The 121,896-nt window shown below is 41.4% G+C and overlaps 7 protein-coding genes across 9 annotated transcripts; 3 read left to right on the plus strand and 4 right to left on the minus strand.

Moving 5' to 3' along the window:
* The first annotated feature begins 32,249 nt into the window (after positions 1 to 32,249).
* On the plus strand, positions 32,250 to 34,397 carry LOC128741237 (gastrulation defective protein 1 homolog). The gene is made up of 2 exons (XM_053836892.1): positions 32,250 to 32,411; positions 32,485 to 34,397. The coding sequence occupies exons 1-2, from the start codon at positions 32,324 to 32,326 to the stop codon at positions 34,356 to 34,358; spliced, it is 1,962 nt and encodes a 653-aa protein (XP_053692867.1). The 5' UTR covers positions 32,250 to 32,323; the 3' UTR covers positions 34,359 to 34,397.
* On the minus strand, positions 34,384 to 35,087 carry LOC128741238 (NTF2-related export protein). Its single transcript, XM_053836893.1, has 2 exons — positions 34,930 to 35,087; positions 34,384 to 34,863 (listed from the first exon to the last, which is right to left on the minus strand). Exons 1-2 carry the CDS (start codon positions 34,948 to 34,950, stop codon positions 34,465 to 34,467), a joined length of 420 nt encoding a protein of 139 aa, XP_053692868.1. The 5' UTR covers positions 34,951 to 35,087; the 3' UTR covers positions 34,384 to 34,464.
* An 8,633-nt stretch (positions 35,088 to 43,720) lies between these two features.
* Positions 43,721 to 64,083, plus strand: LOC128741929 (THO complex subunit 2). Its single transcript, XM_053838055.1, has 15 exons — positions 43,721 to 43,776; positions 44,085 to 44,525; positions 44,598 to 44,979; positions 45,035 to 45,916; positions 45,976 to 46,247; positions 46,303 to 46,420; positions 46,482 to 46,826; positions 46,885 to 47,478; positions 47,543 to 48,113; positions 48,185 to 48,523; positions 55,944 to 56,165; positions 56,232 to 56,269; positions 58,137 to 58,289; positions 58,359 to 58,487; positions 63,375 to 64,083. The coding sequence occupies exons 1-15, from the start codon at positions 43,724 to 43,726 to the stop codon at positions 63,489 to 63,491; spliced, it is 4,656 nt and encodes a 1,551-aa protein (XP_053694030.1). The 5' UTR covers positions 43,721 to 43,723; the 3' UTR covers positions 63,492 to 64,083.
* A 5-nt stretch (positions 64,084 to 64,088) lies between these two features.
* LOC128741930 (G-protein coupled receptor 143-like) lies at positions 64,089 to 71,393 on the minus strand. Its single transcript, XM_053838056.1, has 4 exons — positions 71,219 to 71,393; positions 64,954 to 65,372; positions 64,455 to 64,884; positions 64,089 to 64,396 (listed from the first exon to the last, which is right to left on the minus strand). The coding sequence occupies exons 1-4, from the start codon at positions 71,366 to 71,368 to the stop codon at positions 64,232 to 64,234; spliced, it is 1,164 nt and encodes a 387-aa protein (XP_053694031.1). The 5' UTR covers positions 71,369 to 71,393; the 3' UTR covers positions 64,089 to 64,231.
* Positions 71,394 to 72,567: 1,174 nt separating this feature from the next.
* LOC128741093 (uncharacterized) lies at positions 72,568 to 85,636 on the minus strand. The gene is made up of 5 exons (XM_053836669.1): positions 85,435 to 85,636; positions 85,232 to 85,366; positions 73,228 to 73,401; positions 73,012 to 73,159; positions 72,568 to 72,946 (listed from the first exon to the last, which is right to left on the minus strand). Exons 1-5 carry the CDS (start codon positions 85,634 to 85,636, stop codon positions 72,568 to 72,570), a joined length of 1,038 nt encoding a protein of 345 aa, XP_053692644.1.
* An 893-nt stretch (positions 85,637 to 86,529) lies between these two features.
* LOC128742068 (ATP-dependent DNA/RNA helicase DHX36-like) lies at positions 86,530 to 90,358 on the minus strand. The gene is made up of 6 exons (XM_053838267.1): positions 90,209 to 90,358; positions 88,335 to 90,114; positions 87,417 to 88,269; positions 87,211 to 87,360; positions 87,018 to 87,146; positions 86,530 to 86,951 (listed from the first exon to the last, which is right to left on the minus strand). The coding sequence occupies exons 1-6, from the start codon at positions 90,266 to 90,268 to the stop codon at positions 86,777 to 86,779; spliced, it is 3,147 nt and encodes a 1,048-aa protein (XP_053694242.1). The 5' UTR covers positions 90,269 to 90,358; the 3' UTR covers positions 86,530 to 86,776.
* A 4,521-nt stretch (positions 90,359 to 94,879) lies between these two features.
* Positions 94,880 to 119,732, plus strand: LOC128744763 (dual specificity tyrosine-phosphorylation-regulated kinase 2). 3 transcript variants are annotated; one of them, XM_053841990.1, is made up of 4 exons: positions 94,880 to 95,318; positions 96,704 to 97,153; positions 106,456 to 108,881; positions 116,075 to 119,732. In XM_053841990.1, the coding sequence occupies exons 3-4, from the start codon at positions 106,859 to 106,861 to the stop codon at positions 116,089 to 116,091; spliced, it is 2,040 nt and encodes a 679-aa protein (XP_053697965.1). In that variant the 5' UTR covers positions 94,880 to 95,318; positions 96,704 to 97,153; positions 106,456 to 106,858; the 3' UTR covers positions 116,092 to 119,732. The 3 variants fall into 3 exon arrangements, with proteins under 3 accessions (XP_053697965.1, XP_053697966.1, XP_053697967.1); XM_053841991.1 differs by lacking the exon at positions 94,880 to 95,318 and adding an exon at positions 96,541 to 96,607; XM_053841992.1 differs by lacking the exon at positions 94,880 to 95,318 and adding an exon at positions 96,615 to 96,627.
* Positions 119,733 to 121,896: the final 2,164 nt, after the last annotated feature.

The raw sequence follows: 121,896 nt of genomic DNA on the forward strand, positions 1-121,896 counted from the left end.
ACGTAGGACTACGTCTTTGTGTACTATACTGAGACTGGGTAGCAGGTAGCAAGGGGGGGCGGCTCCTATACAAATGAAACATAAATTTCATCCAAACTCGAGAACTAATCAAGCAAATGGAACCAAATTTGGCATGTGGGGGTTTCAGAAGGCAGGTTTTTTTTCTACGGTGTACTGCGACCTCTTCTCTTTCTAAGAGGGAGGGCTCCGGTACAAATGAAATGCAAATTTCCTCATAACTCGAGAACTAATCAAGTAAAAGGAACCAAAATTGGCATGTGGGGGTTCTTTGAGGTAGGATGTTAAGGGGGGGCTCCCATACAAATGAAATACAAATTTCTTCATAACTCGAGAACTAATCAAACAAATGGAACCAAATTTGGCATGTGAGGGTTTTTGGAGGCATGAATTTATTTTGAATTTAATTATTTTATGATGGTTTGAGACCCCTCGTCCCTGTGGTAGGAGGATTAGGACTCTCATACAAATAAAACAGAAATTTGTCATTCATTAACATTTCAATCGTTATGATGCACACACGAGATTTTGAAAAGAAATTTCTATGTCTCAAAGGTTGCAGACGTTGTACTTATGAACCCCCGTCCATGTATTTTAAACATTCTCTTAAACATTCACTTAAACAATGGCACTCACAAATTCTTATAAACATACATATGCCAGAAAGACAGTTTACATTAGCCTTTGATCTGATGATCTGATATAGTTCTACGTCACCCTTTCGTACAACCCTTAGGGCTGTATACCTTGTAGTTTTTTAATCGAAACTTGCAATCACTTAATAGGTATTTATGTCACACAGAATTAATAATGTGAAGTCAGCGGCATACGAATATTATTTTTAGTAATTCAGCTTTCTCGCGTTGCGGAATATTTTTCATTTCCAATGCAAGTTAAATGCGAGCAGTGAAAGAATTCTAAGGAATTTCATCGACTGCCAACGTTGCATTTTGCTGAGAATTTTTGTAAGCGATCAGCATTGTGTTAAATACGAGCAAACTATTAGCTAATTTTCCAACTAGTTAAATAACCACTGTCACTTAAACAACTTTTCCGAAAAAAGCAACTTCCTGTACATTACCAAAATCATGAGTAATGCAAACACAAAAAAATCACAAATACACTAGCGCCGTCCGTTGAGTCAATTCTGCATTATTTTCCATACCATCTTGAAGGCGGCAGTCATTTGAGTAACCTTCCCGAAGACCGCAACTTTCTAGATAGTCAGCAGCGCAAGATACAGCCTGTCTAAGCATATTACATATGCTTTAGCGCCACGTAGTGAGTCAGTTCTGGGCTAATTTTCATGCCGTCTTGAAGATGGCAGTCATTTGAGCCAGGGTTGGTGATCCGCGAGAAAACTGTGAGTGGCATTCAACTTTTTCTCGGTATATGAAACGACATCGTCTATCAATGTATTGCTATATTCATCGTACGATGCTGCTCCGTGTGTGAGCACAATCGGCAATCCTGTGAGTTAATTCTCTCTGTATTGTATCCTAAACGTATACGCGCCATGGGGAATACGATTCACTCTCTCGTGATTCGCTCTGTGTGTAAATATCACGGAAAAGGATCGCCAGGCGATAATTTTCGCAGATGAGAAAGGATTGCGATCATTGGATGATTATCGTTCTTTTTTCGCTTGGAAAAAAATGTAAGATTTTTCGGTTATGGATATTTTTGTTGCAATTGTGTTGGCGAATGGAGGATATAGTGATGTCTGATATTGTTTTAATATAAATACAAGGCAGCAATTTGCTGTTCATTAAAATGTTTGCAAAAAATATTATGGCTGAATTAAACAGATGTTCAGCAAGGTTTGAAATTTAAGAACGAGGTAGCGCGTGGAAAGCAAAGATTTGAATGGCCCTGCACGTTTATAAAACCGCTTTGCGTACTCAGTTGCGTTGATACACTGTTATTCTGGTTATCTATATCACCACCTCTGTGGATTTGGGGCCATTATATAGTGGGATTTCACATTTGGCATAGTTCAATTTTGGCGTGCCTCGATTTTAGTACACTCAAATCTCGTTTTACGTCCACTATTGGGGGGACGTAAATCAAATCGGTCGTAAAAAAAGTGGACGTTAATTCAAATTTCGGACGTAAAACAAGAGGACGTTAATTCAAATTTTGGACGTAAAACGAGAGGACGTTAATTCAAGTTTTGGACGAATTGACATGATTGGTTCCAACAAGGAATAACTCGTGATCCTGACCGTATAGCACGTTGGTGTCTTCGACAAAGTTGTTTAGCAGATCAAGGGCTTTTCGTCGGATTGTATGGATTATAGAATTGTCTCACTACGTGGCGCTAGTGTATATGTAGTACTCTTATGCAGGCCATATCTTGCGCTGCTGACTATCTAGAATGTTGCGGTCTTCGGGAAGTTTACTCAAATGACTGACACCTTCAAGATGGTATGGAAAATAATGCAGAATTCGCTCATTACGTGGCGCTAGCGTATATGTAGCATTCTTATACAAGCTGTATCTTGCGCTGCTGACTGTTTAGAAAGTTGCGGTCTTCGGGAAGGTTACTCAAATGACTGCCACCTTCAAGATAGTATGGAAAATAGCGCAGAATTGGCTCACTACGTGGCGCTAGCGTATATGTAGCATTTTTATACAAGCTCTATCTGGCGTTGCTGACTATTTAGAAAGTTACGGTCTTCGGGAAGGTTTCTCAAATGACTGCCGCCTTCAATATGGTATGGAAAATAGCGCAGAATTGACTTACTACGTAGCGCTAGCGTATATGTAGCATTCTTATACAAGCTCTATCTGGCGTTGCTGACTATTTAGAAAGTTACGGTCTTCGGGAAGGTTTCTCAAATGACTGCCGCCTTCAATATTGTATGGAAAATAGCGCAGAATTGACTTACTACGTAGCGCTAGCGTATATGTAGCATTCTTATACAAGCTCTATCTGGCGTTGCTGACTATTTAGAAAGTTACGGTCTTCGGGAAGGTTTCTCAAATAACTGCCGCCTTCAATATGGTATGGAAAATAGCGCAGAATTGACTTACTACGTAGCGTTAGCGTATATGTAGCATTCTTATACAAGCTATGCCTTGCTCTGCTGGCTATCTAGAAAGTTACGGTCTTCAGGAAGTTTCGGAAAAATTTCTGTTTTATTTGTATGAGAGTCCTTATCCTCGTACCACAGGGGTAAGGGGTCTCAAAGCATCGTAAAATAAATTCATGTCTCCAAAAACACCCACAAGCCAAATTTGGTTCCATTTGCTTGATAAGTTCTCGAGTTATGAGGATACTTATATTTCATTTGTATGGGATCCCCCTTCTTAAAGAAGGCAAAGGCCTAAATTCACTATAGAAAAAAATCTTGCCTCCAAAACCCCTTACATGCCAAATTTGGTTCCTTTTGCTTGATTAGTTCTAGAGTTATGTATAAATTTGAATTTCATTTGTATGGGAGCTCCCCCTCCAAAAGAGGGAAGGGGTCTCAATTTATAATAGAAAAAATTCTTGGCTTCTGAAACCTTTATATGCCAAATTTGGTTCCATTTGCTTGATTAGTTCTCGAGTTTTGAGGAAATTTGTGTTGCATTTGTATAGGAGCTCCCCCTCTTACGTCCTTCTTAAAATTGCTCTTTCATCCACCCTTAAAATTGCTCATTTCATCTATCCAACGACATATAAATTGTTCAGTTTCGTTCAGTAGTTTAGTAGTTATTCGCATTTGAAATCTTTCATTCAAACGTTACACTTCTATTTTCGTTTTCACAAAGTGGTACCCAGTTCCAGTATAGTAAACAAAGACGTAGTCCTTCGTCAAAATATTTTAAATGTTTGAGCAGTCAATGAAAACCTTGAGCTTTAACTCCATATTTGGTACCAAAATAATAAAAATCAATTCAGTGGTTCAAAAGTGATAAATTATTAAAGAAGGAAAGCTTGGCAAAAGTTGGGATTTGGGACCACTCTTTCTCAAAACGGGGCTCCCTAAGTGCCAATTGAAAAAATACGGGTGTAAATTTTGTAGAATTTTTATGGACGGTTGACCAAGCGGGAAAGCGAGGGATAAAAAATACACAATCATCCAACATAATTCAACTGTTAGTTGACGCTTTACAATTTATTCCATATAACTTGGACTGACATTTAAATATAAAGAATGACAAAACCATTTATTTGGTAGTAAAATCATTAAAATCGATTTGGTTGTCCCAAAGTTATTTGAAAATTGATTTTTAGGAGAGGGCCTCAGAAAAAGCCAACCTAAACGCCAAACGAAAAAAATACAAATCTAAAATTGTTTTAAAAACCAAAAAGGTTTACTAAATTTGAACATGATTAAAGCACTTCTGAGTTTTGATAGATCCTTTTTACAATAAATTGCTGAGTATGTATAGGTAAGTTGTATTTAGTTACGTCCTTTTAAAGTTTTAAAGGGTAGATTGCTCATATAAAGTAAATAAAAATCATCAATTACACTTCCGCAATGAACATAAATCGCAGCCTGTATTGTAATTGTTTTGCGAAATATGAGAAGTTTCGAGCCGGATTAAGTTGCCGTCGAGGGAATGACTACTTTACGACCTAAACCGAATCACATCATCCGTGATCTCAAATCACACTAGAAATATTCAAAATTTTACAATTGTTATCTCTTCCTCTTTTGCATCCGCCAACGCGGTTCGATACAAATCCACCTGCAAAGTTAAATCACACGTTAAGATAGCAATTTCAAACCTAGTAAAATATTTTAAAATGAAGTCTATTATGTTAAAAGACGTAGTCCTACGTCAAAATTATCAAGCTCATTTTTATGTAATAACGGCCATCTTAGTGTTTACACAGCTGTGCTAGTGGTATACGGCTTCTATTTGCCAATATCAATTCAAAATTATGCGTAGGTACCCGCCGCTCGTGGATTCCTGTGTTTGCTGCTTGCGATAAAATTTTCTTCCGATCGCTGTACTGCATTATCGCCAAGTGATTCGATCGGAAGTTCAAGACTCATCACTCACTCGTATCGGGAAACGATAATTATCGCCGATCCGTTCACTCGGAGAGAATCAAATATGACACACGCAAGCAGCGATACACACACAAAGGTTTATCGGCGATAGAGGTTCACGTGTTGTTCTTTCGCCTTATACTTTTGCGTCTTTGGTTCTCTTTTCGCAAGAAGATACAAGCATGTCGTGATCTGCATGTATTGAATCGGCAAATGAATGGGGAGTGAGTGAGTTTTGATACGATTCGAACCAACCTTGATTTGAGCAACCTTCCCGAAGACCGCAACTTTCTAAGTAGCCAGCAGCGCAAGATACAGCATGTATATAAGTATTACATATACGCTAGCGTCACGTAGTGAGGCAATTTCGAATTATTACAATTCAACGAAAAGCCCTCGATCTGCTGAACAACTTTGTTGAAGACATCAACGCTCTATACAGTCAAGATCACGAGTTATTCCATGTTGGAACTAATTAAGTCAATTCCCATATGCTACGTAGACTCCATTAACACGGTTTCCATTAACCTTCCTAGTGCATTGGGGTCGTTTTCGACCCATCGGCATACTTACAAAGCTTGATACTCAGTAACGGTACGAGCTAGAGACTTGAAATTTTCTGACTTTACCTAACTTTGGAAAATTAGCATTGTGGGGGAGTTTCAGTTTTCAGCGACATCTAGAAGAGCCACAGCAAAAAAAGTTACATATTATGCATTAAGGGTCGAAAACGACCCAAGTTTTGAAATTGCTCTCATTCATCCATTTTCAATCCGAATTTCGTTTTCTTTACCTCGTTTGAAAGATATGGCCAAAACCTAGCACCCAAGGTATGTTGGGGAATATTTGTTGACTGATGGCCACTTCTGCGTCGGTTCCGGAACACCCACTACCAGGTCCTGGGGAATATTTTTATATTTTGAGATAATTCATTTTGCGGCACATCAAATCACATTGACTTGATAAAATAAGACTAGTGGAAGTACAATGGGGACATTTTGGATCCGAATGGCCACTTCCCCATCGGTTACGGAACATCCGGTACCAGGTTTTTGAGGCCATTTTTGAATTTTAGGATGATTTCTATTGCGGCACGTCAAATTTCATCACATTGATAACATAAGACTATTGAAAGTATAATAAACACATGTTGAAGGCAAATGGCCACATCAGCATCGGTCCTGGAACACCCGGTACCCGGTTTTTGGGGACATTTTTGTATTTTAGGATAACTCATAATGCGACATATCAAATCACATCGGCTTGATAAAATAAGACTGATGGAAGTATAACAATGTCATTTAGAAGCCAAATGGCCACTTTACCATCGGTACTGGGTCATCCGGTACCAGTTTCGGGGGACATTTTTGGCTTTTGATATAATTCACCATGCGGCACCTCAAATCACATCGGGTTGATAAAATAACAACAATGGGGTATAATGTAAAGTATAATGGGGCGTCAGTCGCATATAATCCGGTACCCGGTATTTATACCGGGGGAGATGAATTACCCTGTAATCCAAAAATGTCCCCAAAACCCGGATACCGGATAGTCCGGAACCGATGGTGAAATGGTAATTTTGGCTTCCATTAGTGTTATTTCATCAAGCCAATGTGATTTGATGTGCTGCATGATAAATTATCCTATCCAAAAATGTTCTCATAAACCGTGCACCCGAAGTTTCGGAACAGTTCGGTAACTGTCTTATTTGTTCAAGGCGTTGTGATTCGATGTGCCGCACGATGAGTTATTTCAAAATCCAAAAATGTCCCGCGGAACCAGGTACCGGATGTTCCAGAACCGGTGGTAAAGTGGCCATTTGGCTTTTAAATGACCTTATTTTACTTCCATTAGTCTTATTTAATCAAGCCGATGTGATTTGATGTGTCGCAAGATGAGTTATCCTAAAATACAAAAATGGGCCCAAAAACCGGGTACCGGATGTTCCGGGACCAAAGCTGATGTGGCCATTTGCTTTCAAAATGTCTTTATTATACTTTCAATAGTCTAATGATATCAAGCTGACGTAATTTGACGTGTGGCAAGATAAATCATCCTAAAATTCAAAATTGTCCGGATGTTCCAGAACCAATGAGGAAATGGCCGCTTGGGTCCAAAATGTTCCCATTGCACTTCCATTAATCTTATTTTATCAAGTCAATGTGATTTGATGTGCCGCAAAATGAATTATCTCAAAATATAAAAATGTCCCCCGGGACCTGGTAGTGGGTGTTCCGGAACCGACGCAGAAGTGGCCATCAGTCAACAAATATTCTCCAACATACCTTGGGTGCTAGTTTTTGGCCATATCTTTCAAACGAGGTAAAGAAAACGAAATTCGGATTGAAAATGGATGAATGAGAGCAATTTCAAAACTTGGGTCGTTTTCGACCCTTAATGCATAATATGTAACTTTTTTCTAATGCATTAGGAAGGTTAACGCGGTCCCTATTAGCATCCATATTGGGGGGATTATGTATCTGTTCATATTTTTCTGGAAGTTGTACAGCAGCAAAGTGGCTATGTAAATTGGATAAGTATATCCAATGATTAGGTTACGAAATCGCTCACGCAATTTTACTCACAAGCTGCTGATAAATGAAAGGAATGTCCAAACATACCCTGGTAACCAATAAGCATTTCCAATGTAATTTAAAAGCAAGACAATAAGCATTTAAGTTGCCTTAAATGCTACTTAAAAGCTATTTTGGCAAAATATGCGGCTACTTTACTGCTAGCCCTCTTATAGTGCTGACAATGCTTATTTGCAGCTAGTTACCAACAAGAAGAATTTAAATAGAACTGTGGTTGCTAATTTACAACAGTTATGCAGTCAAAAAGCTGATAAACAACAACCTGCAGTATAAAACGCCAGGGATGCTAATAAACGACTGATTTACTGCTTATTTTAATGCTTATTGGTTACCTGGGAGTCTTTATTTGCAAAAATGGCCAACAGCGCTATATATGGTGTTTTTTCAATCGCAATTTTGCTGTTTTTAAAAAGTCGGAAAAGGAAAGGGTTTCGAAAGGGATCATTCAGCATTCTCAATGAACAAATCTAAAATGTTGCTTAACCATTATTTTAAATATTTAAGTATTAAATTAACATTATTTATTAGATTACACATTTTAAGGTTATTGGTAACATAACGGTAACCGAACGATAGTCATTTCTGGCTTAGGCTAAAGGTCAGCCCTGTAATGTTTTGGAATGTGTCATAATGTCATCAACAATTTTTCAATATAATCCCTGCGAATGGGACCTGAAAGGTCAGACCACAAATTGAAAATCGGATAAGCTCTCTAGTACAATTCACAATTTTACTTAAGTAGGATGTACGTAAATGTTGTGATTTGGGAAAATTCTAAGCTTAGCATTGATGGTAGATCAATGTGATACAAATCAATAAATTGTTATAAAAATAAATTCACAATAATTAAAATTTAAAATCTGCCTATGTTACTAAAGTTTGCAACCAAAAATCGTCAATCAAAAACTGCTACAAAAGACTAGACTTCAATAAAACGTTAAATCGAAGCTACAAAAACGTCACCGTTAGCTCCGTTCGATCTAATCTCCCACAATGAAAATATGCTGAACTCACTATCAGACCGCGTTCAGCCACGGGTGGATGATTGATCTGCAAAACTCACCACCAAAGCCATCCCCATCCCACGATCCATCGCAAAAGTTATACTATTGATATGACTGCTGTCAAGTGCCACGGGGCCCGCAAAGGGAAAATCCCCCCAAACACGCACATCTCTCCGTTTTAATGCGAACATAAAAGAAAGTCACCCCCGGAGTGGTCACCGAAAATGTCACGACTATGAGTTGTAGTTAAAAAAGGGGGAACACGGAGAGCGGACGACGCAAATCCTCCTAAATACCTGCCGACCATTTTCAAGTCGTGAAAATCTTGATTTTCTGCTGCTATCGGTCCGAATAAGCACGTGTGCAACAGCGAAAGCAACTTACAGGGAGGCCTGGCGCTGACTAGCGATGGTCGGCCTTGCCTACCTGCCTGCCTGCCTGCTCTTTCATTTCTGCCAGAGCTCCCCCGGTTATTTTTTTTACGAGTTCAGAAACATAATTTGACATTTATGGGTTCGGGACCGCAAAAAAAATCGTCAACCTTTTAGGAGAAAGGTAAATGAAGCGTCGAACGGTCAGAAGGTTAGAAGCTTAGTAGAGCAAGAAATTATCATAAATACTTGCTAGTTTACCGGAGATGGATTGTGCGGTTGATTTTTCAACGTACAGCAACAGAAGCAACATGCTGCAGCATGAAACTGAAGAAGAAATTAGTTTGCAGGTTGGGAAAATCGGCGTGAAAGTGTCTTAGATTGAGGGCTTTTCCATTGTCTCAATTGAGTTTAAACTACTGAGTGCACTAATTTGACATGAACATAAAAGCTACAATCAAAAAAGGCCAATAAAAATTATCGCAGTTCATTAAAAACTAGGCATCCCACAAAGGATCTACATATATGATAACAATATCTAAATCATAAAACTTTATTTAGTAGTTCAAACTAAACAATACAATAACATTTTACCGCACGTAAAATATCTTTTTGAGACGATTGTTATTTACTTAACTTTAACGATCCAATGGTAAATTCGTAGGGGAATATAAAAAAAACTGTTTCACGTGATTTTTTACAACTTTAGTTGTAAATATATATTGTTTTGAAGTAAAAGTTAATTCGAGAATAAACCCGTCTCAGAACACAGATGAGAAACAATCGAAAAGATTCAGTGTAAATAATAATAATCATAACTAATAAAGAATTATTGACAAATAAGTGAAGCAGAATCAATCTAAACTTTACGACTATAATAAAAATTCGACATCTATCATTTTGAATTAAGTTTAGTTCCAAAAAACTTTACTTTAAGGCATGCTATAGTCCGAGATCAAATATTAAATCTGAAAGTTAGCAAAGCTTCTAAATTTTGTGTCCCAGCAAAAAAACACCGAAGAAATAAAATAATTAACGTAACCCATTGTAACTCTAAATCGCAAAACTTCATCCCCAATGTAGCAAAGCTCGAACAAAGAGACCAGCTATTTACTTTTATCACAAAATCAATAATTCATTTCATTTCGTTTTCTCGGCAAAAGCACACAGCTAGAACCCATCGTTTTGTGTGGCTTCATTCTGGCCAAACATAGTGTAGGTACATAGGAGCAGGAGAGCACCCAACGAATGATGAAAATCACTGCTCCAACGGCGCGCCATCAGCCGCGAGCAACAGAGACAGCGCACACATCCGGAACGAGACAGCAGAGACATACCCAGTGTATACACACGACGACATCCAAGGCTCATCCGGATGCGGATCCCCCCATCGCATCGGACTTTCCGTTCCACACCCACCCGGGCCGGGTCGACGGCAGTTGCTCACCATCACACCAACAACCCGGTCGGTTATGCTACCGAACTCGGCCGAGAACGCAGAATCGGAATGCAGAGTCCCCAACAGATAAGACTAGATGTTCGCTGGTCTCGGGATTCTACTGGTGGCAGAAAAAATGATACAATATCCAATAGGAGGATCCGAAATGCATTACATGGGGATATAATCTCTCTCTTTCTTTCCTGTCTCTAAGCGCTGCATGAATGTGTTTGTGTGACATTCCGGAAAATCTTTCTACCGACAGTTTCACGAGCCCGGCAAGGAAGACACCCGATAGAGATATGTATTACACCTAGCTGGTCCCTGTTCTCTTCTATGAACAGTAGTCATTCGAGTGCGATCTCATACTTGTATCACTTTCTACATCGAACAACACACTCGGTTCCACCAGCAACCAGCACCCAACCCCAACCCCAACTCGTTCCCAACTCGCACACGACGTGAAGTTAAAAATGTGTGAGCGCATCCAACTGTCCCTCTGTACTCATCGTCGTCGTCGTTATCGTCATCATCATCACTCGGGCACTCGGAACACGGAGCACCGTATGTCTCAGCTAGGTTCCAGCAGCCCCCACTAGGCATGCGCATTATCAGTCTCGCTGGCAGTAGGTTGACGCCCACCGTGAGCCCCTTTCCTCGTATGTGTGTAAGTAAGTCTCTGTATAAAAGAGAGAAAAACCAAACCCGCAACTCACCATGCAGATTGTGTTGGTGCCATTTTCACCACCCACTCTGCCTCGGGAGAAGTCCACCATCACTCGCCGAATGACAGAGACTTGAAAAACAGATTTTCCGTTCTCTTTGCGCTCGCCATCACCCTTCCGCGGGGCATGTATCTTCTCGCACAAGTGGTTCGAAAGGTGCAAAGATTGATTGAAATGTGATCGCTTTCTCTCGGACCTTTGAAACGGCGAACGGAGCCAGAAACCGCACGGTTGTGGCCCGGCCGCCACGAAGGAAAACAGGCAGAGTGGAAACATTATCAAACTGAAAAATCGATATTCTTGGAGCACGGCCGTATTGATTGGGTGACGCGTACAGCTTGGGACTTGTGGGTCGAGCGGGAGCAGCCAGGTGGGGGGCGAAGAGTCAAGCGTTGAGTGCAATTAAACCGGAACGAGATTTAGCGTACAGGCTGGAAAACAGGCGACGACGTTAAAGTTATTTAAATTACCTTCGAGAAAGTGCCGTAGTGTGTGACTGCGGGCCGCTTTCGGGGTGCCTTGGAGAGACTTGTTGAATGACTGTTGCCTTTGGGTGGCGCTTTCGCGCCGGCTATACAAGTGTTATCGTATCTACCTACCTATTCATTTTAGTTTTCATTTCTTTCGAAACTTCAAAGCTTTACTTTGTATCAAAAACTAATGAAAGATGCATTACATATAATCAAGGTACCTTTCGTTAATTTTAAACCTTTGGACATCTAAAAAGTTTGGATATTAAGAATGTCTAGCATGCTTTTTTAAACTCACAGATTACCTCACTACGCTTTCTAAATTAGATACACAAACGCGTTATAATGTTCCAGCAAATAATTTAATACGATCATCTATTGTTTCATACTAGGGCAACAGGCATGCCTCACCAAACCATTAATGCCCAGTAAACCATTTGGTTTGTATATCTCGATTGCAACTGAGGTATACGAAATTATATCTGAACGAAAAAGTTATATTTCACGCCATATAAGAACATATATGTACCAAAGTGGAGGCGATATACGTGCGAAAATTTTGACAACTATTTGTAATTCTATTTTGCGCAGTTTTTATAACACGCAACTAAATACTACTGAATATATGATATAGATATAATCAAATATTGCAATTGTCTATCCTGCTTTATAATTCACAGTCCTGAATTGTATATGAAGACACGCACGACTGCAAAACAACTTATTGTTCACTTCGATTTGACATACTCTAATTATTATACAACTCCAATATGAAATTGACATGAAAACGATTTAATGTGAACTTTCTATTACGATTTTGTGTTATCTGGGTGGTTATATTATTCAAATTGGCATTATTTTCAAAAAAAAAATATTTTGGGGAAATATAAATATAAATGTATGTTCAGACTAGAAGAAGACGTAAACGATGCTTTCAGGGGTATCGAAAACTGGATCTTGGGGGCCGAAAACTGGTGCCCTAATATGCATCACAAATTTTACGTTTACAATCTTAACCCTCTAACGGGCAACACCGTAAAAACGATGCGATCAAGCTAATGACTATTTTATCATGAAAGTACACACAAAAAACCTTAAGTTCTGATTTTCATGCAAAAATAATTATCTGGAGGAGCGCGAGGTAAGAAAAAGTCGAATTTCTCTTTTTCTTTTTTCATGTCTAACGCTCTGCCCAGATATATTTTCAATTCAGGTATATTACAAAATTAAAATAAAGCATGAAATTTACTCATAGAAAATTTTTGTAGGTCAATCATTTTGCTCTAGATGTCCTTTTCCTTCAAAAGTAAAAAAGGGAATATTCACGCATTAATTATTTTCAGAATTTTTCGGAATTTTCGTTTTTGAAAGATGATAACTTTTGAATGCATGGTCAGAATGTTATGATATTAGTAACAAAATGTCAAAAAATCCGTTTTGAACACATTTTGCATATTGCTAATTAAAAACAAATTTCGTAAGCGGCTCTGGAGCTCCAAAAGTGAAGGCCGTCTACAGGCAGTCTTACCCGTTAGAGGGTTAATTTTTATGCTGAAAACGTAACAAAAATGTTTCTGTTTACTTTCTTTATTTTCAGCGACAATCTGCTTATCGAACACGTGTCGAATTCAGGAGCCGTCTCCACGTTTCTCGGTCTTGGGCTGCCTCTCTCCAGTCGCGCCTAGCATCCGCTGCTCCAGCATGCATTTTAACATCGCTCATCCAACGGGTACGGGGTCTACCTCGACGTTGTCGGCCTCTGTCGGGTTCTCTGCTAAATATTGTTTTCGCCAAGAGCTCGTCGGTCGCTCTCTTTCAACATCCACGCTTCGTGACCACAGCTTTGTGGCCCAAGATTCTGCCATAGCCCATTTCGTTTAACTGAGTCGTACGTCGCCTTGAAGTTTATAACCAAATGGCGAGTTTGCAAGTGGAATTCCCGGAATTTATCGAGGATTTGTCGCAAGGTGAATATTTGGTCCATCGTAGAGCGTCCCTCTCGAAAACCGCACTGGTATCCGCCAACAATGGTTTCCTGGAACGGCCTCAGTCTGAGAAACAGGACGCGGGAGAGAATTTTGTACACAAAATTGAGGAGAGTAATGCCTCGGTAATTGCCGCATTCGAGTCGATGGCCCTTTTGTAAATGCTCTATGAGACATTCCAATCAGTCCGCAAGTAGTTCCTTCTACCTTTAGTATAACCTGATGGATAGCCGTTCACTCCCAACATTCAAAAATTCGGCGGAGATGCCGTCCTTTCCAGCTGCTTGCCGTTTTTCAGCTCTCTCGCTGCTTTTCTAACCTCGTCCAAAGTTGGTGCATCCACAGCTTGTCCATCATCCTCAATTGTAATTCTATTTCGGTTCCCCACTCGATCTTGTTCACCATTCAACAATGCATCGAAATGTTGTTTCCAAGGTCTAGCCAACTCCAATCTTTCGGTAATCAGGTTCCCCTCCTAGTCGTTGCACACAACAAGAGTTGGCGCGGTCTGATTCCTGCTTTCGTTGATGAAAGAAGCTTCTCTTATCGTGTCTCTCGAAGCAATTCTCCGCCTCCGCAAAAACGCAATCCCAGTACCGGGGTTTCTAAGGACGAAAAAAAATCTGAGGAATACGATGGAGTTGGAATTTTTTAAATCAAATTAAACTCATTGGGAGAAAAAAGCAAATTTAGTTTTTAAATTGAGTTTAAAAATATTTGGCAGCTTTGGCCCTGAAATTTAATATTTTTTCGGATTCCTTGGGCAATTTCCTTTGGAATCATGATAAAATTGCCTTTTTAAACCTAGTGTTTCCAGAGTCAGGTAAAAGAAAATATAAGAGGATTTGACGAAAACGTGTTGGTTGGTATTGATTTTTATTAGGATTAAGGTTTTTTCTTGCTGATCTGAAACGAACAATCTGACAAAATTTGGTTCAAATCCGAGAAGGTCGATTACATGGCACTAGGACACTTGACACGTGACCCATAATTAATTGCGTAAAAGCAGTTCCAGTTTCCAGTAAAGTTCAGGCCTAATTGAGGCTCTCATTCAATTCTAATTTCATTCCCATTCCCAATTACAACCCCAATTAGAAGTTTTTAAGCCTTGTTTTAAGTCCAATTTGAGCCCAATTCATTTCAATTTGGGGGCCATGAAGGGCGCCGTCAGAAAAGTCAGAAATAAGCAGTGAATTTTGTATTCCACTCGATTCTATCAAAATATCACGTGATGTCGAAGCTAATCAACAAATGGTCTCGGTGCTGAATTGTAGTCAATGTTGAAAATCGAGTGAGAAGCAAACGATGACTACTTTCACGCGAGCGAGTATTAGAAGCATAGCATCTAACGCTTTCACCACTGACACAAGCGTTCGACAAACAGCTGCCGTTGCTACCTACATACTTGCAAAAGCGTAACCTCGTAGCGTCTTTCTGCATAACCCGTTTAGGAGGCAAACGACTCGATTTGGAAGATTTAGTATACGTTTTCTTTTCTTTTTCATCTTACGCCCTTGATTCTATACGCGGGTGGCAGTGCTAGTCCTCGCGAGTGATCAGTATCAGCTGTTCGGGCTGCAGTGATGAGCGAGAGCGACGACGGTGGCTATTGACTAAATACACACTTGCAAAAACTCATCGCAGTGCATGAATAAATAAGACCTAGGGTCCAAAAAGGATGCTTAAGCCGGCTTGTTTGTTAGAACTAGAATGCGTGTGTGAGAAAATTAGACCACACGAGTGTGGGCTTCGCAGCACTGATTGTGGTTTCAATAGAATGACGTTATATGCCGAATGATCGAGAAAAAATAACGGTACCGAAAATCGTGTGGGGTGCCATAATATATTATTTTTATGAGTTTATGTAAAATGCATGAAAGACCAGAGTCAATTTATTAAGAAAGTGAGCAAAATTAAAATGATTTAAATAGGGTAAAGGCACCACAAATTGCCACTTTTATAGACAGAAAACAAGAAACGAAATTCATTGCCATATAGTTCCATATAGATATACAATAACAGAGATATTTCTTTTGCCTGGGTCCACACCGATTATTCCGTTGTAGTTCATTCCCTAAATTATTCGTAGCAAAAGTTTTTTAAGCATGCCGAAAGCCAGATGCGCACCCGGTTGTACAATACATTCAAATTGAAACCAATGAGGAAGATACGACTGAACATTCGGCGGTTATCAGCGGAAGGAGTGGCTGCAGAGTACTTTCGGAGACTGATGAGCGGATCGGTGAACTGCTTGGAGACAATCTGAACGAACAGTGGAGGCACATCCCCGACGGAATCAGTACTACAGCGCGAGAAGTTTTGTGTGCTACTGCTGCAGCCACTTCCAGTATGTGGTTTGACGCAGAGTGCCATCGAGTGACTGATAAAAAGAATAGAGCCAGACATCACATATTGACTGCAACTGTGACACGTCACACGTCAGAGCAGAAAGAAATAACGAGAGAATCACTCAAAACCACGAGGTGTTCTTTGCCGATCCAGAGTTATAGCGATTTGAAGAAAGAAACCAGCGATTTTTCATAAATACTGGTTGAATACTGATTCATAAATTGGTTAAAGTCATACCTGGTTAATCGTCGCCTCTTAATAAAACTAGGCGATGTCTCTTCTAGCGAGTTTTGTAATCATTCTGGCATTCCACAAAGAAGCAACCTCGGTCCGCTATTGTTTTCCTCATTCTTTAACGACGTTTGTGCTGTACTTCCACGGGGATCCAGATAGCTGTACGCTGATGATCGTAAAATGTGTGTGCCGGTCAAATCTATTGAAGACTCCTGTGAACTACAAAAACTAATCCACATTTTTGCGGACTGGTGTCTAAAGAATGAGCTTTCCATTAGCGTGCGCAAGTGTTCGCAAGTCATCTCTTTTAGTCGCAAGAAAGAACCTGTTATAAGAAACTACCGCATCAGGAACGAAGTACTGGAAAGAGTATATGTAATCAAAGACTTGGGAGTGCTTCTTGATACGAGCCTCTGTTTTCGGTACAACTACTCATATGTAATATCTAAAGCCAATCAAAACTTGGGCTTCATATTTAGGGTATCCAAAAAATTTAGAGATCCATATTGCTTACGTGCCCTGTACTTCTCTGTTGTGCGTTCTATCCTAGAGTATGCTGCTGTAGTTTGGAGCCCCTACGCTTGAATTTGGTCCCATAAGTTGGAAGCAGTACTAGCCAAATTCTTACGGTATGCTTTGAGATTTCTACCCTGTCAAAATCCTTAAGTGCTTCTGCCGTATCAAGACCGCTGCAGCCTACTCAACATTGAAACTCTCGACACTAGGAGAAAAACTGAACGAGTTCTGTTCATCAGGTAAATTTTAGTGGGCGAATTGGCTTCTCCAAACATCCTCGCTCAAATCAATTTCAATCGAGTACGGCCAAAATGAGCCAATTTGAGCTATGTGTTGCTTGTTTAATCGTGTGTACAGTCTTTTTGATTTTCATTGTTCTAGTGATAGTTTTACATGTGATAGTTTACACATTACATTACATTTCATTGAAGCAGTGAGTCTCTATGCATTATAAAAACATATCGTTATCGATCGTGTTATCGTGTTATCGTGAAAGCTTGTATACCGCATATAATAAAGTTTTTTCTTAACAGTGTTGCCAACTTTTTAGTTGTTCGAGCTGTTTGCCTCGTGAGCGGGCTAGGCAGAAAGACGCTGCGAGGCGGTTGCGTCAGTGGCGTAAGCGTTGGATGATATGCTTTGCATACTCACTTGCTTGAGAGTAGTCACCGTTTGCTTCTAGGTCGCTGTGCAACATTGACTCCAATTTGTTGATAAACTTCTACCTCACGTGATATTTTGATAGAATCAAGTGAAATACAAGATTTACTGCTTATTTCTGACCTTTCTGAAGGTGCCCTTCATGAGATTTTGCACAACATTCACTGAAACGTTTCCTTGTAGGTTCTGATGTTATGACACTTCTTGATATTTTGCACGGTTCCGATGCTTATGCTCAATTTGTTGCCAATATTGGCAGAGAATACGTAACATTTGATCCTCCTTTCTCCGGTCCGCTGGTCCGTTCTTGCGTCTTGTTTTCGGTGAATCAGGATTCTCCATACTTCTTAAAGATTTTGATGCAGGTATTGAACACTTCGCGATTTTCGCTAATTCGCACAATGATGGTTTCTCGGAACATCATTTGTGCTGAACTAATCTGCGTGTCGAACTGCTAATCCGACCTAGACTCTTATTTTAACATTTATCAGTTGCGTTGAAATGAATCGGGTTTAAATTGGACTTGTAACAAGGTTTTCCACAAAATTCTGAGCTCTATAGAAAAATCAGATTCTAAAAAAACTAGATAAAAGCAACAATTTATTGAGTTTAAAATTCAAACAATTTTCACTTCTGCTTGTTCGATTATTGAGAAAACGCACTCTGTTACTCTATATATTAATTCTATATATTCTATACACCTATTTAAAAGGAATAGGATTCGAGAGTTCTCTCGATGGATGAAGAATATGCACGACTGTACCGCCAATTATATTGTTATTAATTAAAAATTATAATTCTATAGCGTTCTGTGCTGTACACAGAAATTACCATTAAGTACAATCAATTCTCAAGCAGTTACTACCTAGCCTGACAGAGATGTCACAAAAGTATGCCTCAAGTCTGCTAAACAAACAAACATCCTCCCGCCCGGTAGGTACGCTCACTACGTAAAGGACAAAGGATTAACGAGTAGCCCGGTTCGGAATCCGTGATGGCTGAATACATTTAAATAAAATATGCTCAATTCCAATTCACACAATAATCTTACCGCCCTCAGCTGGCATTCGTTATGACTTATATCCAACCTCACACGCTACGAGCAAGGCACTAAATATAAAAACCACGAAAGCATTACTGATAAGGATACTGGAATGTCCTCGAATCCGCGCGCGATCAGCTCACGAATGGAACGGACGCATAGCAAATAGTTGTATCCCTGCTTTGCTGCTCGCCAACACTCGAGTCCATTATTAATATTTCCACCTGTCTTATGAATATTCATTCTAAAGTTTATTAAAATACATATAAACCCAGTGAAATATGACGGTGATAGCGGAAAAATGAGTAAACATTGAGTGGTGAGATAAAATCTTTTTCGATTTTCTGTTGCGACCAACAAAGGTGCGCCTCGGAAGGATCTAAAATGATTCTAGTTAGTTCTACTATTTTTCTTTTGCTGCACGCAACATCAATGATGTACGGGAAGTTTCCTAATAAATTTCCACAAAACAATATTTCACACTAAAAATAAGTTTTCCGTTCAATTTCTTCCTATTTCTGTTCCGACCTGGACAGCAGCAGAGCATAGCACATGTGTAGGCACCATATGTTTTCTATTGCATTAGTTTTGGTTATGTATAGCTTGACCTTTGACGGTGCTGTGCTGCTCTGCAGGTCGACATGCCGATTGTGATTTACCGAGGAAATCTATTTTTATTTGCCGTGTCCAATTCGGAAGCGTGCGCTTAGCCATTCGTCGGGTTACAATTTTGCCAAGTCGACCGCTACCGGCGAAAGCTGAACGCGACGGACGATGGATGTTATCAAAAAACAATTTAGTCGAAATTTCCATTCACAGCTGCAGAGCTTAGATAAAAACCACGAAGAAGGGCAATTTGTCTGCCGTTTTATGCCAACAAGCTAAAAGGTTCGTGACTGCCAGATTACTGCTTACTAACCGTTGTGTTGACTGACGAAGACATCCTAGCTCGACACTCGACGGACACGCGGTTCCAGCGGTAAACTGGTGTCTTATCAAGTGGCTTTCCTTTCTCCGATAATGGTGGGGTGCAGAAAAAATTTACAGAAGCAACACCTCTAGGAATCATCGTCCACTTTCTTTCGAGCATAACAAGGTAATGCTTTTAAAGTTTTCCACCCTGCCTGCGGCAGGATTGAATTTGAATAATTTTCTGATAAAACTTGTGCGAACAAAGGTTCTATCTTAAGAGCTGATAAACTTAAGTAGCATTGCGGTTTATTTACGACATGTGTTCAGGGATGGGATTGCCTTTTACTAGTTTTTTGTTTTTAACATATGTTTGAATTTTATTTTTGTTTTAAAAAATCGACGCATGTCCAATTCGATACAGGAAGAAACTGCTTAAATATTGTTATTATCCACACTGAATTAGGCAGTTTCATCCACCAGACGTGGCGGAACGTTCCTCTTGAATTTGGTACTAGCCTAAAAAAAATGGAAAACAACGCCAGATTAAAAGTTAATTTTCTGCCCATTAGTAACCACGAAGGGACTCCTCATTGCGGCCGAAAGAAAATGAGTTTATCACCATCTTCTCGTACACTCTGTCTCAGCCACATATATCTAACGACCGAAATCACGCGGAACACTTATATACGGACGTACCGCGCAATCATCGTCGGTCGAGCCGACAAAAATGTGTCACGCGGATAAAACATACATCTTGTGCGCGGTTACAGACTCTCGCTGTATCTTATCGTTACCGTTTTAGCTTCGTTTAGTACGAGAGCGAGACGTTCACATTTGAACGGAAACAAACGTCCGTCACTGATGCGCTGTTCTGCGATGCATGCATACTACAGGCTCCTCGGAACGGAACGAACAGCTCACGGGGTTTCTTCACCGATCGGAACGAATCATGTTTGACGAGAGAAATCAATTTTTAGTGCCTCAGCACAAGATCGGAGCAGAACTGGCAGGAACCTTGAAGCGGAGATGATTCTGCGCCGTTTTCGCAAGGAGCTGAGAATCTACTGGTTTTATGGATTTTGTTTACTTGGCAAAGCTCCTTATATTTCGACAAAAAAGATTTACTTTGGGATCCTTTGAAGTGTTTTCCATATTAATCAACAATTTGACCACATAAATCCAACGGTTGATTTATGTGAGCTTTCTATCACGACCGATGCTATACTTTTTCCATTATTAGTACCAAAGTCTCCACAGGAAGTGCGTGTCCTGGAATGAAGATATATTGCCATCAAAACGTCCGATAGTACAGCGACACCGCATCTATCGCCGCTAGCAGGGCAGCACACCGAAAAGACCATCCAAGGTTCATAATTAATCACGTAAAGACAAATTTTGCATACGAAAGTCGCACCGTGGAGGGGGAAAATCAGGCCACAACACTATACCCAGAACGGGGTGGCGAAAGGGAAAAAGCAAAGCACTAAATCTAAGACACGTTGCTCGCGTTCTAATGTTTGCCGCGAACAAGACCACAGGTCGTAAAAATTTAATGACATTACAAGAAAAATAATCAACTGAAGGGATTTTTATGTACGCGATCGCAGCAATAAATTTTTTCCCTCTTTCTTGCATTTCCCCTTTGTTTTTGCCGGTTTTTCACAAGACGATCATTTTTTCGTAAAGCGTTAATTTGGGTGGTGAAAGGTGGTGGTGAATTTTCTCCCTTACCTGAAAATTTCGTTGGTAACGGTGCAGTGTCTGGACAACATTTGTCTGTGCAAATGAGCAACCAACATTAAACCGCCCTCTCTTACTCTAGTCAATGAAGAATAATCATGATTAGTAACGATTATGCTCAGCAGGGACTACTTTTTACGAGATTTCTGTATGAATTTGCATTTCATTGTATATATCTTTTACGACAGTGATTTTGAACTTCAAATAAACATTTGCGCTAGATTAGAAACTAAAATTTACTATTAATTCCGAATCTTGGAACAACATAGTGTCGGGTGCGTGCTCTAAAGACATCCGTGGAAAACACACGCGAGCGACGTGCAACTCCGAAGGTCGCCTCGGAAAAAGGGTTTGAACGAGGCGATATTTCCAGCTCATTTCAGTCGGTCAAATTCCAATTGACCGCATCAGGTTTCCCTGTAAACATCACGAACGTCGGGATTCGAAAACAATCGATTTAAATTTAGCTCAAAGTATGCAAACCGATCAAGGTCAATGTCAAATTAGAACTGGAGAATGGAAACTAGGTAATGTAGGAGAAAAAACACTTTAAAATATTTTCCTATAATATCCATTGCATGTACTCAACAAGTAAAAGTCGCCGTGACTTGCAGTGCACGAGTGGAAATATTTTTGCATTCGAAAACCGATATACATAAGCTTCCTGAATGTATGTATGTACTCTGAAACGCGCCACGACGGACGTCCACCGTCCACGTCCAACATCCTTCTGGGGTTCGGTATAGCGACCGACAGAATAGGGGGGAGTCTGATGAAATGAAAAGCCGGAAAACTGACCGTGGCCGTTGAAGTTTACTCCTTGGCGTGGGGTAGCCACCAATGAAAATAGCAAAATGTGAAATTCAGATTCCACCAGAAACGGCATGGTTTTCTCAACCATTTTACGTTGAATTCTGTTGCTGTTGAAACGTTCTCTCTACTCGTCAGGCATTTTTACGCGCCAGCGCGGGGTAGACGTTAATAGAACGATGAAAGGTACATGAAACAAATTAGCACATATGCGACGATGCAAAACAAAAAGAAACTCCTATCTGGTTTTTAACGAAACTGCAACCAGCAAGCAGTGCATTCTATTAATAAGACTCGCTCTTATGCATGAATTCCGTTTCTGGCTTGTTCCATACTGTGTGCAGTTCTGGGATTCAAACTACATTCAGATTGGTCAATTTACTAACCACTACACTGTGATAGTGATAGTGATTGTCCAATTTAATCTCGAAGAAAACCCCTAAGATGACGCACAGAAAATCTGTCAGTTTCGAACATTTGTTGAGATCACAAAATGTCTAATTTGTTGGTAGATAATAAAATTCTTTTAAAATTATAGTAACGTAAACGTCAGCTTTATCATCGTATTTTTTTTATTATAGGCATTGTTGACTTTTTAAGCATTTGGAGAAACTTCCGCAAATTGGGGCAAAAACTTTTTTCTGTCGGGTAATTTTCAGTTTTTTTTTTCAATTTTTTAATTGTAACTCAAATACATTACAGCAAAATGGTGCAAAATTAGAAAACCATGTGCATATTCAAAGCCTCCAAAGTCGGTCTCGTGCTGTGGCAATAGGCCAGTCAGTGATCGTATGTTTGAATCCCGACTGCCAGAGTCCGCAAGAGTCAATAGGATCCTAACACTTGCCTCACAAATGTCCTGTTCCGGTTAAGTTCCGAAAGCGATGTTAAACCAAATTGGGGCTAAACTGGAATCAAATTAAATAAAATACAAGCGGTCTTTTGATTTGGGAGGAGAGGTTCAATAAAGCAATGATGTTAAGACGGCGTGCCCAGCAATAAACAGAAAATGAGGCACCGGCCTTCTAGAAGCATGTTCTGGCATAGAAAAATTGAGTAATCGTAAGTGAATGTCGGTATTTTTACGAAATTAATTTACTTATCGCAAGAATATCGGTCAACCAGACTAAAAGATTCGGACTTTCGGATTTTTTACATTCAATTTCATAGAGTAGACGGGACACGTACCTCAGCCTGGACCTCTCTATTGTTGAAGTCCAGTGTTAGACATAAAATTAGACATAGACATACATTAGAATTTAGATTTGAATTTGAACTTGGATTCGAGCTTGAACAATGATCTGATATTGGACATAAAACTGAACTGCAGTGTGCAAATTATTTAAGGATAAATGATTACGGTTTTCAGCACAAAAAATCTGTCTTTCCTACCTGTAACATTCCTTTGCAAAGTTTTAACTTTCCGGGACACGTCAAAATCCAGGACGTCTGGGCAGGTTAAATTAGACTTAAATTTAGATTCGAAGCCTGACCTCGAATTAAACACAAAAATCGGACATTAAACTGAACTCATTAGATTTGAATCTTCTCCTCTGTTGGGTACTCCTGTAGAAACAGGACTTAAATTGGACCCTAAATTACACTAAATTTATTTTAAAATTGGACGTGAAATATGATATTGGACTTAACATTAAAGTTAAAACGGTTGAACGTTTAACTGTATCAGATTGCACTTTAAGTTGGACTTTCGATTGAACTTAAGATTGAAATTAAATTAGACATAAAATAAATTTGATTTGATTTTAATTTGATTATGTTCACTTTAACAGCTTGGGTCATTCTTGGCTTCTGCGGGGTTAGGATTTAAACCCGGATCCAATACGTGAGAGGTCCGGGAAATGGCACATGAAGTTGATTGTGAATTTATACTTATAATCTGAATTTATACTTATAATCTGAAATGAAATTCTGCTTGAAATTAGACTGCAAATTGAACTTGAAATTGGAATCCAGCTTTTTACGAGCCTTAAAATTTGACATTTCAGTAATACATCGCACGTTTTCTTTCTGTACGTTCCTTTGATTTTACGGTGAACGTGCGGAAACAAAACGTGCGATGTATTACTGAAATAATTTGACATTATGGCTCGTAAAAAGCTGGATTGATATTTGAAATTTTAACTTAAGTTGTTGAAGCAGTTGAAGGACTTGAAATTGGACATAAAATTTGATTTAAGACTGCCCAGGTAACCAATAAGCAGTACCAATGCAGACCAATAAGAATTTAAGTCGCCTCAACTCGCCTTGAATAGAATTTCGGATGCCAAATTAATGCGAATAGGCTGTCAAAAAGCTAATAAACAAAAACGTGCAGTATAAAATGCCAGATATGCTAATAAGCAGATGATATACTGCTTATGTTAATGCTTATTGGTAACGTGGGTGGATCTATTTTTAAGCCGTTAGTTCATTTATCGCAAATAAATCGGGTTATTAAATTGAAATTTCTGTACTTTCTGGTTACACCTAAGGTTTTGTTGCATTAAATTTTATAGAGAAGGTGGAAAACGAGCCCAGGTGTGTCCAGGCCTGGGCACGCCAGTGTAAAATAGCACTTTATTTCCAAAAAAATTGAAGAGAGTGGCCTTTAAAAGTAGAAATCAGTTTACAGCTTCTTTATCTGTCCGAATGTTTCGACAAATCTTGCAAAAATGTCGAGAGCTCAACGCGCCCATGCATCACATCTTTATTGACTTCAAAGCAGCATTCGATACAGCTGATCGAGCCCAGCTATAGCAGTTATTGCATGAACACAGTTTTCCGGACAAACGGATGCGACTGATTAGAGTTACATTGGATTGTGTGACGTGTTTCGTGTGCATCTTGGGGATCTCGACAGTCCCTTCGAAACGCGGCAATATCGCTTGTCCACGGCAATATGAGTTATAATCAGGGCTTGAAAAGGGATCGCAAGTTGAATGTGACTGCCGTGAATGCGAACTTTCCGCATTCAAACTCCGCTTTTTGAACGATCATTTGACTGTTTTTTTGAATTCAGTCAATCTCCCGCTTGCGCTGCTGCCGTCTTACAATTCATGCGGCATCTCTGCAGAAGCAAACAGTCAATCTCCCGTTTTGCTTTGCGCTTAGAGAATATAAACTGCAAACTGACTGGAAGCATACGGTGACGTATTTTTTCGTTTCTCTTTTTGTCTCCAAATCGGCTGCTCACAGTAATAGTTTGTCACCCGGACGTCGGTCCGACGCAAGCAAAATATTCGTTTGTATTGGACGGAGTCCGACCGACTTCTTCCATGCACATGTAGTGGTTGTTTTTTTGTAGTATTGAATCATACGATTGTGCGGTTGCTTTTCGTTAGCGTGGTGATTGCCAGTCATTTGACTGTTTTGCAGTCATTCGCTGCTCTAAACGGTAAAGGCAACTTGATCGAAACGAAAATGTCAAAAAGCATTAGAACGCATTCATACTGTTGCGTGCATTCGGCGTTTGACTGAGCAAACTGCCAGTTGTGTTATGCATAGCGTTCGTATTCCACCTCTAAACGGACGGTGTGAACTTGAATGCGCGTTGGTGTGACTGCGGTAGAAAAAAAGGATCGGTCGAAGCCCTGGTTATAATAAAAGAAATGACCCATTTAACATTCAAACCCAAATGAGCATGGACTTCTCCTATCTACATGGGTGAATTAATCGAATAACATGAATAATTCCGACTTTAGTTTTCAGAAGGTTGTATAATCTATACAAAAGGGTTGACTTTCTGAAAACTAAAGCTAAACTTCAACTAAAAATAAAGATGCCCGTGGATTACTTACTTACTTATATGTCCGTGTCCGCCGCGAATGAAAAGAGAAAACTCCACTATTGACGGTTACCCGCCATAGCTTATACCTCTCGCCAGGACAGGTTCTCGTCTACAGCCTGGATGCCGTTGGCTAAGCTTACAGAGACTATAGATTACAGAGGCGATAAGGCGCTCAAAAACCGTAAAATTTTGAAGACGGAGAGTTACCTTTATTTGTGATGGTACTCGCCTCTGAAGCTTAGCTGCGTCGCCATGAGCCTCTGGGTCTGCCTCTTCTACGCTGTCCTTGCGGATTCCAGTCGAGTGTTTTTCTGCGGATCTCGTTCGCTCTTTTCCTCAAGGTGAGACCGATCCACTTCCACTTACGTTCACGAATTTCGGCTGTTATCGGCCGTTGATGACATCGACGATGGAGTTCCTCATTGGATATCCAGTTGTCAGGCCACCAGGCACGAACAGTATATCGCAGGCACCGTTTAATAAATACCTGCAGTTTTTGCTTTGTCTCCGCTGAGACGCATCACGTTTCGTCGTACGCAGTACGGATTTAACGTTTGAATTGAAAATTCTGGTTTTCGTATGGGTGATCTGGTTTGAGCGCCAAATGTTTAGCAGACCCGCAGAGGCACATGTCAGTCGTGTCAGTATCAGTCTTGGTACCACCATCGGGCGTTGTCTAGCTTCCAAGTTATTGGAAGGCGTCTACCTGCTCAACTTGCTGTCCCACTACTCCTTGAAGTTAGTGGGATTGTCAGTGTTCACTACCATTAGACATAGTTTTTGCAACAATGACTGTGAGACCTGCTGCCTGGGAGCTCTCGGAGAGATCATCTAACTTGCTCCCCGACCAGTATCTTAATCCAAATTAAGCCCGCCCAAATTAAATGAGGCCCAAGCCCGCTGTAAAATTTTGGGCTCTGTCGTTATATTCGCTGTCATTCACTGCAAATAATCGAATAACATACAACATTGTTTAATAGAATACTATAAGTGTGAATAGTTGAATTAAACTATTATTGAGGACAACGTTGAATGAATAAACGGTAGCTAATCGATTGAAAATTTCGGGTAACACTTTGCGTCGCTTTCGCTTGTTGAACACTAATTTTGTTCATCAAATAGAATCGAATTTTACTCGGGATTTGATCGAACATAGCAGTACGCAGCCATTTTAAAAGAAGTACCGAAGAAGCTGCCAAAAATTTGAAAATTCCAGAGGGTGTGATTGTTTACTATCGAAATCACAAGCGAACGAGAAAGATATTATTAATAATCTGAAACATTCTTCGTTGACAGCTCAAAGCGAGAACACGAGTTTTTTCAAAGCGGAAAGTTCTAGAAGTTTCGGGATTTTTATTTAAAGTGGATATAAGAGTTAAAGCGTCGGAAAAGATTTTTTTTTTCTTTTGTGGTTCCGGAAGGTGTAAAAAATGGCGGATCCTAGGGATCCAGGTGGAGGAACAGTGATGAATAAAGGAGAAACAGGAGGAGTCTTTATGAACTACGAATACACTACGGAGGATGCAGCGCCATATAGGTTGCTGGTCGAACTGATCAATTCTGAGAATAACACGAAGCTGATTAACAAATTGTCTTTCGGAAAGATAATGTCGAAAATTGCTGACTACAGAGACAATATTATCAACATGAAACCGCTCGGAAGGAACAAGCTGCTAATCATCGTAAAGACCGGACAGATTGCCAATAGAATTCAAGCGGACAAGTCTCTCAACAGACTCAACTACAAAGCGTACATTCCCAAACACTTTATTGCTGTTTCGGGGGTTGTGTCCGGAGTTCCGGTAGATATGACCCCAGAGGAAATCATGGAAAACATAACCTGTACAGTACCGATCCTTGGAGTAACAAGATTATATCGCTACGTTGATGGGAACAAAGTCCCAGCAACAAGAATTGGAATTACTTTCAGGAGCAACTGCCTCCCCGCTGAAGTTCGACTATTTTGCTGCAATAATTACGTCAAACCATTCGCTAATAAGGCGGTATTTTGTACAAACTGTTTGCGATATAACCACAAAACCATAAACTGCAGAGCCCGTCAAAGATGTGAACATTGTGGTCAAACACAAGAGGATGGCAACCATCAAGATTGTAAGGAAACAATCAAGTGTCTACACTGTCATACGGAAGGACACCATAAAACCGGGGACTTTGGATGCCCAGAAAGAAAAAGGCAAAATAACCTTAAAACTATTATGGCGAAGACAAATCTGACGGTGGTGGAAATTAGGGAACAATTCCCTATTTACACGGAAAACCAATACAGCCTGTTGGACAACATCAAAGAACATCCCACAATAGTTGAATCTTTTGCAAACGTCGCGAAAACGAGGATAAATGGCGGCCCAGCTAAACCACGAAACCAGCAGACAAAACGCGGATCTGAAGAGAACACCTTTACAACTGAATCTCAAAGTATCAACGAAAAAAAACGCAAAACCACACAGGAACCAGTGAAAGACGGTGTAGCATTGTTTAACCGATACAAAGTGGATGAACGGGAAAAACTACAATGGAAGATGGAACTACAAGAGGCTGCTCGACAGCGAGTACTACGAAAGAAGCAACAACGAAGAGACGAGATGGACCTCGATGAAGATTCGGAGGAAGAAATGGCGAACGAGCAAAGAACACAAAGGGATGAAGATTGTAATAGCCAAGTAAGTCAAGCGTCAGGGAGTAGCAAAATAAGATATAACTACCAGAAATCGTAGAGTACAAAACAAAACATCAATTTTAAAAGATAATGACTAATTTCTTGCAGTGTAACATTCAAAGTATTGACAAACACAAGGACGAATTGAGCAGAGTTCTGATCAAAGAGAACTTCAAAATTGCAATAATCTCAGAAAGTTGGACAAAGAAGAACCATGAAGCTACTAAATATAAAATCCCATACTTTCAAAACTACTACAGCTCACGAGAAGATGGCTACGGAGGATCAATGATATTGGCACACGAATCTCTAACCAGTAAAAATCTAAACACCTTCAATACAGCAAACATCCAGTGTGTCGGAAGATATTTCACATCCCTAGACCTGGTTATCGTTTCAATTTACGTAGCACCGACTACCACGCTAGCTGAGTTTAAAAGTTGCATAACCGAAGTGTTCCGAGATATCAGACCATTTAAAAGATACATAATAGGAGGTGACTTCAACGCTCATCACTCGGCTTGGGATGAAAACCACGTTGACGGTAGGGGGATAGCTCTCTACGATATTTTAAACGAAGAAAACGCAATCTTACTGAACAACAAAACCCCAACCTACATCCCCGTGGAGCTGGCTAAAAAACCCTCTACTCTAGATCTAGTTATCTGTTCTGTATCGCAGTTTCGAGAGACTGAGATGACAATCCTGGACTACGGAATTGGTAGTAGACATCTTGCATTGAGCATCACAATCCAAAAAGAAACATTCGCAAAACAAAAGTGGTTCGTGAATAAGCGAAAGGTACTAGAGGGAATAAAGGCGATGAAAGCTGAGGAAATAACGAATATAAATGACCTGCAAAGAAGAGCCAAAAGGATAGTTAAAGAAGCCAAGCAAAAATGTAAATATGAGCCAAAATGTTGGTGGACCGAGGAGATAGAAGCAGCATGGAAAGCAAAGAACATAGCAAGAGGGACATTTAATAAAGTAAGTAACTTAGAAAATCTATTACAGCTTAAAAAAACAGAATGCATCTTCCACCGGATTAAAAAAGAAGCAAAAATCAAGAAATTCAGAGAATTTGCGGAAGAAATAGATCCCAAAACAAGTAATAAAGAATTATGGAAAAAGATTAATAACCTAACAGGAAAAAAAAAGAAATCAAAACAAACCGTAGTGCATCAGGAAATAGACAAAGCCTTTGACTTTTTAGATCTTCACTTTCCCGTAGGAGAACTATATTCCGAACCTCAAAATGAAAGGACACGCTATGACATTCTAACAGCAGAATCTTGGGATAAAACTCTCAACAAGAAAAAAAAAGGCAACGGCACCTGGGACAGACGAAGTAAGTTATCACATGCTAAGAAATCTGAACCCACAAGTGGCCGATAATATAAGAAAAAACTTAAATGAAATGTGGAAAACAGGAAAAATTGACACCAGATTAAAAAAAATTAAAGTCATCGCGATACCCAAACCTGGACGAGATTCGGAAATTGTGTCAAACCTAAGACCGATAGCCCTAATCAACTGTGCACTGAAAGTGCTGAATACCGCGGTACTGCAAGAATTAGAACAGTTTCTGACACGAAAATCAATACTCCCTGACAAATCTTTTGGTTTTAGGAAGCACAGGTCTACCGTAATGTGTGCCAACTTTGTGGTTAACAAGATTACAGCAATAAAAAGAGACAATAAGGTGGCTGCAGCAATATTTATTGATTTAACAAACGCTTACAACTCAGTCAATACTCGAAAACTTGATGAACTACTACAACAACTTGGCACCCCCCAAGAATTTATAAACTATATTGCTGCATTCCTTATCAACAGAATAGTACAAATTAAAGTAGGAGCAGAACTAGTAGAACGAATTACAAATGACGGGCTACCTCAGGGCGACGTGCTGTCACCTACACTGTTTAATATATACACAACCCCTTTACACGACATAGAAGGAAATGGAGTAACACTAGTTCAATTTGCGGATGATTTTGCCGCTATTGTGGAAGGAGGGTCTTTCGAAGTAGTGCAAAATAGAGCACAAAGTTTCCTGCGGAAATTTGCGGAAAAAGCCGCTGAATTTAACCTTCGTATAAACGTAACAAAAACTAAATCGATGCTTTTTAAAAGAAACTCAAAACTCTTGAATTTAAAACTACATAACGAGACAATAGAAACGGTAAACGCGCACAATTACCTGGGAATTATGTTTGATAGAGAATTGAGATTCGGATCATACACGAGACAAATCAAAAGTAACATAATGGATCGAATAAATATGATTAAAATAATAGCAGGAAACAAATACGGTGGACACCCTCAAACCATGGGACTAATCTACAACGGAATCATTAGAGGCTATCTAGACTACGGAGCTTCAATCTATGACAATGCATGTAAAAGCAATCTGGAATCCATAACTGTAGCCAATAACGCGTGTCTTAGAAAAATTACAGGATGCTCCAAAACAACTCCAGTCAACACACTATATGCCATAGCGAGCCAACACCCCCTTGGAAGTAGAAGGGAATTAAGTATATACAAAGAACTGATTAGACATGCGCAGTTTAAATCACCCGTTTACCAACAACTGGAAAGATTGAGTGAGGCAAATTCCGAATCCCCGATACAAACCAATCTTGAAAAAGCATACTGGATGAACAAAAACATTCTGAACAACATATCTCAAACTATTCGAACACCACCGAATTCACCGACAATTGAGATAGATACGGAGTTAGGCAATAATTGGAATAAGACTAATACATCTACTCGTGTACTAAAACAACTGACATTAGGCTTACTGAACGGAAAATATAAGAGTTATACTCATATCTACACGGATGCATCGAAAATAGACGATACCTGTGGAATTGGTATATACGACGATAGACACAAAGTAAGAATCAGCATGCGCCTTGAATACCCAGTATGTTCAATGTCCGCTGAGATTGAAGCGATCCTCGTAGCACTACAGTACATAGAGAAACACCAAATCAGAGATGCTGTCATCTTGACAGACTCAAAGTCTGGATGTGAATTCATTCGTACACAGGGCATTAGCAGCGAACGAGATGAAATTATCCACGAGATAATTACAAAAGCAGCAAGGACTAATACACGAATTCAATGGATCCCTGGACACACTGACATCTTAGGTAATGATCTGGCAGATAGGCTCGCAAAAAATGGACTGCAACAATCGGAGATGGTCTCTAACAAAATATTGCCGCATGATGCCTTTAATTTGTTTGAAAATCTCGTAACAATTAAAACTCAAAACTGGTACGTTGATTACACACAGGAGTTAGGCAAAGGAAGAAAATTTTTCAACTTCCAAACGTGTATTAAAAAGAAGTCATGGTTCCACAATCTACCACTATCAAACACGGATGTCCGAACCCTAAACAGATTGATCTCTGGACATGATTACTCTCCGTACTGGCTCAGCAAAATGAAGATAGACGATAAAGCATACTGTACAACATGCGGAAAACTCAATACATCCGAGCACATAATTCTACATTGCCCTGAAAACCAAACGAAGAGAAACCAGTTAGGTCTGCAAAAATACACAACGATTCGAGAAGTATTCGAAAGCAAACATATTGACAACTTAAAAAACATGCTCACCCTACTCAGAGAAATCAATCTGCAAGTGTAACATCCAGTATAATGAAGTTTAAACTAGCCAATCATTTATGTAGGCAAACCCTAGGGTAAACCTCATATCACACATCGAAAATATAACCGTTCAAACGGTAAAAACGGTATAAACAAATTCATGGTATAAATTGACAGAAACTTACTGGCGTTATAGCGAACAGCTGTGCCATAACACCGTTCGTGTGTGGAAATGTCATCCGCACATAACAGAAAAGAGAAGAAGAAGAAGAAGAATAATCTGAAATATTTGCGGAATATCGATCAATATGGAAGTTTAAAAATAGTAGTGTCTTGAACGTTAAAGTATAATTAAACCTTTACAGTGATGAATAAAGGAAAAATCACGTTTGGTAAAATCCAACTGAAAACAACCACAACTGCAGCATCGGCAAACGATGTCCCGGAATCTTCAAGTGAGTTCAAACAGTTCCTGGTCCTGTGAGTTCCTGTTTATACTCTGATTACATTTATGTTTTCATCTTACAGCCTCTGGATTCGGTTCATTCGGCCGCAGCGAAGCTCCCCCGGAGACGGCCGGTTCCAGCTCCGATATCGATCGCATTTCTAGCGATCTGGAAAACAGCCGCATGCAGGAACTGATGGGTATCAGTGGTTTCGGTCGAAAGGCAAAACAGTTCGATATCAACGAGATGATACAGAAGGCCAAACAGAACGCACCGCGGGCTGAGGTCGATACTAATGCCATCCAAGATGCTTCCGATAAGGAATCTTCTAACGGTGAGGAAAGTGAAGCAGAGCAGATAGGACCGATGCCGTCGTTGATGGCCGCTGCTGCAGAGCAAGATGGTTCTGGAAAAGTTAAAGGTAAAAAAGAGCGTAAAGTTGATAGTGACGAGGACAGCGATGACGACGACGATGATGATGATGACTTTGACGAAGATGCTCCAATAAATAAGATTCCAAACTCGCACGAGGTTGAAATGCGTCACGGTTCCAAAGCAATCATTTCACTAGCAGCGGATTCTTCCGGAGTTCGGTTGGCCTCTGGCTCGGTGGATTACAATTTAAATTTCTGGGATTTCTCTGGAATGGACAAGTCGATGAAAAGTTTTCGAACTTTGCAACCTTGTGAGAACCATCCAATTCGAGATCTGCACTATTCCGGTACTGGCGACATGATTTTAGTGGTTTCCGGTAGTTCACAAGCAAAAGTGTTGGATCGGGATGGATTTGAAAAGATGGAGTGCGTTAAAGGCGATCAATACATAACTGATATGATTAAAACGAAAGGACACGTGGCTGGTTTGACTGCTGGTTGTTGGAATTTCATTAACAAAGACGAATTTTTAACCAGCGCAATGGATTCTACGCTGAGAACGTGGGTCTTTGCCCGATCAAAAGAACAGAAAAATGTAATCAAGACTCGTGCACAAGGCGGATTGAAAACGATCCCAACCACTTGCACCTACAACAGAGATGCAACACTCATAGCCGCAGGATGTAGTGATGGGTCGATTCAAACGTGGGACACCAGAAAAATGTTCGTCAATACAACTCATTGCGTTCGAGACGCTCACACCAAGGGTAGTGACATTTCGTCGGTTCTTTTCTCCTATGCTGGCCAAATACTCGCCACTAGGTCAACGGATGAAACGCTCAAACTTTGGGACTTGCGAGCATTTAAAAAACCTTTGCACGTCTTCGAAAACCTCTTCTCTCGTTACGATACAACAGATTGCTGCTTCAGTCCAGATGACACCATGATTCTGACGGGAGAATCCTTACCAAAGGGACAAAAACTTTCCAACCTGTACTTCTTTGACACAAAAACCTTCGAAACTGTGTCTAAAATTCCAATTACAGACTCGCATATAATTCGGGCACATTGGCACCCGAAGTTGAACCAGATTTTTATAGGCTGTGGCAACGGAATCATTCGAGGCCTGTACGACGAAAAGCGCAGTATGCGTGGAGCAAAACTGTGCGTCGTCAGAACCTACCGCAAGAGGAAGGACATGGAAATGGTGGGCGCTGCTCAAGTAATCACTCCTCACGCCCTTCCAATGTTCCGGCAGGAAAAATCACGTTCCCATCGTAAGAAACTGGAGAAGGACCGACTTGATCCGGTCAAATCCAAACGACCAGATCTGCCAATCACAAGCGGCCAAGGTGGACGAGTTGCAAGCTCCGGTGGTACGCTTTCCTCTTACGTCATCCGTAACCTTGGCCTCAGTAAGCGAGTAGAAGACGATCAAGATCCTCGCGAAGCTATTCTCAAGTACGCTAAAGAAGCAGCTGAAAATCCTTACTGGATCGCACCAGCTTACAGCAAAACACAACCGAAACCAATTTTCAATACTGAAGACGAGCCCGACAGCAAGAAGCCCAAAACGGAATGAAATTGAAATTAAATAAATTGTGTAGATGGATTTATTCAACCAAACGTTGTATGTTGTTGTGAAATTCAATAAAACTAAAATTTACATTTTGTTCGTCACTGAGAACCTAGAAGATAGCATCCTGTAGTCGAAAGCAATCGCTGGCGATCTTCCATTTGTCACCCTGCGCCGTAATCATGAACGTTTGCTGAAATGGTTTGGTAGGATTGTCCTGAAACTTAACATTACCGGCCACCTGGATGATGAACGTTAGCTGCGACGACACTGCATCGTCCACAATCGGCTGTGCATCGAGCGTGTTCATGATGTGCTCCGATCGTGGCAGCTCTTGGAAGTACTTTTGAATGTTGTCCTTACCGGTTGCGCCGTTTCCGTTCCAAACCAGCAGTCCATTGTCCATGTACAAGCGGGCCATTTGGTGGCGCTTCTTATCCACACTCTCGTAGTACAACTTGGTGAATTCCTCAGCCGTTCGACAGGCGGTATCGATTTTCGTGCGCAGATCCTAGGGGTAAACAAAAGCCGTCAAACATAACCTTACACAGTGAAATATTGTTGAATAGTAACCAACCGGGTCAATAATTGTCGACATTTTGCTAAAATGCAAATACGAATTTACACTTCACAGGGCAGGTTGTGTGCCAAATAAGAAATTAAATTATCAGTGAAAACGGTGCTAACGCAGTCCTAAAACTTTCGAATGTTTATAGCCGACCAGAACGCAGAACCTGACGCTTTTCTGTCTGTTGTTTTTGATACTTTTTTCTTTTATGACTGCCAAAGTGCCAAATGACTTCCAGCCCTTCAGAAATGTTTCGTTAAAAAAAGCGATGAAACGCATCTAAAAGCTACACTGAAACATCACTGACCCATCAATTATTTCAGTTGCTGTGATTTCTGGCTCTACTATTGTCAATTGCAACTTGCAAGGAAAATTGTACCATCCAAAGTGCGATATCACTCATAAAAGTGCTATTTTGCATTAAATCGTTTCGGTTTCTTCGGCGCACTTATTGCTTGGAATATTGCGATTATTATCTAAAATTTTTGACGTAGGACTACGTCTTACGGCAAGTTTTGAGATAGGGTGTCATTCCAAAAAATCGAAAAATGCGAGCGTCACGAAAAATGAAAGGTTTTGAGCGCTAATAGCTCAGCGGTTTTCCGATCGATTTTCAATATTCTTACACTAATCGATCGGAAAATCTTCTAAGAATTGACCCAAATGAAGAAAAGTATGGGTTCTTGACGTTGAACTATTGAAAAATTGAAAATAATGAACCTATCTTTTACCAGAATTCTCGCTTCGTGATTGGTTGAAAGATTCTTTGCGATGATCTAAACCTATACCAATTTGATATCTGTGCTTGGAAAGTAAGCCAAAACAAGAGACCAAGTTTCCTCATTTCAACAAGATTTCTTAACACCGCAGGTAAACCTAGACCATTTTGATGTCCTTGCTTGGGAAGTATGCCAGAAAGAGTGATAAAGCCCCCTCGTACCAACAGATTTCTTACGAACGCGATTAAGCCTAGTCCAATTTGATGTCTGTGTTAGGGAAGTGTGCCAGAAAAAATGACACAAGTTCGTTGTCCCAACAGATCGCAAATTGTTTACTGCGAGACGAATAAACCTCGGCGAATTTGATATCTGTGTTGGAAAAATGTGCTACAGCTGTAGTGTTCGGTTATAATACGACTCTGTATGAAGGTGAAATTAGTCATAATCGATGCTGCCAATTTCAAAAGCAGTTTTTTTGTTTGAAACAAAAATTCGGTTTATGAAAATATATTCGCTGTGTTCAGATTGGCAAAAAGAATGCAGTATATACATTTTTATAAACACAATCCCGCTTTTGGGCCGAAAAGCTGCTTCCGAAATTGGGCTTTCCGACGAAAAGTCAATGACTGCTAGTTTCCCGTGAATACGCATGCTTACCGTTTCATTAGAAGTGTATTGAAAAGATGTGCTGTTGATAAAATAGGATTGAATTGGTAAAATCCCTTCAACGTGGGGAACCATGGGTAATAAAAACAATCTTTAATTTCAGTAAGGTAGCAGGAAAGCAATAGTTTGTGTTCTTGATTTTGTTAAATTGTTTTCAAATGCACAATCTTTTGAGAATTGAACGTATGCAATGTTACTACTTTGATAAATGTTACATACAACGCATGTAGCATGTATATATGTTGCATATAGCATTTATATATGTTGCATATAGCATGTATACATGAAGAATCGAATGATTACAAGCATGAATACATGCTACTATCACTACAAAGAGACTTACGTAGTCCTGCGTCACCTATATATGCGGTCGTGTCTTGTACACAACCCCTCTGATTTTTCTTTCGTTGGTTTAGTTGTGCGCCTAACAGTTGCGCGCAGCTCTGATCTGGTTGCTCGCAGTCAAAGTATCTCTTTTACACTCACACGAAATCTCGTAAGAAACTGTCAACGCAAGAGTGACGAGAAAAGCAACAATATTTCTCTCTCGCTCATCAGCTGAATGCTAGGGTAGCTTGATTCGTGTTTGCCCGTTCAAACATGGATAAATTATTTACAAACGCAATCAGCATTTAAATTTTATCATTTTCGGTTAACGTAAGACATTGTAACTGTGTTGTTTGTAAGTCTGTACGTAATAGATCAAAACAAATGTTATCGAAGCAAAGAATAAGAGCATAAACATTGAAAACTTACACGTGCTTACACTGTCAATAATACATGATTTACCTTTGCGCACAACTATATAAAGCTGAAAAACGAAATATTTTCTCGGGAAGCACAATATAACAAAAAAGTGCGCCGAAGAAACCGAAACGATTTAATGCAAAATAGCACTTTTAGGAGCGATATCGCACTTGGGATGGTACAATTTTCATTGCAATCAGCAATAATGTTCCTGAATTTTAAAGTAGTCCATAAACTATTTTTGTTATTTAAAAGATTAGATCGAGAAAATGAAATACTCCGGAGAAAACGGTAGGGTCCCAAATTTATGCATGCACAAATATCTGTATTTATGGCAGCTCTGCACTGAAACAAGGACTTTCCATTTATGTGTGTGTTGGTGCATGAAAATGAAGCAAATATCAGGCATCAGATCTTCCCCAAAATGAGGCAAATATTATATATATACACGCGTATTTCAAGTTCGTTAGTGTGGGTGCTTGAACTGTCAGAAAGCTCTATCCAGCTTTTTACGAGCCATAATGACGGACGTGTTCGTAATATTTAACAGCATTTTTGACATTTCCCTAATACATCGCATGTTTTCTTTCCGCACATTCCTTTAGTTTTACCGTGAACACGCGGAAAGAAACCGTGCGATGTATTAGGGAAATGTCAAAAATGCTGTTTAAATATTACGAACACGTCCGCCAATATGGCTCGTAAAAAGCTGGATAGAGCTTTCTGACAGTTCAAGCACCCACACTAACGAACTTGAAATACGCGTGTATATATATAATATATATAATATATATATAATATAAAAAGATTTCTGTTTAGCTAAAGCATTTTTCTAGTCAAAATTACTATCCGTTACTTTCGGTGTTACGCCAACACATAACAAAAATGACAAGATCGTAATCAAAATTACTAGATTAGATATTGATATGAGAAGTAGTAAAATTGCTTAAAAACATGTAGCTTGTTCAAGAATCATGGTATATTTGAATAGTTTTATCATTCAATAGCTTATCCGTTTGCCCGTAGTTGAGCAATTGGGGTTCAAAATTAGGGTATTTATTATGTTAAAAGTTCTACAGTTCCTAAACAAGCAAAGATAGAGGAATATACTACATTCGGCAAAGTAATGTATTTTTACCATTTGTTCAACTTTATAAAACATGAAAAAGTCATACAACAACTACAAAAAGAGTTCAAATAGAAATACTGATTTTACGATTCAAATATAAAAAATATTCGCTGAAGACACAGTCTTCAGCAAAATTATTTGTAATAATATGCTTTAAAACTATGCAGAACACATCAATGTGTGATATTGAAGCTGAAGAAAAATAGTTTTCTTAGTTCTGTTTTAGATGGAATAAACAAAATTTGAATTCCAACGGACGATAGAACTTAACTTAATTTCAAAAAACTCTTCAAAGGTTCCATAAACCTAAAACCAAGTTCTCCACTCGAAAAGTCGAAACTCAATGAGCACTTTTTTTTTGGTTTTGGTCTTGAAAATGAGGCAAGCAACATTTATATACACCCATATTTGGGTGCATGAGTTGTCAGAAATTTATTGACAAAGAAATCGTTTTATATACGAGTGTCGGTCTATAAAAGTGTTAATGATGTTCTACATCATACACTCTTGCTGGCTACTATCCGTCAACAAATACGTCATGACATGGCTATTCACCACCGATCATCTACAATGATTTCGCCCATGCGGACTTCAGGGAAATCCAAAGAACGCTGACTAGCATCAATTGGGACGCAGTTTTGGACAAGGAAGATGTTAATTCTGCCGCAAAGACATTCTTTAATATCTTGAACTACACTATCGATCGGCATGTCCCAAAAAGAACCATGCCCGCTCTGAAGCAGATAACGCCTGGGATAATTTCGGTAAACGCTACTTTACGACGTCTAAAATCCGAAAGGAAGACCGCTCTCAAGAAATTCTCAAACCATAGAACGTTGCCACTCCGTAACCACTACCTTCCAATCAATACGCGTTACAAACTATTAAGTCGCTCCTGCTTTCGGAACTACCTGTCTAACAGCGAACGCAGACTGAAAAGGAATCCGAAATCCTTTTGGAAGCACGTCAACAAACAGCGGAAGGACAAGGGGCTTCGGTAAAGTTCCTAGGTAGTGAAACTGCAACATAGAGCAGATTTCCGAACTATTCGCGCGGAAATTCTCCTGTGTATTTACTGATGAAAGGTTGACAAGAGAAAAAATTCCCGCAGCCGTCCAGTGCGTCCCCGTGCTTAGCAATTGTTTAACTCACCTTTCCATCGACGACGCGATGGTCGTATCAGCCGCCGCGAAGCTAAAATCCTCTCGTTCTTCTGGACCGGATGGTATTCCGTCTCTTCTGCTGAGCCACCTGTTCAGTTTAACAATCAGCACAGGTGTCTTTCCAACAATATGGAAATCGGTTTACATGTTTCCTGTACATAAAAAGGGAAATAGAAGAAATGTGAATAACTATCGCGGCATCTCTGCACTAAGCTCAATGTCGAAACTGTTCGAGCTTGTCGTGTATGCACCTATATTCGCGCTCTTTAAGCAATATGTCATAAACAATCAACACAGCTTCATGCCCAAGCGGTCCACGACCACCAATCTTCTAACTCTTACATCCGATGTGATAAAAAGTTTTGACAACCGGTCGCAGACGGACGTTATTTACACGGACCTTTCCGCTGCTTTCGACAAATTGAACCATCGAATCGCCTTCGCTAAACTGGACAAACACGGAATCGGAGGCTCGTTGCTATGATGGTTTAATTCATGTCTCTCCGACCGACACCCAGAAGTTAGCATCGATGGTTTTACCTCCGGACCTTTCACTGCTAACTCTGGAATTCCACCATCTCGGACCTTTAGTCTTCCTCGTCTACTTCAATGATGTCAACTTTCTGCTTAAATGTCCGCGACTATCTTTTGCCGACCATCTGAAGCTGTATGCTAAATTCGACAGTCCGTCCGAGTGTCCGACGCCGCATGCTGCTAAACTCCGAGAAATGTGAAACAATTACCCTCTTGTCTTCGACTACATGCTATCAGACGTGCCTCTACACGCTTAAAAAATTTAACCCGCGAATGAATAAGATTAACTCAGAAATGAGTGACTTTCAACTCAAAAATGAGTAAAAACCGACTCACTATGACAAAAAGTGGAACAGCCCAAAAATTTGAGTAATGGCAATTTCTAAATTCTGAGTAGTTTAGGTCGACCTCATAACTGAGTTAAATTTACTCGTAATTTTTGTAAGTACTACTTAGTTTTGGGTGAAATGGCACTCATTTTTGAGTAAATATTGCTCATTAATGAGCTTCTACGGTGGAACTCATAAAAGGAGTAAGAGTTACTCAAAATAGTGTGTAAAATATACGCATGTTTTGAGCTGTTCCACTTTTCGTGAAAGTGGGTCAAATTTTTTAAGCGTGTACGCCGCGAAAACTGTGTCAAGAACTTGGGAGTACAGTGGACCCCCGTTCGTTTGAACGATTCCTCATGCAAACTAACGGGGTTAGCTTTTAATTTGAACAACTGGTAACCCTAAATATGCTGGAGCTTGTGTGAGCTGGCTACGCTTTTCTTTGTTATTGTTTTGGTGGTTTGATTCAGTTGGCAGTTGCAAGCACCGAATATTTCATTCTCCAATCAGATTTCTACCATATTCGTTGGGAAAACGTATTTTGAAACAGATTAAGCACGCTAGATCAGTACAAACAAATCGTGTTTATGAGCATTGTCTGCATGAGCAAATGATGTCATATTGAGAATGACATTTGAACCATTTTTAATTTGCACATCGTGCAAACCAACGGGGTTCAAATTAAAAAGTGTTCAGATTAAAAACGGTCAAACGAACGGGGGTCCACGGTATTGCTTGACTCTAAGCTTGATTTCAAACAGCACATCGCATTTATTGTCGACAAGGCCTGCAGGAATTTAGGATTTATCATGCGGATCGCCAAGAACTTCAACGACATCTACTGTCTCAAAGCTCTCTACTGCGCTCTTGTCCGGTCCAATCTTGAGTATTGCGCTCCAGTTTGGAGTTACCAAAATGCAGTTGACCGAATCGAGTCTGTGCAGCGCAAATTCATACGTTTCGCTCTTCGGAAATTGCCCTGGAATGACTCCTATCAGCTGCCATGCTATGAACAACGCTGCAGACTCATCGATCGCGACCTTTTGAACGCTTGTCGCGATGTGAACAGAGCATTAGCTGTTGCCGATTTGCTGACCTAGAGAGTGGATTGCCCTTGTCTACTCGCAAATCTCCGCAAATTAGCCGCGAGGTACTGAAAACTCGATTCCTGGCACTAGCTCCTAGATTTTAGATCAGGTGTAACAGTAGGGCCAAAAGGCCTGTTGATATCTTCTATACCTATAAAGAAGGATTTCTGTCTGTCTGTCTGTATGTTCCTTATAGAATCGAAAACTACTGAACCAATCGGCATGAAAGTATGCATGTAGAGGTTTTTTGGGGCCAGGAAAGGTTTTAGTGATGGTTAGAAACCCCTCCCCTCACTAAGAGGGGGGGCTCCCATACAAATGAAACACAAATTTCTGCATAACTCGACAACTAATCAAGCAAATAGAAAAAAAATTTGGCGTGTGGGTGTTTTCGGTGACAAGAATTTATTCTATGGTAAATTGAGACCCCTCCCCTCTTTATAAGGCGAATTATAACTCCTCTCCTCTTTAAAAGGGGGGGTTTCCATACAAATTTCCTCATAACTCGAGAACTAATCAAGCAAATGGAACCAAATTTGGCATGTGAAGGTATTCGAGGGCAAGAATATTTTCTATAGTAAATTAGGACCCCTCCCCACTTTAAGAGGGGGCTCCTGTACCAAAGAAACTCAATTTTCCTCATAACTCGAGAAGTAATTAAGCAAATGGAACCAAATTTGGCATGTGGGTGTTTTTGGAGACAAAATTTTTTTCTATGATGAATTGGGACCCCTCCCCGTTTTAGGAGGGGGGGTCCTATACACATGAAATACAAATTTCCTCATAACTGAAGAACTAATCAAGCAAATGGAACAAAATTTGGCATGTAAAAGTTTTCGAGGGCAAGAATATTTTCTACGGTGAATAAGGACCCCTCCCCACTTTAAAAGGGGGGCTCCTATACAAACGAAATACAAATTACCTCATAACTCGAGAACTAATCAAGCAAATAGAACCAAATTTGACACGTGGGTGTTTTTGGAGACAAAAATTTTTTCTATGATGAACTGGGACCCCTCCTCACTTTAGGAGGGGGGGCTCCTATACAAATGAAATACAAATTTCCTCATAACTCGAGAACTAATCATGCAAATAGAACCATATTTGGCATGTGGGTGTTTTTGAAGGCAACCATTTTTTCTATGATGAATTAGGACCCCTTACCTCTTTAAGAGGGGGGGGCTCTCATACAAACGAAATACAAATTTCCAAGAATTTATTCTATGGTAAATTGAGACCCCTCCCCTCTTTATAAGGGGAATTATAACTCCTCTCCTCTTTAAAAGGGGGGGTTTCCATACAAATTTCCTCATAACTCGAGAACTAATCAAGCAAATGGAACCAAATTTGGCATGTGAAGGTATTCGAGGGCAAGAATATTTTCTATAGTAAATTAGGACCCCTCCCCACTTTAAGAGGGGGCTCCTGTACCAAAGAAACTCAATTTTCCTCATAACTCGAGAAGTAATCAAGCAAATGGAACCAAATTTATCATGTGGGTGTTTTTGTAGGCAAGAATATTTTCTATGGATTTCTCCACTTTAAGAAGGAGGGGAGGCTCCTATACAAATGAAAAACAAATTTCCTCATAACTCGAGAACTAATCAAGCAAATGGAACCAAATTTGGCATGTGGAAGTTTTAGATGGCAGAAATTTTTTGTATGATGAATTACGGCCCCTTCCCCTTTTAAGAGGGGAGCTCCCATACAAATGAAATTCAAATTTCCTTATAACTTGAGAAGTAATCAAGCAAATGGAACCAAATTTGGCATGTGAAAGATTTTGGAGTCTTGAATTTATTTTACGATAGTTAGAGACCTCTCACCCCTGTGGTAGGGGGATATGGACTCATACAAATAAAACAGAAATGTTTGCGAAACTCAAAAACTAATCGAACGAATCGAGAAGTTTGAGACTCTTCCATAAAACATTAGTCAATACAAGACCACAAAAACTATCTATAGTAACACTAGATCATTCAGGACGAGACGGTCGCGAGTGTTGCTGGTGATCCGCCGTCGGAAGCGCCGCCCATTGGGGGGCTTGCAAAACTCGAGATTGTGACAAAGATCATCCGAGATCCATGATTTATGTACAACACAGGTTAATTTGTGGCAATACGAAGTTTGTCGGGTCAGCTAGTTTTTATATAAAAAACAACAATAAACGGCTTTATTTTCGCCTAAAGAACTACAAAGGAATTTCCCGAGTGGTTGACCTGGACTTTCATAAAAATTAAATTTGTGATTTTCTACGTAACTTCAACGTACGCATTATTTTGAGTGTTCAAGTGCATTTTAGATCACTTTCCGAGTCGGTCTCCGTACTCAGCCAGTTACGCGCCATCTACGCATTTTTTGCCGAATCTCTTTTCTTCTCACACGCACACCGCCGCAAACGTCAAACCGAGTAGTAATCGCGAAAATGTTGAGTTCGGATATTTGGAAATCATGGGAAAGAAATGGAAAATCTGAATTGTAAATACCTTTATTTCCACTCTAAACTATCGGCAAAGTGTAGATCAAGTGGTGCGCTTCCATATGCTGGTGAAGATTTGCGTCTACTAGCAGCTTAGGCCGTGAAAAGCGTGAATTAATTATCGCTTTTCTCTAGATCGCAAAAAGTAGTTTTCTTCCCGATAGCGTTTTATATGGTGCTTCTGCCTGCTCTGATGGTTGCCTGTCAGAACGCAGCACACACGCGAAGCAGCAGCCTTGAGAAATCACTTGCGGAAGTTTTTGTTGGTTGTTGAACGAGATCGATAAGCTTTGATTATTTCTTGCAGTCTGAAACAATGCAAAGCACTACTGAAGGACGACACCAGCCCTCTGTTCGCCAAGAACGACCGGAAGTCGGGAGTCTCGAGGGCCATCTACGAACTAGTATCACATGGCGTCCGAGGTTACGTCAAAAAGGAAAGTGTTTTGGCGATGCTCGGCGAGCTGGTCAATCTGCATCCGGACATTCCCTCGATACTGTTGGACATTTTCGGCATCCTGGATGCTGAGACCGCCGTAAATAGTGGAATTAGTGGCGGTGAACGTACGGGCAGTGACGCTCCAAGCGAGGAGCGGACGGCGTTTTGCTACATCGTAAAAGAGACGGAACGGTTTTTGTCGGAGAAACTGTTGAAAGAAAGACTGGAAATTGACACCCTGCAGGATGTGGGTACGATAAAAAATCGGAGCTTTTACACGAAGTTTATCAAAGTGAAAACTAAACTCTAGTAAGTAGCATGGTTTTGTTGGTTTTCGGGATTAATGTTAATTCGATTAACATTTAATTTGGATGATTTCAGCTATAAGCAACGTCGTTTCAATTTGTTCCGGGAAGAAAGTGAAGGCTACGCTAAACTTATTACGGAGCTGAATCAAGACTTTAACGAATCCATCACAGTGCAAGGCATTCTGGAAATAATCAAATCGCTGATTGGTTGTTTCAATCTAGATCCAAATCGTGTGCTCGATATCATCCTGGAATCGTTCGAAACCCGCCCTGAACATGATAAAATTTTCATTCCGTTACTTCAAGCGTACATAAACGATGGTAATATCATTTGTGAAGTTCTTGGTTACAAATATCGACATTTTGCCGATAGTAAAGCTCCGGAGTCACTTTTTAAAGTGACAGCATTGCTGTTGCAGCACAACGTTATTGGATTGGACGATATTTACGCCTGGGTAAGTCACATTTCTCGATTTGCTCTTGATGTAATATTAACACGGGTTATTTCAGCTGAGTCCTACGGACAAATCGATAGTTACCGAATGGGAATCAGAGGTCTCTGAAGCGAAGGAATTTGTACGTAAGTTGAACGTCGTTTCCACCAACAAGGACAAAGAGCAGGAGCCCGAACCGGAACGAGAAATGACTCCGGAAAAATACTCCACCAATCAAAAGTGGGGTCTTTGTGAGGCGCTTCTGCTCATCGGAGACTGGAATACGGCTCAGCTGCTGTTGAAAAAACTTCCGGAGCAATCGGTCATGGTCAATGAACCGATCGCCAGAGCCGTTTGCCGTTTACTGCATATGATTATCGAACCTGTCTATCGCCTTAAATGTGCACTGCCCTGCAACATCAAAGGTCGTCCAATCAGCAACGGCCTAAGCAAGTTGGCCCCAGCACCGGTGACTACGATTTCCAAGCTTCGCAATCACGCGTTTCCAATGTTCGTCGCTTTGGGTCCGTCGTTACACTATGATTCGGTTCTATTGTATAAATTGTTACGTTTAGTAAGAGTTATACTTACTGAAATGAATGTGGAACCACTGAATCCACCGGCTCCGGGTGCGGAAAATGAGGCACTCTATTATGACATACTTTCGCTGCTGGATTCTGCCATCTTGCCAGCGCTATCGTACATGGACTGCAACTGCTGCGTATCGGAAGAGATTTGGTCCATCGTCAAACTGTACCCCTACCAGTATCGATACAGTTTGTACGCTCGCTGGAAGAATGACACCTATCTGCTGCAGCCGAAGTTGATTCGCCGGCGGGGAAATGCTCAGAAGCAAATTAAGGCCTTGATGAAGCGCGTCAGTAAAGAAAACAGCAAACCCGTGGGTAGACTGATTGGCAAGCTGAGTCACTGCTCTCCCGGATTCCTGTTTGATTATGTAAGATACGTCTTTTTAATGCAGGGACTTATTACTAACTGTTGTTTGTTTTGTTTCAGATCTTGCTGCAAATTCAAATCTACGACAATCTGATCACTCCCGTGGTCGACTCACTCAAGTATTTAACATCCCTGTCGTACGACGTGCTCGGTTACTGCCTGATCGAATCGCTGGAACAGGTCGATCGCAACCCGATGCAGAACGACGGCACGTCCATTTCGCTGTGGCTTCAAAGTTTAGCCAACTTCTGCGGGGCCATCTACAAAAAGTACAACATTGAACTGAGCGGACTGCTGCAGTACGTGGGCAATCAGTTGAAGTCGCACAAAAGGTAACGTTGAAGGAGGGTTTTGACTAACTTTTGCTAACGATGGTTTACTTGGTAGCTTGGATTTGCTGATTCTGAAGGAGGTGGTTCAAAAGATGACCGGCATTGAGGCGGCAGAGGAAATGACGGCCGAACAGATCAGTGCAATGTGTGGCGGTGAGCTGCTGCGAGGGGAGGTAAGCTTCAGGAACTTAGTTTGTGAAATTGTAATTGTGGATTGTATTCATAACGTTACAGGCCGGTTACTTCAGTCAAGTTCGCAACACGAAAAAATCCTCCCAGCGTTTGAAGGACGCTCTGGCCAGCAACGATTTGGCAGTGGCGCTGTGCTTGTTGATTGCCCAACAGAAACACTGTGTCATCTATCGCGAGACGGCGTCCAGTCATCTGAAGCTGGTGGGTAAACTGTACGACCAATGCCAGGACACGCTCGTGCAGTTTGGAACATTCCTCGGCTCGACCTACTCGGTGGAAGAGTACGTCGAACGTTTGCCCACCATTCACAGTATGCTGCAAGAGTATCACATTCACTCGGACGTAGCATTCTTTCTGGCCCGTCCGATGTTTTCACATGCGATCAATGTAAGTTTTTGCTTTGTTATCATCGTTGATGAATCCCAATAAAACATTTTATTTACAGCAAAAGTACGACCAACTTCGCAAGGCAGACCAGAACTCGAAAAAGCTGTCCACCTCACAGAAGATGGCTAAATATTTGGAAGCAACAGCATTCGTAATGAATCCGGTGATCGAATCCGTTCGACCTTTGCACCCGCCGAAAGTTTGGGAAGACATCAGCCCTCAGTTCCTGGTAAGCTTCTGGTCGCTGAGTATGTACGATTTACAAGTACCCTCCGAGAGCTACCAGCGGGAAATCAACAAACTGAAACAATTGTCAATATCGGTGATGGATTCCAAGGACCAGAATGCATCGAAAAACAAAAAGGAACAGGAACGCCATGCGGCCTTGATGGACAAACTACAAGACGAACGCAAGAAACAGCAGGAACACGTAGACAAAATTATCCACCGACTGACTAGCGAAAAAGATTCCTGGTTCTTGTCACGTTCTGCAAAATCGGCAAAGAACGAAACCATCACCCAATTTCTGCAGCTGTGTCTGTTTCCGCGTTGTACTTTCACCGCACTGGATGCGCTCTACTGTGCCAAATTTGTGCATACCATCCACAGTCTGAAAACGGCCAATTTCTCCACCCTGCTGTGCTACGACCGAGTGAGTTTGTCGCGTACCTTAAAGAAAATCACATCACAATCTCATTCGTTCAACTTAATTTCAGATATTCTGTGACATTACCTACTCGGTCACATCCTGCACAGAGAATGAAGCCACCCGTTACGGCCGGTTCCTGTGCGCTATGCTCGAAACGGTAATGCGCTGGCATGCCGACCAGAGCACCTTCAATCGGGAATGTTCCAACTATCCGGGTTTTGTCACAAAGTTCCGCGTTAGCAATCAATTCTCGGAGGCAAACGATCACGTGAACTACGAAAACTATCGCCACGTGTGCCACAAGTGGCACTACAAAATCACCAAAGCGATGGTTTTCTGTCTCGACTCGAAGGACTACATGCAGATTCGTAACTCGCTGATCATTCTGATGCGAATTCTGCCCCACTTTCCGGTGCTGGCAAAGTTGGCCCAAATAATAGAGAAAAAGGTCGAAAAAGTGCGCGAGGAGGAAAAGAACCAGCGGCAGGATTTGTTCGTGCTGGCGTCCAGCTACATCGGGCAGCTGAAGGCCAAGTCCGGTCAGATGATGCGCGAGAGCGACTTCCACCAGGTGTCCGAGAAACCGGTCAAAGCGGAACCGCCGGAAACGAAAGCCATGAACGGAGATAGTAAGTCTGGTAAGTGTGAGGTTGGACGAATGTTAGAGGACTTTTCAAATAATTCAATTTTTGGTTTTATTCACAAACAGATCGCAAAGATGGTAAATCAGAGAAAAAGGTCATCATTTCGGTCAACTCATCGTCCAGTCAGTCATCGAAGCAGCTACAGCAAAACTCCGGGTCCTCGGTTTCCAACAGTGTGGGAAACAACGGCAGCAATTCCGATGTGAAAATCATCGAACGGGAAAGCAAAAAGGAAACTCCGGCGCGTGAATCTCGCGAAACATCCATCAGCAGCTCGAAGGAAAAATCCTCCAAGGAAATCAAGCGAGAGGAGCGTGCCCGTGAGAAGGAACGCGAACGAGAGGAGGCAGCCGCCGAGCGTAAACGTGAAAAGGACAAGGAAAAACGACGAGATAAAACTAAAGGTAGGATCATTTCGTTTTTTAACGTAGAACTACGTTTTTGTTTACTATATTGGAGGCATTTTAAAAGTACGAGAAAAAAACATGTAACGAAAAGTGGTTAGGTTTATAATGCAACCATTCTTCATTTTTCAATGGATTTTAAAGATATTTGCATCAGTCGATCAAAAATAGTGATAGGCTTATCACTATTGAAATAAGCATAAATAACAAGCGCTGTCAATAATTAGCGTATCAACCAATCACACGTAAGCATGCTTTTGCAGGGTGGCAACTACCTGGAAAAACCTGGAAAACCTGGAATTGTCAGGGAATTTGAAATTATCTGGAAAAACCTGGAATAATCAGGGAATTTTTAACAAAATCAGGGATTTTTTCAAACAACCCCTATGATCGATGCATTGAGTAGTCAAGAACACTTAGAAATAGATAAAGAAGTACGGCAAATAAGCGATAGATTGGGTTATCGACAATTAGCTCAGTGTTTTGCAAAGGGCCTTATTCTGCGAGGCAAGTGAAGTGTTATAACAAATTTAGTTTGCATTCACTTTGCGCGTTTCGTTTGGCGGTAATCAAGTCGAATCGAATGACATTGAAGTTTCAGGACGGACATTTTGCGGCATGTGACACAATTCGCAGAACATCGAAGTAAATCCCAGTGGCACCGCAACAAAATTTGGTTTTCGAGAAAAATGTTGGAGAAATTCCACTGACTCACGGCAGTGCATAAACTTGCCATACTGTTGAATGTTACAAGTTGTAACCGAAATGCGGATGTAGCGACCCCACCTTCCACTTACGAATTTTTGGCTCTAGCTTGGACCCGGAAGAGTAAATCCCGATCAATCCATGCAAAGTGAAATAAGCCGCGTTGGTCAGAGAGTAGAACCACCACTAGTGGTAAAGCGAAATTAAAAATTAGCTCAATTAAACTGCTTTTTTGCATGGCTTATGGCTAGGAGAACGAAAATTAAACGCGTGGCTGGCAGGAAAAGCGCCACGGCGGGTTCGAGAGCTAGCCGCAATGGGCACTAAAGCTCCGCTTGCGCCTGAGTTTGCGAATAAACTTGCGCGGGAAAAAGAACAGATATGGAACTCACGGGAGGAGTGTAATTTGCTGGTCGGCAGAATAAGAGAAAGTGATTGAAGAATTCCACTAGGGAAATAGAGTAGGTGGGGAAATTTTTCTCAATACCTCGTAGATTGATAAACACATTTTCAGTTAGAATTATATCGCAATATGAAACCTAGAATTTTATTAAACACCGGGAAAAATCAGGGAATTTGGTTTTTCGTATCCAGTTGCCACCCTGTTTTGCTTCCCAAACCTGCGACGGCAAGTCTTTAAACATGCGAATTCAACTACCACGTTCCTGCCCGATCCTCAAGATCCCCTGCTCACTTCGATCCATGCTTTCTTTCCTTTAATGCAGTTGTAGATGGTTTAATCATTCTAAGATTCACAAGATTCATCAAATCCTGTTCACTGCTGGAATCTTGCCATCGTATCAGCTTCGGTATTTCCTGGGATTCCGGTATGACAATGTATCCAACACAATACAGCATCCTTTCGTTCCATTTCTACTTGAGCCGCTCTGATCCAACGATAGTTCGTAATATTCCCTTGAATCGCTGAGGTATAGCTTCATGAATTCGTGAAGATGACTGTTCTGCCCCGGCTCACACTTGACTATAGAGCAAGAACAATCGTTTTAGCCTACGCAGAAAGGTAGAGCAACCATTAGGAATGAACTATGGCAAAACCCGCTCGACCATTTTCATCCAAAGAGCCATCCGTGAACACGTGGGTAACATGTGGGAAGTTCTCCAAATTCAGCACATAGTGCTAGCACCGGACTGGTCCGGAAGGCTCCAGAAGTTATTCGCAAGATGTCATTGTAGATTGGTTCTATTATTTTGTGGACACCATTCTCGCTTCTGCTGACAATGCCCCATCCATAGAAAATCACCGGAAGGATAGTAGCCTTGGTAATGTACATCAGCGTCTTCCTCGTTCCTCTTGGAACCCTGTGTCCAAGAGTTCGCAGTAGCTGTTCTTGACGATCTTGGCGTTGGTTTCGAATCGGAAAGTTTTAGTTTACGTTACTGCTAAGACTTCCATACTCTTCCCGTCCAGAGGAATTTTCTGGAGTTTTTGGTGCTTCTTTTTTCGATAAATGTGCAGGTGATTAGGTTTTTCGGAGGCTATAGGAAAACCCATCTCGGCTTAACAGCCTGGTCATAGAGGGGCTCCGTACCAAGATTACCGAATCTGCTTTGACAAGCGAGTGGTCATGGGTTCGAATCTTAGTAGAATCAAAGCCATTCGATGTCAAATGACTTTACTTACTTTAGTGGCAACGGTCCTTTACCGATCCTGGGCTGCCGTTCTCCATTCCCCACGAACACCAGCTGAACGTGCATCGTCTTCGACAGCACTCACCCACCGGGTGCGGGGTCTGCCTCGAAGCCTACGGCCTCTTCCTGGTTCTCTGCTGCAAATAGTTTTGGCTACTCTTTCGTCGGGCATTCTGGCCACGTCCCCAGCCCACCGCAGCCTGCCACATTGCACTACCTTCACTATATCAGCATATTTGTATACTTGGTACAGCTCGTGATTCATGCGTCTGCGTCACACTCCATTTTCCATTTTGCCACGAAGTATAGATCGCAAACTTTTACGCTCAAAAACCCCAAGCAGTCGTCGATCAGCTTCCTTTAGCGTCCATGATTCGTGTCCGTAAAAGGCCACCGGGAGGATTAGTGTTCTGTAGAGCGCCAGTTTTGTGCGAATTTGCAAACTACGGGACTTCAGCTGGCTACCGTAGAAAGCCCGATTCGCGGCTGCAACTCGTCGTTTCACTTCGCGCCATATATCGTTGTCACATGTCACGAGTGTACCAAGGTATATAAATTCCTCCACTACTTCATGTCGTTCCCCATCTAACTCCACCTCGGCACCAACACCACTTGGGCTCCCACGTTCCCTACCAAGAACCATGTACTTCGTTTTGGCGGTGTTAATGGTAAGTTTCAATCTCGCCGCTTCCCTTTTAAAAGACCTGAAGGCCTCTTCCACTGCTCTACGGTTGATTCCGATGATTTCGCCGTCATCCGCAAAACCAAAAAGCATGTGAGATTTCGTGATGACAGTTCCATTCCTTTCCACGTTTGCCCTTCGTAATGCACCTTCCAAGGCAATGTTGAATAGTTGGTTAGAGAGTGCTTCCCCTTGCTTCAGTCCATCCAACGTCACGAAAGCAGCTGAGGTCTCACCCGCTATTTTAATGCATGATTTGAATTCGTCCAGCGCCGCACGAATCAGCGTAACTAGTTTCATTGGAAAACCTTGTTCTAGCATTATCTGCCACAGATCATTTCGTTTAACTGAATCGTACGCCGCTTTAAAGTCCACAAACAGATGGTGTATCTGCAAGTTGTACTCCCGGAACTTGTCTAGCAACTGACGCAGGGTAAACATCTGATCCGTCGTGGAGCGACCCTCACGAAAACCTGCTTGGTACTCGCCGACGAAGGACTCCGCTAACGGTCTCAGTCTGCAGAACAGGATACGGGAAAGCACCTTGTAGGCAGAATTGAGCAATGTAATTCCTCGATAGTTTTTACACTCCATTCGATGTCCCTTTTTGAAAATTCACCGCACCTTCAATAGCGATATTGAATAACATACCGGACGTAGCACATTACTCATTCCAGAGTAGCTTTGATCAGCCGCGTCAGTTTGTCCGGAAAATTGTACTCGTGCATTATCTGCCATAGCTGTTCGCGTTCAACGGTATCGTATGCTACTCTGAAATCCACGAAAATATGATGCGTGGGCACGTTGTACTTTCGATATTTCTGGAGGATTTGTCGGAGAGTAAAAATTTGATCCGTAGTAGCACGGGCCCCCATAAAGCCCGCCTGATACTGCCCTACGAATTCTCTTGCTATTGGGGATAGACGAAGTAAAAGAATCTGGGAGAGCAGTCTAGCCGGTCGCCCTTTTTGTAGATGGGGCAGACTACGCCTTCCATCCACTCCTCCGGTAGTTTCTCTTCTTCACAAATCCTTGAAATCAGCCAGTGAAGTGCCGTTGCTAGCGGTTCTTTGCCATTTTTGTAGAGTTCTGCCGGGAGTCGGTCCTTTTCGGCGGCTCTATTTATCTTCAGCAGACCGATTTCTCTTCGAGATCGGGAGCCGGTACGCTGTTGTCGTTTGTAGGTACTCCGAGGTTAACTTCCATTGCGTCTCCTGCTGCTATATTGGCCAAATTCTTTCTCAGATAGTTTACCCAAGCTCTTTTTTCCTCTCTATCGCTCCTTGGCATTCCCCGTCAAACCAATCATTTCGTGCACTCGAGGTTTCCAGGCAGAGCTTCATCCAGTACGCGCGCGTAGTTTTCGACAGCTCGCGGGTTGTCTAGTTGCCGAATGTTAAGTCGAGGAGGGGGACTTTGTCGCGAGGTATAAACCGTCGATAGTTTTGAGAGCACATGTACTGCTACTAGGTAGTGGTCCGAGTCAATATCCGCACTTCGTAGGGAGCGCACGTTGGTGATGTTCGAGAAAACCCGGCCCTCGATGAGAATATGGTCGATTTGGTTCGAGGTCCAGGTGGCCTTGTGGATATCTTTGTGGGGAAAGAAGGTGCTTTTGATCACCAAGCCTCGGGAAGCCGCAAAGTTGATGCATCGCTGGCCGTTATCGTTCGTGTCGGTGTGCAGGCTGTGGGGCCCGATCACCGGTCTATACATTGCTTCCCTGTCGATTTGGGCGTTCATATCCCTGATGACGATCTTGATGTCCCGTAGTGAGCATCTGTTGTACGTTGCCTCCAGCTGCGCATAGAACCCTTCCTTCTCATCGTCGGGTCTACCTTCGTGTGGACAATGCACGTTTATGATGGTGTAGTTGAAGAAACGACCTTTTATCCTTAACACGCACATCCTCTCGTTGATCGCTTTCCAGTCCATTACGCGATCCTGCATTTTGCCCAACACTGCAAAGCCCGTTCCCAGCTCGTTGGTCGCTCTACCACTCTGGAAAAATCGGGCTTTGCCACCACGGATCCTCCACACCTTCTCGCCTGCAGTGCCACGATGCCGAACTTTTGAGGTTCTAGCTGATCGAGCAGCACCCTGTCGCCACCAACGAAATTTAGCGATCTGTAGTTCCAGGTACCATGTCTCCATTCCATGTCCTTATTTCGTCGCCTTGGTCCATGCCGAATATTCCGAGAAGATATTTCTTGACTCTTGTAAGTTTTTTTGGTTTAGATAGGTAGCCGTACTAGGGCTTACGCTACCGACTCTCGTGATGGGGCTGCCATCTTGCAGATGGCACGAGACTCGAGACTCCTCCCCTGTTGGTAGTTTCCACCGGGGTTGGTAACCCGATCTCCGCTAAGGTTGCTCGTATTCCGGCTGGTACCACGTGGAGGTAGGGGTTGGAATTGCTAGATAAGAGGCTAGGGACCAGAATGGGGTCTGTTTTACGCATTATCCAAACATTTACCAACCTCTTCCAGCCCAGAGGAATTTTCCAGAACTTGTGGTGCTTCTTTTTTCGACAGATGTGCTGGTGATTGACCATCTCGACCGCCCAACTGGATACACATTTCACAACCTTTTGGAGCATCTTCCTAACAACCTTGGCATTCAGTCTGGATACGAGTAGAATTATGTCATAAGCATAAACGCTGTCGAATATGCTGTCGTACGCTTTGCAAATGTCCAGAGCAACCAGTTCACTTCTTGTTAGTCCAGACATCGTCTTCAAGGTCGACCAGATCCAGACCTCTACCACGCCAAAGCCCGTACTAACGGAAGGATTGGTTACCAAACACCTTGGGGTCTTTTTCTGGCTTCGGTAGCGGGATTACAATTCCTTCCTTCTATTCCTTAGAGATACAGGCTGCCTCCCATATGCGGTTGATCAACGTCAGGAAAACGGGTTTCGTCTTGATCGGCAGGTGTTTCAGCATGAGGTATCCCAACAGATTTGGTCCAACGGAATTTCCGTTACCCAGATAAATCGATCAAAGCATTTCACTTATAGAGATGTCGACTAAGTTCCCAGAGAAAGATGGTTCATCTAAATCCTAAGGCTGGTACACTGTTTGAAGATGGTTTGCAATGGAGTCGGCAGCTTCCTTTGAATATTCTAGCATTACCACATCCACAAGAAGAGTTGGAGGAGAGCCCGATGAAGAATTTTCGCTAAGCTTGCGGACATTTTGCCAGATAATTGATTAATGTACTAGGATTAAACGATTGAACGAACTACGTATTGTCTTCCGGATAGTTTTCCCGGAGTTATTCCGAGCCAATTGAAATGCCTTCAATGCTTCGATTTTTTCTGAAAGATCGTCCGGTAGTTCTTTATCTTCTTCAGCATTTTTTTCGCAGCTTAACCTCTTTCTTCACTTCTGGACTCTACCAGCTGACGCCGAATAAATTCAATTGCACCGGACCACACCACTTCCGTTAAAGTGCCCATACCGGATATATGATCACACTAGCTTCAAAGCTTCCTCAGTCTGCGAGATCGAAAAGCCACTGTCTTCTATTTGATTGGTATGACCCTCCCTCCCCCACTAGCGAAATTTCCATAGGGAAGTGATCAATACTCCTACAGTCTGCATTCACTGATCATTCCAGTCTAAACCCCAGTTCCATCGAGACAATAGTTAGGTCGATGGTAGATGTAATTCCAGTATAACGGCAATAAAACGGTAGGCGACAGGACCACTTTTTCTTATGGTCCGATTAGTAGAATCCTCAAGCTTCGTAATGAGCATTCGAATCTCTCATTAGAATTAGGGGATGAACACTTGTATTGAATATAATGTAGAGGTTATAATTTAACAAATAAAGTTTTCGTGCAAGGTAAGAGCACCACAATCACTAGACACAATCGCGGACAAGACACTTCTAACTCTTACAAAATGTTAAAATAAAACAAATTACTTTTAACTTACACGCCTATCTTCAGGACGAGAGCCGATGTCCAACTGAACACTTTCTCTCTACCAGCTCACAATTACCAATGTTGAGTATTTCAAGGTTGGTCACTGCTTACAATGAGCGAATGCAGGGGCAAGATGCTCAAAGTACTCCGTTCGCGACTAACATGTTTTCACCCATCCAGCACGCACCACGTGGAGTTAGGGATAAAAGTTAGTGAACAGAGGGGATATATTTGCACATGTTCACTCTTTTGCCAGTTTGTAGTGGAACTACAAGCTTTAAGAAACTGATTCAAATCATGTTTCAAGGCATTCACTACAATACAGTAAATCAAGTTGGGTACCAAACAGTTGAACGTTTGAAAAATGTCAAGTATTGTCGAATTGTAAAGATGTAGCCAGCCTAGGCAAAAACCTTTATACTTTTTTTCAATGGCGATGTTTCGTTTTTCAGCCGCCTTAGCAGCAGCCGCCGCCCTGGAGTACGAATTGCAGTTACACCAACAGCAGCAGCAACTACAGCAGCAGCAGCAGCAGCAACAGCACAGCATGGAACGGGAGTCACGGGCCAGCGAGAGAGAACGGGAAAGGGATCGTGGCGAACGGGATCTCAGTTCAGTTTCCAACTCCAGCAACGAACATCGTCGCAGTCAGGACCCACCGGAACATGAAAGAGGTACTGAGTCTTGATAATTTGAACTAAAACTAGTGGAAATTACAACCATTTCTTTTTTTTTTTTAGAAGTTAAACGTCGCAAACTGGAAAGTTCCAGCTCCAAGGTTAGTATTCTGGTGTAAAAACACTTCACAGTGCTAAGAAAGAAAGCTAGAGAAAACGTACCAAGTGTGGTGAGAGCAAAACAATAGAAGAAGAGAGGAAACAGTGAACTAAAGGACGACTGGTCGGTGTTGGTCGCGCCTTACGCGGGAACAGGGGACGGTGCGTTACGGTCGGCACGGCGGATGGTGTTAATCCAGCGGAGAGAAGAAGACGAGCAACAGCATACAGCAGGTGGATACAGGACGAATAGCAGGATAAAGAGGAAAACACTAATTGAAGAGGAAAAAGACGTTGTAAATGCATCATTTGTATCGTCAGACATGATTTTAGTAAAAGAAATTCGCGATTGGCCAGTCATCTTTACAACTTTGGAAAACAAATGCGAATGTTTCCCTGTTACCTACGGGAAATGTACAGATTTTACTAAACGTTTCATAATCAAAAGTTTTGAGAGGAGTTTTAAGAAACTAAACATTAAATTCAATAAAAAATTTCGGAAGATGCTTTAAATAATAAGAGGAAAAACGCTGTCACTCAAAGCTTCAGTTGGAATCGTAAGAATCATGGCGAAAAAAGATACTAAGAAAGATAGCTGTTCAGGACTAACTAATCGAAATGCTCATTCGACACTTCATTGAAAACCTATTTTCTGAATACTTTAACGCAAAATACGAAAGGGAATTCGTAGCTGCGCTCGAAACCCCTAAGACGATGTACGCATCATCAATTGGGAATGAAAAACTGGCAATCATAGCAGTTAGTAACGAATCAAATACGTTTTGAAAAGCAAAAATCATTACTGCAACCAACGAAGCAATTGGAAAGGATACAACTTTAAGAGGATTCAACACTGATAACACCGGAGGAACACAGGACAACTGGAGGACTCTTGCCGATGTACCCACAATCAACCGGATGTTGGATAAAGTGAAAAAAAAATCGCAAAATCGGATAGGATTTGTGTTACTTTTTGTTCTCGATTAAAATTTAAACTCGCGTTAAACTCGAAATTGATTCCATCATTTTTTCAACTAACTACTCGTAACCTATTTGGACTGCAAATTAGAATCTTATCGTGCCTAATTCTATCAACCCAACAAATGCCATACGCAAACTAATATAAAGCTGGTCGTTCGTTTTCGCGTAAAACTTTCCACTTTAAAAAAAACCTCCAACATTTTAAATCACCTGTGTTGTTTGTAAGTTTGTGTCAAAATAGAAGTGATTTCGGATAGCAGACCGTACCAGCAGAGAGAGAGAGGACGAATCTCTCAATCAGCCATCATGAAGATACACAAAAAAAAAGTTATCAACTCGGTCTTCCCTCTTGTTTCCATTGTGACGAATGATCGCAAAAACCACGCACTCACCCTCTGTAATCCTCTCTTCCACGGGTATGCGCAAGGTACGTATTACTCACACACCACCACCAAACGGGTCGGGGTCACTTCTCAGGGTTGTCGGGAGGCTTGTGATCTTTCATTGAATGGCTAAGAAAATGACTTCTTCTAATGAATTTTGGTTTTTCTTCAAAACTGACAATCATTTCTCCGGGTCAAATCGTACGCAAGCTGTAGTAAACTATTCTTTTGTCTAAAATAATTTGAAAATGGAAAGACGCAAAGGATGATTTCATTCGGACAGCCAATTTTGAAATTATATCAAATAAAAAATCTTACACAAAAACCACCCACGACAAAGACCTTTGTATCAACGGATAGCGGTGATACGAAACCATTGCATCTCATCCAGCGGAAGGGATTAAGAACTTAAACTCCACCTACTGCATAGTCCCCACACCCACCGGAAGCCTTCAGGTATTTGCGTTCGGCTATTGGAACACGGTTTTCTTTCGCCTCGTTTTAGAGCAAACACGACGACCTCGGTGCCGGAAATGTCCTGCAGTCATCCTCCTCATCGGAGTCCAAGAAGGAACGCAGCGGCAAGAGTAAGGATAAGCGCGATAAAACCGACGAAGAGAAGGAACTCCGCAAGGAGCGTAAACTCGGCCGCAAAAGGGTACTTTACTATTGATTTTGTTCTGAAAAGGGGCCACTCGTGACTAAATTATGATTCCTCTATTTTTAGGACCGAGCAGAAGAGATTATGCTTGCTGAAAAGCGCCGCCGCGAGGAGGAAAAGGCAGCTAAATTGCACATGTCTAACGGCGAAGATGATCTGGCACCTTCTCATCGCGACAAGCATCATCATTTGCGGGTAAGATCTTCTAAGAAATAAAAGGTTAAAAGGTTCGTTTAGTCAGTGTTTCTAAGGCGACTCTTCAAAAACATTACTTTGCTCTTCGATTGGGTGACGAATAGCTGGTTTCACTGCGGTCACTCCATGATTTTTGCTGGATCTTTATTCATCATCTTAATCAGTTCATGGAAACAAGAATCAAGACGACGGATATACAGCTGCATGTCATCCGCATCTGCATACATGTGTGTTGAGCAAAACCTAAGCACGCAAATGAGCAAACCGTTGACGTGGCAACAAAAAACATAGGTCCCAGCACGGAGCCTTGGGGAACTCCATATGTTAGAAACCCACTTCGGACTGTTGTTCTCCAAAGATCACAGTTTGTTTTCGTTACTTCAAATACAACTCTGATAGGTTAACAGCAGATACAGTAAAATTAAACTGAGTTAATCTATTTTTCCTCGCAGAGTACAAGCGACTAGCAGGGCTTTTGATTTATCTCTCCGTGTAGAGAGAGTATCTAGGTGGATCAGCATACATCGATTTTCGTAGCTCGGTGATACGGATTTGCCATGGCAGCCGACGCTTGCAAAACGCAGAAAGCGGCTTTCTGTTTTGGTAGTTCGGGTTCCAAACCGCAAAACAGTACTCCAGAGTCGATCTGACCAGGGAGCAGTATAATGCTTTTAAAGCAGTAGACGTCGGAGAAACTTTTGGCGATAAAATGAATCCCATGGTCCTAGAGGATTTGTTGACGATATAAGATGCATGCTGTCTGCATGTTAGCCTTATATCGAAGATTACACCTAGGTCTTTGATATGTTCGACCCGCTCGATAGTGCTCGATAGCAGTGTGTAGTTGAAAATAACAGCATATTTTTTACGTGAGACAGAGAGACGTTACAGAGCACTTTGAGGGATTTACAAAAATTCTGTTTAAGGTACATCAATTAGCGAAGACATCCAGCTGGCGTTGGAGAGGGATGTAGTCTTTAGTTGAGCGGATATGGGAGAATATTTACAGATCATCGGCATATGATAACCTTGGTCCTTTAAGCACGAAGTTCACGTCGTTGAAATAGAGCAGAAATTTGAGCGGTCCGAGGTGACTACCCTGCGGAATACCTGAAGTGGCACAGAATGTGCTGGATCTACAATCACCGATGGCAACCATCGGCTGACGATCTAGTAGATAAGAACGGAACCATCACAGGAAAGTTCCGTCTATCCCAAGCCTTTCACAGCGAATAAGCTGCATATGCCGGTAAAATTTGAGGCAGTTTCTTCGCGATAGATCATAGAGGAGGGCAGCCCGCATTCCTTGCGTTGCTCGTTCACAAACTTCCAGAAAGCTTTGGCGTGCGACCTGAGTTTCCTCTGAATCCTACGTTGATATAGCTGAAAACAAACACGAGAGATTCGCTTGAACTCGTGATTTACTCTAACGTAGTGATGTTGTAGTGAGAGCGTACGGTGTCTGGAAAACTTTCGTAGAGCGGCTCTTTTCAGTGATTTGAGTTTTCGCCATTCACTCGTTTGCCAAGGAGCACGTCATCCGGGACGAATTACTTTTTTCATGTCTATCAATGACACACGATAAAACATTGGAAATGATTTGGGTGGCAGTATCGGCGATCGATGATAGGAAGGCTGCGATGCTGCGATGATCTGCTCTGAAAAAATCGTATCGCAGCAGTGGTGGCGTCAAGATCGCTAGTACAGTTGTCTTCCACAGAGATGATTAGCGGAGGATGATGAGGTACATCTTTAACTAAAGGCAGTGGAGCTGTTAAAAGAAATGGTGCGGCATCTTGTGTTGAAAAAAAACAGAGGTCCAGGAAGCGGTTATGCTGGTTAACGACGTGATTGATTTGTGACAGGGTGGCGACACTAGTACAGAAAAAGTTGGGTCGGAATACAGGAAACCGCCTTGCGATTGCTTCCACGCTATGTCAGGCAGCTTGTAGTCTCCCAGTATCATAATCTGGTCGCAGTGCGCATTGATTAGAGCGATGTCACGAGTCCGGTCAGGCGCGATATATACACTACGCATAAAAACAAGTTCCGATCATGTAGCGCAACTGAAATCCAGGTCTGCTCCAAACAGTCCCAGTCCTTGTTGTCTATAGCAGTCGCTTTTAATCCCTGACGAACTGCTATCAGAATGGCCCCTCCAGTTGATTTCCGGCTGTTTTGCGGATTTCTGTCACAGCGAAAAACTTCATATTCGGAACCGAACATTTAACTAGAAAGTGTACGTGAATCGAGCCAGGTCTCAGTTAAGACGGTGATATCATAGCCCAGATCGGAAACGGCTATACGATAGTCAGTGACACGAGAATTCATGCCGCCTACATTTTGGTAGAAGATCACATGCTGTCTTCGGTCTGGTAGCTCGCGGGAGATTACAGTCGTCAAGGAATCGGCACTTCTGCGTCGTCCCTGGAAGGCAGGAGCGTTTACATCTAATGGCCTAGAAACGCAAAGCGGGTCAGTGGTGCGAAATGGGCTAGCAAATTTGTACTTGCCCTGAGTGCAATTCTGGAAAGCCGCGTGCATGAGCAGGACGGCTGTTGAACGCTGGCAGGATGCTGCGATATTTTATATCCAAACCAATTTTTTAGGAGAAGAAGTTCATTGCATTGAGGACGGCATTCTTCTTCAGTAATGGAATCACCTGGATAGGATCCTCACACTGTAAGCAGTTCCTGACCAACTCTGTTACGGCCTCGGACTTTACGCTAGGGTGGAATCGAGACATGTAAAACCCAAAGAGCTCCTTTGGCAGAGGGACAGTCGCTACACCCACTGAGGTGGTGAACTTGGTACCGATGAGGGGCGTCAAATTAGTCTTTACACGCTCTTCACGGCACCGAAGGAGGAACACAAACCGGTGATTGGAGGGCTTAGTGCACACCCGACGATCCAAGAACATGGTCATACGTAGCACCTTCTTCCAGCATAAACTCCTACACTGAAGGTCCCTAAATCACACAGAGTCACAGATCAACCACGTTTTGATCGACTGTCGACACTTCTCAGATATCATTGATGTCAGATCCTATCGAAGCGCTAACGTTGACTCGGACCGCTACCTAGTGATGGTTAAGGTGCTCCCAAAACTCTCCGTTATGAGCAACATTCAGTACCGATGCCGGCCTTGGTTAAGTCTCGCGCGGCTGAAGCATCCAGACATCGCAAATTACGCGCATTCACTCTAAGCAGCGCTGTCGGAAGAGGACGAGCTGGACGACTGTAGAACAATCCTCATCAAAACAGCAATTAGCAGTGTAGTGGAGAGCTCCATCGGGCATGTGGTGCGGAATCGGCGGAACGATAGGTTTGACGATTAATGTAGGAGGGTGATGGATGAGGAGAACGCTGCGCGGGCTGCCGAGATGCCCAGTATCGTACGTTAGAACGTGGAGATACACAAATAGAAGAAGATCTGCCGAGAGAAAAAGAGCTACTTGTAAGAGCAGGAGCATACGGAGTTGAAGCGACTGCATCCCTTTCAGGAAACTCGAAAGTTCTGCCAGAAACTGGACTGATCCCACAAAGGCTGTGTGCAGCGAGCCGTCGGGATGAGATGATTAACGGGTGACACCTGAACGGCACCAAGGCGGAGAACTTTGGCGATGAGGAAAGCAATTTCGACGGTGCGACAAACAGAGAAGAGGTTTCAGACCCAACGATAAGCGAAGTTAAGGAGGCCATCATACAGTTATGTCAAAGAACTATAAACTTATTAAAATGAGACCAGCAAAGCCGGCCACTTGTCTCAACCGGCTAATTGTTAGAATTTGGGAGACCGGACAGCTACCGGAGAAGTGGAAAGATGGGGTTATCTGGCATATCTACAAAAAGGGCGACAAGTTGGACTGTGAGAACTATCGAGCGATCACCGCTCTCAATGCCGCCTACGAAGTGCTGTCCCAAATAATTTTTCGTCGACTATCACCAATTGCGAGCAGATTTGTGGGAACTTATCAAGCAGGTTTCTTTGAAGGACGGTCCACAAGGGATCAAATATTTACTCAGCGTCAGATCTTCCAAAAGAGCCGTGAATACAGAGTTCCCACGCACCATTTGTTCGTTGATTTCGAAGCCGCATATGATACCATCGACCGAAAAGAAGGGCACGATCTTTAACAAATCCAATCAGTTCGTCTGCTTTACCGATGACATGAATATTATCGGTAGAACAGCGAAGCATGAAAGTTTGGGTTAAAGGTAAATAATCCGTCTAAAACAGGGTACATGCTAGCCGGCGGAACCGACGGCGATCGACGGCGATGAGTTTGAGATAGTCGATGAATTTGTCTCACTGGTAACGGCGGACAATAACACCAGCCATTAGATCCGGAGGCGTGTTACCAACAGAAGTCGTGACCTTTGGCCGTCACCACACCGAAACCTTGATAAATTCTTTTTTCAATGTCCCAGAGCTGTGAATTGTTAAGTCGTTTGCTTCCATTCGGCTTATTAACGGTCAATACAAATACTATAAAGGACCGCCGATAATGTTCTGCCACATGTATTCTAGTGGAAGATAAAGTACTCTTTAAACAACTATTTTACAAGAAATTTGCCAAAAAATTGGTGAAACAGGAGGTGATTCACACGGTATTAATGGGTACTGATTGTGTCCCGTGATGCTGGAATGTGTCCACAGCCTGGAAAAACCTCAAATTTGATTTTAATACCACAATTTTGTCAGTGTAATATGATTCACAGTCTGCGACCATCAAGATGTCGAACGCCTCGTCACCGCCTAAAAGCTATAGAATGAATGCATTCCTTATAATATAAAAAAAGTCCTTCTTTACCTTGTCGTTCAACATCATATAAAAAAAACTTGAGCAGTATTTGACCGATCCATTTTAATTTTTTTTCTGGCAGGAAAAATCACCGTCCTACGGCAGCGGGCGCGACCATCGCGAGCGTTCCCACGATCGCATCGATCGAAGCGAGAAGCAGTATCTCACGAAATCTTCGCGCACAAGGTCTGGATATTGAACCCTGACTGAACCTGTCGCGGGGGAGGAGAAGGGGACCTGGAGCATTTTCTCTTCCCACGAAAGAGACTTTGATTTTGGATGTAATCAGATAAGGAAACAGAACACGTTTCGATTCTGCAGGGAACCATTTTCGTTCTATTTTCGCTCTAGCCGGTTAGACCGAAACAACTGATTTCTGCTTTAAAGTTTTTTTTTTTCTCGAAACCCTTTGTGAGCCCCTTTCTTTGCAGTACAAAACATTTTAGGACGAAACGTAGTTTTCTGTTTTTACTTTCTTCTACAATTTAGCATTATTAAATAAAAGAAAATATTATTTCGCTGGAATAAACATATTTTTATTCCGGGGCTTTACTAAGTCAAGCAGCTCTGAGATTGGGTAAGCCCCTGATAGGTTAGTTTTAATAAAATACACAGAACTCGACGGGACAACGTCGATCTTAAAAACCTAGTTTAGCAGAATATGACTATATGTAGCGAAACCTATGTTGAATCATTCACCAACTTACAGGCCGATTGTGTTTGAGCATGTAGATGTAATTTCTTTTCTTATTTTTGTAAGAATCAAACACAAAGTAAAAAGTTAATAACCATCAAAACTACATCGCTTTATTTCAAAGAGCATTAAAAGAAAATTTCTATACTAAAAGTTGTCATAAGGCAGCACAAATACTCGAAAGCCGATTCAAATTAATTCTAATTTGTTCGATAACTTACAACTGACTTCAAATCGGCCTACCATCATACCATTGTGCACGTATTAACACTAAGCGTCGGCTTTGGAATAATATCCGTCGGCAGCTCCCGCTGATGTGCGGATGAAGTAGAGGGAATTTGACTTTTAAATACTTGCGATTGTAGCAGCGGGGTACCTTCGGAGAGCGCATAACGATATCCACTTCGACGCTGTGTTGAGGTAGAAAAATCATTATCATTCAATTCAGTAGTCGAAAACTAAACCTACCTTCCCCGGACTATTTGCATCGCCCCTCCTCCAAGGCCAAATGCAATTCCACCTCTGGTAGACGAGCGTATTAAGAAACGCCTGCAGGGGATTCGTTATGGCCATAACATACCACACCACGACGATGGTGCGAAATGGCAAAGAGGACCACATGGTCCACAGGATGACTCCATTTATCAGATTTGGCAACCAACAGATGTAGAATACGAAATTGATTAGAGAGAACTTTATCTTGAACTTCGTCATGAGATCACGCTCGGTCGAAGTCATCTGACTGAACCGCGCAACCAGCTGCCGGTCCACATCCTTGGCCGCAGTGAAGTAGAGCAGCGGATTGGCCACCATCACGGCTACCATCGGTCCGTAAGTGGTGAGATAATTAGGCAGTATACGAAGATAGGCAGTTCCCATGTCTTGCACGTTATGACAGCTACGAGGAAAAGAAAACGATTGTTGGTTATTTTGGCTTGAGATTGAATTAATTTTAAAATCGCCCTACTCTGCATCCGGAACGTACAGGACCGTCAGCCCAGTTGCAGTCAGCACCGCCGATATACTCCACACGCACAAATGGTACGTTCGCACCGAAACGCTGCTTCCGCCAAGTAACCGCCGCACGTTGATCGCATAGCACAGCGTCCACAGCCAGGTGCACATGTAAAAGTACTGAATCCAAGCGGACGATACGGCACAGAATATCACGTTCGTCGTATCGTCATGGTCGCTGGCCGGTGGAATGACATTTTTTATGTACTTCCACAGTGCCGACCGGAGAAATACGCCTAGCGAAGCGCACAGATCGGCCACCGCAAGCCAGACGATGATGGTGCGTCCGGTGCTGTAGCCGGAGCCGAGTCCAGATCTTTGGCGTATGATGCCAGCCTGCTGGCTGCGGTTGTCTTCGTTGCGTATCCAGATCTGCAATTTAGAAAATAGGTTACAAAGACAAAAACAACAAGACCTTGAAAAAAATATCTCTGACGATACACTTGAACTAGGCTAAACTGTTAATGAGTACGGTTAGATTTGACTGTCGCCAAACTTTACAAAAACACGTCTCCATTTAACTCGATTCTGGGCCACTCGCCACATTTCCCCGCACTACCATCCGGCTTTCTCGCACCTTGTCCGACCCACTGTAGCCCACCGACCTTCACCAGATGCACGATGGGAATCTCTTCAAGCAGTGTCTGTAGCTCGTGGTCCACTCGCCTCTGCCACTCTTCGCTTACAGTTTGTACTCCGCCAAATATCGTCTGCAGAACGCAGCAAGGGCGCGTATGTCATCCGTGAGCAGCGTCAGAACTACAAGTCCATAGATAATTACCGGTCTAGTTGTCAGCGTTTTGCGATCAAGAGGCTCGACTAGATTTCCCGCTTGAATGCGCCACTGGATCTCCTTACTAGTGGTGTTGTCCGCGGTCACCAGCAATCCCAAATACACGAACTCACCTACCAGTTCTAGTTCGATGGAGGCACGCATTTGTGGCACGTCTTTCAGTCTGACGTAGGGTGCCTCCGCCTTCACAAAGTTCCTGGATATAATATCAAAGTCGCCCGTTGGTGAAAATTGTGCATCTCGTTTCGATGCCCGCTCATCGGATCAACCCCTCAAGCGCGATGTTCAACAGCATGCAGGATAAGCCGTCAATTTGTCTTAACTCTCGCCGCGTCTTGAAGGAACTCGCGAGCGTCCCCGAGATTCGCACAAAACACGTTACTCAACCGAATGTAGCTTTAAAGTCAATAAAGATGGGATGCGTGAGCACGTTGTACTCCCGACATTTCTGCAAGATCTGTCGGATGGCAAAAATTTGATCCGCATGAAACCCGCCTGATAATTTCCTACGAAACCTTGTGCCATCGGTGACAACCGGCGTAACAGGAGCTGCGAGAGAACCTTGTAAGCGGCGTTTACCAACGGTATGTAGTGATTGATAGTTGCAGCAGTCGAGTTGATCACCAATGTAGAGTCGTTGCCAGCACTTCTCGCCATGTTTATAAAGCTCTGTTGGTAGGCGGTCCTTGCTGGCGGCTTTGCTGGTCTTCACCAATCCGATTGGTGAACTTCTTGAGGATCAGGTGCTGGGGCTTGACTATCTTCCATGGGTATTCCTAAGTTGACTTCCGTTTCGCATACTTCTGCAACTTCGCCGTTGAGGTGTTTTTCGAAGAACTGCTTCCATCTATTGATCACCTCGTGCTCAGGTTTCGATGTGTACTCTTTACGAGTTTGTTTCACTTTCTCGTAAAACTTGCGCTTGTCATTAGCTCGGAATAGTTGTTCTCATTCGGTCCCGATCTCTGTCCTCCTTTTTGTAGCTTTTTACTCCTCAGAATCGTGGTTAACTGGTTCGTATTTTGCAACGAGGTGCCAACTACATGACAAGTATTGGACGCCGCAAGCAACGTTGCTCACTTTGACCACTCATTTGCCTCGAACAACATTGATGATAACGGGCCCTATTCTGAGAATAGTGAGAGCTGTGACAGTCACCTCACCTTATTTTTTTTATCTAAGTGACTCCAGTCACCTGAGTAACTGCACAAATCAAATAGATAGCTGATGTTAGGTGAGGTGAGGGTGACTGTCAGAATAGGGCGCGTGAGAAAAATGAGGTGATTGTGATAATAGGGCCCAACAAGATTCTGGTTGTTTCCGCTAAGCTAAAACATTCCAATTCTCTGGGTCCGGATAGGATCCCAGCAACCCTGCTTAAGACTAGGCTTGAGAAGTGCATTCCTGGTTTGCTTCAGCCTCTCACTTTGCTGTTTCGTTTATCGCTTTCTACTGGAAGATTTCCTGCAGCATGGAAGCAGACGTTTTTTCTCCCAACCCGAATTTCTCCCGAAACGCTCCTGTACTACGAATTTACTTAGCTTCACAAGCTACGTAACGAACAGTTTAATTGCATGATCTCAAATCGACGTGATTTACACAGACCTCTCAGCTGCCTTTGATAAGGTTAATCGCATTGCTGTCTGTCGCTAAATTGGACCGTTATGGTTTTAACGGCAATCTATTGAAATGGTTAGAATCATATTTAACGGGACGAACCCTGAGTGTGAAAGTCGGCGATGATATTTCCCATTCGGTCCCTGCTATTTTCGGGGTTGCACAAAGCAGTCATCTGGGTCCGCTTGTATTTGTACTGTATTTTATCGATGCAATCCATTCATTACATTGTCCACGTCTCACTTTTACGGATGATTTAAAGTTATTTAACGTAGTCTATAACACTGATAATGCGTTCCTGCAACAACAGCTTGATATGTTTGCAAGGTGGTGCGAAACAAATCGTATGTCTCTGGATCCAACTTAATGTTCTCTAGTCACATTTTCGATGGGCAGCGAGTAGGGCTGTTATTGGGTGCTTTTGGGGAAAACCGGTATTTCGGTATTGGCGTAGAAAATACCAGTAATACCGATAAAATACCGGTATTCGCAGATTATTCGAAATCAATAGAAATGTCGATGTTTTTCAATAAATCTTTTTATTTTCAAACTTTAGCTTCAGTATTGTTGCTTGTCAAAGTAGAATTTAAGCAGATATAATACTTTAAGCGATTTATTTCTCTTACTAGAACGAATTTTATTACCAACGCTTCCAACAATTGAAGAAACTTCCGCTTTCATCGATGTCTGACGAATGGCTCTAAGCGCATCAGAAATTTTCCTTTCATTTCTTCAAATTTGAAGTAGGGAAACCCGCTTTTATTTATTTACAAATATCTTGTATTGTAGTTTACAGCATAATTAATGCACCAGTCTCCTACAGTCTCTTCACGAATTTTTCCTCCATTCACAAACCGGAACTCTTGCATAGCGTCATCCTCTTCATAATCCTTCACAGATATCTTCTCTTCTCTGTTATCATTCTCACTATTCGAAGATTGTGGGATGCAGATTTCATCTCCTTGTTTAATCAATGTATCACTCGAAAGATTTGAAAAATATTCCAAATTCTTTCCTGGCAGATTCTTTGATGGCCCGTCTTCTGATCAGGGCGCGGCATTGTCGAAACAAATAAATGAAGCTGACTTTCTTTTACCTTCGTTTCACACATGAAACGACTTGTTTCATTTGTTGAACAGAACGTTTCAAGCAAACTTCAGCTGAAGCTAATGACTGTGTCAAATGACAACAATTGACAGTCAGGCGCGATTTGTCGATGTTGAGTAGGTTTTATTTATTTTTTATTTTTTTATTTTTATTTAGGTTAATCATAATATGCGTTAAATGGTAGGAAATGTTACTCAAAATCAATTCAATTGCATTTAAAGTTGCTGGCCTTCTTCTGAATATTTGATAGAGAAATGAAACTTTAAAACTGGTCGTCATGATTAAGTAAAAATCGTTTCAATGACGCTGATTGAAGCCAATTTTGAAACGTAGGCGCTGCTTTAACTGAAACTGAAGCTTCATTACTTCAGTTGAATAACAATTTATTATTGTAAGTGACGTTTCTGGGCCCTGATCATGTTTCCTAAATTCGTTATTTGAGAACTTCAAATAATTTTGTGGTTTTTAAATATCAAGTTGTTCAAAAATAAATTGAAACGCGACGTCTGGATCATACAATGAAACATTTTTACAGCAAAAATGCTCTCCTGTGCCTTAAACGAGTTCAAGAGCTATAATTATTTGACCCACCATTTCACTCTCTTCACTGTTAGTAGTCGAAGAATCTCGTCTGCATTAACACCAAGTTGTTTTTCTCAGAGTTTTATAATCTATCAAATTTAGTTCAGATTAGAAAATACCGGAAATACCGGTTTTTTGCCTTTCCAAAACCGGTATTTCGGTATCCAAAAATTGGCCGGTATTACCGGTTTCGGTACTACCGGTACTACCGGTTAGACAGCCCTAGCAGCGAGCGTTTTGCTGATATTGCTGTTATTCGCTTCAATGCGAAAACCTTCCCAAAGAAAAATAAAAGCAAAAAAGACTCTGTTACTAGTTTTGTTAGCCGAATCGTTCGAACTTCCACTTCTGTTCTGAGGTTCGAGCCTCTCTAGAATACTCTGTAGACACATTCCAGCGTTACGGGACATAATTAGCACCCATTTTTACCGTGTGAATTGCCTCCTGTATCATCATGTTTTTGGCAAATATCTTGTAAAATAGTTGTTTAAAGAGTACTTTCTATTCCACTGGAATGCCGGGGATTTGATGAAACAGGAATCGATCTGCATAGTAGGGATGATATCCCGTAACGCTGGAATGTGTCTGTAGCATGGGTTCCTCACTGCTACACTACAATTTAGTAATCTACCGCATCGAAAGTTTCCAGACGGCGTCAACAAATGAGAAATATAGCCGATACAATGATCGTTGTCAGCTTATTCGTATCGACACTCTCGAACTTCGCCGAGAAACAGTATTTGCGCGTAGTTCTCGACAGGTTGCAGGTTATCTAGCTGCTTTATATGTCGTTGGCCGATATTGTTCGTGTCGCAGACTATCCCCGTTCTATACATTTCTTCCCTACCGACAGAGCCGTAAAGTGGCATTATGGCGCGTTTGGCGGAACCCCAGTTTCACGCCCCCTCGTTTCCAAATTAGTGTTCCCTCCAGGTTTATCATTGTTTTATATTCGCCTCTTATCCAGTACTTTGCTGCACTTACTGTGTGAATTGCAAAAATGTACTAATTCCGGATACCGGTGCCTTCACTACGGCCGATCAAAAGATAGGCATATTATTCAACTCGCTCAAAAGTTTTCTATTGGTTGCAGTTGGTTGACGTTGGAAGGGTTGGTGATCATCGGTACAACGTTTATCTTTAGCCGGTTCATCTCCTCTAGTGATCTCTTGGTATGATGGGCCAAGGCCAGGTCCGGCCAAAAGACCACAATCTTTGCGCGATACTTATTGATAAAGGCGGCACTTCTGGTACTTCGTACTGTATCTTCGTATCTCGTCGTTCACCGTAAACCCCGATCGAAAGAACAGTAGCAGGAACATTCTCTTCTTGTCCAGCGTCAAGCAGTTTTCGTCGCCCATTATGACCACCTTGCGCTCGGTCTTCATCTTCGTTATGATCGCGCAACCTTTTCGCGTAATCGGAACCAGGCTTCCGTTCAACACTTTTGCCTATCTCGCGGGAAAGGATGTTGTAAATGCCAGATTGGCTCTATTCAGCGGATACGAAGTGTTTCACCATGTGCAAGTGGAGCTGGTAGGACGAACAAAAATTCGAGCACAGTTTTCGACTGATAACCTGGCATGGAAAATTGCTAAAATCAGTCCAGTTTTTGACTGCATATCAATGGTATATGCTTTACCGAAATGCAGGACCTTTTTGGCGCTCGAAGAATCTGACCAGCATGACCAAGCGTACGCTACGGCACTCCTTATCGACCTTGGCGTTCACACCCCCGATGACGATTTTGATGTCCCGTGGCGAAAAACGATTGTAAAAAAATTGTCTACAGGTAACTTGGAACAACTACACTTTAGAAGAAGGCACCCTAGGCTTCGAATAAAAAAATCAAATTTAAAATTTTCCAAAGAGATTAAATACAGAAGATTTGAACCAAATCGAGGCACTTTTAAATTTCGATAGTATATTTTCTCATGGAATTGTTGTAAATATAAATAAACTACATGTCGAAAAACGGATTCTCCGACTGATTATAACCGAACAAAACTATTACATGTAGCCGTTTAATTGAAACCACAATTGAAGACAAGGATTACCAGCTACAAACTAAGCTTTCACAAAACTAAGTCTAAAGGAAAAATTTCCACCCACAACTTACCTGGTAGATAGCACCGGCAATTCCGAGACATGATGAAATAATGCACACCACGATATATCCGTCGGTATTGAACTCGGACATCAGTTTAACGGCCGGAGGAGACCGTATCCGATTGTGACAGCAGAATGTCTGTATAGTTGGATCAGCCATGACTAATCCTTTGCACCAAACAGTCTGGGAAATACACTCTTGCCCTGTAAACACTAAACTAATCCATACACAACTGGTATCGAGCCATTCGGAGGAGCGCGCTTATGTATAAACAGAAGCGAATTTATACTACACAATGACGGTTTAAACTGATTGCTCTTTCGTTACAACGAAAATAAGACACTCGAAGCTTGTTCTTATCACTGACAAAACAACTGTACAATCACCTTTTTTAACTCAATCCCATCCTGATCTCGTCTTATCACTTTGTTGATTTTTCCCATTACAAATTTTCGGCTTCATCGTGTGCATCGTTTTATGTTTCTCTATGCGTAAGCGTAATATGATCCACACTGGCAAATCCGGTTTAATGCTTATCTGTGCTGGGAAGTGTGCCGTCCCGTTCCATTATGACTGCCACTCAATACACTACTTTGTATGCGGATCAATATCCGGTGTCACCACCAGGCAGGAATCTTCCTTCACTAATCCAAGTTCATTGTTTTGATAACACTTTTTTTTGTATTTACTTTCTTTTGGTTAGTCATGACATTGAGAATAAGTGAATAGAGACGATAATGTTCTATAAGTTCTACACAGTTACTGATAACTTGTGTACTCTCTTCGCGAATCGTGCGCACCGACTGACTGACTGATGAGTTACGTTCCCGGGGAACGATTACTGCCACAGTACTCCTTAGCCGAACCCATTTTGAGAGGTTTCACGCTGCGCCAGTGAGATAATGAATACGAAGCGGAAAGTGTACTCCAGTGTAATGATACAGTTGAAAATGCTCTGTAGGGAATCACCGGTACTCGAGTGACGAGAGTTATGCTCCGGTCACGCGTGTTTATACGAAGACCCGGTCGAAGCCGCCACGTGAAGCCGCAAAAATGTGGTTACAGCAGCGGTCGATGCTTCTTTCGACCTGATGAAGCAGAACAATACATGGCACTGCATATAGGATGAATTTTATCGTATTTACCTACACGCGTATGTCAATAGTGTATAGCTAGATGATAAATTAATTTGTTAATACTTTAACGCCTTGATAGCAAATCAACATTCAAATAAAACTTTATTGAGCTTTAATTATTCTAATAAATTGACCACAGCTTATTCTACATGTTCTGTATAGTTATACGATTTATATTCAAAACAGATTTATAAAATTACTAAAGACTTCCGATGATTTACTTCAAATCATCAACTGTAGCCTAGCGAATAAACCAAGAACAGCCGCACCGACGCCGGTCATATGGGATGAACAATTCGCGCTCAGTTGATTCGAGCCCACATCTAGGTCTAAATCGTAGCTCTTGAAACATCCAGCCTGATTTTGCCAGCTTACAATCTCTGTCAACCATTTTGGAGACCGAAATTCATCGTACCCAGCGAGGGCACACAGAAAGATCTGCTCCATGAATAAATCTCGCAGCACATCCGGATATCCGGATACTTCGATTAGCCGAGCTTCGCGTAAAATTTGACCGCATAGCCTATCGTTGGCATCCTGCACGAAGCTCTCCTCTACGTTGGAAAACTGCTGCCGGCTTAAGACAATGTAGAATAAGACTCTGTACGAGAATATATAAATTGTGACTGTATAATTTTGCTCAAAATAGTGGTACAAAAATATTACTTATGGGTCAGCCGATATCCGTAGGATTTACTCCGTACCGACATTGCTATTGCGCATTCCGGGCTCAGGAGAAGCTGCTTGCCATGCGCCAGGGTAGAGTTAAATTCGTTTTCCGAACTATTCACCAGCAACTCCGATAAGCATTGATCTGCTAGATGTAAAACAGGTAATTGATCGTAGGTCCAACTTAATATGAAAGTGAATCATCGAACGTACCTGATTGCAGCTCGGTTGGCGATCCGTCATCTATAGTAAGTAGATAGTCACGTAAAGTGTGGTGTCTTCGAGCTCTGAGGCGGTAGCGGTCTGATTTAATGCGGTATTCTAGAGTTTTGCTATCTGTGTTGACGGAGTTTTGCCAAAAGTCCGAGTTTATCAGTACTTTGCTGACTGTAGGGAGAAAAAATCGGTTATTTTATCTGCCATGATCATACTCGGAAATAATTTTTTACTCTAGAGTCTGAAAAATGTATCACTTATAAATTAACAGATCTGCATCAAAGAAAAGCTAAATAATATTTTTCAACTGTTTCTTATTGTCCACTAAATTCCTCCCTGATCCTCCCTGAATCTCCCTGAACTATGATGACATCATCATACCATGTTATGAAAAAATAATATGATGATAAACGTGTTGTTTTTAAATGAATGTCTTATCAAATATCACATCATCTCACCTAGACTTTAGCTTATATTAAAGTTAATTTAGAAGAAACTAGATGCATATTTTCTTTGTGAGCCATTCGGCTCACAATTAGGGAAACCTTTTCTCAACGTGCAGTAATTTTTTTGCAAGTTTTAAGGGCCCTCGCAGGAAAGACCTTCTTTTATTTTTCTAAAATTAAATAATTTAAATTTTTCTGGCAATGGAAATGCTTTTTTAAAGTTGTTAACACTCATAATTGGTTAAATCAGACCGGACCAAGTCGCAAATTTAAAAAAATTAGTTAATATTGCGGAGTTTCCACCTATTTAGAGTCCAACGCGAAAATTATTGGCACACATGTTTGTAATTTAGCAATTTGAACCATCAGTTTTTCGTTATTGCCTCCCCACTGCACCCCTCCTTGCTTGACAAGCTTATTTTCAATGTATTTAGTAAGTACAGAATAATTATTAAAAAAAACGAATTTGCTGCCAGGTGCAATAACAACAAACGATCAAGAATTTTCTTAACTATATTTTATTCTAATCAGACTACGTAAATGTTGCAAGCAGCCGAACGATTGATAGCTATAAACCATACAGAGCAGCAAATTTTGAACGTGTTTTTCTCGAAATCAGAGTTTTGTCACTTGATTCGGTCTGACTTAACACCGACCAATTGAAACATCGTGATTAAATTTTGTGGACCGAAACGAAATTAGTCTCAACCTGCAGCAGACTCCCCTACTTATTATAAGCATAGCAACCAATTCTGTTTATCAAAGACATGACTTAAATAAATAAACAAACTATAGTACGCTAGAGTGTGAACATCAACCGCGCAAGCGTCGTCAAACCATCAGCATCGAGCTCTCAGGCTTGAACATGTGCTCTATGTCAAATTTTAACGCTATACCTATACCTACTGCTTTGAATATGATAGAATAAGGTTTTGATAACAAATTTGAAAGCGCATTCAATATCTAGGCAGATGAGTCTTTTGAATTCTAAAGAAAATTTTCGTCGATGGCTTTCAGTGAGTAACCAAAATTGCCAAATTTTTACCTCACAACTGAGCAATTCTCACTGGAAACATCTTGAATTATTAATTAAGGGTATGGAAACTAGGTAGAAGTGCCCAACATAGCTTTGTCCATCGCAAACCGCTAATGCATCCAACGTAGTTTTAGGCAACCATTGAACCACTCGACTCTCGTCTGCATATTATTTGAACTATTTTTTTGGCATTGGCGTCTGTAATTCAGGCTGGTTAGAAGTACGAAGTCTGCTTTAATCTATTTTCAGAGAATGAAATAAGGTGCTATTTCCTTGTTCTCAGAAAGTTACTAAAGTTGGAAGGTTGAAATGGGCGGGACAAGTGAGAATGCCGGACAACAAACCCCCAAAATTGTTTTCGCCTCGAATCCGCTGAGGTGCGCAGAGTGCTCGAGGGTTAGACCAAGTGGAGCATGACCTGAAAAGTATGGGGCAGTCGAGAAATTGGAGACGGACAGCCATGGATCGAGTTCGTTAGCAAAACGTTAACTCGACTGTCATTTCCAAAGCAACCCGGCAGCTCGGTTTTATATCCAAAATTGGACGGGATTTTAAGGATCCATACTGTTTGAAAGCTCTGTATTGCTCTCTGGTGAGACCGCAACTGGAAAATGCATGCCTGGTTTGGTCTCCTTATCAACTTGCCTGGACCCTGAGAGTTGAGCGAGTGCAGAAGAGATTCATTCGATTAGCACTACGTGATCTTCCTTGGCGTGATCCTGTGAACCTTCCGTCGTATCCTGATCGGTGTCGCCTCATCGGTCTTGATACTTCGACGCAGAAAAATCCAGCAGGCTGTATTTGTCGCTAAAGTGCTCAACGAAGAAATCGATTCTCCGAACATTCTTTCGATGCTTGGCTTTCGTGCTCCTCAACGTTCTCTCCGTTCCGCGGGATTACTGCAACCTCAGTCGCACCGTACTGTATTTGGATTCAACGAACCTATCGCTGCTTGTATCCGTAGTAGAGATGGTCGGATCTCGGGTTTTCAGACCCGAAACCCGAAAAAAACCCGAACCCGTCGGGTTCGGGTCGGGTTCGGGCTTAACACTTTTACCAGGTGTCGGGTTCGGGTCGGGTTCGGGTTTGACAGGAAAAAAATATTCGGGTTCGGGTCGGGTTCGGGCTTAGCGAAAAAAATAAGTCCGGGTTTCGGGTTTGGGTAATGAGAAACCGAACCATCTCCACATTCAGTTCTTGTAAAAGTATTATTTTAACATAATAAAATAAACAGTACTTTAATGATATTTAGTATGACTCAGATATCAGCTACACTGGACTGGTTGCTTATTAGCCGGTTTAGTGTTTTCAGATTTAGATCGAGTTTAGACTAAAAGTTATATATTCCAGAATTCGTTAGATGGATCATGTCATAACTGCGCCCAAACTAGTGATTGGGTGGACTGACAGAAGACTACAGTTGTTTGCTATCATAAATTATTGGTTTCTATTTCGATTTCCAAAAAGTTTCGTGCCTCGGAATAGTTGTAAATTTAGCTGTCTTTAATACTAAATATATCGTCGTGAAGGGGTCATTTGACCCATTGCTTTTCCGGTCTTCTCGCGAAAAATATTTGTAGAGTGAAGTCGGTATGTTTAGTGTTAAAATCAATCCCTTTTATGTTTGCTACCTTTAAACTAAGGTGCTAGTGCTTTAGACTAAGAACTAGCTTTCAGCTATTAGATACCGGTATAACATAATGAAACAAGATCCAAGCATTTCAAAATAATTTTTCATGTAAATTTTTCTTTTCGCTTTTTACAGGTTTCATAAAAAACTTAAGAGATATTCCCGTAAAAAGTAAGAGAAACGATTCTAGTGTATACTTTAATTTTTTAGAATTTTCAATTCAGTTCCAAAAGAAAGGTGAAAAAAACCTAAAATTTTAAATAAATTTTAGAGCTCGAACGTTATAGAGGATACGTAAAGAAAATTACCGAGATTTAAATCGAGGTGTGAGTTTTATGAAAATTAATATAAAATTCAAGTTTAACATAATATAAAAATTGGGGTTCGGATCGGGTTGGCAGAAAAAAAAATCGGGTTCGGGTCGGGTCGGGTTCGGGCTTAGCGAAAAAAATAAATCCGGGTTCGGGTCGGGTTCGGGTTTGACCAAAAATAAAATTTCGGGTTCGGGTCGGGCTCGGGTTTGACAGAAAATAAAAATTCGGGTTCGGGTCGGGTCCGGGTTCGGCAGCAAAAAAATTTTCGGGCCCGGGTCGGGTTCGGGCTTGGAAAATATGAAACCCGACCATCTCTAATCCGTAGGTACGTTTTCCTTGGTGGAACACTTGTTTGAATTCGGTGAATCCGCAAAAACTTTTTATAATAAGGTAGTTAACAGTAGAATTTTATAAATGACTGCAATTTGCTATATCTAGTTAATATTCAATTATTGTTATTGTTATTTGGCCATGGACATGTTTATTTGATACGTGATATGTAATGTGTTATTTGTAATTTGAATTTGTACATAATTAGAAGATGACGGGGTTTTTATGCCTACAAGAGGATAGCTTCTATTTGGCTTTTCCCCGTCCTAACCAATCTTCCATGGAGACCTAACAGGTCGGATGGATATGAACCAATAAATAAATAAATAAATACATAAATAAATAAATAAATAAAAAGGGACATTGGGACATTGCACCAGGATAAGTAAGTATCCTTGGCCTATTGCAGTCTAGATTCTGGTCTAAGTGCCATTAGCTCCGGTCCGGAGTAACACCTAACTTTTGTTAGCAAAGGTACTCCAAACGACTGTAAATATATTATACGGGAAGCGTTTGGTACGGGAGGTCCACGCTTTCTTCCTTCATCTTTATTTCAAGCAGTTGAATGGGGTGAGGTATTATTACTGGTTCCCCTTGATTCCTTGGAATTCTCTCTGCGGTACATACTACAAAGTTGTACTAGTCGTCGACAAGAAAAATGATAGATTCACGTACTAGTCATTTTTCATCATTGCCCTTTACACTACTTTCGCGAATTCTTTTTTGTTGAAGCGCTGTAGTCAAATGAGCATCTCCTGAGCTACATATCTACATGATTGTGAGGAACGTGCTGCTCGAGCCAAAGATGCTGATCTCCTGAGCAAAAAAACGTCTATTAATCCACCTAGCGGCGTGACCTGGGTTTTCTACTGCAACAATAATTTTTTGACGTAGGACTACATCTTTGTTTACTATACTGGGACTGAGTAGCACTTTGTGAAAACGAAAATAGGAGTGTAACGTTGTGTAACGGTAGTATAATCAATATATATATATAGAATGCCAGTGTCGTTGCAGTGCGCGTGGTAAACATCACACATGTTCAGATAATGTATTTACATTATATATGCAATTGTGTGTGTGTGCCTGAGATTCACCAAAAAGGGAATCTCATTGTCAAACTTTGGCAACTAGTTTAAAATTTCAATTATGGCTGCCAAGTAATGTGATTGGAAACTTCGCCTGCTGCAAATTTCTGAAAAAATCGGTGCTAAAGGGCGCAGTTGTGGGATTCTATTCATCCGGACGAAAAGAAAAAGAACATTTAAAACCATTTCACTGGCATAAAAACACAGCGGAGAACGCACTGATGACAGCACCAACCAGCGCACAGATAAAGAACAGATAAATAACTATGAGCAACTTTGACAACGAAGTTCCCGATTCACAGACTTGATACAGATTGTTAGCATCATGTTTACCACAATGAGTCCTATAGAAAAACAGCGACACTGGCATTCTATATATATTGATTCTACTGTAACGGTGCGTAGTTATTTGTAAGCGTTATTTAATTTACTTTATTTATATTTAGTTTCATAATATTTACGTGAATTTTTGTAGACCTGAATGAATATAACAACAAAGCAAATCCGTGGATATAAACGTTCTTAAAAACTTAGCCCCTCTTTATCGACAGACTTCGCAGCCGGTCATTTGAGTACAGGACAATTACGGTGCTCACCCCATTGACATCTCTATAACGAGCTGCAGTGAACGTCAGCGACAGCATGTCCTGGGCTCAAAATTTGACAGCGGGCCCAAATCAGACTGCTGGCAGTTAAGTGAAACGCAGTGCTGACATGCTATCTCATTTTCGCACTCACGAGATGTTGGCAGCGAAAACATGGTTGCCTGCCTCTGGGGTGACGGTGCTAGTGCAGCGATCGTACTGACCTTATGGCAGGAGCGGCTTATATGCGCTAAATTCATTTAAATTTTGTATAAATTCATATGGGAAACTTATAAGTAATCATGGGTTAAAAAACTGCGTTTCTTCGTATAGACGTCTGATTACGAATAACAGCATGTGGCTAAAATTGAATTGCATTAAAATTTTGATAAATTGAAATGAAATGAATTGAATTGAAAATTGACGATTATGTTTCATCACTTTTCCTGTATTCAGAGATGGCATAAACCGCAGAGCAGACCAAAAGACACACATTCTTAAACAACACAACACTCGCCATACGGTGTGTGTTCGCACAAGAATTCCCTTCAGTGTCTCTTTTGCTAAACACGCTCTTTCGTGTTTTACGCGCACGAAAAAAGGCAGTCGCAAACGCAGTGTGATAAATTTGCTGCGTGCTTTACCACACCAAGAGCCGCACTCTGCGCGGATGGATTGTACACCCTGCGCTGGGTCAATTAAAGCGGTGTGATTGAAAAAAACATTTTTACTGTTGCGTCACCTGATCCGTACAAACTTAACATAGACTACATTAGTTATTTAGTGCAGCGTGTATTTTCTCTTTGTAAAAGAGAAAATTTGTAAAAACAAAAAAAAAATTGCGTCAATTCCGCACGGAGTGTGGCAAACGGCAGCACCAAGTGCTGTTTGGATGATCCCTCACTGGGCGATTTTCACCGAGTGCTGTCGTTCGCATACATAGATGCACACATGCACACATACATATATATTGAAGGCGGAATGTGCTGCAAAATTCAAACAGAATGACGACAAGTTGCTTGCATTGGACGACAAAATATCGGAAATCTCACAAGAAATCGGTGGTTTGGCTAACAGGAACGAGTTGATTTTGAATGGTATTCCGTTTCTAAAAGGTGAGAATTTGGCCAAATATTTCGCGGCGATGTGGGAGCATGTTGGTCTACAGAAAGATGTTTGCCCTCCGGTCGATGTTAGACGACTCAAACCAGGACCACAAAACGAAGGGATTATTCTGGTGCAGTTTGCATTTAAGAGTAACCGTGACGAGTTTTATAGCAGCTATCTTCGGAAACGCGACCTGAAACTGTGTCACCTGGGCATCGATTCTACACGACGTATTTACGTGAACGAAAATTTGGCTGTTGCTGCTCGGAAGATCAAGGCTGCTGCTGTACGATTAAAGAAAGCGGGAAAGCTGTCATCTGTGTACACGAGACTGGGGATCGTTCATGTGAAGCGTTACGCGGATCAGCAAGCTGCAGCTGTATACTCCGAAGAACAACTCCACCAATACTCTGGTTAAGTACAGCGTTTTTTGCCACTATCACAGTTTGTTTTAATGTTTAAAATTTTAAATTGTATGCTTATATGTATTTTAAATTGAAAACTGTACTTATAAACTTATAAATGTGTATGATTGTTATAATATTTTAGAAAATGTATGTAATAGTCACCTACTTGCAGCCCCCTAAAAACTGCTATCCTTTTTATACATAATGCCGTTAATCGACAGACACACCTCGACGAATATACCCGGTGCAGTAGTGAATGCTGTTTTGCCTTATGGAAAGTTAAATATCTGTCATGGCAATGTTCAGAGTTTATGCGCTAGGAAATCAGCTAAACTGGATGAAATTAAGGACTTTCTCCACGATTCCAAGATTACTGTTGCTTGCTTCACCGAAACCTGGCTCTCTAGTAGGAACAGCAGCCGTAGTATAGCCATCCCTGGGTTTTCACTGGTTCGTAATGACAGATGTTATCAACGCGGAGGAGGAATTGTGGTATATTACCGGGATTACTTAAGCTGTAGAAAAATCTTCAACACTGTACTCTCAACGGATTCGGAGGATAAAACTGAGTGTTTAGCGCTCGAACTGCGTATGGGTGGTGAAAAGATGCTTTTAATGGTTGGCTATAGTCCTCCGGAAAGTGATTGTACAAGATACCTCTCCGACAAATTAGAGACTCTTAGTGTACAATATAATAACATTCTGCTCATAGGAGATTTTAACACCGATTTGACTAAGGTGTGTAGGAAACAAGCCCAGTTTAAAAGTATGCTAGAAACTTTTGCTATGCTATCCATCGGGGAAGAGCCCACGTTTTACCACAATAGCGGATGCTCGCAGTTAGACCTGTTCATCACCAGCTGCAGTAACAAAGTGCTACGATTTAATCAAGTTGGCTTTCCTGGACTTTCGCAGCATGATGTTATTTTTGGTTCACTGGATTTTGATGCTAAACCGACCCACCGAGTTGACGTGTATCGCGATTACGTTAATTTTGATGCAAACGCCTTGCTGAATGCTGTTTCGTCTATACCTTGGAATGTTTTCTATAATAATCAGGATCCAAACGAGCTAGTCAGTTATTTTAATTCAAATGTGAAGCAGATCCACGATGACTGCATTCCGCTTCGCAGGGGATATCAACAGAAGACTTGCAATCCATGGTTTAGCAACGCAGTAAGGAAATCTATGCTGGAACGAGACCTAGCTTACCGAGATTGGCTCAGATCACCCAGAGATTCAAAGGATCAGGCAAGACATCGTTATAAAGTGCTGAGGAACAGAACAAACACGGTGATAGCGAATGCAAAAGCACAGTACATGCAGCAATTCCTTAATAGTCAAATTTCGTCCAAAGTCCTATGGAAGCGGGTGAAAAGCATCGGTGCGGGAAAAGATAAATTGTCTACAGTTTGTGAATTTCATCCAGATGAAGTAAACCAAGTCTTCTTGTCAAGTTACATTCGTAGTGGGACTGATGAGAATATTAGAACAACAAGTAATTCACAGTATTGTTTCTCGTTTCGCCCGGTGCAATATTGGGAAGTTATAAATTCCATATGGGACGTGAAATCTAATGCTGTCGGACTAGATGGGTTGCCGATAAAGTTCTTGAAATTAATTTTACCGTTGCTCGTGCACCAAATCACTCACTTGTTCAACAGCATTATAAGAACATCGTCATATCCGACTTGCTGGAAGCAAGCTAAGGTGCTACCGCTAAGGAAAAAAGCTCATATTAATACGCTTTCAAACCTTCGCCCTATCAGTATACTGAGTGCTTTGTCGAAGGCGTTCGAAAAGCTGTTGAAGTACCAGATGTCGGCGTACATTACGGATAACAACTTATTGTCGGAGTTCCAAGCGGGTTTCCGTAAAGGCCAAAGCATACAAACTGCAGCTCTTCGTGTGTACGATGCTCTGGCAAGCACAGTAGACAAAAAAGGATCTGCTGTACTACTTCTACTTGATTTTTCTAAAGCATTCGACACTATTCCTCACCGGTTGTTGTGCTCGAAGCTGGAAACGCAGTTTAATTTTTCAAGCTCTGCAGTGAATTTGTTGGAGTCCTACCTCGATGAACGAACGCAAATTGTTTTCTGTGGAGACTTACAGTCCGAAGTAGGTTACTGCACCTCCGGTGTGCCACAAGGTTCCGTGATTGGCCCACTACTCTTTTGTTGCCACGTGAACGATTTGCCAACAATACCTCGGCACTGTTCCATTCAGCTTTTTGCGGACGATGTACAGTTATATGTTAGCCGCCCAGGTGTTTGTTCACGAGATCTCGTCGATTTGGTGAATACAGACCTTACCAGAATTGCAGAGTGGTCACTAAGAAATTAGTTGCACATTAACCAAGCTAAAAGTAAAGCAATGTTTATTCGAGGACGACGCAGGAATACTACGCAAATGGATTTGTTGCCACCTGTTATATTGGACGGCCAAGCTATTGACTGGACGGATCGAGCGATGAACCTTGGTTTTTTGTTTCAAGTTGATCTCCAGTGGGATGGCCTTATCAACCAGCAATGCGGAAAAATCTACGCGTGCCTTCGTTCGCTTCATAGTTGTGCACCTGCTGCTCCCATCGACACACGGCTTAGGCTGTTCAAGGCCTTGATACTGCCACATTTCCTTTTCGGGGATATATTGCATGTCAATCCAAGTGCTAATTCCATGAGCAGACTACGTGTTGCCCTTAACTCTTGTGTACGCTTCGTGTATGGACTTAGCCGCTATGCTCATGTGAGTCACCTGCAGAGAAATCTAATTGGCTGCCCCCTTGATTCTCTATATGCCTACCGTTCCTGCCTGTTCCTGCGTAAACTGATCACATCGTGCTCGCCGCCAACACTCTTTCAGAAGCTGATACCAACTCAAGGACGTCGCCTCCAAAACCTGATTATTCCGCGCAATAACACGAACAGCTACTCAAATTCACTATTCGTACGAGGTGTTGCAATATGGAATTCTTTACCCACTGTGGTCAAACAATCGTCAACGGAAGCAGATTTTAAGAGGGGCTGCCTAGAGTTTTTTAACCGTCATTAAATTAATTGTTAGTATGTAATGTATTTAGAATTTATAAAATGATACAAATTATGTATATGATAATAACTGTGACATTCGGAGATAGCATACAAAAAGGTTTACCTTACGCTATCAGATAAATAAATAAATAATAATAATAAATATAAACATACATTGAATACAATTGATACTTAATTGGAATATTCGGTTTTTACACGTCTTAAACGGTTCAATACTCGACGCTTAAGTGTTTAAGTTTGAATAACTTTTGAATGAGATGTCCGATTTTCAATAATTTGGTTTCGTTTGATAGATCTGAATAGCAATTTTCAAGTTATGATAAATAGCAGAACGTTTGTCATTGCATTATTGCTAATATGTTGAAAAAATATGTTTTAAATACCTTTTTTGCGGAACTCTTTATGTAACTAACTCGACTCAGGGACCTCTGAAAAAATGAGGTCTCGTAGTTTTTTGTATTTTTCTACATAGCACACACACATGCCGAGGAAGGAGGAGCCCAGAAACCGACGGCGCCCGGTCTACTGGTGGAACGATAGTCACTCAACGCATTACGCGCTAACTGCAACAGAGCTAGAATAAGGCGCTTCCAGAGAGCAAGAAGTACCGAGACTAGGGAGGAAAGAAGAACTGACCTCCGCGTTGCCAAGGCCGCACTGAAATACGCGATTAAGCAGAGCAAGATAAACTCCTTTAAGGAGCTTTGCAGAGAAGTCGATTCCAACCCTTGGGGCGATGCGTACCGAGTAGTGATGGTAAAGACCAGGGGCCCAGCAATGGAAGCCGAAGTAAGTAAGGATGCCCAGATAAGCTAAAATGCATAATTGAAGGCCTCTTCCCGAAACACGAGCCAGCGTCCTGGCCCCCTACTCCCTACCGGGCGCTAGAGGATGAGAACGCCAACGAGAGAAGAATCTCCAATGACGAACTGGCTAGAATCGCGAAAGACCTGAAGATGAAGAAGGTGCCGGGCCCGGATGGGATCCCCAACGTAGCCCTTAAGGAGGCAATCCATGCATTCCCGTATATGTTCCGCACGGTGATGCAAAACTGCCTAAACGAGGGACACTTTCCAGACAAGTAGAAAATCCAGAAGTTGGTACTGTTGCCGAAACCAGGAAAACCGCCGGGGGATCCAGCGTCATATCGACGAATCTGCCTGCTGGACACACTGGGAAAGTTGTTAGAAACGATTAACAGGCCTGAACAGGCTATCCATACACACGGAGGGTGAGTGAAGGGAAGGTCCACACTAGATATTATCCGGACTGTCGTCGAGACAGCAGAGAAGGGGTCAAAGCAGAAACGCAGAGGAACCCGTTACTGCGCAGTGGTCACTATCGACGTTAAGAATGCATTCAACAGAGCCAGCTGGGAAGCTATCACAGAAGCGCTCCATAGAATGAGAGTCCCCGACTATCTGTGCCGAGTTCAGAAGAGCTACTTCACGAATCGGGTGCTAATATACCGGACGAACCTCGGAAAGGAAACGGCCGTGATCACGGCGGACGTTTCACAAGGGTCAATACTCGGTCCATCTCTCTGGAACGGTATGTACGACGGCGTGCTAACCCTAGAGCTACCAACGGGTGTGGAAATCGTTGGCTTCGAGGACGACATCGTGATGACGGTTACAAAAAAGAAAAGTAAAGAAGATTTTGAGTTCCCAGAAGATTAATACCGTGGCACAAATGCCTCAGCAAGCGGTCTCTGATAGAATAGAATAGACAAAAATTATCTAAAGTTATTTAGAGGTAACATAATGCAGATATTTTTCAGCTGTTTTAAAAATTAATCGTAAATCGAGTGCTTCTTGAGAAACTCTTCGTAATTTTTCAGAAAAAAATCTCTCAATCACTAATGAAAAATGACTGACGGAGTGCTTCAATATACGCAGCGGAAACGATGTCATGCACTGTACAAAATAGATTGATTTCATGATAAACAAATGACTATTAAAATTGAACAATTACTGGCACATTCTATACGAGTGAAATCGTCTTACCAATGGCATTTGCTTCACTTGGAAACGAGAAAATACTGTCGATACGACTTTCCACGAAATCACACTTCTTTTGAAGTGTCTCTATAAACGGACGATTGGCTACTTTCGAATTGGATAGAATAGATTTTACTTGACCTGTGAATAGAGAGAAAAAATCTATTCAAACTATTTTCTATGCAGTGTTGTTGAAAAAGAAAGGCTACCGTTTGCAATCGCCACGCCTAACAGTAGGTCTGTAGTTAGAAACTCATAATTGGCGATACACGCATCAAGCAGCTTATCCAACCGCAGCAGTAATGCGTCCGGACCAATCCAATTAACCAATGCTTGCGGAAAATCGTTTCCTGCCACTAATCCACAACTGCACACAACTGCCGTAAGCAGTACTTTTATTTCCAGTCGCATCATTCACTTCCTAATTGTGCATTACACTTTAGTTTTAAAATCTTTAAATTTGTGCTACATTTAAGAAATTTTTGAATTACACTCGAAATTCAAAACGAACCAACCGTCGTACAGGAAGTCTTGGCGCGAACTGAACTAGAACGACGGCATTTGCCATTCATTTAAAAGACGAACTGAAAAATTTCGCCTTCGTGCCGCGCGCCAATTCTCACGATACGACGACAGCCAGCGTGGTCCTGCCTGCCTGCCACAACCACGGTCAGTACGCATTAAGGATATGCCCAAACACAATGAACGCATGCGTCTGATTGTGGGCCGCCCGCCACACAGAACCAGAACGCCACGGGAGAGATAAAAATTTATTTCCCCTCCGGATTAGGCGACTAATCCGTGGTTAATAGAAAAACAATTTAGGATTTTCGGTTGGTGCTTTACTTACACCGTGCAGCCGCCGGTCTACTGCTGCAGTACGATACAAAATCAAGATAGAAAGTTGGCGAGAAGGGAAACTGAGAACGAAAGACAGTAGTAATGGGACGGGATTTTCCAGTCACCACTGTAGCATTTTCTCTGCCTCACCAAGCTGCTGTTGGTAAACTGTGACATGCCATCTTCATTTGATCCACCTCTCAGCGTGTTAAGACGAACCAAGCGGTGTTACATTTGGAGAATTATTAATATATTCTGGAGGGTTATTCGGTTATTGAAATAAATGTTCGTTTGTTTGAACTATGTCGCTGGATTTGAAGTAAAAATCTGTGTTATTTTTGGTTGTAAACAATTTTTTCTCGTTTAGTTTCCCTGCTGCGGCACCGTTTCGGTCCTAAACACCCGGAAGGCAGCTTTCAGTATGAAGTCATCAAAATAAAGACACTTATATCAATTTGTTCCACTTCATTGCATTTTCCTGTGTGGATGTTTTGCTCTTTTCCGCACACTCAAACACGCCATGCGGCCCCTCGAATAAATATAAATTACAGTTGCTTTTCCTAATTCGCCTACGGACAGCGTAAGATTGCAGGGATTTAGCGGGATACACAGATAAGTTCAATTTCATTAGACGGAACATCGCAGGCGGATGACGCATTCTGTAGTACGAATTTTTCCTTTTCGTTGAATGAAAGCTTACCAATATTGTTTTTACATGCCACCGCTGGTAGACGCTTCCGGCAGATCATCGTTGTCGAAGTAATCGAAGCCATCTTCATCATCCAGCGGGATTTCTTCTGGATTTTTGCTGCACTCACCCTCATCGCCATCATCGTCGAAACCGTCATCGAACTTCCCGTCGATAGTTATCAGTTGAATTATCGCCCTGTGGATGAATATGTTGTTTCACTACTCTACTAGCAGATAAAACTTGAGGGAAAAACTATCTCACCGAAGTAACGTGCCCTCTTCCGACGACCAGTCCACCGGCGACGGTTGACAGATTTTCTTCTGCAGCAGCAGATTGAATCCAGCTCTAAGGTCCTGAATCAATCGGTAGGTTTCTTTGTTACATCGGAGTCTGCAATGTTTTAATCAAATAGATTCAAGTCGTACATCACTTCTAACTTATAGGGCAACATTACCCGTAATGACCATCAATCGAAATATATTCGAATTCTCCTTCAGTTTCCACGTGATTATCGCCGAAAAAGAACAGCGGAAATGGATTAACCACCGTAGTATCGAATATTGTCAAGCTGGAAATCTTTTGCTTTTCGTAATAAACCACGAAACTAACGGAAAAACAAGTTTAAATTTAGGTTTGAACATTAGTCAAGTAAAAACTCACTTCGATTCGAAGTTTGCTAGAGTACTGTTGACCGAACACGGATGAATTACCGCTCTTCCCTGTCCCTGGATGGCTAGCAGTGCTCTCCCATCGGGACTATTTCGCTTGCGAATAACCTTCCTCACAAACGCCACATTCGGATACAAACCGGCACCGATAATGGCAGTCAACAGTTTGTCATTACCGGAATTAAGATTATTGCATCGTGCCCCCGTTTCGGCGGTCTTCAAAAATTTAGCGGCAAAAAGATAATCACAAAACTGCTGCTTCATGTTGCACAACTGCTTCAGAGTGGTCACGTTCAGAAAGTTCTGATTTGCAAACTTATAGGCATCACTGCGGGACGATCGTTCATTCCACTGGTGAATGACGTTGGCCAACATCAGATGATCACTGTGGTGACCCTCGGCGAAACGATGCCGAATCGAATCCAGCTGCTTTTCCTTGCCGAAAGGTTTGTAGAAAGCATCCTTAAACGATAGGCTGGCCGCAATCGAAGTGATTGGATCGGTACAGCTGAAAATGCTGGACAGCAAAACCATCTTCCCCGTGCGGGGATCCATCGGAAGCCTAGCCAAATGATACCCGAGCGGAGTCAACGTCTGATCGTCGTCTAGGGCATTCAATCGATTCAGCAATTGCAGTGACTCTTCGATCACCTTGTCCGATGGTCGGTCTAGCAAACGTTCCAGAAAACGATGCACCTCGCCAAGGCCGAGAATTTTAACGTTGAGAATCACTTCATCCAACGCGACCCGCAGAATCTCCGGAGGAGTATTCTGCAGCAACATACTGCGCCGTGCTCGGGTGTACATATGATAGCAGATGCCTGCTTGAACTCGTCCAGCACGACCTGCAACAGTTGAAAAATTTAATGAACTCTAACTTGACACAAAAAGAAGGCGAAACCAGACTAACCTTTCCGCTGTATCTCGTTTGACAACGAAATCCATTCGTCACGCAGTGACGAAATACCATTTTCGTACATGTTGATCTTGTGTCGACCCGTGTTGATGACGTACACCACATCGTCGATCGTAATCGAGGTTTCGGCAATGTTGGTGGCCAGAATGATCTTTCTTGTTCCGCGAGCCGGTCGGGAAAATACCGCCTTCTGATCCAGCTGAGGAACCTTCGAATGCAGCGGATAGATCAGCGTCGAATATCTACCTAACTGCTGGTGGTTGGATAGCAGTTTGTTAACCTCCGTTATCTGCGCCAAGCTGGGAAAGAACACCAGAATCGCACCTTCCGGCTTCGACGCCGTTATCCTGTAAATCAACTCCGCAATCATCTCTTCCTGGTTGGTCTCACTTTCAGGATTACTAATGGTCTGCAGTACTTGCGCCGGGTAGCGACCACGTATAGATCTAATAAATGGATCCATCATATCTAGAAACTCACCATTAAAACGGTTCCTTCTGAAAAAACCTTTCTTTGGATGATTGAACCTGTGGTAATTCAGCTCCATGACAATATCCTCTAGGTAAAACTCCTCAACCGGAAAAACTTGACCGGGAATCTCCACCATTGGACAATTATTGAAATACCGTGAAAATGTGTCCGCTGTCAACGTTGCACTCATCAGAATCACTTTGAGATCTTTCCTGTAGGGAAGCAACATTTTCACGATCCCCAGCAGCAGATCCGTAATAACATCTCGCTCGTGAATTTCATCGAGAATCAAGTGTGAAACATCTTTCAACATTGGATCACTTTGCATGATGGAAAGAACAATTCCCGTCGTACAAAATGAGATGGATGCTCCGTTTGAACGTGGTTTTACACCATCCAATCGAATTTGGTAACCTACAGAACGTCCGAGCCGTTCGCCTCGTTCGGCAGCTACACGTTCGGACAGTGTAATTGCTGAAATCCTTCGCGGTTGAGTACAAAGTACCCGACAACTGGAGCCTCGTTTTTCAATCATTGCTTGGTCTAAAATGAACTGCGGAATTTGTGTCGTTTTTCCGCTGCCAGTTTCTCCTTTAATCAGAATAACCTGATGGCGGTCGATCATGTTCAGTATCTCTCGACGGGAACCATGCACAGGCAGTCGCTCACGCGACTCCTTCATTTCCGAGTACTCTTCTTTTCGCAAAAACTCTTCGTAAAGATCATCATTCCATGATTGATCGCCACTATCCGAACACGTATAGCTGGCAGACTGCTCAGCTAAAATTTGCTCCAGATTAGTGTTGATAACTCTTAAATACTCATTTTTAAACGGAGAATCAATATCGTTACAATGGATAAAGTGTTTGAAAAAGTCTACATTATCGACTCCATCGGTTAGTTTTAAATGTTTTCGTACTTCCTGAATCTGCCAAGCAGGAATTGTTATATCTACAACCCGTCGTTTTTCGCGTTCCTTTTTGATCTCCATTTTTCTCTCACGATAATTAACGAGCCCCGGTGGTGTCTCCCGATTTGCACAATCTGCAATCATCCTTTCGCGCATCTTATTTTTTTGATGCCCTCTTATGCTATTATCCTTACGAACAATTCTGCCTTCTTGGCTTGAACCGTCGGCATGGTCCATGCGTCTGTTACGGTGTAGATTCGCATAATACATACCGATTTCTCTTCCTTTCAAATGCGGTGGCGGCCGGTGTCCACCGCCGCCTCGTCCACGCCTATTGCTCATATCTTCCGGAGTGTCTTCTTCCGCTTTGTCAGATGCTGATTGATTTGCCGACTATTAAAAAGTATATGAGAAAAGACGTCACAACTCCAACCTCTCCTATTGCTATTTTATATGTATACAAAGGAATACATAGACAATGATTTACCTGTCGTCCAAGCCGAAAATTTCTAAGCTTTTCTTCGAACGATTCTTCACAATCGGACATTCCCAACGTGTGAGAAGTAATCAGCAATCCATAGGGCAGACAGTACGCTGCTTTTAATATAATTCACTGCTTGAAATTCGCGAAAACTAGCCGTATATATTCCAATCGGTTGCATACAGCAAAATATTTGTTTACAACTTTTGACAGCTACTCAGTGAAACGCAACCGCAAGTCCGCGAGCAATGAACATAACGAATAACGAAGAATTATTTCACTGAAATGTTTCAAGCAGCATTTTCTGATGCTATTGTGAGATTGCGAGATTGCTTATAATAAAATCCTCCTGCTGCGGCGGTAATAACGCACTCATCAGGAGATAACCGCGATACAACCGCGTTTTCTGGTTAGTGATTCGACAACGTATCAGTTTTCTAGCGTGTTTGTGGTGGAAAATAATTGATTTGGTAAATTTTCGAATACTAAATTACTAAAATAAATCATACACTCAAAATAATTTTCACATCGAAATTACGTGAAAAGTTATGTGATTATTTGCCATCTAACTTTTCCCGTACTCTTTACGTGAATTTAACGTAGTTTGCATTAGTATCCGTGCATTTACATGGAAATCAGATAGATGTTATTGTCCAATAATGTTCAACTGAAAGTCACGTAGCTCCCTTTAGAGAAATTTAAGTGATTTTTCACGTGGAAAGAACGCGTGGATTATTTTGCGTGTGCGGTTATCTTTTGGTAATTTGGTTCACACGAGGGGTAAGACGCTTTATAATATTATCATATATTAATATATTAAGCCCTATAAATGTATACCTTTATAGGGTCTTAGATTATATTTATGGGTGGGAACGGTAAATATATAAAGGGAAAAGTATACCGTGGACCCCCGTTCGTTTGACCATTTTTAATCTGAACACTTTTTAATTTGAACCCCGTTGGTTTGCACGACGTGCAAATTAAAAATGGTTCAAACGTCATTCTCAACATGACATCATTTGTTTATGCAGACAATGCACATAAACACGATTTGTTTGTACTGACCTAGCGTGTTTAATCGGTTTCACATGTCATTTTCCTAACGATTAAGATAGAAACCCGATCAGAAAATGCAATATTCGCACTTGCAACTGCCAACTAAAACAAACCACCAAAACAATAATAAAGAGCAGGGCGGCCAGTTCACACAGGTTTCAGCATATTTCGGGTTACCAGTTGTTCAAATTAAAAAGTAACCCCGTTAGTTTGCATGAGGAATCGTTCAAACGAACGGGGGTCCACTGTACTACTACATAAGCGGCGTCGTTCGGCCTCGGTTCCGCTGGCCAGCATGTACTTTGTTTTAGACGTATTTACCTTTAACCCAATCTTTTCTGCTTCGCGCTTTAGTCTGGTGTACTCTTCAGCCACCGCCACAGATGTTCTGCCGATAATATCCATCCCAACAAACATTTTTGCTGCATAATTGCTCCTTAAGCGTTTGTCTCCTAGATATTGGCTATATAACAGTTGAATAAGCTTCTTTTCAAATAAAATGTTTGTTGGGATGTCATCGGCAAAGCAGACGAATTAACTAGATTTGTTGAATATCGTGCCCCACGTGTTGATATCCGGTCCATAGCACCTTGTAGCGCTATGTTGAACAGCAGGCATGAAAGGCCATCACCTTGACGAAGCCCTCTGTGTGATTCGAATAGACTTGACAATCCACCCGAAATCCGAACACAGCACTGTGTACCATCCATCGTAGATTCAATCAGTTTGATGAGCTTCCTGGGGAAGCTGTTCTCGTCCATGATTTTCCATAGCTCTTTCCGGTCGATGGTACCATATGCGGCTTTGAAGCCAACGAACACATGATGCGTGGGAACTCTGTATTTACGGCCCTTTTGGAAGATTTGCCGCAGTGTAAATATTTGATCCGTTGAAGACCGACCTTTTACTGTTCGCAATTGGTGACAGTCGGCGGAAAGGTTCTTATGATGGTTAGAGACCTCTCCCCCCACTAAGAGGAAGGTCTCCTATAAAAATAAAATACAAATTTCCTCATAATTCGAGAACTAATCAAGCCAATGGAACCAAATTCGGCGTGTGAAGGTTTTTGGAGGCAAGAGTTTTTTCTATGATGAACTAGGACCCCTCCCCACTTTAGGAGGGGGAGGGGCTACCATACAAATGAAACACAAATTTCCTCATAACTCTAGAACTAACCAATCAAATGGAACCAAACTTGGCATGTGGGTGTTTTGGAGGCGATTTTTTTCTATGGTGCATTGAGACCGCTCCCCTCTTTTGGAGGGGAATTCATACCCCTCTCCCCTATAAGAGGGGACGCTCCCATACAAATGAAATATGTACAAATTTCCTTATAACTAGAGAACTAAGTAACCAAATGGAACCTAATTTGGCATGTGGGGGGTATTGGAGGAAGGAATTTTGTTATGTTGGTTTTAGTTCCCTCACCCTTGTGGTAGGGGGATAAGGACTCTCATACAAATAAAACCGAAATTTTTGCGTAACTTAAAAACTTATCGGACTCGAGAAATTTTAGACTCTTCCGTAAAATAGTAGTCAATAACAAGACCACCAAAAACTATCAATAGTAACACTAGATGATGCAGGGTGAGACGGCCGCAGACCGCGAGTGTTGCCGGCAACCCGCCGTCGGCAGCGCCGCCCACTGCGGGGCAGCCCCCGCACGGGATCACCTCTATCTAGGTTTCTTTATTTTCCTAGGTCTTCTGACCTCTATTACTTTCTTTCTGTTGGGTCCGAACAAGCGACAGCAAGTAAGGAGAGAACCCCTGCGAAATGGTACTTTTCACGAAAATGTTTTCCGTGAAATGGTACATCTCGCGAGATGGTATTCTGTGAAACTCTATATTTCGCGTTATAGTCAACCGAGAAGTGGTGTTCCGAAAAACGGTATGCGGCGAAATGTTAAATAATCATGGCGTATATTTTAATGCTATCCGCTTTATTTTATCAGACTAAGCAATGGAGGGTGTTGTTTTCTACTTTACTGTGGGGAAAATTTATATATTAAACCACACATGGACTCCTCAGAAACTTGCAAAACTCGAGATTGTGACAAAGGTCATACGAGATTTTCGATTCATGTACAACGTAGTTTAATTTGTGCCAATACGAAGTTTGTCGGGTCAGCAAGTTCAAGATAAATTTCATATGTGGCTCTAAAGCCTTATAGGCTGTCTATACATGGTTTTACCCATTAGAGGGTTAAATTTGAAGCTTCATGGGCTTGGTAGAATTTCTGTTATTTTTCTAAGCATTATTTTTTCCTTCAAGGTTGTTACCACAGACAAACAGACATAACTGTTGGAAGAAAAATCAACAAAAATTATCGTACCTCACATTTAACCTGAACACTAGCAGCATCTATGATCGGCATTCCCAAATATCAAATAGCAACAGCAGTATCCCTCGAACTAGCAAGTATTTTTATAGGGGTTGTAGGGAACGAGCCGAGCTAGATGAATCAGCGTAAAACAAATCTAATAAAACTGAATTATTTACTTGAGTGTAACTGAAACCCCTTGCATAGGAAGAATACCGTCACACGAACGATAAGAGACAAGGAGAGAAATGAATCGTTCAATATGAGACTTACGCATACTGTGGCATGATATAGCATGCTTCAAGCAAGACAAGAGTCAGTTTTTGGACGAACGTAGATTTTGACGGACGTTATTTCGTGAGGACTCGGTTGAAAAGGTTGAAATTAACCTACGGACACGACAGGGGTATACCCCTTCTTTCGTCAAAAAGCGCCACTTTGACCAAAACGGAGACATTCCCAATTAAGCCCAAATTTGAAATGACGGTTTAATCGGTACGAAGAATGGAAAGTGAGTGTTATGTCTGTTTTTTTTTGTTTGATTATAGTCACTTGAACAGCTTAGGTTATTCTTGACTTCTGCGGGATTGCGATTTGAGCCCGGGTCCTCGGCGTGAATGCTAACCACTACGCCGGGATTGACCCCGTGTTATGTCTGCGTTGTTACTCTAGGTAACAACCAGTTTGCTCACCTATTCCGTCATCCTTTGATTACCTGTAGCCTGGCTTGGCATGTTCTTTTCGCTTTGGACACAGTTTGAAAATAGACACTTAGGAAGCCTGCAGGTCGTAAGTGAAATATTACGTATCTGTCAAGAATAAAATATACATAGTAGGATTAAATTGGGTAAGTTTTCTTATTATTTAATTCCCAGGTCTTTTAGGTCCCAGGTTATGTATTATGAGGTTAAATATTTTTAAACAAACAGACATGCTTACGTGCATATTCTATGTTTGTTATTGAAAGTAGTTATACGTGACTGAGCTCTATAAAATAACTTTAACAATTAGCGCTAAAAATATTTAGCGTGCTTGTTCCATGATTCCATGATTTATGTTATAACATTGTAAGAAAACATTTCAGCGTGTGTAACGTACGAAACATTTCAAATTGAAGCAAATGCAACATAAATCATATCGAACAAGTTGCGCAGCATGAAAACGAGTGAAAGCTTCATCATCAGAGGAACAAACGAGATAGCAGTTAAGTGAAAGACCATAACTGCCAAAAAGAAGCAAGTTTCGTTCGTTCAGTTTTGCTGATAGTTTGCTGGCTGCCATGTTTGTCGTCTCCTCCTCAACGGAGTAGGATTTTTTTGTGCGTGCGATCCCGAGCAGTCAAGTTTTCTCGTGTCGAGGGCGGACCAGCTCATGGCGATTTTAACTACGGACTCAAAGTAATGAACGAACTTTCAAGTGCCAGTAAAACAGGAAAATCTCGTGGCAATTTTGATTGAAGATGCATGTGAAATAATTGTTTAGTCTGGTAATCGATGTATGTGAATCGTGTGCGTTTCTCAAAATGTGAAAAGAACATGTTATGTGGATCCTGCATTTGCTCAGAAAAAGACAGAAAATCAGTCGCATTCACCAGTTGCGGAGCGGTACAGTGGATGTTGGATTTTTCAGAATTGCTGTGACCGAAATTTTCCACTGCTGTTCCGGTCGTGTTGGGACGTATGCTTGTCCGGATTTTGGCGAAGATCGCACTGGAGACGGGCTCAAATTCTAGGAATAGTGAGTGAAATAAAAATGGAGCTCGTCGGTTGGCTAGAGACGAGGAAAAGCGAGAAAAAGGCAAGGTTCATCACACATAAATCGGGCCGTGTTTGATGAGATTTTGTGCGATCAGGTTGCGTACATAGCATAAAAGAGGAAGGTGGTCGACCATCAGAGCTTAGCTTTCGATATGAATGGAAGCGTTTGGAAAGAGGAAACGAACGGATCAAGTGTGGTGTGCGTTGGGGTGGACGGGGTGGCCTGGCAGTGCCACAAAGAGAGACGTAAAGGAAAGAAAAGTTGGCCGAGAGATTTTTTTTTTCTATTCGCTCTGCCTCCTTTCCGAGATTTGGATCGTTTTATTCGTTGCCGTTTTGTTCCTTCTTCGTCTTTGTTTTGCTGTCTGTCGCTAGCGCTGCTCGCTCGCTGATGCTACTGGGTGTGCACTGGCAAAAGTGTACAGGTGAAATTGTGCGCATTATTCAATATGCGGTATTTTATATTTTGACATGAATTATTCAGGAAGATTTATACGAGCCGTAGCAATCTGGTGAGACATGACCATTGATGTCGAAACTGTTGGTTTTGTCGTTATGCATTTCCCTTTTCACGCGTTCAAATGTGAATTTCGCGTCAATTGGGTAGGTGGAAATGAGTTTTCTCCCGACCGATAGGTTTGTTCAATTTCATTTCGAGACTACACCCGACGCAGTTTTATTGACGGGACTCATCTCTTGTGCAGTGGTTAAAGACTTCTTCGGTGCGACGATCGAAAATACTTTAGAACCATAAATATTATGAGTAATTTGATTTCAAAGTTGTTGGTAAGAATGTACAAAATACAGTTTTTTGATGGGTATAATTTCTCAAACTGTTCGTTGAGTTAGGGCCTGTTGGTAATTGTTTATCGAAAGTGTAGCACTTGAACGTAACGAATCGAATTGTATCAGCGTAGCGATCACATTTCCCTCGGTGTAATACGGTATCAGCCGTGGTGTTTGTGTAAGACGTCCGGGTAGTATCGCACGAACACCTCTACGCAATTGTCGAAAACAGTTTCGTTGGATGTTGTTAATAGTAGTGCCATATTCACCGAAACTCATTCGTATCTCGATTTACTGTAAAGGCATGTGACGGTGTTGGTGACACTAGTGCAACACTTTTCTGGCTCTAATTTTTTCATCGACGGTGAATAATGATGGATCGCGGTTGGATGGCTCCTTGATGTATCTGCTGCCTAGCGAGTGGCTGACGTTACTTTTTCCATTGTGGTCATCGTCCAACGAGAACTCGGAACTATCGACGCGGTCCGAATCGTGTGTGATGTGTTACGTTGCCCGTTTGCTCGCTGGTTTTGAAAGAAAAGTGAAGTTTATCGGCAAATATTTAATTTTCCATTGCAGGAAAAATTACATCCCGTTGTGTGCTCCGAAGTTGCTGGCGGACAGCAGCAGCTGTGTGTGATGTGTGGAAAAACTTTAGTTTCTGTATGGGAAAAGTGATGATAGTCTGGGCGGAAATGGTTCTGAGCTGGTGTCTTTGTTTTGATGATTAGAACTGAACGAAGGAAGTCTAACGTTGATCAGTACCTGCATCAGCGGCTAACATGAAGCAAAAATACACCGAAATACTAAGTAAAAGTTAAATATTGGTGCAGCAAAAATAATAAAATACGCCTCAAACAACGTATGGAAATTCAGCAAGTAGACAACGAGACCAACAATCACCGAAAGTAATTGCAGTGACTGTAAATTTCAATTGAGAAAATAGATTTCTTCATTATCTAAAATTGAGGCTAAGGATAAAACTCATCGTTGTTGGCCGTGTACTAAAAACATAATTAGAATACTGCGGTGAGTGTTACATGAACTATTTTTTTTTATAGGATAAGAAAAAGAAACCTTGCATTACACACCAGCTGTAGTTCAACGTTTTTAGCATTATGAACAACGATGTTACCAAATTCTCTTCAACGAAACATAATTTCCTGTAGTCATAATGTAATTAAAATGAGGCATTTTTGGGCTTCAGTCAAGTTATTTCCATATCCTTGCAATGCCGTGTTGTAATAAATCCGACAGAGCGCTCTATTAATAGGTCATCAATCGATTTCGTCATTTCCCTCGGCAGCACCGACCAATTCTTTACTACAATAACACAAAACGAAAACAACAAAAGCGAAGTGCCTCGCATATCCTGTCATGAATATTAGAGATGGGTCGAAATAGCTGCCATACTTTTGGGTGGCTATCAATGATGGTTTTAGGCTTCATGAAAAAAATATGAGCGAAAAACATCAAAGTGTTGTTAGAGACTAGCAAAGCAACAGCAGCAGCAGCGGTGAAAATCGGAGAGCAGCATGCCGAAGACGCGGAAGCAGGGAGCTGCACATGAAGAGGTCAGCACTGGGTGAAGAACCTCGGGCGGAACACGACCGCAGTTTGAATGAATCGATTGAATATCGATTCCACATCAAATGCACAGTGTATGACCCAATGAATCCGAATGCGGTAGTGCTGGAAAGTTCAAATTATGCCGACTGGTCTGGGTTGCTGGCGAATTGCATGCCCTGCTTACGCGCCTTTACAACATGCATAACCATTGAAGCCTTCGACCTTTCGATTGGTGATGCATTTTTTGCATTTGACCAAATTGTACTGCATTTTTCTACTGCATATCATTACCAGGCGATGAGACGTAACCGGCTGTCTGTATGACAATTATCAATCACTCGAGTTGTGTTGTTAAATTGTCTGCGAGAGCAGATTTCACTTCAATTTTTTTTATTTGTTCAAAGTGGATTTGACCGCACGGCCGGTTGCTGAACTTGCTTCTCTTTGGGCCGAACAAGAAGATAAAACCTTTAATAACCGATGAAAGAGGCAGGGAAACTCAGTCCATACTGAACTCTAGATTGTGTTGTGAATGTAAAGAGAAAGAAGAAGGGGGCAAGTTCAGGTTTAAACGCTCTGCTTCGAGTAAAGCAACCGATCGAGTCATAAGTTCATTCTCTTTCTTGTTTCATTCCATTCTGTTCTGCTGCTTACCCTGCGGCTTCTTTCGTTGGCACCGTCGAAGTTCTCCCGGGTGTATGTTTCTGATCTGATCGTGTGGGATCTTCTCACGTATGGTACTAAGAGTTGCTAAGCTGGACAGAAAAGCAACAGCAGCCGGCTGGTACTAAATGAGGAGAAACAGGTTCTTTTCCCTGTTCTGCTTGCACAGTGCTCTCTGTCTGGCTGGGAGTTTGGTGACTTGTTTGTGCTCCTTCAACAATATGCACATGAGCCCTTTATGTGAACAAAACCTAACTTAACGGTGGGGAGCCTTTGCCAGGATCATTCAGTTGCTCATTTTGCGCGTGTGTGTGTGTGTGTGTGTGTGTGTGTGTGTGTGTTTGTGTAAAGTGGCAATAATTGAACGATCATGGTCGTGAAAGGTGATACGCTGCTTTCGGCATTGACTTCCGTTCTTTTTAAGGACCATCTGGCACGAAACGTTTATAAATAGGGCATAATCGAATTGACAAACATGTGCTAATAAGATGAGATTTTATAGCTCAACGCTATATGCTGAAGATACTGAAGGTATTGATGCAGGAAAGTAGCGTAGCTAGAGTGAAACTCGAAAAAAATCTAAAATTGCAAGCATCATAAAAAAATGCGCGCTTGTACCTCGCTAATTTCTCAACCAATTCAAAAGGTATTTATATCAGCCGATCTTTCTACGAATCAGACGATATAGTGAAAACAATTCATTTTTAAATATTCACCATTGATTTTTTTTTATTTTGTCATGTTTATTTAAATTAATATTTACAATTCAAGAATATCTTTTAGCGAGTTGGTGTCTATTACATTATTGCAGTCATTAAGAAAACATATGTAATTTGATAAATGCGAAAATGTCAGGGTTTGTAATAATTAGGCACCTACTTGTCAAAAGGGCCTATCTGCAAAATGTAAATAAACCGAGTGACGGTTTCTTTCCTTAAGCTAGTCCAGCAGAAAACAACCCTCACCCGGTTTGTTTACATTTTGCAGATTGCCCCTTCTGAAAAGTTGGTGCCGAATTGTTGAATCAATCATCAGGTCTTCCCGTCCCAGCAGGTCACGAACTAAATTCTTTCTTGTCAACCTTAACAAATTTGATGTCCTGAACGTAAAATGTGTTCGTAAAATATGCAACCATCCACCTATTCGACAGTTCGTTTCGATGTTCTAGTAGAATCTAATCTAAACTGATGTCTCGTGCGAAAATGAGGCCAACGGAACATTTCGTGCCTAGGGTTACTGCACTAATCTTAATAATTCATCGCGACACAGTTAGTAAGGAATATCACACACGAGCTCCTAATTCCTAATTAGCCGCACCTGTTAACTCTTTCGTTGCAAACCTCCGGTAGCATTATGGCAACATGAGTCGTTTATGTCCTGGTCTCGAAATATTGTTCAAGGGGGGGGGGGGGGCGTCAAGAAAAAAAATAATTACATCAAACCTTCAATAACTAAACAAAGGAGAAGAAATCAGTGTTTTTTTTCCAGATTAATAAAAGTTTAATACAAAAAAGTTGACAGTACTTAAATTTTAGTTCAAACCAAAACAACTTTCAAAATTTTTTGATCCAAGCACAAAGTATTCTGGTAGAGATGAATCAATTGGAAAATAGTGGAGTGCTAAAGGATCACCTTAGCGAGCCTTAAACGTGTAACGTGACCTTCATTTGAATTTTGTTTTTTACTTGCATATCACTCGGATAGTTACCTTGTATTTTAGAATAATCCAAATGTCACTTACTAGTTCAGAACTCGGAAACCACGAAATAGTATCGGAATCTAATCTTCTCGTGAAAATGGCAATTTAGGGCCCTACAACTTTTTTACTTGGAACGCATGTGCAATGCTACCGACATTTTTTAAGAAAAACAATCACTTACACCATTCACGTTTGAAACTGCTTGTTTTTTAGTCAACCTTTTAGTCATATGAATATCAGCCCATTCCTCAGCTGATGCTGGTTCTCAACAATAACGTGTTTATCTTTGATATATTAAGGATGCAAACGCACCACTATCAGAAGCGATTGTCATTGTTTGACTAATAGCATTAGCTAGTTTCGAGGTACGATGCTGGTCTAACAAGCCAGTCGTCGTATGTTCGAATCTCGGCTAGGCGGTGCTTGCTCGTTAAAGTCAGTAGGATTGTTGCACTAGCCCCGTAATTTTCCTGTACTCTAACAGCCGGATGTTAGTGTTAGTTATAAAGAAGGGTAATGTCTAAAGACGGTATAAACCCATGGCTTTGCTTTTTAATAGCATTAGTCCAGTCCGGTGCTGCACTTCAAATGAAGTGCAGTACTGCGCTGGGAGTTGTTTTTCAAATATCAGGGCTTCTAACAACCCTCTGTCGAAGAACCTTGAACTTTCATTGAAAAATGCCGGACATCAGCATAACAGGTGTTTCGAGTCTTTTTTTTTATGTAACAGAATCGACATACATATATCACCTTGCAGTTTCCCCATAAGCTTCAGATGATAGCGGTTTGGACAATGTCCTGTTATAAGTGTGATCAGTATAAATGTTTAGATCTTTCTTCGAAAGCTCTAGGATTTTGCGAATCATTGAAATGTTTGGAGAGATAAACAGTTGAAGTTTTTCGTCCCTTACATCCAAAATGAGGGTGGGTACTTGGACACTACGGAATAAAACGATCAATTTGGAGCCCCGAAAGCACCGAAAGGTGATGTTCCGGAGTGTGTAATTTGTTGTTTTTTATTCTATTTTATTCTTATCTACTACCTATGACAGCAAAAAATAATCCCACAGCAATTCGGAATATCTCCGTCAAAAGTGGTAGCAAATTTCACTAATACATTGTTTAGTTGATTGGTACCTCAATCTAATTCGGTTCTTTTGAAGCAAGTTGAATTAAAATGGAACAAAATTTAAAGTGAATGGAACCAAAAGTCTTATTCCAAGCCCAATATTCGGCGTCGGAACTTAAAGGTTAATTTTATTTACTTTATTAATTTTATTAATTTTATTTACTTTATTTACTTTATTAGGTTAACTTTATTTTTTGCCCCTTCAAATTTCGAAAATTTTTGAAGGGGGGGGGTTGCAAACTTTTTTTCAAATTTGTATAAGCCTAAATAATTCATAAAAAGTTTCATATTATCGGGGAATCACTCTCAATACAGCGTGTAAAACTGCGCGCGGCGAATTAAAAATTTGCGTATTCGAATCTTCCTGCTCCTCGCTCTTCTCCATTAGCAGCATAGAACCGGGATGGCTCGTGCTGAATCAAAAACTTATCTCGCCAGCGTCACTATCCGCTGTCCGTTTGAACTACTTCAAAAATAGTCCGCAAAAATTCAAAAATAGTTCGTTCAAATACAGCAATTGTACTATATCTTTCGTAAATAAAGTTACAGTCTCATGTTCCAAAATGAAAAGTAGACACGACTTCCAGCTTCAATGCGTCCGTTTTTGGTTTGGCCGGGACTGGTTATAAGAATGATACTTGCTCGAGGTACGAATGTAGCCTCTTGTCCAAGGACAAATTGTAACTAATCTCCGCACTTCCTGGCTCTAGAGCTAGATTGGTTGAAAAGTAGTAAGAAGCGTAGAGGGAAAAAGGGGTGAAAACACACCGACACTTTAAGCACGGATAATAAAAGCAGTTCGCTCACTCTATAGCGATACTGCAATAACAACGAAGTGCGGAACAACACCTGGATAAGATCACAATAGATCAAAATGCTGGTCGTAGTGATAATATCCACACACACAAAAAAAAATGGTTGCCTAAAATTACTTTTGTAAGGTTAGGAACTGAAAACGGACGACTCCGCACTTCCTAGCTTGGCTACTCAATTATACAAATTGAAGTATTTCCAGGTATGGCCACGTGGAGGCGCTAGGTAGGGGCTTGGGGATGCTTGCTCACTGGATTACATGTTAAATAACTCCGATCCATCTTACTTGATGTGAGAGTATCTCTTGAATTGTTAATAAAATTATTCAGGCCTTTTCGGTGGAAATACATTGCAAAGGTGTGACACTTATTCCGATACTCCATAATGTTTTGATGACTATGAAACAAATTATCCCGGAACTGAATTTTTGGGAACAGCGGTCAATTTAGAATGTCATATTTTCAGCCGGATCATATGCTTCTCATTTGCGCCATGGAGGTGTGGAACCTATTGTACCGGGTAAAAAGTATCCTTTCCACACTGCAGGTTCAAGAGCTGCTGCTAACGAATAAACCTAAGCGGCTTGAGTTTTGCAGGATTATGCAAGCAAAACTCGCGGCGAACCCTCAATTTATAAAAAAAACATTGTTCTTTTTCATACGTGTCAGAATGCGTTCATCGCACGCGGTAATCTAGTGTGATATGCGTGATGTATGAATTCTTGCAGTTTTCCGATACTAATTCAACACCCAAAATCATACGTTTAAAATAAAATTGCAACGAAACTAAAAGAGATAGAAGTTTTACGTCAACGAACGAATTGTAGAACGGTACTAGAGCTTCAAATTGGTGAATAACAGCAATCAGTTTTATCACACATTTTTAGGAGAAATTCGATAAAAATGTCTTGAGAAACACTTATCTCAAAGCTTTTTGCTTCTTAAGCGTTACTAAATCTCATAAAGTGGGAGGTTTAAACGCAATTTTCAATACAAAATTTTCCCAGTTTTCGAATGAAAGTAACAGAATAAGAAAGAAAGCTAGAAAGATTTTTTTCATCAAATGATGCTCTATCACCCCCTGAAATATTTGCACTAAGCTACCTAACACCCTGTATATGCTATATAAATGAAATATAAAATCGGCCACTTCGGACACTCGGTGAAGAACTTATGGCATTAACCATAGTCGGGTAGCGATAGGCCATGGATATAGCCAGAGGGTTGTTGTGGCTGTCTAACAGCATACATTGCCCATGTCTCGCTCGTTGGTTTTGGTACCTGTTTGGTACCTTTGGTTCTGGTACCTACTTACTGGTTGATTCAATTCAAAACAAATGAAACTAAGCAGAAAGCAGTTAAACACTGCCTTTAAGCTATAATTTAACTATTATTAACTCAAAATCGTTGCCATCCATGGATGTTTAGTCCGTAAATTGTTGACAATTTTAGCCCCCTGGATATAGCGCCTTATTTCGCTCTCTTAAAATAGATCAAATTAACCAATCTACCAAATTTACTGACTAGTTATTGTGCATCGAACTGTCAGTGGAAACCGGGTAAGAAATGTTGAGCTTGATTGAATAAAACGGGGGAAGTATTTATCTGCGTTGAAACTTCAATCCCCTCACAACCCGGAGCATGCTGACTTGACTTAAATTGTAGTATTTGAATTGTTTGCATCAAATATAAGAAGAAGAAGACGATGACAAAAATCAATCTGTCACTGAGCTGGCGCGTCTCTCTCAGGTGCTGGCAAAGTACTGCACTTATCGTTCAGAATGCTTGATATATCAAATGTTAAACGGCAGATGAGGTACATACCCGCACCAATGCGGAAAACAATTGAACCCTTGAACAATAAAAATTTGAAGCGATATCACGTAAAATTCGATGTTTCTTTTCTCCTCTCGCAATGCCGCGCCAAGTTTAGTAGGGTGACTCCGCTGATCGATGTTAAACCCTTCAGGAAGAGCAACCACTCCCCGGTTGCTGATGAAGATGTGTTCAACTCCTACAAACAAAAATTCTACTCGAGTAAAGTTAAAATCTAAAAAACCCTTAACAATGTCTCGTCGGTCTACTTCGAGGGAACAATTTCTTCCTTTAACTCCAATGTGTTTGCCTCATTTTTTGCAAGCACCACGAAAGGACCCGGAACAGATGGCCTACCTTCAATTTTTCTGAAGAGCTGTACCGTTTCGCTTGCGCTACAAATTCTCGCTGTTTTAACAGCATGCTCCAGAAGTGAATATTTGCTACATGGAAAGTGACATCCATAATTCCAATTCATAAGTCCACATATCATAATTCGGTTACCAACTCTTGGAGTATATCCATACATTGATGCCTGAGTAAAATATTTGAAAAAATGATCCAGAAGAGCTTTGCAAAGAGCAGTTGCACCGATCATCTGTAACAGTCAGCCCGGTATCGTGATACCGCGTGAAACAGAATTTAAGCTGCAAGTGGACTCGATATATTTTGCCCGTCCCGTCATTGACAAATTGCATCACATCGGATTTCTATCATGGTTCACTGAATGGCAATGCTCAAATTTAACCGACCGCCAAGCAATCGTTAAAGTGAACTCCGTACACTCTAGATCCGTTTTGCATATCGTCTGGGTACCTTAAGATAGTATGCTTGGCCGTCTCATCTTTATAATCTATATTATCGAAATGTTGGAGCTACTTTCATAAAATTTTCATGTGTATGCCTCTCCTGTCGATTGTGTCACATTACAAACAGATATTAACCTATTGCTAGGTTGATGCGGTGACAATGGTGTGCGTGTTAACAGTCAAAAATGTAAGGTAATTTCCCACATTTCTCCATCAGTATAAAAAGGGATCGGATTGTCTAGAAAATGTCAACCCTATTCGCGATCTAGGTGTAACAACAATCGACTCGCAGCGGAGCGGACATCGTTCTCTTTTTTGTGCCTTCAACATCAAGGATTTCGTGAGCCAACGGGATGCCGTAATAAAGTTCAACACTGTTCTCACCAGTACATCTGCAAAACATTGAAAGGATCGAAATAAAGTGCCGAAAGAAGACAAGAGCCCCGGAATATACTGAGGAAGAGATGTCGACGCTGAAATCCCAATTCCGCTGGTTTAAAAAAAATGCTGCGTTTTGGACGACGAAAGTTACTTCTCTGTTTCGAAGACGCACATTCCCGGAAATGATCGATACTATTCCATAGACAGTTCTACTGCATCTCTGAACATGAACAGAGAGGTATTTCTAAGTCTTGGTTCAAGCCCGCTAGTTTGGTTATTAATTAAGATGTGCACCAAGACGAATATTTGAAGAAAATTTTGATCCCGTTTCTTCAAAAACATTATGCAGATGCACAATACGTGTTTCGGCCGGATAAAGCTTCATCGCTGTGGTTATCGCAAACTACAACCAGAAAAATCTACCTCAGTGTCGCCCAATCAAACATTTGCTCTGAATTTTGACCACGTTGATGTACAACAATAACTAGAGAACCACGAATTGCAAACAGTTGATTGGTAGAATCAAGGAATGCATTCGCAAAAGTTGACATGACGGCCATACAACGCTCCTGTTTCGACATCAAACGAATGCTTCGCCAAACTGCCGACTATGGACCGTTTTCAAATGTTCACTAATTTTTATTTAACAATGAACAATGTAATGAAATTAAATTCAGTAAATCAGATCTTCTTCAAGTATCTTTGTCTTTTTTTGACAGCTTGAGAAATAAATTCCAAGTTATCCAGTTATCTAGTTATCCAGACCGTTCCGGTCCGCGCACACACATACATATTGTGAATTCGAAACCACGACCGCATCCCAAAGCATTCAAAAAAAATCTTCGTTGGGGTAAAATTACACGGTTTAAAACTGCCTTATAAACGCTTATGTGAGAAAAACAGGCTCGCATCGAATCCTGGGTAATAAATGAACAATGGTCGATGAAAATTCGACGCAGTCCTGAATCATCCCTTGACAGATTGCTTATCAAATAATATTAGGAAAGCAATTTCAATCAAAAACAACTATATTCGTGTATGTCTTATCGTTTGTCAACGTCGTTTGCGCCTTGAACTAAGCCAAAGTGCAACAAAGACAGTGAGTCACCGTACTAAGGTGGTCTCATCAGCATCAGCAACCTGTTGGGGACGAACTTGAAATAAGTACAACGCAATCGAATGAAAAGTTTGAAAACCTAGTTCTTGAATGAAGGAATTCAATCAAAACAGATTTCACTACAAAACCTTATCGTGATTCTTATCTGAGTAATTAGTCTGATAAGCACCAGAGGGGGGAAAGGATAAACAAATGATAATTGCAAAAGTAAATATCGCACATGCACACAGGTCGAATTTATCGAAAAGTACGATTTTCAATACGATAACGAATTTTGGATATTTGCTCGATCATCATTAATACCTGTTTTCGCTTTTCTCTATTCTTTTATTCACAGATGTTCACTTTCACAGCTCTGCGTAGATTGAGTGGGTAAAAATTATAAAGCCGATTCATACGCAGTTTGATTGATCTGCATTGGGTGGTGCAAAGCGTACAGCGATAGAAAACGATCGACGGTCGGTAGTCTGCCCACCTCTAACTAATGCACGTACTTCGTTGGAACCAACCGGAAGATTATCAATTAGGTGGAGAGCGAATGATCGCTTCGAATCACATCATTACACTGCGAGGATATGCTACTTAAAAATCCGCATCCGTATGAGATGACCCTTTGTGATATCTAGATTTTAAGGGATACGTTCAACAAGTACATCTGAATGGGAACAGTGTAGGAGATTCGAATTGTGTGCGCTCAAAAACAAAAATCGACCGCAAACTAACGAAGCCAACCGCTCACTATGACTAGTATATCGTATAAAACTACAACGACAACCGGAGGAGATGCGAATGGATGCATTGCCGCGGCTGCCTCGTCGTCCTCATCGGCGGTGGCGGCCGTTTCGCTTATGTCGGATAAATCGATTACGATGACCCCATCGCAGCTAGCATCGGCCACAACGGCAGCTGCTGTGGCTGCCTCGAATTTGCTCTCAACGGCGGCGGTCTCCAATCCTTCGAGTGCTCTGTTTGCCGCTGCTGCTGCCGCGGCAGCTCACCATCAGCAGCAGCAGAACAACAACTACCAGAGCAATAGCAGTAGCAGTAGTTTATATAATAATGATAATAATAGCAATAATAAGGCACAGTCTAACGATAAGCTAAGCAGTAGTAGTAGCAGCGGCATCGGGAGTGGCACTAGTGGCACCGGAGAGGAGTACGAACGGGCCAAATACAAAACTCCACAGGAGGTGATGCTGTTGTACATGGATAAGCTCACCCAGTATGAACACCACGAGATCTATCAGTATCCGAAAATCTATTTTATCGGAGCAAACGCAAAAAAGCGAAGGGGTATTAGCAACTCGGAGTATGACAACGAACAAGGCTCGTACATTCACATCGCTCATGATCACATTGCGTACCGTTACGAAGTGCTGAAGATCATAGGTAAGGGAAGCTTCGGCCAGGTGGTGAAAGCGTACGATCACAAAAATCACCAGCATGTGGCTCTGAAGATGGTCCGAAACGAGAAACGGTTCCACCGGCAGGCACAGGAAGAGATTCGTATTCTGAAGCACCTTCGTTCACAGGATCGAATGAACTCGATGAACATCATCCACATGTACGATTATTTTGTCTTTCGGAATCACATGTGCATCACGTTCGAGCTGCTGTACATTAACCTGTACGAATTGATAAAGAAGAATAAATTTCAGGGCTTTAGCATACAGCTTGTTCGAAAATTTGCTCATTCCCTGCTGAAGTGTTTGGATGCACTCTACAAGAATGAGATTATACATTGTGATATGAAGCCAGAGAATGTACTTCTGAAGCAGCAAGGACGTTCCGGCATCAAAGTGATCGATTTCGGCTCGTCTTGTTTCGAGCATCAGCGGGTATACACCTATATCCAGTCAAGGTTCTATCGGGCACCGGAAGTGATTCTCGGGGCAAAGTACGACATGGCGATCGATATGTGGTCGCTGGGTTGCATTCTTGCCGAACTGTTCACGGGGTTCGCTCTCCTACCCGGCGAAGACGAGGCGGACCAGTTAGCATGTATTATTGAACTGATAGGAATGCCACCGAAAAAAATTCTCGAAAACTCAAAGCGAGCGAAAAACTTTATCTCAGCTAAGGGATATCCACGGTATTGTAATGTTAAAACGCTAGAAGACGGAACCACTATGCTAACGGGTGGCTTTTCCCGACGGGGAAAGCTAAGGGGTCCACCCGCATCTCGTAATCTGGTGAAGGCACTGAACGGATGCGATGATCCACTGTTTTTGAATTTCATCGAACGCTGTCTTCGGTGGGATCCGGCGTCGAGAATGACTCCCGAAACCGCATTGAATCATTTCTGGTTCAGACGATTGCTACCGCCGTCGCCTAACGTGGCCACAATCACCACCACGAACAGTCCTTCTACATCGAGTAATTGTCAAAATAGCCATATTAACAAAGTGCTGAATATCGCGTATGCATACGCGGATCAGCAAGCATCTTCGTTGGTGACAACGTCGACCTGCAATTCTTTGATGGCATCGCATCATGGCAACTCCAGCTCGTTACAGTCGCTACAATCTGCGTCGCTTACCTCGTCGGCTATAAGCATTCCGGCTGTGAGTGGCAGTGTGGGAGCTATCGGTGGCGTTGGCATCGTCGGGAGTGGAGGAACGCTTGGCCGATCTGCGGCCACTACTATCATCGATATTCCGTACAATCCAAACGATAAAAAAAGACTATTGAACAGCTCCCCACAGGCAGCGTCTTCACTAACCTCCAACCCCGGGCTGGCCTCCACTTCCTTCGTAGATTACGGTAAGTTTAGTTAATTTCTCCTTTCCTTTATGCATAAACACAAGCACGGTGTTATTGCTGTGTACGTTCGTCCGTACGTCGTTCGTCGTCATTATCGTCTCTGTGCTACTACCTACTATTACTACTAAAAACACATGCTGCTAGCTAAGATACTCGTACTCTGTATAACCTGTGCTGTCCTGTGTTCTAAACTTCAAACACAAGTACTACGTGTCATCATTTCTTTTCATCTGGCGGCTCAAGACAGCCGAGCCGGAATCTACTAAACGAATGAATGTTTGTTTTTTTCTTTCACGGTGTACATAATAACTGAAAGTGAACTTAACAGTCATAATGTTCCGCTCATCTCGACTACGATCACTGCTTAATTTTTATACGAGTAACCTCTTTTTCCACAAAGTAAAACACTCATTGCACCCCCTCTTCATGGATGATGGCTGGATGGAATTAAGCTACTAATTCTAATAAAACAATGAATGCATGCTATCTCTGTTTCTGGTTCCGTTAAACTTCCGTTTCCGTTAATCGAATGCATTGTGTTACATTTGAGCCTTTTGATAGAAAAAGAAACAAAACAATTTGGGCTTGGGCTGGATCACGAATTTGAACGGTCACTTTTGTGACCCTGGGGCACACGAAATGACTGGTTTGAACCAATTGCCGTCTACCGTCGAACACGGAACTAGCTGACCATGATCTTGGAGAAGAAAAACGTAGAATCGCACTACGAATCAAACTTTCACAATCCGACCGATCTTGCAGAAATATTGGAAACACAATGTGATGTGCCTGCGCATCACATATTTGCCGACTTCAAAGCAGCGTACGATACAGTCAATCGTCTGGCATCAGCTCAGAATATGGGGACTCCGCACATACTGACGCGACTGATTGAAGCTATCATGGAACAGTGATTCGTTTCGTGTACGTTGAAATTACCATACAATGCAAAATTTTAGCTCAATCCGACTTGATTTACTGCTGCTGCAAAGCCGTCATAGTTGGACTTGTATACAAGCTGAAAAATCATCAAAGGGAGTAGGTACAGGGGGAGTACGTCTAATCGGCGTCTTTGAAAAAGTGCGAATAATAAAAAAACAATTCTAAGGAAAAAATAGCCTAGTTTTAAAGTGATTCAATTTTGTTTATATTCTTGATTTTTTAACTATTGATGTATCCGTTAAGGACTAAGTCAATCTTAAGTTAATCATTAAGATGGCACTAGTACGGAGGAAGTGTTAAAATTGTACTTTTCTAATTTGGGGTTGTTCATTAATTGATCTGCTTCTAACAAACAACGAGGATTTTATTCTCTACAACCAAGTAGCTGCACCAGGGTTTCCTAACGTGATACAATATGCTCTTCAATAGACATTTCTTAGACATAGAGGCTTTAGGGCGGATTAATTTCGATTTTTTACAGAATGCACTGAACTGACTTGATTGGGGTATCTTGTATAGCATAACCGATTCAGATTTAGCAACCGATTATTTGAACTTTTTGACAAGTTCGTCCCGATACGAGTTATAATCGAGTTATTCATCTCATCAATCGTACCAATTCTGACTATCTTTCTTCAACATTTGGAATCAATTCTAGTAAAATGCGTTGGAAAAGATTGAACAATCTCGTTTCCAAAAATTCTGCCTATTATGATTAGTTTCCAAACTCTTCGGAAGAGATCAATAGATACTTCGGTGACAATTTTACCCGTGTCCCTGAGGTCCCTGGCCTATTCTCCCAGCAAACCCCGCTGGGTTAAATTTTCACCCATGTGATGAGGTAGAAATTTCTATCACATTTTTTTTTCATTTCTTCTAATGCTGTTGGCTTAGATGGTGTACCGTGTTACCGTATGTGATTTCTCCTACATTTATGTTGTTAACCTAATAATTTCGACAAGTACTGATCCTCGCGCTTGGAAAGTATTTAACGTTATTTCAATTCGGAAAAATTCGGGAGCATCTAACTTGAACAATCTTTGACTTTTTGTTCAAGGTCTTCAATAAAGTTCTTAAACATTAGATTCCAGCGTTTCTAAGCAGTTTGCTCTTTGTTCAAGGTCTTTAATAAAGTTCTTAAACATTACAATCAAACGTTTCTAAGCAGTTTTAAGTTAATCAATCCGTATCAATCAGACTTTCGTTCCAATCATAGCACGACAACTCTTTTAAAGGTCCATAATGATATTCTTTCTAATAGATTTTGACAAAAGCTTTTGCCAGGGTCTCGCTTGTTAAACTGTTGAAAAAGCTGTTGTGCCATTCTAGTTTTTTTCTCGCGAAGTAGTTAATCTTATACAATTCTATCTTTCCCAACGCACACAAGCGTTTGAAACTGAACGAAGTCTCTCTCAAGCCCAATCAACGTCTTGCCCGGTGTAACTCAGCGGTAGGTCCTTGGGCTTTTACTATTTTCTCTTTTTATCAACGACTTATCAGCCTTTATTATACCTTTATTCTCTAAAGGCTTCTGTAGTGGCCATAAAGCTTGCCGAATATTGTTTTGGGGTTTGATTTTAGATTACATTAAAAAAAGTAACAAATCTTGGAATGGGTTTTCATAATGATCTGGAATGGGAGCACCAAATAAATCATCAGTATGCAAAAGTTTACGCTAGCTTGCGCCACGACTTTAGATTGACACCAGGACTGTCAAAGAAATTAATTCCAGTTAAAATCAGGTTCTTTAAATCTTAAATTCTCCCCTTTAAGTCTTATTCTAGAATTTCACCTTTCTATAGACAACATTTCGGTTGTTCGTTTTACGATTTTTTAAAACTACTATTGTTTAGAATAATTCATCAAGCGCTTCGGTAACTGTCAGAAAAATTTGAACCGTTTGGAAACGTCAGAACTTTAAATACTTTTTCATTTCAATGCTCCTTATTACCGGAATGCCTTCATTGTACCAGCAATGATCCTATGGAACCAACCAACAATTGCTATAAAAGAGATTGATTCCCAAAAAAGGTTCCAAGGTCTTGGTGTCCTCCGTACTACTGCCAAAATCTTAAAGGATGAAATGAAAAACAGACATCAATAGTTGAAAAGAATATAAACAAAATTAAATGTTCTACTTCGTATTTCGGAAAAACAATTCCCAGTCCCAAAAAGTCGATTTTTGACGTAAAATTTTTTTTCGAGACAGCACCGCATCTCGACGTTTCTTGCATTTTTAAATGATTTGGCATAAAAAAGTTTCGAAACCGCCGATTTGACGTACTCCTCCCCCTCTGGTGATTTTTCATTTTATATAAAAGAACCGAGTCAGTGCAGCGTGAGCAGAACAATTATAGCTGTCGCTGATATGCTGACCTCGAGCGTGGATTTTCCATACATTCTCGTTAACCTCAACATACGCTCAAAGTTCGATCACCGGCCCGCGCCGCCACTTCAAACGTTTTAAATCCAGCTGCGACTTCAACGTTTGCCGCAAGGTACTGAAATCTCGATTCCTGTCATTGGCACGTACATTCTAGGCTAAGTGTACCAGTAGGGTCATAAAGTCTGTTGATATTTGAAGAAACACTAAAGCCCAACCGTTCCTCTGATTGCTTGATTAGGTCGAAGGCGACGAGTGGCCCAAGATCAAAATCTATTCCCTTCAAGGACCCCATTAAGAGTTTAAACGGCATAACGTGCGAGATGGTTCGACGTTTAGGCTAACTTGCGAGTGTCGAGACACTTAAGGATTTAGCGAGGAATAGCCGAAAACAAACGAATTTCTTAAATGACACGGGTAGCCGCGGTTCTGAGCTTCACAATGAAACCTGCCAACTATGGATTTAGAAGCCCGTCACACACAACTGGGAGGAATTTTATCGTTCACCCGGTGAAAGCTTCAGAGGATACAGTGGGTCGGACATGTCGTAAGAATGCCGGATAACAGCCGTTCCTTTCACAATCCCATCGGCACAGAGAGGCCTAGGGTGCAAGATTGGTTGACTAGGTCGTAGGCAACGGGTGGCCCGTCATGGAGATGCTTGGTGCGAGATGGTTCGATCAGATGGAAGTAAATTTGCGAGTGTCTAGAAGCTCAAGGAATATCCGAAAACCGATGAATTCCTGATACGGCACAAGCTACTACGGTTTGAAGTTTTACGATAAAACCTGTCGACCCTAGAACGTTGTCATTGTCAATGTAGTGCCGTCACGCTACATAGACTAAGGATCTTTGGGAAAGGAAAAATGAAGCCTTCCGAAGTCTGGTCGGCAAATCTCATCTCAGATAATAAGCTTCACACGAAGTGCAGTTTTTAACCGATGAAGAAATCCCTCGGCGTCCACGTCCACGATAGGTTCGTTCGAGCTATCAACAATTTCCAGTAGGTCGTCAGACTCCGTTGTATTTCCAGTGCGCACCCCGGGAATCCGGTGCTATGTCCGTATCTAGGAACAACAGCTTCGTTTTCAGTAACAAGATCTGGAGTAATGCCTTCTGCGACACCAGCAGAAGGAGTCAGCGAAGCTGTCATCAGTCCGTCGATTAGTGTAATAGGACCTACTGGGCGCCAGTCTGCTTTTACCCGAATTCGTTCCATAAAGGGTGTCCCACATCAAATTGTACCACGGAAGGAATGCTGTAGAAAATTTCCTAATTGACCGATCCTTTTCAAACTTTTAGACAACAAAATATAACCCATTAGTAAGCTTTTGGCATATTTGTTTCATTCAACTTCATCACCATAACCGCGCTTTACGCTCGTCCGTTACGCTTAACTCCACTCAAAAAGTTTTGTACAACCTAGATGCAGCTTCATCTGTACGGAAATCCACTTTTTCTTCATGTCTTTCTCAGACTTGACCTCCTTGGGATGATTCCGTAGTATCTGCTTCATAATAGCCTAGTATTTTTCGATGGACCTAAGTTCCGGTGCGTTGGAGGCGCTCAGCTCCTTGGGCACGTCCGTTGGCTTCGTACCACTCCAATAAATCCTTTGAATATTGCCACGAAGATAGATACGGCCAGAAGATCGTAGGGCCCTCGTGTTGCTTCGACAGAGAAGGCAGATGCTTTTGTATACACTCCTTGAGGTGAATCTGCCCGTTTACAGTCCCGGTAGTCACGAACGGTGCACTCCGTTTGCCACATGATGTATTTCTTGGCCAAATCATGTATTTCTTGGCAATCTATGTAAGTTTCTGCATCTTTATTTCCTTCGGAACATCAAACTTGTGCTGGGTGGTGAAGTACAGTAGCCCCGGAATCTGCCGGAAGTCCGCCTTGGCGTAAGTCTCATCGCACATGATGAGAGAATTGAGGATTTTCCAGGTGTTTGCGCAAAATAAATTCGCGACGTTGCTTTTCGGGTGACGCCATTTTTTCCAATTTTCGAAAAACTGATCGCGATAAAAATAGAGTGTAAACAATACATTTTAAACTACTTCTACTCAAATTTTCAAGAGAAAATACCCAATGGGTAATTTTCTACAGCATTTCTTCCGTGGTGGAATTTGATGTGGGACACCCTTTACGTGATGGAGACTCAAGCATAAGCTCTATGGAAGGCCGGAAATATTGATTAGTTCACTGCTGAAGAAGGTGAGGAACGCTCCGCCGCAGAAGTAGGAAAATCTGAATCCGGTCTGATGATTCAAAATCTTGTTGACCACATTATCCTGACCGAAAAAAAATTCCCTGGCCGATCGGCAAGCGCACTTATTTAATTCGATGCTGCTCCAGGAGCTGATGGGTAAACTACCCACGTCATTGAAGATGCAGTTGGTGTCCTTCAACCAAGGATTCGTAAGCGTCGATCTGGCGACGTTCAATAGCTTTATGTTGGAGCTAGTGAATCGGGCTTCTGAGCTGTGCGTTGGAGGGGATTTCGGCAAAATTACAGTAAGCAGTCAAAACACAGAGGAGGGGCTGGCCACTTTTTCCGACTACGTCGAATCGACGTCGAAACCTTGTACGTACTGCGAGAAGTACAGCCATCAGATTTCACATTGCTCCAGTTTACGGTCTTTGGTCATCGGGGCCCGTTGGAATGCAGTAAAGGAAGTTGAGTGCTTAATACCGCATCTGAAATGGCTGTGCCGTTCACAGAAAGAGTGCCGAAGGACAAATTAGACGATCACACGGTCTTCTTACTTCACGTGCTGCATTCTAGTGGCCACCACCGTAGACAGTGGACTCCACTATAATCTCATTTAGGATGATTTCCGTAAAGCGTAATGAAGATAACTTTTCAAGTAATCGTCACTAACCATAGGTCCAGTAACAAAAACTGTAGTCAACGATATCCTCAAACATGTGGTCACCAGGGGATAAGGATCAGTAGTTGAAAAATGCGAAAATTTTCATCTTTGCCGGATCTATCGAAGCCACTGTGTTCTGTAATAACTTCTTCTAAGTATCGCCACTGCAGGATTTTGCCACCTGTAGATTGAGGTCTTCCCCGGTTATTCGAATGTATCTTAAAATGAGCTGAAAAGGTGAGCTAAGGCAGACTGGTAAAAGCATCTACTAATACCAAGAACGTTGAAATAACACTCCCGATTAGTATCCAACAAGCTCTAAATGTGAAAATAAAACTGCACGGCAGATCAGAGCCCTATGGTTCGGAGCCATTGTCTACTTCTTCGGAGCTAACCGAGCCACACTGTACCAGTCTACCAAGCAATAGCACACCAGAGCACGTAGCTCGAGCGATGTTTTTATTCTCTTTTCTTCTTCGTTCTCTTTACATAAAGAGATTTCTGACAGCTAAGTCACACACAAATCGTTAAAAACGATTTGATAGTCCGTGAATTGGTGGTCATAACCTCTTACGTTTTGGTAATAGGTCCTTTCTTCTTGTCAACAAAATCCAGATATCGAGTACCCTCTTGAAGATTTTGATAATTCACCTGGCGCTGGTGATTTTTGTATGGCGTGGGCCTTGTTCGGCCTGCTGAAACAACATTTGGGATTCTCACACTGAACTCATTTATTGTGCTAAGATTCGAAGAAGACGTTTGTACCCATCCAGCCCAATTGCCACACGATGCTTTTCATTGTTTATTAACACGACACGAGTTTTATACGTAATCGTTCACTTCTAACTATCGTATCAACTTTTTTCATACACACTGCGCAGCTCAATGGTTCTAACTTTCTCGTTATCTAGAAGTAGAAATGAATCTTATCTTGACCCATTTTGATTACCCATAACAATCATGATATTTGTTTCTATTCGAACCTACAGTGGTCGTCATCGAGTGAGTGCAACAGACTTCTCTATTTTTGTAGTACTTGGGGCATTGAACGAAGGCAAAATTTTGTTTTGTGCTGAGTAAAATAGTGCGAGATTAGGGGAAATTTTTTTTTTTAGCAATAATGGCTTTAGCCCCTTCGGACACCAGATGCATGCTAGGTAAATGAAAGAGGCGCAAATCCCCTAGAACGTAGAATCAAAACAACAAATTAACAAATTCGAAGACGATTAGTGTCTTGTACTGATAGACAGCGGACAAAGTGTTATTTAATAAAGCAAAACAGAACAAAAATATTTGGTAGACATATTATAATACTGTAATGTGTAGCCTGTAGTAGCGACCACAGAGTACCACAGATGCGATTGCGATGGCTCGGAAAGTATTCGAGCGACAGCTAATATATCTATGTAATAATTTACTGCTAGGGTAGTAAGCAAAAAGGCGAAAACACTCATTAATTGATAGGACCTATGTAGTAGGAGTTGCAAGTAAATAAATTTATACTATGAGGATAGAATAATTTAATTTAAACTTTTGTGTATAGGTAAACACTTAGCAAAATGTGGAGCATAATGTGCGAGAGACGTTAGTAGTTTGCTGTTTTAAACTGTGAACATTTATATGAAGCATGATTGAATACAAAACAAAATATTTGTAACGTGTAACAGCAACCGGTTCCAGTTGGATTTTACTAATGTGACAACTATAATAGTGAAGTGAAAATGTAAAATGTACGGAAATTATATCATTGTTAAAAGTGGTGTGACACAACTCTTTTATAACGAAAAAATATGGACTAAAGCATTGAGCTATAGCACGTATAAATGCGGACAGAATGCATTGTTAGGATGTGATTGAGGATTGTTCAGGCTTTTCCGCATAAGGAGATAAATTATCAAAAAAAAAAACTTAAGCTAGATAATTCAACCAATCGTAATCGATTGCTAGTGGAACACAGTTTAGTAGCAACAAACAGATACAAAACAATTGATTTATATCACACTAAAACGTACTTTGCAAAGAATAAAACAAAAACATTTGCTGAAATAAGATTTTTCTAAACAAAATAATAAGGCTGTTAAAGCGCGCATATCGACTGCACCAACTAATCAAACATGAGTACATAGCTGCTGTATGTGCTGCGAGCAATGTAAGACGGGAATAGAACAAGGATTTACACTCATGACTATAGAATCGCACTTTTTCTAGTGACAATTCCGGACACTTCTGCATTCTCTTCTTTACTGCCGCTGCCACTTACGACAAAATAAGTTGAACCATTCAAAGGGTCCAGAGTGCGCTTTGCTCTCTATGTGGCAAATCAAAAATGCGTAGCTTATTTTATTTAGCGATTTCTGTAAGGCGCTAGTGTTCAAACCCAGTTATATGATCTCACCTCATCGCCCATTTTAGCCTATTTGAAAAACCCAACCTAAGTTGTGTTCCATTGAATGTGTGTTTTTGTACTACAATTGGTGGCCTATAAATGCTTAAAAAGTAAACTCCGTTAATACCTACTAGTTACGTTATTCATTTTCACTTAAAAAAGAAAACCTGCCTTGCAGCAACAGCCAAGTCACTTGCAAGAGGCACAACTAAGACACATTAAAAATTACGTAACAGATACAAAGAACAAGTTGTGAGAATACATTTTAGGGAATCTTGATAACTATCTATTATTCGGAATGAAAACAAAAAGAAGCTTTTAATCATAGACGAGAAACAATGGCTGATACATTCAATCGCTCCTTGATACAACACTACCGTAGCAATTCCGCCGATCGCTGATACATTCATAAACAGGAACACGGATTTGAAGAGTTAGATCACTCCTCTGCGTGCTAGAAATCCAAATCTCTAATTTTGACAGCAGCCAATGCACCAGCAGCGCCATAGAATCTAAAAATCATTTGTGCACTTCCACATTGCGCATTTATTGGGACTGTTTTCCACGAGTCATTTGAAAAGGTTGAAAACGTAACCGTGCAGGTGTCGAGAAGTAAAGTCGAGCAGATCAATTTGTTAGGAAAAAAATAAGGAAAACGTAAAACTAAGTGAAACAAACTGCCAATATATAAGATCACTAGTGGAAAATGATTCATCCATTATTGTCACACATGAAAACGTCATTACCGTTTAACAGTCATATTGAATTGTGTAGCCACCGTCACCGTACCGTCATAGATTTCGTCAACCTAGGATGAAGGATAGAGAATATCGGATCTAAGATAATAAATATTGGAAGCCACATCTTTCTCTCTCTATCTACACGTTCTCGTACACCCCATCGGAAAGGATGCGTTATCCCGACATTAGCTATCATCTAAAACTTACAATATACAAAATAACCAGTCATACACAACACACTCTAGAATATTTGTAGCTGTATTACCACTTGTATACAATCAACTTTTTATAAAAACAAATTGAATAGAACAATTTATCGCTAAAAACATGATGCAATTCCATAAATTTTTTGTTTAACTTTTGCTATAGGAGGCCGGGCAGTAGCGCTATCTACCTAATTAGATGCAAAACTTTGATAGTCACTCAAAGCTAGATATTTTTATTCCGAAAGGAAACTATAAAAATGCTGATAAATGCTTGAATGCAATGCTAATAAATGCTTAATTTGGTGTTTCAGAACCTTTCCTCTTTTGGATTGCATAATTTCTTCATGATATATTTGTTTTTCTCCACGGGAGGCTCCCTGGTGGTCCCTTTAATTCATTTCAACGCACAGTTCCGGTCATTTCCATTAACATTCACAGCCCAACACAAAATCAAAGTCGAATTACAAAATAAGACCGCTTGAGGAATGCCGTTCGTTACGACGAACAGCGGCGTAATGTTGTAAATTTTTACAAATCACACTCACTCTAGTTTTAGCCCCTAGGTTCTGCGCCGAATTGAATTTGCTCTTCGCTTTCGATTGCGTTCTAGCGGGCGAAACAATATGACACTATACCATTAAAAAAAATTGTGAAAACAACATAACAAATGGACTGTATTACTAGTGAAGGTAAAAACTAATAAGTAAACAGATATTTGTAGATAAAACATAAAACAAATAACGTACCCTGCAACGTAGTTCGACCAGCTTCCATGCGTTCAGATTAGTTTGCAATGCAGCAATTCAGATATGGCAATTTTGTTCGGATTCAGGTGTTCCTTAGTTTCGTATACCTCCCCAAAAACCAACGTTTAGATGGGGGCAGCGCGCAGGATAAAAACAAAACAACTACAAATACTCAGCGATGGTATAAATTAAAACAACAAAACAAGCGTGTTGCCCCTCCAGTTTTCTTCTTCCCTAAAACATTGATACAATGATAGTGAAAAATTAAACTTTATAATCAAGCATATACAAGCGTTACTTGTATATAGAAGAAAAGTAGTGGATTGGGAACCCCTTGACTTGAACCACACTGTTTGTAGACCTCAATTGGAATGAGAACAAAACAAAACAAAAAAAAAAACGTGCAGCAAACATGAAGCAACAGCAACACAGCACACGATGAAATTCTTATACGTTGTTGCGACAGAACGACAGAGACATTATAAGTTAGCGCAATGATGCAAGAAAGTGAACTATATTATAAGCAAAACAGTAAAAAAAAGCATGTATAGAGAAAAAAATATATGTCGGATGGAACAATGAAACGTTGAAAAAAAAATGGTGGAAGAATCCTAATCTGATCCGAAATTGATCCTTCCCTCTGTTTCAGCATTTTCTGAACTATGATAAAAGAAAATTATAATTATTTTAACTTCATTAGAGCAAGGCAGCCAGCATTCTCAGAGAGCAACATAAAAGTAAGCTCGTCGATGAATATCGAAAACGAAAGGAGTCCTATATTGCTTCTCGGGAGAACTGACCCTGATGGAACATCCATATATATGTTTCAGAAAGAGATGCTCCAATTTTAACTGAATTAAATCGATTGGATTTGAACACGGAGAACAAGAATCCAAAAACTTGCTTAAAAGAATGCCATGATCCACTCAAGCAAATTAGCACAAACCGAATCACCTTGCGTTGCCGTCTTCAATTCTGGTCATCTCTCTTGGTACTTTTTTTTGTGAATTCGCGCATCAGAAGCCTGATGAACTATCAATCTTAGTTCTAGAAGCAATCGGCTTTGAGAGATGGGGTTTACTGGTGTGGTCTCTATACAGCGACGAGAATAATCAAAGGAGATCCGAAATTACAAATAGTCTCGAAAGTCGGAAGTAGTCTCGGAGCTTGGTCGAAGTAATAGACCAACGTCAGGAATGCCCCTATCACGACTATCACGATTCACGACACGGTAAAGTGCGTAGCGGGCATGAATTGCGAATAAAACTTGAAAGATTATCGACAAGCGGAGAGAGAAAGCACGTTGAGCGAGCACGAATCATGTGCGGCTAATACAGTTACTCGTCGATACAACAGCTTAATCGATTATGCCCTAGCGTATGAAATTAATACGTGATTTCGAGGTAGCCCGGGTCATAACGGGTTAAATGATTAACGAAGCATTTTGAACAACTCATAGACTGCTAAAAAGAGTCTTAACTCAATGCCGGAACCACTTTAACCGGACGCACAAGAAGGTCGACATATTGTATTGCAGTACATCAACGAGTTCCTGGATCGTCTTCTGCCGGTGTCGTTCGATGACTTTGAAAGACTTTAGACGTTAAATAATCACCAAAAATATTAAAACGGCATTTCGGCGTAGAGGTGTTGCATCTCTTTGAGGCTTAGTGCGAGGTGTTCTCAGGTATCTTGTTCGGTCCCAAAAGGACTTCTATTACCATGCGGCAGGGCTGCAACACTCCTGCTGTTTCTCGTCATTATGGATAAAATAAAGGGTGTCCACGGTAAAATTGCGGTTAAACACACAAAATTAATTCGCAAAACTCGAGTTTTTATCCGATTAGCCATCAAACTATCAGGGCATCAACTTAAACTTAGTTTTAGCGTCTTTATTGAATTTCGCCTCCGTATCCGAATGCCTTAACAACCCCACACATGAGTGAGATTTTGCACAACCTCAAAATCGACATGTTTTGCATATTTACCAATACTTTCTTCATTTCTTCAACCGTTTTGCCTATTTTAGGATGTTTCAAAGGATTCTGCTTTGCCCGGTATTTTCGATTAACCGCGGCACCAGTGTATTTGAGGGTTTATGATCTTTCGGCACGAAATCGACGTTACTTGCCTTATGCCACTCCAGCACGGCCTTAGCGTAATGGTATGAATCCAAATCCTACCAAAAGATCGTAGGACAGTTGTGAGACTTCAAAAGAGGAAAAAATCGCTTTTGGAGACACTCTTACAAACACACCTGTCTATGTTTATGGTACCTGGGGTCGCGAAAGGTGTACTCCGCTTTCCACATGAACAATTTGCTTGCCAAACCAAGAATTTCTTGGCAAAGTTCGACATTTTCTGTTTTCGGAGGTTGTCTGAAACATCAAACGTATCCTTTGCAGCAGGTATAATTTGGGATTCCTAACTTTTTACCGATGGCCGATGGTGACAGATTCTGATTTTCAATATACTTGTGCAGAACTTTTTCGCAAACGACCTGTTCTTTCGACGGCATTTTCCATAGCTGCACACCTGATGAAAAGACTCACACAGTATAAGCAATGCACTTTGAACTTTCGCCATGCGAATTTTCCCAAGGTTTTGTAGTAATGATATCGAGGTCATCTGCAAAGGCTACTCTAGTTAAAGTTCTTTCGTTTCGTTTGGATGCCCACTCGCCGGATTTGTTGTCAGATCTCTTCGAGATCGGGAGCCGGCAGGCTGCCATCG

Source organism: Sabethes cyaneus, chromosome 3 (assembly GCF_943734655.1).
Source record: "Sabethes cyaneus chromosome 3, idSabCyanKW18_F2, whole genome shotgun sequence".
In the NCBI taxonomy this organism is placed as follows: domain Eukaryota; kingdom Metazoa; phylum Arthropoda; class Insecta; order Diptera; family Culicidae; genus Sabethes; species Sabethes cyaneus.

Coding starts and splice junctions, on each gene's coding strand:
- LOC128741929 (XM_053838055.1), top strand. CDS start 43,724: ATGTTGAGTTCGGATATTTGGAAATCATGGGAAAGAAATGGAAAATCT. Junction 43,777..44,084: donor AGAAATGGAAAATCTGAATT/GTAAATACCTTT, acceptor TATTTCTTGCAG/TCTGAAACAATGCAAAGCAC. Junction 44,526..44,597: donor AAAGTGAAAACTAAACTCTA/GTAAGTAGCATG, acceptor GGATGATTTCAG/CTATAAGCAACGTCGTTTCA.
- LOC128741930 (XM_053838056.1), bottom strand. CDS start 71,368: ATGGCTGATCCAACTATACAGACATTCTGCTGTCACAATCGGATACGG. Junction 65,373..71,218: donor TTGCCGGTGCTATCTACCAG/GTAAGTTGTGGG, acceptor TCTAAATTGCAG/ATCTGGATACGCAACGAAGA. Junction 64,885..64,953: donor CTGTACGTTCCGGATGCAGA/GTAGGGCGATTT, acceptor TTTTCCTCGTAG/CTGTCATAACGTGCAAGACA.
- LOC128741238 (XM_053836893.1), bottom strand. CDS start 34,950: ATGTCGACAATTATTGACCCG. Junction 34,864..34,929: donor TGTCGACAATTATTGACCCG/GTTGGTTACTAT, acceptor GTTTACCCCTAG/GATCTGCGCACGAAAATCGA.
- LOC128744763 (XM_053841990.1), top strand. CDS start 106,859: ATGACTAGTATATCGTATAAAACTACAACGACAACCGGAGGAGATGCG.
- LOC128741093 (XM_053836669.1), bottom strand. CDS start 85,636: ATGCGACTGGAAATAAAAGTACTGCTTACGGCAGTTGTGTGCAGTTGT. Junction 85,367..85,434: donor AGGCGTGGCGATTGCAAACG/GTAGCCTTTCTT, acceptor CTCTATTCACAG/GTCAAGTAAAATCTATTCTA. Junction 72,947..73,011: donor GGATATCGGCTGACCCATAA/GTAATATTTTTG, acceptor ATTCTCGTACAG/AGTCTTATTCTACATTGTCT.
- LOC128742068 (XM_053838267.1), bottom strand. CDS start 90,268: ATGTCCGATTGTGAAGAATCGTTCGAAGAAAAGCTTAGAAATTTTCGG. Junction 87,361..87,416: donor CTAGCAAACTTCGAATCGAA/GTGAGTTTTTAC, acceptor TTTTTCCGTTAG/TTTCGTGGTTTATTACGAAA. Junction 87,147..87,210: donor TCGATTGATGGTCATTACGG/GTAATGTTGCCC, acceptor AAAACATTGCAG/ACTCCGATGTAACAAAGAAA.
- LOC128741237 (XM_053836892.1), top strand. CDS start 32,324: ATGAATAAAGGAAAAATCACGTTTGGTAAAATCCAACTGAAAACAACC. Junction 32,412..32,484: donor CGATGTCCCGGAATCTTCAA/GTGAGTTCAAAC, acceptor TTCATCTTACAG/CCTCTGGATTCGGTTCATTC.